The 144,179-nt window shown below is 42.3% G+C and overlaps 6 protein-coding genes, 1 long non-coding RNA gene and 1 pseudogene across 11 annotated transcripts in view; 2 read left to right on the top strand and 6 right to left on the bottom strand.

Moving 5' to 3' along the window:
• The window catches only part of LOC110976882 (glutamate receptor 4-like), a 27,735-nt gene extending 1,990 nt beyond the window's left edge, over positions 1-25,745 (bottom strand). The window contains 26 exon segments of the mRNA XM_087131869.1: positions 1-603; positions 903-971; positions 973-1,023; positions 1,319-1,339; positions 1,341-1,415; positions 1,418-1,459; positions 1,548-1,653; positions 2,032-2,282; positions 2,910-3,108; positions 3,463-3,587; positions 3,589-3,662; positions 3,964-4,087; positions 4,089-4,157; positions 4,758-4,862; positions 4,864-4,959; positions 5,579-5,695; positions 5,839-5,951; positions 6,084-6,246; positions 6,847-7,011; positions 7,273-7,326; positions 8,859-9,037; positions 9,152-9,421; positions 16,174-16,320; positions 20,363-20,672; positions 22,408-22,531; positions 23,197-25,745. The exon segment at positions 1-603 is cut by the window's left edge and continues 1,990 nt beyond it. Coding sequence (XP_086987995.1) covers positions 544-603; positions 903-971; positions 973-1,023; positions 1,319-1,339; positions 1,341-1,415; positions 1,418-1,459; positions 1,548-1,653; positions 2,032-2,282; positions 2,910-3,108; positions 3,463-3,587; positions 3,589-3,662; positions 3,964-4,087; positions 4,089-4,157; positions 4,758-4,862; positions 4,864-4,959; positions 5,579-5,695; positions 5,839-5,951; positions 6,084-6,246; positions 6,847-7,011; positions 7,273-7,326; positions 8,859-9,037; positions 9,152-9,421; positions 16,174-16,320; positions 20,363-20,672; positions 22,408-22,446 — 3,024 coding nt within the window. The 5' untranslated portion in view covers positions 22,447-22,531; positions 23,197-25,745 and the 3' untranslated portion in view covers positions 1-543.
• Positions 25,746-33,337: 7,592 nt separating this feature from the next.
• LOC110977020 (gamma-aminobutyric acid type B receptor subunit 2-like) lies at positions 33,338-86,582 on the top strand. 2 transcript variants are annotated; one of them, XM_087131865.1, is made up of 18 exons: positions 34,528-34,652; positions 56,771-56,842; positions 66,511-66,648; positions 68,660-68,830; positions 72,800-72,904; positions 74,266-74,331; positions 74,535-74,723; positions 75,889-76,152; positions 76,311-76,371; positions 76,988-77,077; positions 79,826-79,976; positions 80,228-80,360; positions 80,644-80,760; positions 81,284-81,406; positions 82,442-82,621; positions 82,829-82,984; positions 83,227-83,397; positions 83,507-86,582. In XM_087131865.1, the coding sequence occupies exons 2-18, from the start codon at positions 56,810-56,812 to the stop codon at positions 84,254-84,256; spliced, it is 2,898 nt and encodes a 965-aa protein (XP_086987991.1). In that variant the 5' UTR covers positions 34,528-34,652; positions 56,771-56,809; the 3' UTR covers positions 84,257-86,582. The 2 variants fall into 2 exon arrangements, with proteins under 2 accessions (XP_022086468.1, XP_086987991.1); XM_022230776.2 differs by lacking the exon at positions 56,771-56,842 and having other exon boundaries at positions 33,338-34,652.
• Positions 81,024-83,021, bottom strand: LOC147795465 (uncharacterized). The gene is made up of 2 exons (XR_015423870.1): positions 82,883-83,021; positions 81,024-82,566 (listed from the first exon to the last, which is right to left on the bottom strand). It is a non-coding gene; the product is annotated as an uncharacterized LOC147795465 (long non-coding RNA).
• On the bottom strand, positions 85,459-97,703 carry LOC110977022 (Na(+)/citrate cotransporter-like). Of its 2 annotated transcripts, none has more exons than XM_022230779.2 (14): positions 96,002-97,703; positions 95,483-95,682; positions 94,334-94,599; positions 91,031-91,160; positions 90,620-90,735; positions 90,320-90,502; positions 89,616-89,735; positions 89,249-89,335; positions 88,898-89,002; positions 88,342-88,439; positions 87,590-87,714; positions 87,114-87,275; positions 86,843-86,980; positions 85,459-86,372 (listed from the first exon to the last, which is right to left on the bottom strand). In XM_022230779.2, exons 2-14 carry the CDS (start codon positions 95,678-95,680, stop codon positions 86,238-86,240), a joined length of 1,863 nt encoding a protein of 620 aa, XP_022086471.2. In that variant the 5' UTR covers positions 95,681-95,682; positions 96,002-97,703; the 3' UTR covers positions 85,459-86,237. The 2 variants fall into 2 exon arrangements, with proteins under 2 accessions (XP_022086471.2, XP_022086472.2); XM_022230780.2 differs by having other exon boundaries at positions 96,057-97,703.
• On the top strand, positions 91,138-93,957 carry LOC147795464 (uncharacterized). Of its 2 annotated transcripts, none has more exons than XM_087131867.1 (3): positions 91,138-92,184; positions 92,984-93,109; positions 93,499-93,957. In XM_087131867.1, the coding sequence occupies exon 1, from the start codon at positions 91,483-91,485 to the stop codon at positions 91,858-91,860; it is 378 nt and encodes a 125-aa protein (XP_086987993.1). In that variant the 5' UTR covers positions 91,138-91,482; the 3' UTR covers positions 91,861-92,184; positions 92,984-93,109; positions 93,499-93,957. Both variants share the same exon structure in this region, with proteins under 2 accessions (XP_086987993.1, XP_086987994.1).
• A 135-nt stretch (positions 97,704-97,838) lies between the features above and the next one.
• On the bottom strand, positions 97,839-115,197 carry LOC110977023 (Na(+)/citrate cotransporter-like). The gene is made up of 15 exons (XM_022230783.2): positions 115,032-115,197; positions 111,895-111,976; positions 107,416-107,615; positions 105,569-105,834; positions 103,596-103,725; positions 103,119-103,234; positions 102,757-102,930; positions 102,079-102,198; positions 101,836-101,922; positions 101,454-101,558; positions 100,956-101,053; positions 100,588-100,712; positions 100,178-100,339; positions 99,860-99,997; positions 97,839-99,400 (listed from the first exon to the last, which is right to left on the bottom strand). Exons 2-15 carry the CDS (start codon positions 111,956-111,958, stop codon positions 99,269-99,271), a joined length of 1,917 nt encoding a protein of 638 aa, XP_022086475.2. The 5' UTR covers positions 111,959-111,976; positions 115,032-115,197; the 3' UTR covers positions 97,839-99,268.
• A 3,274-nt stretch (positions 115,198-118,471) lies between these two features.
• On the bottom strand, positions 118,472-133,236 carry LOC110977025 (Na(+)/citrate cotransporter-like). The gene is made up of 14 exons (XM_022230785.2): positions 132,877-133,236; positions 129,039-129,238; positions 128,255-128,520; positions 126,392-126,521; positions 125,910-126,025; positions 125,539-125,721; positions 124,876-124,995; positions 124,653-124,739; positions 124,280-124,384; positions 123,103-123,200; positions 122,783-122,907; positions 122,380-122,541; positions 122,063-122,200; positions 118,472-120,234 (listed from the first exon to the last, which is right to left on the bottom strand). Exons 1-14 carry the CDS (start codon positions 132,899-132,901, stop codon positions 120,103-120,105), a joined length of 1,887 nt encoding a protein of 628 aa, XP_022086477.2. The 5' UTR covers positions 132,902-133,236; the 3' UTR covers positions 118,472-120,102.
• A 1,365-nt stretch (positions 133,237-134,601) lies between these two features.
• On the bottom strand, positions 134,602-143,585 carry LOC147795463 (Na(+)/citrate cotransporter-like; annotated as a pseudogene). The gene is made up of 11 exons (XR_015423871.1): positions 143,328-143,585; positions 142,266-142,381; positions 141,919-142,101; positions 140,447-140,566; positions 140,242-140,328; positions 139,851-139,955; positions 138,552-138,650; positions 138,160-138,284; positions 137,706-137,871; positions 137,390-137,521; positions 134,602-135,620 (listed from the first exon to the last, which is right to left on the bottom strand). The product of XR_015423871.1 is annotated as a Na(+)/citrate cotransporter-like (transcript).
• Positions 143,586-144,179: the final 594 nt, after the last annotated feature.

The raw sequence follows: 144,179 nt of genomic DNA, 5'->3' as shown, positions 1-144,179 counted from the left end.
CATGGTGCAACCGCAAGCCTTTATACCTAATTTATAGTACTTCCACGATTCATAGCTTCAAGTCTTATCTAAACAGCTTTACGGTTAAATATAACTTTATAATTTCAAGGTAACATTTCCTTGGCATGAAAGCAGCATATTCTTTCAAACTGTATACGGTATTGCATTGCATGTCTCTGTTATGTAACTTTTACTCATGCAATACCGTATACAGTTTGAATGAATATGCTGCTTTCATGCCAAGGAAATGAAAAGTTACATAACAACAGAGACACACTTTTTAAAATGACAGCAAAATTTGTAGATTCTTTCGTAACAATCCTAGCTATTTATTTACAAAATAGAACAAATTTACATTTGAATGAGTTTTCTTGTAGTGAGCATTTTGCTTCTTTGCAGAAAAACTTAGCTCAGTGTAGGGTTGGTTCTTAGACAAGCAACTACGAAGAGGGTGATTTCAATATTATTAGTTATAATTATTAAGAGCAACCTTTTATTTATTCACACTCTCCCACGGAAACTAGAAGGACGCCATCTCGGTTTCTACACCTCCGTCTGGCTACCGTCCTTTGGTGGGACTTTTGGCTTGTCTACTGGAGTTGTCTGAAAGCAAAAAAACGGAATATAAAGCACAAAATGCTTTAATCCTTCCATTGGGTTAGTTTTTCCTATTTATCCATTTTCGAAAAATCGCATGATGCGAGATTTTTGTCACTGAATCTGGTTTTTCTTTTGTTTAAATTTCCTGTAGAAAATGTTTATAAGCGTGTATTATACAGAGTATGTTCAGCATCTCCAATCAAAATTCGTTGCGAATATGAAACGAAGCATCCATTCAAACAAATTGTTCTTATTTATCAAGAAATCACCGGATTCACTGATCATTGTTGAACAAGCCTTGCCTCCGTCTCAGTGCTTGGTGCTGACGTGTTGGCCTTCGGATGCAGCTGGCTAGCTAAGTCGGCATTCTCCTCCCGTCACAGACAGACGCACCTTGGCGCGCATGGCAGCAGCTAGGCTCGTCTGTAATGAACAGTCCCACCCAGACACAAAAAATTGGGGAAAACAGAGCATCTGATGTCCATCATAGGCACGCACTCTGAAACATCCATTTCACATTTTATTCCAATCCTTGATCCTTGTACAGCCAGAAGCTGTAGCACAAGGGAGATATCAAATTTTTAAATTCAAAGACTCCACATCTAAGACATAACGGATGGAAATTATCCCCGTAATCTGAATAACTGTGGGTTTACGTGGTCCAAAGAAATGGGTTGTTTCAAAAACAACAGTCGAATTGGTAACGTGTCTGTCGTACCTTTTGTTTACGAGACTGCGACCCGTGATTTACAGTAGAACTCCACAATTGCCGACAAGAGAGCCAGCGCTAAACCTCCCACGAGGATATAGAACACACACCGGCCACGTTGCTTAGGGTCAAGGCGTTGGAGCCGGAATCCTGAAACAAGGAATAATCAAAACAGATTCACCAACGCCGCATACAATGTGGAATCACTCACGTATTAGCTCAGAAGTAGGGCACATACCGAGTTGGCCTCGTGGCACTGTCCCTTGTCAAACCACCATCGTTTCTTAAGGGCGTCCAGAACGCCTTCCTCCCGTAGCTGCAGAACAGCCAGTGTGAGATCATCCCTTGGGAGAGGAATTAAACGAGAAGGCTTATTTACAGGGAGAAAAAGGCGCCAGGCTGTATCCTCGCGAGATAGAAATGGGTATTTTTCCAATGTCGGAAACTCCCCTACTTTAATACGAATATTTAAGTATGTAATCGATGGAAAAGCAGGTTTTGTCGGTACAGGACGTACAAACTCGTCTTCTGAATGGTGGAGTGGATGAAATTGAAGATTCTTCACTTCCTACAAGCAGAGCAACTGATACCATTTGAGTAAACTGAATTTTCAATGAAGAAATGAGAGGGTAAACCTGACCTGCATCTTTGAAACCCAGCTACGAAGCTTTCTCAGCGACCAGTACCTTTTCAGAGTATTAAGCTGGGTAGTATACTTTTACCTGAAAGTGGTGAAATTCCGCGAGACTCCGATGCCGTAGCTCTTGGAGTCCAGGTTCTGGCCAACCTTCATGGTGTCGCAGGGTTTCTGCTGGCTGAAGTATTCGTTCAGCGTGGACTCCACCAGGAAGGCGAACTTGCCGTTCATGTGACGCACTCGCTCTACGCCCTGCTCGTTGCTCGTCACCAAGACGGAGCGCTCCGTGCTGTTCATGTAGTTCCACATATCCACATACAATGGGATGTTGGATTGCTGTTGGGGAACAGAGTGAAAAGAAGGAATATGGCTCCAGGACACAAGTGACAAACTCCGCGGAGTTCAGTGGCGTACATCTGTGTTTGGGACTGAGGAGGTTGGGGGATGACTGAAATAAAAAAGGCCTGGGCGTGGAAACCTGAAAGGGGGGGTTGTGCACCCTACATGACACCAGGGCGCCCTGTTCATGATACATACAATGTATGAACAACTTGCGGGTGTATTTGCTGAAATTAGATCACAACGGCATGTTTAAAGCACGGGTACTTTTCCCTCCCTTTTCAGTGCCATATTGAATGAAAGTTGGTTGTTGGGAAGTCCGAAAAGTATACATCCCATCTGCCCTTTTTGCATTCTCACCACGAAAAAGTGTGGGACGATCCAGTGGCCTACCCCCCAGGTCAAAAAGTGTGTGGGGGGAGATTATATATACCCCATCCCCGTGTTTTTTGAGACTCAACTCTCACCTCTTCCACTAAGTCAGTGTCAGTTTGAGCCTCCTATGGTGTCATCTACACCTCCTGTTGATACTTAAGATGGTGACCATAATGATGATAAACAATACGTTATCGATTTATCATCTCAATGCGCTAAGCAAGAGGTGTTACCCTCGATTCTCCTCACCCTAAAGAACTCTTCGGTCGAGCCTGCCCCCACCATGCCGTAAGATACATCCTTGCTGTTCACCAGGTCTTGAGCTGACTGGATGTCCGTCACCATGCGTTCCACGGTCAGGAAGGCGGCCAGGTTGGCCGTGTAGGACGAAATGATGATGAGAGTGAAGAACCACCACACGCCCCCAACGATCCGACCGGACAAAGACCTGCCAAGAAATCTTAAATTCTTTGCAAGGTCCTGCCAATTTCAGTTTCTTAGGTAGTGTATTTGTCAAAGTATCAAAACACAATGCACGTGCAAGTTCTCCTATTCAACACCCCTTTACATTCAGTGAAGTTTGAACTTTTTGTGGGTTATGCCTTCAAACAAAATTTTACCTGTACTTATAAATCATTCAATAGAAATTCGGGGAGTTTTGCCAATTTTATAATAGATAACCCTAGTTTTGCTTCACACTGAAATTCCCATCGCGGATACAAAACTGCCACAGGCTTCCTGATTTTGCACCACTTCAGCACAACCTCTCCCCGGAGATGGCTTCCTCTGTAAACCCCCATACCTGGGCGAGATGTCGCTTCCTTGCTGCATCAGAGCACCGAAGGAGAACCAGAGGCTGTTGGTGATGCTGAAATCGTTGGTGGTTTGCCCCTGGGATGGGCTGGCCCCGTTAGTCTCGTCTGTCGGGGACACGGGTGTATTCGACGGGGTACCACTCTTTGGGGCTGAACCGACTGACGAGGAACAGGACCACGCTGACACCTGACAGTGAAAAATCATACACCAAAACTTTACAAGATTCGAAGTTAAATCGTATTTCCTTACGAGCCACAATTTGATGCATGTGGGCCTTTACAATCTCTTCCTAATCTAAATTAAAAGAAGTGTCCGTAGCTCATGTCTCTTAAACTAGACAAAATTTAATAAAGGCATTTTGCAATCGCCTCTCTACGAAATATCGAAGATATTGGAACCGAGAATACAATCAATTGGTGATTTAAGTTTAACAAAATCCCTTGCATGAAATCTGATTGACAGCTACCGAGGGCATCAGCTAGATTACCTGCATAGGCAAGCACGATGCACATCCAGATCTCGTAGGACAGCGGATGCATGAAGGAGAAGACGTCAGGCTTGGTCGTGTGTGGTTTCTTGATCATGATGCTAATGCCAAGGCTCATGAAGGGGTTTGGTGAAGTCTATGACTCTCTCTCGGTCCGATATGATGGTGAGCGGTGCTACTGCAATGTCTGCCTCCTTTGGAAGAAAAAAAACCAAGACAAATCATTTAGAAGTGCGGTGCCAATAGCCAGAAAGCAATACGTTGTCGTGCTGATCAAAGAAGTATAAAGGGTGCGTAAAATCAGGGGATTTCACACGTCATCTTGACAAGGACACTCAGGAGACTGATGAGAAAAGTTCACTCTAACGTCACACGGATACCCGCCACTCCGAAATCGAGCAAGGGGGTCGGGAAGACGAACTAAGCTGTGAGTGGAAACGATTACAGCAGAATCCCACAAAAGAGTTGGTACTTGGTTGTGAAAACATAGTCTCCCGCCCCTTTTGCCGTAGGCCTATGATAGAAATTTGTCATGGCGAGCCAGTGAGCTACATCGTATCATTTACGTACCCCCAAGCAAACGACGAAATTCTAGGTAATCAATCTGGTCATTTTTCCCACATTAATTTTTCCTTTTAGAAAGAATTTCACACTTAACCAAATTCTCTTTAATTAAATTCTCTTCGGGCGTATTAATAACATCAAACAGAATTATATTCACATCTCCTGGAGTTCTGCAGATATCAAATTAGCAGTGTCTCTATGAAACAAGCTGCGACTCCCTTGATACTTACACCCCGGACAAGTTCGCCCACCATTCCGTTCCATGTGTTATTAACGAGGATACCGTACGTGTTGTCTCGGACCAGCTGGATCCTGTATTTGAAGGGGAACTTTTTAAACGATTTCCTCCAGGAGGTCGATTGCGTAACCGTGGAAGCGGTCGTTGCCGGAGTAGAGATGACGGGGCTCCTTGCGCATCATGTATGGTTCCTCCTGAGGAACGGCGGAGGGGAGGCATAAATTAGGAGGAATGGGGACATTCCTAATTTAAAAATGGAATAATAAAGGTAAGGGGTTTGAAATTATACACTGTGTGATTTGAGAAATGTTGGAAACGAATAGTTGATTTGACCAGGTGAAGTAAGTTTTGCAATACTCTGACGGTGTTTTTTCTTTTTGTTAGTGTCCAGTTACCTCTTTCCCTAGACGTCTTCAGGGCTTCAGTGACATTTAGTTTTACATAGAAAGCCTCCAAGAAGTTAGATCCGTCAGTATTCAGCGGACCAGTTTTGCCTAATGTGCAGACTGAATTTCGGGCTATTGAACCCTCATGCATACAAACTAAGGGAATTTAGATTAATGATTAGCATTAGCCCTAATCTGGACCAAGAGATTTTCCTAGAAACAGAGGCTCCTTTTGTCGGAACTGCACTTCGCTGGTTCACAAACGACTACGAACACGTTACGGGCGTGTCGCTACCAGTAAAATGTACACTCCCGACCAACATGGCTCTTTCCAACTGATATGGGGTTTTTCTGCTCAAGGCGGATACTGCTGTCAAGGCTATGAATGTCCCCCGATGGGCATACAATGATCCGATCCCCGACTCACGAGAATAGAGGTGACGATGATGGTCTTATTATTGAAGTCAACCCGGTCCGTTCCGTCCCCGTAGGCGCCCGCGCTAAACTTAAGCCGAGTCTTGGCATCCGACTGCCAGGTTCCAACCTGACGTAAAGGACACAGAAAACAAAGTACAATTTCTTTTCATTTTAATAGATGGCTGCTGTTTCTGTTAGAAACAAGACAACAGATTAAAAAAGTGAGGTGAAGTATTGTTGCTTGTTGACATTTTCAAGTTGATCCATTACCTCTCGCATTCCGTTTGAAAAGAGGTTGAGTATACGGACTACATAGTTGGACCGCTCACCGAAGCTGTCGAATGAAACAGGTCCTGAAGCCCCGTCAAATGACACCTGAAAAAAACAATAGTTCCGCCTGTTTTGATTTCAGTCTTTTCAGCACTATCTGTTGATTGACAATTACATTTTAAAGCAACAGAATAAATTTTGAGAGCCATTAACGCCTTCTGTCTTCCTGTTATACCGTTTTTCAGGGATTTCCAAAACAGTTTTGTCAATTCCCCAGTGTCGGGAGCCGTCGCTGCCACAACTCCGTTGACCTCTATCTTTGAACAGCTTGAACTTGTTGTCTCTGATTAGTATGTACATCGTCTTGGCCATGACGTTAACTAGATCCATCATCAACGCTGACCTGTACTGTAAAAGGATATTTAATAATGGCACAATTAAAGATGTGTAAGTAGTTTGTGGAACCACAAAAAATGGCCGTACATCTTTATTCACTCATTTAATAATAGCCTTCTACAACCTGTGCATCCGTTCAAACAATAACTGTACTCTTCTTGACAAAGGTCCGGTCGTGAAAGCGAAATGGCCTGGATTACACGAGCACACAACATCTTTTCTGCGCTCGATAGCCGTCAAATTGCCAAAAATCTGGGGGAAAGAGTGCTGGAAAGGTCAGTGCCAAAATCTCTGTAAACCGTAGAATTCTGCACTTACAATGAACTTTTTGTGCTTGTAATGTCAGCAAAAAAGTTTCCGGGTTAAGGCTGTAAGCATAAAGAATCCTTTGAGATGTACACATACATATATCTGTTTTGTTTACTCTTGTTCCTGGTTTTATGTTTTCTGGCCAAGCCGTTCGCTGGGGGCATGTGCCCCTGTGCCCCCCCCCCCCCGTAGTTACGTCACTCACATTTAAGTGTGTGTATATGCAGAACCCCTCGCCAACCGTTTTCTGAATGCTGATTCTACGTACTGCCAACATACTGACGTACTGAGCGGGATACTCACGCTTACGTACTCCATGCTACGAGTAATGGACATGTTGTTCCTTCGCAGTTCTTCGTAATAGGTTTTAAGAAGCTGGAATCTCTGTGACGTTTCATTGACGATGCTAAACCCTGTGATGTTCATGCCACCAAGCTGAAACTTCTCCAGATTGACTTTACCAATATCCTGCAATAGGATGCACCGATGCCAAGTCACAGGGTGAATAAGAAGATATTTATTTATTGATTTCAAACTGTACTTTTTCTTCAAGTTTTTAGGTCCAAAGAAATGTGAACACCATTATATAGGGGCGAATGAAATATGGCGCATGGCGATGTTATGATGCGGGACAGAATACCTATCCACTTGACATGTTTCCATTGTAATACCCTGAACTCACGCGGTTTTGCTATTGAAACACTTAGCGATTCCAGTCATTTTACTCACAAGATCCAGAAAGATGTAGTGATAGGACGACGTCAACATACCAAGAAGTGGGATCTATTAAAAGGAAAAAAAACATGTATCCGTAACTTGTCAATTTGCCAATAAGGATTCAGGAGTCCTTTTGAAAAATTAAGCGTATGGCAAAATTAAACCCAATCCAACCTCAACACAAACCGATCGTAAGCGAAACCAACCCGGCCAAAACAAACACTAACCGCAAAAGTTTGTCATGTTCAAGATAAAACCCTTTTTTCCCGAGTGTCTAGGATGACAAGAAATCACTTGCCAAAAAGACAAGTTTCTACGAGCTTTCTATGAGCTTCAGGGGAACGCACGCTCCCTCCGATAGGATTCTAACCAATGACCTCTTGCTTACTAGCGCCGCCACGCGGCCACCGAGCTAGTCGCATATCGATACGGCAATGCGAACTGCAGTAATTTTGCCAGTATCTTTTTAGTGTGACAAGACGTAGTTCTCGTCACCGCGGCCAGAATTGATTGTATTCAGAATAACAACGTCTTCTGGCACTATGAGTCCATACAAATACCTTGTCGATATCTTGCCAGTATGACAAACGGACCTTGTATTCTCAGCGGCGTATCCAGCTTTTGGTGTAAGGGGGCAAATTCAAAAGCGAATGCGGCTTCGGGTTCATTCAATATCATCTTCAAAAGCCCTACTCACGGTCCCGACATCGCTACTTTTATTTGCTGGTGTTTTCTTCTGAGGGATTTGGTGCCAATATTTAAAAATAATTACATCGATTACTTTCTTTGCTACTCAGCTATGAAGTATTCTTTTAAAAAAATCGCCAGGAGGGGCAAGTTGCCCCCTCCCCGGATACGAGAACTGTTCTTGCCTTTGTATTTTACAGGCAAGAACAGTTCTCGACACAGTAATCAGAACCCACGCATGGAATGTTTTCAGTGAAGCTTAGACAAGAGGACCAAGTTCAACCCCTCCCATCTTTACCCGAACCAACCGACCCTTACTCAACCCCAACCCAAGCCGAAGCTAACCCAATCCAACCCAACCCAACCTAATCCAATCCAAGCCAAACCAACCCACGCCAAGCCAAGCCAACCCAATCCAAGCTAACCCAAGCCAAGCAAACCAAAGCTAACCCTACCCAACCCAACTACCCAATTCAACTACCCATCAGTGTCAACAAACGAGGTGTTTACAGAGAAATGCCCTGTTCGGAACACATGATATTACCTGATCGATAACGCATTGAAGTGAACTTTTCTCCTTAAAAATACATTTTAAGGCTATAAATTTGGGAAGTAAATATAGGCCTAGTAACATTCCACATTTAATCTTTTCTAATAGGAAAGAAAAGAAAAAATACCCGCTGGGATTCGAACACTCACAAAATCAGTTCTTTTCTTTTATCTACTACGCTACTCAAGCCAGCTCGACCGAACATCCTTTTATCCTTCGTTTGCGCCAACAACCCCACACAATGATGTCCAGTGAAGCTGTTACGTGAATCAGGTACTACCAAAATAACAGGGGCATTACTCTACAAGAAACCTTGTTTTTTTAACAGTGGTGGGTAGTGGACTCGGATGCATCAACCTACCTTCTCCATCAGTAACCTTGTGTTCGCCACGTTCGTATCGCAGATTATCCGGTGATAATCACTGTCCCTAAATTCCCTGAGGATTTGAATCATGGAAACTTCGCCCTCAGCTTTACGGAACGCAACATCAAATTTACGAAAGGACAACTTCTCCATGAGGGCGTGAAGTCGAAGTAACCCTGGTAAATTAATCGAAAATTAAAGCTTTGGTTATTTTCATTTTTAAATTCTACCCCAAAAGGTCAAAATATTACAATCTTCTGCAAACAACGCATTCAGTTCAATGCGATTACCTTTGTCACTGTCATAAATAAATGCAAATCGAGTCCACTGTCGGAACTGTATGACATCAAACAGGACGGGAACCAGCGACGGCATCAGAGACACCAGGTACTTCGTGCTTGGATCCTTGGTTTGGTATCCCAGGTCCCGTTTGGAAAGTGATGGGATAATGATGGGCATCTGAAAGGTGCCGCTATAGGACGCCGCCGTACCGATCAGCGGAGGTTCCACATCTGCACTGATCAGAAGAGCTCCCTTTCCAATGCTGAACAGGCTACATACTACGCATGGATTAAACAAGTGGATCTTACTTGGTTAATACAGTAAATACAGTATAAAATAATGTACAAGTCTAACATCACAGATTAAATTAAACAAAGAAATGAAGGAACGAGTAAATAACATATCTGCACATAAAATCAAACTAATTTGGGAAGTGTGAATGAAGGATGAGTCATGAATTCTATTGACACTTATTATTAAGCACTATTTTTAGATAAGCAAAGAGGAAGGACACAGAAGGAGTTTGAACTGCCCAGGCTATAACTGCCAATTTGCGCTTTCTTGCATACCTGGTATGTCCACAGCCAGGCGCAGCGAGCGCTTGTTACACACCATCTGTTTCAAAACTACGAAACCCCTTCGTACCCTATGATCTTCGCCGCAATATTCCGCTGGTAATCTGCATCCTTATGACTTTGTGTACTGAGGTATAGGATATTAAATTTTCAACCATTTGTTGGTGCTTGGTATGATCCCATAACAACATCAAGTTTAACGCTTGCACCAGTTGCTTGCATTTCAACGCGTGTATCCTAAATGTACATGTGCAGTCATTGCCCTTACTGAACGCTTTCTTCTGGTCCTGAGTTATTTTGGGAATAAATAGCCCCGTAGTTTACAGGATTTTGTGTTTTGTTTGAATTCTTTTTATTATGGCTTTTGTACAAAAGTGTATTTTACGGGGTTTCATGATCACTCCCTGTGATGAAATAGTACATTTTGTTCCTTATAGACTCAGCTTTCTAGTACTTGTCAACTTTTTGGGGCCAGTCTTAGCCAAATTCGTACCAAGTCTTTAAACACTGATGTATTGGAGGGAGGAGAATAAAATGGTAAACTTTGCATCGATAATGGAACAGTGTATCAAAATTAAAATAGTTTATTCATAATGGCAAAAAGTAGGTCCAATATTAGGGATTTTTTCTCTATTGCCTGGTAACAGCAATTATTTGTATTTAATTGCAAGCAAAACACTACAAGTATTGCTTGGATATTACTGGCCCCCGCTTGTCCAGCCAAGATGCAGGCAGTAGTCAAGCATTTTTTAGAATGTTCTTTTATTATTTGTCTGACTCCGCGGCAACGATCATGGAACACTTTGAAGTGCTGGAGTTGCAACTCCTGTGTCCTTCCTCTATGGGATAAGTAAACAGGGTCACATGCAACCCACAAGCCCCTATTCTCCAAAGCAGAGCGCAGTATTCCGAAGGTCTACATCACGGGGACGCAGCGGTCCAATCAGAATCAGTCTTAGCATCAACTAAGAACGCCTGCATGTACACTATGGTATCCTGTCGTCACCCTTCCAGTTGCAACTTCAAGTTCATATCCCTTTAAATCTACAGACAAGGGATCAATGGGAAGTCATTTGCAGCCCAGGTGTTCTGGTCGACAGCTTCTTGACGCCGATGCTGACACATTGTATTGGAATTGTACCTTTGAAGCCTCTGGCGGTCACTCCTTGTTAAAAGCATGGGAACCCGATGACACAAAAATAGGCTGACAGGGAGTCATAAAAATGACGCGTCGCAAAGTCTAAGGTTTCTTCAAAGCTACGGCTTAAAAAAAAGGGGGGGGGGACTCGCCGGGAGCAGCCAGGGCTGATGGTTGTAGCTATCGCCCACAGTTAAACTCGTATTACCCCGGAGCGGTACGCAAAATAGCGTCTGTCGTCAGTCCAAACGGGAGCAATGTTTTTGTTACTTTCACTGATGAAAATGATTAAGGCAAAGATGATGGTATCTAACTCACTCATGGACGAAATAAATGGAAGGTCATTCATGGCAAAAAATTACAGCTTGGACAAATTGTGCTGCATGTTTATCCATGGTGCTTCTCCAGATTCGAAATTACCCGTCCTATCTAGTCACGTCAGAGAGAACTAATGATATTGAGACACACAGGGAAACCGAAATTGCTGACACACACAACGCTGCTGTTGAATATTTATGATTCCCACGTGCAGTCGTGTATGTTCATGGCGCTCATTACCAAAGTACGCGTGCGCAAGATTTGCATAGCAGCAGGCTATGTCTGATTTCGCGCGCTTAGAGTTCAAAATGATGCGTCATCTTTGTTAATGGAATTTCAGGAAAAAGAGCATATATAAGGAAAATTTTCATGATCAATCCAAATTACGTTTTATTTTTCAGTAGCATTGATTTTGTGCCGTACCTCAAAAGAAGCATTGAAAAATGTGGTTTTTAATAACCCAAAATTATATATATAACGGTTTTGCCCGTACCCAACGTATGTTAATAAGCACTGTATGCTCAATGCTGTCCGAGAGCTTGCGAAACCGTACCCGTTTGCCCGTACCCGTTGGGTACGGGCAAAACCGTTATATATATAATTAACATCTCCCCAACGCAAAAATACATCTTGAAAACCCAAAATTATTTTACTTTTCACCTTAACAAATTGAGTGTTGCTAAATTTGATCAATATAATTATATATATTTAAAATGAGTTTTCCTGATTATAAAAACTAGATTTAATTGACTGCACTCAAAAACTGGGAATCCGCCAGATAGAAATTTTTGTAAAATGAGTTTGAATTTGAACTAAATTTTCGCGCTAAATCGTGTGAATCAAGACCTTTTGTAATGGAAAATACATCAAATATCTCACCTAAAAAAATGTTTGTCCTAATAAAAATTAGATCTCAAAGTCGGAAATTAATGTTTTGTCAAACTTGCACCGTACTCTTGCAAGGGCAAACTTTTGAGTAACATTCTTGTAGTGGCGAGTCACTGGTCAAGTGCAGTCGAGTATTCATGTTTACGTGTGTACGCGTGGAATGTACATCGTGCATGATCATGTACATACATGATCACAGTGGTGTAACTACGGGGGGGGGGGGCACGGGGGCACGTGCCCCCCCCCCCACCGGAGGTCCGTCCCCCCCGGGTGTCCCACCCATTTGAAATTTTGAAATGGACAAAAAATATATATACACCAAGTTCAATTATTTTCAGTGCCCCCTGAAAAAAAATTGTGCACCCCCAGGTGCCTCCTCAGCTGTAGCACGCTAGTTACGACACTGCATGATCATGCACAATGTGCTAGGGCGGACGCGACGACTTTGACGTCTCGGTACCACACTAGTCAGTGTCCACAGCAGCCGAAGTGATGAACAGGAAATGTCAGTAATTTAACGATTCTACCTTATGAAATGGTATCAGTGCTAAGGAAATCGGTACAATCTAACAGAAAATCATCATCCTCGTGTTGAATAAACCATTTTGGTAGTAAAAATGGATACAAAATGGTTTTGAATTTTCGTGCACCTTTGGATCGATACGATTTTGGGGTGATTCAAAATTACCTGATTATTCCGGCGGATTCAAAAATATATGCCTAAAATCAAAGCATTAAGGGTGAATCTTTAATTTGGTACTAGATTTTTGTCTCGGAAAACTTATTTTCTATTAAATATTAATTGATGAAATTAGTGCAAAGTTTTGCAAATTCGGTTTTTTTCGTTGTTGGAAAGTGTCCGTAAAATCCCCTTTTTTATATTCTTCTGAGATTTACTGTCATTTAAAACTCTTACCAATGGAGGAAAATTGTGTTTTGTTCGTGGTGTCGTGTTTAGATCCTCCCGAAATTTATTTATGCTTCTACACTTTGGTAATTTACGAGGTCGGTCGTTGAAAAAATCCACACTAGAACGTCGTCTACTTGCACAAAAACCTTGTTGTCTGCTTGACAATGAAGTGCGCATGCGCACCGGTAATGAACGTTGTCTCTATGGGACATGAACGCAGGTGGTCTCGCTTCAACGAGGAGTGCAGCGCAACATTCTAAAAGACATACAACGACGATTACGGTGTTCATGCGCATGCTGTCTGAACATCATTGTATCCACTGATGTTAAACACAAACTCGTGATACGCATGTATCCAATGCGTCTTTTGAGGAAGTATAACTTATCTGCATTTGATACTGTGAGCATGACTGACATTTTGTGATTTACAAATATCGGTTTAATACAAATACTTGACGAGGTAACTTAAACATATACAAGCATAAATGCTTTGCTTTTGATTTCGAGAAGTTTCATACTTCGCCTTGAAGTCTCGGGACGTCTGTATTGAAGGTAGTGGGCGTGGCTAATACATGATCCTCCTACACACATACCCACACACACCCACTTCGGCCTGATTCATAGCCGGTTTAAAAACCACCAGAACCTCGAATTTGTGAAGCTACGTCATGTTCTTGCGTTGTGAATTAGCAGAAGTTGAACACATTTCAAATTGGTCAAGTTTGAAGCCGTATGGATTATCTGACAAAACGTAGAGTCAAGGTCAGGCGTGAATGCGTTCTGAACACAATCTAATTTAATAGTCCTTCCCAAAAAGGGTCACATAAGCTTCTGATACTTAAAAAAAGAATCTCCTTAATCGCCATTCTTTAATGAAACCTCCGATGGCTTCGAAATTTGCAATAACAATGCTTCAAGTCGACACATTATTCAAGGGTTTATGAGGGGTGGTAAGCCGGTTTCACACCCAAAGCCTCGTTGGCCTCGAGATTGATGGTCTCGTAACTCGTCGCCATGACTCATTCAGCATGCCGTCTGCCCATATTCATTTACATTACTCCCGCTGCATTGTTCAAACTCAGGCTGGTGGTGCCTCCAATGTAGTTGAAAACAAACATTTCTCCTAACTACAAATATTGTCTCCATAATTCGTGATAAACTGACAACATTTTTATTTACACAAAAGAATCACAACAGCTCTTTTATACCAAATTACCGGTACATGTTGAATTGGACGTATTTGGGATATGCACTTAGAAAAAAAATCCCAATAATTCATCTAGCAAAATTGAAAATGGGCTTAAACGTTCCAACTGTGAGACCTAATCATACATTGTTTTGTCGACACAATCCCATGGGTTACGTCCCACTCTACATTTCAAATCAACAATCAACGCCCCAAACTCCTCATTTTCAGCTCCGAGTAACCTGATCCATGGCACCCTACTAGTAAGATGGCCTTGCATAATACTGATGCATGTAGGGTAGTTTGGTCCGTGCCGATACGAATATTATTACCAGACAGAGGTGAAGAATCATCCAGGGCCAGGCACCATGGTCATCACCATATGATCACCTAGAATAATTAAACGTCCTTAATACTTAAGAAGCAAGATATACAAAATAGGAATTTTGAAATCAGCGCACTCGTGTCCCCAAGCAAGATATTGTGCCGAAGTCACTGCTGTCCACCATAGAGAAACGTGCGATTGAGGAATAGAGATGAATTCAGGTCGATGGAGATCATTAACTTGATGCAGCTGCATGCACGTGTCCCTGGAAGTCATCAAAATTTCATGATTAATCTCTGACATTTCGATCTTGGCATCATCGCCTGTATAGGCAAGGCAATGATACAGTTCTCGGTTGAAACGAATTTAAAATGCATTGTATGTTCCTTTGCATTAAGGCCAGTTCATACTTGGCGCAAAAACAAACACGCACGCGAAATTGTGACGTCATAACAAATTTTTGCGCTGAGAATAATATTTGCAGAAGTTGAAAATATTTCAACTCCAGCGAATTTCGCTGCAGTGTCTCATGACGGTCACATTCGCTTCGCTTACGCCTTTGCGTAAAGTATGAAGCTCCTTTTACAGTTGTTTTCTTGTGAAACCAAACTGTTATGAGACTGATGAAATTAATATTCTATACCATTTCACGGTCAATTTGTATGATATGCCACTTTGCAAATAGAGCAACAATTAGTTTCTTCCCCAGTCATATTTCAAACCAAACTGTTCGAATGCGTCAAATCCACCCAGCAACGTATTGGTGTGTATATGTATAGCGATAACCCCAAGCAAACAGATCACTTAAAACAGTTTGACAAAGTGGAGTGCAATGTTTTTTCATGGTTCACCAACCGATTATAGATACAGCAAACACCCTATATTCTCCTGGTGAAAGCTTGACTTTTTTCACACAGGACCCCACCTTCCTAATGAGACATCCTGTCGATGAAATGTAGCAAAGTAACAGGAACATTATAAAAGCCACAATAGGACCAAGACAAGCTTGAGTACTGCATGCACTGTCCTTATCAAGAAACTTCGGCCTTTGCAAAATGCCCCTGTGCATTGGTGAAGCAAGCAGCCCGACTCAGCATGGACCCCATCGCAGAATAATTAGACCATCAATACTGCATGGGAGCCAGGGGACATAAAAAGTGATGATGGACCCCGCAACCATTCCGAGGGGACGCTGGGTGATGGCTTTGCGTGCAGTGGGCTTCCAAAGGCACGGAGCAGCGTGGAAGCAAAGGGTAATGTGGGGGGAAGGTTTGGATTTTTCGATTTCATGATGACAACCCAGGATTTACAGTAACTAGTACAAGCTGAATGAAAATACAGAAATCTTATTATTAAGAAAGTGCATCATGACGTGAAGTTAATATCATTCTCCTCTAAACGAAACGCCTTATCTCAAGTGCTTTTAAATTGGCATTCTGAGTTTTTTACACTGCGGTTTTTTAAGCGTATGGTTGGGGATCTTGCTAGTAGCAAAATGCATTCGAGGACAAACAGGAGTCAAAGTGTGGTAACGTTGGTGATATATGACGTGACTTCCGCAATGAAATCATAAGGGTGCATATACCTTTCTTAATGAGCAGCGAGCTCTCTTCATAGCACTGCTATTCTGTGTGTGAACGTCTATTCCACAGAAAGAATGGAGGCCTTGTAAGAAACTCCGTGTACTCACCTTTTTGCGCCATTTCGAAACTGTTTGAACTACTGACAGATTTGACCAGGCAAGCAAACTGGAAGGAGTCGTTGAGGCCATTCTGATAGAAAATGGCCCGCTTAAAACCCAAGAAGGAGGCATTTGGGTTGTCAGCAAAGATCGCACCTGCAAACGAGAAAGGTATTATGTATTAGTTCCCAAAGTAAGTTGACGTGGAGAAGAACAATAATTTCCACTCGAATGCTCGACTGTCCAAGATCCAACACAAATCCGTATTTCACGTTTGTTCACTGCCGTGCCTTTGTGTACCACTTAGTTGACAGTTAGGGCATACGCGCTCGATCACTTGTGGTAGATTTCGAGGCAGACGACGTCGGACACTTCTTTTCGCGGAAAGAGACCATAATTTAACAAAATACAAACAAATGAGTTCACAGAGATAACCTGATAACTAAGAACATGTTAGACAGCATCAGACAACTGTATCAAATGAACCCAGTTGCACAAAATTAGAAAAAAATTAGAAAATTTAGTAAAAAACAAACACGACCAGATTTGAAAGAAAATGCGTCCACGGTCTTACCCATTTTAAAACCACTTCTCTAGTTTATCAAAATAAACGACACAAAGTGCCGTGTGTATTAAGACCCGTTAACAAAATCGGTAGTATTTTCAAGTTATTGCAAATTGAATATTTTTGCGCGAGAATCATTTGTCCCTAGTGGTGCGTTGATGGAGTACATGTACTGCACGTGTACGAAGTGCCTACACATGTGCACACATAAATCATGGCCGACTATCAGTCGACAGAAAGCCAAAAATGAAACTGATCAAACTAACGACGGACAATTTGCAATAGCTAAAAAAATAATTATAACACCCTTTTTCAAACACTCTTTCAGTTACCAAGATGCAGCATGTGTGGAAAAACTGGAGAACAATTCAAAATTTCGAATTCACAATACCTTTTTCGATCAGAAATGTAACGTACACAGACATCTTTCACCCCATTTTTCCGAAATGTCTCTTATGAGTTATTACAAAATGAAATCTGAATACTGGTTATATTTCTCTGATATGTATTTAGCAAAGTTTTGCACAATGGGGAAGATCTCTGCAGGTGGATTTTGGTACAGTCGTTTGGTGGCTGACGTCGCCATTTTAACAAACAGAAACTGACCACAACTTTGCAGAATTTTAGCGCATGCGCACAAACTAAGTGGAAGAGGTGTACATACGCGATTTGCACAGTGCACTGACTTAACAGTCGTAAAGCCACTAATCGCGCATGGCGGAAAAGCTGTCAATCCTGCCAAGCAGTCGCTCTATGTACTGTTTGCATGGCTACAATTTTGCAAGCTCTGCTTTTATTTCACAGGGCATGCTTAAAGGATGTTTCCCTGTGGAACAAAAGAACTGCCCTGCAAGATGGCTACCACGCAAAGCCTCAATTAAGCAATAACTTCGGTTACTCAAGAATAGAAAGTAAATGAAACCGACGTCTGCCAGTATCTTGAGATTTATGGCGAGAAGCAAAAATCTTTATTAACCGTCTGAAGAAACGAGAGGAACTTGATAATATAGTGTTTCGAACTCCTTTCTACCTTTGTCGCCGTTTAACAGGTAGGGCCTACATGAATCTGGTTTGCATAGGCCGCCTCTAATTGGTGTCATTTAGATGAACCGAATTTCACAACTCGATCATGGCTTTCAACCAAATTCACATAACGTTTTACAATTAAGCAATCGCTATCTCTTTCCTAACCTTACACGAAATTCGCTTTTTGAAATTTGTCTTTATTTTTCCTCAGTCTTTTTTATTTTTTTTTAAGTAAGTAATACATACACGGGACTTGAACCAAAATTTCACAAGGTAATACATACAGAGTTGTCAAACATTGATATCACTCCGTACATCAGCACAAAGGAAATTCGGTCAACCGGTCATTCCTTTTTTTTCTAAGCCACCTGCAGATGTGTTCTTCAGGACAGTCTAAGCGTCAAGTCCGTACCTTTAAGGAACGAGAAGTTACCGCCAGTATGACAGTTTGGCTCTTCGCCTCGGTTTCACGCCTTTGCTCATTCATTATTCATGACCAGTCCTATTGGAGGATCTACCCCCGTGTAACAGGAGCGCATTCACCTCACGGATGGCGACCAAGACGAGCCTCAAGATAATACCAAGCTAACATAACTTCAACATATGATACCATATAGTAGATATCACACACAATGCAAGGCACACATCCTCCTCATAGCGGATTCGCATTCACGTAAAAAACTCTCAAGCAGGAATATTACCGTAGTCTGCAAACGCGTCCAGGCGTAAGGAGTGACTGAAGCGGATGCGGTGGCTTATAAGGCGGCTCTTAAATTATGCACAGCTTCTAATTAATGGAAACAATTAAAGAATAATAAGGCTGCCATCTATATTTCAACGGCCGAGTGCTGTGAGATGTTAAATTTAGTGGCAGCTTGCAGCGGAATGTCCTGGTGATTTATGGATGTGAATTGACATACTTTCGTTTCTTGGAGTGGGCTGTCTGACTAAAATGAACGGGTGTGTGAAATGACATGGTCCTGAAGACAGTTGACAGACAATACATTGACCCTTTTTATTCTTTTTCATCTTTTAACTATGATCTTCCTATGATAACGGAACATGAAACATGCAGGGTTGCCTTTCAAACTCGTGAGAATTGATTTACATTATTTGGTGATAGAAATATTCTATGTTTGCATTTTCCCCTAAACCAACGGCGTTCATTGAGTTCCCATGTTTAAAACCTGCCGATTTTGCGGGGGGGGGGTATTCTTCCAAAGTGTTATTAATTTGGGCTACAGTAACTTCTGTGGGTGGTTTGGTAAACTTTGCACCTTCCCTCTGTTTTTGTGAAATTTCTTTGCGATAGAATCTACTCTAGAGGGCTCTAATGGTTGAAATACAGTAATGTCAGTAAGTGCACTCTTAGAATTTGCCTATTTTAGAGTACTGAGTGCTGCTTCAATCATAGTTCCTACTTTTATCTAAATTGTTCAAAGACCTAGACCCAACGACTAAGTATGGATCCAATTAGGGATCATACGTTATGGAAAGTCTATTTCAGTGTTAGACGTGGCTAACACAAAATTGGAAAGAGTGAGATGATTACGTTGTGCTTCAGTGGGATTTATATAGCACTGACATTTGAAAATTGCCAGTCCTTTGTGGGCAATTTCTTCAACTGCAACAAATGCAATTTTGAACGGGAAAATGATACAAATCTCAAAAAGCCCATCGTCATTCATTATCACTTAATGGTTTGCACCTTAGAGGGAAAAACTTTAAACACCCTGGCAGAGCAAATAAATGCTTCCAGATGCCCAAGGTTACCCTGAAAGGCGAGACATGAGACTTCCAACAGATTTCAGTTTCGTCTCACAACATTTTAATGGCAAAAACAGCCGGGGAAGGAGTCAGACACTAATAAGTTGATGCATGTATGAATCATTCGCGCTGAACACTCCATGATATCTATCGTGCATGAATTCTCTCGATTAGGATCACTTCTCTCGATTCTGCACGGCTGCCCTTTCAGTCCGACCTTCATTTCACACCACACATTCATATTTGCTCCTTTCCAAATTAAGAACGTGCTGTAGACAGAAATCACAGACACGACGGCCGTTATTAATGGGATATGACATCCATACAACTCGGACGAAATCTATTTTTTTCTAGTGAGACAAAACTGCCACTCCTTTCAAGATGACATCTGTGAACCGAGTAGGTGATGCAATCCAATTCGACTGATTTCAACAAGCTCAAACTCTTGCCGCTTTCACACACAAAGGTAGAAATATAATTTATGCAACAGTAAGTGATGAACGCGGATATAAAACCACCACAGCTCTCATTCCTTACAACACACCACGGATCATTCTCAGGCGACTGTCATATGCGAATTTGGCATATTATTAAACGAACTTTTTATGGAAGATATTAATTTAAAGATTATGATGACTGAGGCTTTCATTAGGGCGTCAAAAGTGCACACGTGTTTTTTTTTTTTTTGCAGAAAAATTAAGCCCAGAATCACCCAAAACCTAAATATATAACTATAACAGAGACTATACAAAAAGTAACAAAATTTTTCAACAACACAGTGACCACGAAAACGGAAGTCAATGTCATTGTTAAGGCAAAAAGAATAAACTAATACGTTACCTATTTGGATATATGGTAAACAGGTCACCTGGCAGCGTGCTATCAAACAAAACACACAGATCAATGGAAACCAACTTCCCGGCTGAAGAGCTCGACTCGTCCCCATGCCAGACAGGAGAGTGGGGAGTTGCCCGCACGGCGACAAATCGACAGAGGCTATCTTGGTGTCACACTTAGGGATGGAACACACGATCTTTTGGGCGGAAACAGTCTTTTTAGTCCACCATGCGTTTTCCACTGAACTGGCTCCAAGCTCCCGCAGTGTCGTATTCCGCTCGCATTGCATTCGTATAGGCTCGGGCACCGTGCCCTGTGAATTGGAAATTGGACCCGAGAAAAGATGGCCGTACACTGGATAGCAAGGGGCTGAGAGCACTTCGCAGGCAGAGAGATGCACACGGTTCGCCGGCTCGATTCGTTATCATCCGCTAACGTCCCCGGGGGACTTGATGTTATAACTCCGTCAAGAAGCCAAAACAAGTTGGCTGGTTGGGGGAACGAAGCCAGTTGGAGTCGACGACAATATCAAAAAGAGAATCGATACCCGCGTGTATAGAAACCCAAAAACTTAAGCAAGTCAGCGAAAAGAGTTTTATTTGGGAACATGTTCCTGCGACTTTCTGTTTCTCTGAAATGTATGGAAATTGTTTGCCGTCCAATTGAAAAATACACCTTTAAAACATTTTAAAGTGCATGCTTTTCCTCAAACATGCGGGGGCTGCTCTGATCTGGTCTGCAGGTTCATGCACACGCACAACTAGTCAAAGAAAAGAAAAATTGAGTGAGCAAAATAATAATAAAAGAATTCAAAAGTAATCGCAACATTGTCATTCTTTTCTGAAATGACATTACGCTTCTCATAAATACACAGAAATTTGCACTAGCATAAAAATACAAAATGAAATTTTGAGTTTTGAAAAATAATTGTTGTACTGACTGCACACTCGAATACTACAGATGAGGAAGTTTCAGAATAGGAATTTAAACGTTGTTTACTCAAGAATGAAAAGTAAATGAAACTGACGTCTGCCCCAATGTTGTGATTTATGGCGTAAAGCAAGAAATCTTATTAACCGGCTGAAGAAACGAGAAGGATTTCAGAATTCAATGCAGTTCATTTTCTGAAATTAGCATTACTTATTGCATAATTTTTTCTTTGGTTATTAATAATTTTTTCCCAAGTGTTTAAAGCACCACCCTGCAATTGTCTTATATCCGTTAAACTAGCTCCATCGTAAACACCAAATCGAAACATAATTAATGGACTCACGGGCGTCGCTTGACCATTTTTAATGGAGGGTGCCATCAGGGCATTTTTCCGTTTGCAAATTTTTCGAGTGCAACGGTGGTCTGGCTTCCCGGCCTTGTACCCACGTGACCTCCCTCTTTTCTTCTCCTCTTCCTATTCCAATTTTACCCAGCGCCATGCGTGATTTTGCCAACAAAACTCGATTGGACTGGAAATTGGACTCGATTTAAAAGTAATCCACTTTGTATATCATCGAAAAAGTGAGCTTAGACGCCATCACCCATTAACCGTTTCCACCTGAAGGATTCATATATCTCACACCTTCGATGACATAAGGCTACGGTGATATCAGGCAAATTCTTTTTTCTTCGTCTGTAGCTCCCGTTCCGCTCTTTCCAAATGCAGCCCGGCACTGAGCGAGAGCCGTGTCGCCGCGCGGCCGCTCTGCTTGATCGCGTTCGCCACTCAGTGATGCATTCGCTTTTGGCACCGTCATGATTGATCTGGGGTATTCGTCCTTTTAAAGGTGCGGATTACACAAGGAATTTGCGTTTTCTCAAAGGAAGAGGTAGTTTGGCACAGTTAATACCCGGAGTTTCCATTCTCAATGATAACCTTGACATACACATAAACATGTAGGCCTAATGTTATTAATTTTGTTGGTCTCGAAAATGTATGAACCAATACAGTTTCCAGGAACGGCAAGAGAGATATTTCTTGAAATACAGTGTATTTATTTCTCAAAAAGCATATTACATTTCATAACGAGAGTCGGATTGTTCAAAATTGTATTTACCTGCACCTGTGATGTCACGCTGTTCATTAGCAGGTCCATTATTTGCGCAAGAATGGATCTATGCAAGGAGACATCTTCTCTCCAATATTTGGAAGGCAATGGTCTTCACAACTCCTTGACGGAGCTGAAAAGCAAATAGACGGAGCCAAGCACTTGAACAATTAAGAAACTAATCATCGAACAGCAGATAAATGTAAAGAAATTTAATATCTAAATCTATATTTCGCAGTGTACAGCGAAAAATCATGACAGCAAAAACAATGACACGTTTCTAAACCCGTTGAATCTTCAATAAGTTTGAAACGATTATTCCAGAACTTTGTCATAAATGCTAAACTAACGGTGGCCTTCTTTAGAAATCATATGCCTTTTTTTGCTGTTTGTTTCTTTGCAATAATCAAAACAATGTAATGTATGTGTCATAACTTTATAAGACATTTAATCCGTCTAACTAAACACTAGCCAACTTTAACTGTGCACACTCGTCAATTTGGTAAGAGTTTCCCTTGCAGTGACATGTCAGCCATCAGAAAGTGATAACATGTCCTAAAATTTCAGACTTAACCAGAAAAATACTGAAGTTGTTTACCCAGAAAAATTTGAATTTTTTCAGACCAGTCTCATTGTGTTTGTGCACACAGTGTCGAGTGATGTCTGTCTATGAAACTCTATACGTTAATTTTTATCATAAAGAAAAGTAATTTAGCTGTGTGAAATAACGTCACTTCAGTGAAAAGATACCCTCAATGCTAAACAATAGTTATTCTCAGGAAAGAGCTTAAACGTTACCTTTTTGTGCCCATTCTTGCTGTGTTCTTATCTCCTTTCAGAACAGTCAGATTCAGTGACTACTCTCTTGAGGGAAAGTGACGTTGTCAGTGTTATTATATGGCTCATCACCTTATTAGACCGGAGACTATGGCCTGATAAGGCCAACATATAGCTACGGAATCATCCGCACTTGTCACTTTCTGGCGACCGAAATACATTTTGTGTGACAAAATGTGTCGCTATTACTACCACTCCAACTGCACGCCATGCTAGCACCACATCCTTAACTTAAGAATGACGCACTTCGCTGTACACTGGCTTAGGCCTATTTATACGACAGACTGCCTTATTTTGAACTTACGTAACAACAAATCCCTTGTCTTTCTGTTAAATTCTTTTAAACACATTGGCTCATTCATGCAAAATAATGGAGCAGTGGACACGGTTACTGGACACCGTAAGTTGCATGATACCCACCGTGTGTGCCATGTGGGTAAAGAAGGCTGCGTACCTCGGGCATTATTATCCTTAACATATTGTTTAAGTAAAAAAACGAAAATTACTTGCTTAAATTTGGACGCAAAGTACATTTGCTGTACTCAAATTAAACTGCAGGCGATGCTACATTGTCCATAGAAATTAACCTACGGCCCTCTCTTAAGCCGCAGCCCACATTTGGACACAGCATCTCTTGTTGTTGACGCCCTCTTGTGACGTAATCTGTCTAGTGCCATGCCGTGAAGAGATTTTACTTCCCCAACAGAGAGATTTCTTGCGGACTGGAATGCACAATTTTCAGGTTTCGTCGACAACGAACAATGTGGGTGATCGCTAACTGTTCGTGGAGAACGAAACCCGCAGACTATGCACTCTGACATGTGTCACACATCGACTCATCCAAAGACGTCAGTCCGAGTTGACCATGACCAATGGCCATATTTGATACAATGGGTTCAAATTCTGAATAAATCATGCAGATAACAAACAACTTCAACCACTCTTCATTTTGCCGTCACACGAAATCCACCTTTCAAGTCTAATGCGCATCTGACGATCAGAACAGCTGATACAAATTATTGCTTTTAACCCACTTACGAATTTATGACCAAAATATCACTATGCACTATGGAACAAACAGCATTTCATTATTATGCATCACATACGAGTGTTAGTTGGATCATGCTCGATCCAAATTTAATTTGCTGCTTACTTAATATGGACTGAGGGGGGCATGCATCAAAAGCTTGAAGTATATAGTGTTTTAATAGTATGGGCATTTCGAGCCTTGTGCATCTTGATGCAGCCTTCTTTTACACTGCTTTGGGTAATGGTTGAGGTTGTTAAAACCCACAAACCACCCGGGCGTGTCATTTTTAAATAAAGGCACCCGTCATCGCCTTAGCAGCGCAGCCCCCCAGGCGCGGCTTCCCCTCATTCATTCACACAATGGAAGCGAGACAGATTTTTTTGTCTGTGCTGCACTGACTACATACATCACGCACGTCCGATAAACCACACTATTTTATAACGTTACCCGCTACAAAACAACCAAAACAGCGTTTCAATCCACCGGGTGGTATTTCCCCACAACGTGCAAATTTCGGTTGGTCTTTAAGGGGCACGTTGTGATAGATTTTCGGATTTTACTCTGAATTTTACCCGGTAGCGTCGGCTTGATTAGGGTACACTGACATGGGTGTTCCGGCCGGCTGGACTGCGACTAAATACGCCCATCCGTACAGCTGCCATACCTTCCAATCTATGTGTGCGTACTGGCTGATAACAGAACTGTACGTTTATGCGGCTCCAATGCCGGGCAAGTTTAGTTATCTTCCACGTACAAGAGCCGTGTTCACTAAATTGTTTATTTGGGTGTTTCCCAGTGCCGTTGAATCGATACGAGGGGACAGGGTATTCAGGTTCTGATGAAGAAGGAAGCAGGGATACTCGATCAAATGGGATTCGCTGTTTGCAAGGTTGTGTACATATCTCACGAGATTCGATTCAGCCGAGTCAAGTTGGCGATTGGGGTGTCAGTCGGAGAATCGAATTTTTGCTGCAATCGATTGTCACTGGATCCTATTACAATGAGTGGCGCACTGTCAAGCAAGCAGCGGTAGTATGTCCACTTGTATTTCGGACACACACGTTTTTATAAAGTCTAGGTCATTTTGTTTTTAACAGTGATGCTCATGTTGTATTCTAAATCTCAATAATTATAAATCTCAAACTATCAATAATATTTGAGTTGCTTCGTGAGGCACTTTAACGTGAAACCTGAAATAAATTCGGGAAACAAGGTGCCAGTTCCCCCCCCCCTCCAAAAAAAAAAACCAACCAAGAATTGTAAGTGTTCTTTACTTACGCTTTTGTGGGATACATTTCCTAATGAATTGTATCAAAATTAGGTTTCGCTGTATAAGGTAGCACAATTATCTACTCAAAGTTTTTTTTTCTTTAATTTGTGTCTTAGACACAGGAGGAAAAAACAGATATTATGTATCGAACGCCAATATCTTTTACATCAAAGTGCCATCTTCAAAACTGCGTACAAATTCTGAAAGATGTAGTCAAAGCCTTTTACAACGTTTGAAGTATCTTGACGACTACTTACCTTGAAATGTGGGAAAATACTCGAAATGCAACAAACCTGGGTGGACGACACGACGACATCCATACCTTCCCGTTCTCCGCTGACAGCCAAACAGACAGCTCTGTCAGCAAAGACAGGGATCCGCCGCTGTTTATATATATATATTTCCTTCGAACAAAGACACCGACGACAGACGAATTGACGGAGGCCAACCCGTCTTCGCCGGGCCGAGTCTGTCCCAAGGTCGGTAAGCCATTGTCTCGGGGCGGCTGATATCGAAAGCGCATCCCTGTAAAAAAGCCCTTCAACGTCACCATCGTAGCTTTGTGCAAAAAAATGATTAATATCACCCCCGCTTGGTTGTGTTTTAATTATACCCTAATGATGATTAGACGACAATACGGCGGGAGGGGCGGCAATATTGGTATTTCATAGTCCAACACGTGGCCCGTGCCCAAGATATAATGAGGACATATAGCAGAAAATTTAATTGACTGTTGTCAATGCTGTGTTTTTTACACGTCACTTTATCCATCCAGTACACAGACTGGAGGAGTAATTAATAGTTGGTATTTTATTAACTGCACTTCGGACATTGTGGCTGAATTGTGCATAGTAGCTGGCGTGTAACAATCCCGCAGTAAATAAATGGAGGAAGTAACACAGGCCTTTGTCATATTTATTTTTCTTTATATATACATCTCTAACGTTTCGGTATTTGGACATAACAACAAAGACGTCCGGTTATAAGACCAGCAAATTAGTGAACAGCGAGATTTTATCCTTCAAACTATCCGCGCTGAATATGGTCTGGACGTTTGACGTCACAGCTGTGTTTCTCCTACAACTGGCTGCTAAAAGTATGGTTGGCCGTCGGTATAAAATTCACAAAGAGTTTTAAAAAATCCCACACAGCTATCAGAACATTAGACAATAATAAATACTCCTAAATACGAAATGAAAATACAACCTGTTTCAAATGAATGGGACAAAATGATGTCGATTTCGAACGAACTTGAGGTTAATCAAAAAGCAACCAAAAGGTGATATTCCTGCAAACTTTGGCCGCCTATACAAGGTGTAGGCAAAATTGGAGTCGAGTGGTCGGTATGTTTTATTAAGAATTGTCGGTTTTACCCTCCAAACTTTGTAACACATATACATGAAAAACGGATGTAACTGACAACGTTTTTGCACGCGTGGAATGTTGGTCGAGGGGCGATGCGCTGAAGGAAGAAATGAAACAATGGGACACATACAGCACTGTACGTCGCAACAGTAAGATTACCAACGGGTGCGACTAGCTATAATCCATTCACTCTCTGTATTGCCTTCAAGGAGTACCTTTTTCTCCCCAAATACCGGCTCTGTTTCCGTCGCCGGCTTCAGCAACCTTTCAGAAGTCATCTGGTAGAAGCACTGCACTATTGCCATATCATTGGACAATCCGATGCGTGAAGTTGGAAGTGGGGAGTTGACGCCGGCTTCAGACTTTGGGACTAATTTAAAAATGGCTGTTTATCATGTGTGCAGCACACCATGCAGCTATTGTGTGCTAATTGGTCAAGGGAACTGACACATAATTTTACAATTTAATTCCAACATCTGAGACACTCCCGTCGCACGTATTTCCATAAACGGGTCCGTACATATGTACATCTGCAATACGTTTTGCACTTCTGTAGAACCTCACACCAAACGGTGACGTGTTTTATGGCTCTTTGAAATTGTTCCTTTTTTTTTTAGAGCTATTGGTAGTTAGTCCGAAACACGATCTTCACAATCACGCCATAAATTTGTTCTCACCACGAACAAGTGAGGGATGATACCTCCATCGCCCTGGATTTACGCCCATGGCATTTTTCGAAGCTGTTTGCGGCCGTGATCAGCACGCGAGTTGGGGACTGATCTTGTGCGAAGGACGTCAATCAGGAGAAAAATTACTGCTGCCCATGAAGAGCGCCCTCATACAAGAACTGACTCAGAATGTCACTCGTGGGAAATTTTATTTTAAAGAAAACATACAGTAAAACAGAGCTGCAAATAAACCTGAACAAGTCGAGTCCTGAAAACCGCAGGTTCGTCAATAATATTCTTAGACTTGCCAAAGACGACTGTATGCGATTGGAGAGACCACGTTTGGAAAATAAATATTAGTGAATAGTTGTACACTATACGAACGGAAAAGGCAACCAATTCTGAGGACTGTTGTTGTACTATCATCTACAACATCATTCACTCTGCTGCCTTAAAACAGGTGTTTCCTCACCTCAGGCATGAAAATTTGAGGAACATTCATGTGTTTTGGTGTCTGGAACGCTTCAAGGCTATTCATTATGGCTCGCCGCAGCAAGGATCAATAACAAACATTGTCAAGGGCAAATGTTGAACTTGTCATTACCATTATTTTTTCATCCCAATTTATCGACTTCTTTTTTCGTTGGTGCATAGGTTGCCATATCAACAAAGGCTCCAATGCCGTTCTTATCACCGGCTGAGTTCGGGCGGCTTGTTCTCGTTTGTTCACGAACAGCTTGATGTGTTGTTCGCGGGTCGGTCGCTCGAACGCCGGAAATGTACAACCGGTTATTAACGCTAGTAGTTATTTGTGGCAAGCAACATGCAACGTGGCAGCGTCCTTGTGCATTCTTCGAGAGTTAATGTTGGATAACTGGGCTAACTTCTTTTCCATTTAAAAATTCATTTCTGTCATGGAAAATTATTAATGTTATTATTGCAAAACATTCTATTGTCTTCAGCTTTGTAAAGCCATATCGATACTTTTTCGGCTGTCCAAAAATCAAATCTCACGAGTTTTTCCGTGTGTTCCTGTAAAATCCTGACGAGGAGGTGGTGTGTGATCCTGTTCCGAGAACAGTGTTCTTTGGTCGTGTTCCCGCCGTTCGAGCGCGAGAACACGAAGCCCATGTCAAGAACGGACCGCCCGAACTCGACCACTGTGTTTGATGTGATTCCCTTGAAACGCACGTCTAAAAGTATTGTTAATGACTGGTTGGTTGCGAAGTTCGTTGCGTTGTTTATCGCACGAGGGCGCTATAGCTGTGCGCGTCGACAGGCTGAGTGCAAATCACTTGGCTACGGCTTGAAGTTACACATACTCTATAGGAACTGACTGCGGCCTCTACCATAGACCCATGTGTATTATCAGGCCATGTAATGTGGCCTGACGGTTTGATTTCCTGACGGTTTGATTTCCTGACGGTAGAAAAGTCTGTTCTTAGATTTTTTTTGATATGCGGGGGAAAGACCAAGACACAAATTATCAAGAAAATCCTTTATCATAAAGGTAGGTTCAACCAGTCAATTCTTTGGTACAGATTTTTGTGGATTTGTAAGACGAAACATCCTACAAATGTTTATTCTTTTCCCTTTCTTGCCCTTCATCATCTTAGTTGTCATTAATATTTTTCCACCTTCATTTGCTTTTTTCTACTAGCCGCTCTATCCACTACTGGAAATGATATCCAATAATGTGAGCGTAGTCGTGGTAATGAAGTTGCCGAACAGGATGAAAATGCGTTATGTTGGGTCGTGTCTGACATGCGCGGTCTAGCATTCTGCATAAAAACCTAATACGATTAAGAGCTGTTTAAAACAGCATTACGGGGAAAAGGTTATTTTAATGAACCACGAGAAGTGGTTTCAAAGCGTAATCCACTGTGAAGGTCAAGTCGGGTTCAGTCTAGGAAGCGACTCACCGGCCAATGTCACCGGGCAATTGGCTTATTGCTGTCAGGTCACTAACCTCCAAATGCCACGACGGAGAGGGGGTTGATGACTAAAACTCCGTCTGAAATCGACTCTGTTTTTGAAATGGTGTGAGTGGCTAGTTTTGCTGAAACACTGACGCGTCTTAATGCCGTTGAGTCAACCCATTGGCAGTCATTTATACTTTGCCTGACATTACTGCTTGGATATGAACATGCGAGCAAAATGTTTACTCAGATGAGATGGTCTTGATATTTCTGCAGGAAGGTTGGGGAATTCTTTAAACGGCCGCATCTGAGAAGTTAAAAAAACGAGTCAAATGTTTCCAGAGCTCATAATTATCGTTGTAAAAATAAGAGCGCTGCCGTAAGACATGTATGTGATATCATGCAGCAATTGTATATTTATTTCACTTTTTCATGTTTATTTATTGCATGTGTGGTTTCACATCCATTACTTTGATTGTAATTTGAAAATGATAGGCTGATCTTGTTATTGAGCCAGATCCCGCCAATATGTTTTTTTCCAAATATTTTGCTATGTTCGCCTTAAATGCTGACGAAAAAGTTGTCAAATCTTTATCTTTTTATTTTTTGGTTACAACCAACTTCTTTTCATATGTGACTTCGTACATGCTGGCGTCCTTCAAAGTCAAATAGAATCTCGTACAATAAACGTCAGAAAATCGAATCAAGCGACTTCAACCCACTGCTCCTCCACTTTGTGTTTTCACATTACCCGTTTGTCAGTTTTCCCTTCCAGTTGATCTGAGAAATATCAACAAAAGGTTGAGGTGATGCTATTCGATCCGCGCTTTCACTAATCTGTAATGATACATCGATTGCATTGCGCGGTGAGTTTCCAGCTTTCGACTTATAATTTTTGAGTCTATTTAGCTCTACATTAAACTTGAACTTGATTGAACTCGGGCATATAAAGTTAATTTTTGATTTTTCTCCATCAGTGAGAGACCTTGGGCTGTCGTAATTTAATATTAAGGATGGGCCTTGGACAGCTTCAAGGAGGGGGTCATTCACCGCACTCGGTATCACCAACCTACCCTCAGCCACAACGATGGACGGGACATTTTAGTCCCTAGCAGAAAGATTTCATTTGAACCAAACATGGAAGAAAGGCGCAATTTAAGATAATGAAAATGTTTTGGATGGCATAATGACAGAGTACACATATAATTATACACAAGCATTTTTAACCGTTCTTCTTTTTTGGTTTGGTAGTTTTTAGTGAACGGTTGTTGTCACATGACAAAGATCAATTATTTTTACAGCGAGATGTTCAGCGTATTTACAGTGCAATCATTCTCTTGGCTGTATTCATTTTTCAAAAGCGGTGTATTCAACTTGACTGAAATTGGGCTTTGTTGAATTTTCGTGTTATTCCCGTCGAATCCATGCCCACTGTGCGCGGATCGGTTCGCGTGTGCCATTGATAAACATGTATACTAGTAAACCGGCTACTGAGCTTATTGTATACAATGCATTTATGATCGAGCGCGATATGATAAGCTGTTGCCAAGGCCTGAACTACGCTGTATACAATAGATGCATGCAATTCACAAAATAGAAAAAAAACCACATTTGGCGCCAGTTCGGGAGCCTTGGGCAGGGGCTTGCAATATTGATCACCCATTGTATCGCTATTGTTCTCTGCTGCAGGTTAATTTCTCAGTGCTCAGTGTGCGCGCGTGACAAACAAGTCATTAGTTACCGGCCTTCTCATGGCAGTAGAGGTTGACTGCGCGAGAGGGGGAAAAAAGGATAAACATGTCAGAACAAGGAGGCAGAAGTAAGATGTTGGCAAGGTCAAAAACGTGGTGCCTTATTATTGCATAAGCAAGCTGTGTGTAGTGAGAAGGAGGCCGGTGTACAACATGAAATGTGAACGCGAGTGGAACTGACCTCTTTAATGAAAGGGGATCTTTGAAGGTTGAGTCGATGCATTTTTTTCGCAAAAGGCATCAGATTTAAAAGAAATGTCACAGCTCTCACGAATATTCATTTAACCTCCCATGTTATTCCACTTGGCAATCTCAGTAAATCTAGTTACCATCTGCAAGTATTAAAGATGCATACATTTTCAGTGGCCAAATATCAAGTTTGGGCAGGGCTTGGTCAAATTCGAGGATCAGCTATCTGTGTCCTTTTAGAGGACGCATTAACTGCACCGGTCTTAAATGAATGCACCTTTGGGCCAAGTTAGAAGTACTCTGAGGACAGAGGTTGTGGCATTATGTTTAAAACATGTAAAACATAAATATCAGCCACAATAAGGCAAGTTTCCTCATACAGTAATTACTGGCCTGTCGAACAGGGGAAACAACATGCATTTCAATTCATGAACGTCTTTCCATCAGAGAACGTTTGAAAAACACTCATACAAATTCCTTGTGTCTAATATTACCAAACGCCAAAACGGCCATAGATTCTTATGCGCACGCACGATAGCACCAGCCAACATGGAGTAAACCGGGGCATTTACGTCACTAATGTTACGGCAAATCAAGTTGGAGTCATTATGCACAGGCTTGGGGAATGCAGTAATCCCAGCGCTGATTATGGACATGCTGCTGCTATACAAACGTGAAGTAAACACTTGAGATCTTTTTTTTTTTTTTTTTTGCTCTCTAGCCTTTTCCCTCTACGTTTTCTCTCTTGTTGACTACGGTGGGCCTGACTCAACGTCGAGGGGAAAATTTACTCAGCTGTCGGCGGGCAGGGGAATTGTGGCGCTGTGGCCCGATCGTGGTCAAGCACTGAATGCACATAGATGCCTCGAGCAGAACTGTCTGTGCCATTTTTGCAGCCGGTGCGGTAGATAACATGTTTTATCGTGTTTTAATACGAAATTCGATAGTCGGCATTCCCTAAGGTGCAGGTGCAAATTTACATATGTGCATGGCTGTTTTTATGAGCTGTTTTGGACCTCCATTGTAAACCTTCCTTTACGCTTGACGAACAATGCGACAGTTGTTCATCAAACTCAAGCTACCTTCCCAAAGAACATTTTAATGAAGCCATTTTCTTTGCATGAACAATACATAATAATAAATTTGTTGTGTTTCTTTCAGTGTACCTCTGAAACAAACTATCGCTGAGGGCTGACCGGTCTGGATTCCCGTTCCAGCTGGTAGAACGCATAGCCCAGGTACTCTGAAAATTAAACTGACCTACTATATTACAATCTTCCGTAGATGTGCATCAGTTGACTGTCACCAAACAGCCTGTAATTTTAAGTAATGATCTGATAACTGACGGCGCTGCATCGTTTTCCCACTTGTCAATGTCATCATATTTCTGTGTTACACTTATACCAAAGAAACACAAAGGGACGAATGAACCCAATGGCCTCCTTTACAGTGACTGGCAGTTCACGAACACCAGCCTATCGATCCCTATCAAGATAATTATTTAGGCCATGTGTGCAACTAATACAGAATTCCTGTTTACGGTACTAGCGTACGCCTGGGATTTCATGCCGAAATTTGCCCACTGTGAAAAGAAAAATGCCGGTACTTGGGAACACGCTGCCGTCACACAACGTCCACAAAACGAGTCCCTTGATAAGTTTACCGCATTAATTTTTCATGTTTTCAAACATTAACAAGGAAACGATTAATCAAAGTATAAAATGTAAAAAGCCCCCACACCTTGCACTAATGCTAGATGCTGACTCGACTTCAACCAATTATCTGTAGGCATTCCCGCACCGCCCAGTGTTGACTCCGATGGCGTGTGCGCAGCGTGCGCGTGCATATTTTATGGATTTTTTTCTCCTTCACGCCTGCTATATATTTATAATAGGTTGCATGGATGGTCCGCTAGCGCGGTGTATTCTTTCTGCTTGTGTGTGGGAGCGTCGGGCTCCCCGGATTGAGTACAACAGAGCGACGGAGAAGTGAAGCTATCGGAGGGAGGTCGAGAGAGGTTAGAAACGTCGTTCACCGTGAACGGAAAGGCGCAGTGCACGGCGACACAACCCCAGTGGAAAAAAGGGGGCTGCTGCACTTTGCCGTCAGTGTGCAGCTGCAACTGTAGCGGGTAACAGACAAACTATTCGTGCTTTTACCCCCTCGATACATCTGGATGAATTTGGGGCTGGCAGGTTCTGAAGCTATCGAGCCAGGGAGTTTACTTGACGTGAGACGCGAAGACAAACATCTCTGATTTCAATTTCCCTTCAATCGACAAATTAAATGTCACACAAGTCACTCGGTGCAGTAACTCAAGCTTCTTTTCCTGTTCATGAGGCTCATGATTCTTTTCTCCCAGAACACCTAGCTTCTACAGTTACTAAGACCCAGGTGCTAAGGAAACCCCTACAAACCAGACGCCATGTCCGCACAAGTCTGGTCGTTGTTACTTTTTCTCCTGCGATTGCATTCAGTTATCGTAGATAACAGGTGCAACTGATGAGTTTGGTGACAGGCGGTTGAAGAGTGCTTCTGCTGGTTGTATAGGGAAAAAGAGAGGCGCTACATAATTCATCTGCCGGGCTTCTGCAGGTCAGGTGAGCTGTCGAAGAGTGATACGGCAAAATGAATGACAGCATCACTCTGTGACAGTTTACCGTGACGTGCGCGTTTGCTGGTGCGTGGTGGGTACACCAACGGTGATTATGTCGCGACAGCCTTAGTCATACCGGGCCTTGCTAGTCCGTGTTCGGCGACTCCAGTCACCACTCGGACGAATGTGTGGACTGTCAGCTGAAGTGGTGATAGGGGGCTCTTCGCTTAAAAATGCTACCGACCAGAGGCTCCTGGGCTTTCGTTTTTGAATATGCCGTTCTCTTGACGCTTACCCAAGAGTTGGTTTCGCTTGGAGAAAAATCCAGCCCCCTGGACAGCGGGGCGGATAACAGCAATTGCTGCCAGACAACCACCCCGTTACGTGGTTTGGACCAGCGCGCCACGTTCTGCGGAGTTCCACTCTTAAGGAGGAACTCCGACGGGGAGTACGTCAGCGACGACTCGTCAAAAATTATCTTCATTGGGGGGCTTTTCCCCCTGTCGGGGACCTCTTTTTCTCGGAATGGAAGGATTGATCTAGAAGCTGCCTGTATGGCCATCGAGCACGTCAACGAGCAGAACTTCATCGAGGGGCATCAGCTGGTAATGTACTACAACGATACGCAGGTAATTATCAGCTTTGAAAGTTTTGCCTTCTGTTTACGATGGCTGAATAGATATGGGTTAGGGTGCAAACGTGTATTTTCACATGAAGTGAAATTTCTATACACCTAAGAATGTTCGAAAAATGTCCACAAGGTTGGTGGTGGTCTATATCAGTCACGGGTAGCTACCGATCAATAACACTTCGGCCCTATCGGCCGAGTTCGTGGGTCGGCCGCTCGAACGCCGGGAACAAACAACCGGTTATTGCTGGTAGTTAGTGACAAGTAACATGCAACATGGCGGCGTCCATGTTGGCTACGTTATTCGAGAGTTATTGTTTGGATGGGCTGAATTCTTTTCTATATAAACAGGAACATTCTTTTCTGTGTTACAGAAAATAATTAATAATAATTTTGCAAAACGTCCCATTGTCTATGGCTTTGGAAGCCATCTCTCTACTTTTGGCAGCTGTTCAAAAATCAAAATTTCGCGAGTTTTTCCGTGTGTTCCTGTAAAACCCTGACGAGGAGGTGGTGTGTGATCTTATTCTGAGAACAGTGTTCTTCAGTCGTGTTCCCGCCGTTCGAGCACGAGAACAAGAAACCCGTGTCAAGAAAACGGCGCCCGAACTCGACCATCGTTTCTTTGTAGTGTCATGAATGCATTGATAAAATAGTTTCTATTGAGTGTGAGGGCACTGTAACTTACCAGACCATCACAAAATGCGCCAGGAGAGACTTGTATACTCTCCTATATATACAGTACAAGACTTAAGATTGATATTGTGGCATGTGTGTGCTTCTTGAGGGCTCACATTCTCTATATTTTTTGCCCAATGTTACGGCAGTACAAAAGCAATGCTCATGTTGGACATGTGCCTAAAAAATATATATCTAATGAACATTGTCGCAAAGATTGAAACAGTTGCAGTATAGATGAAATCCTCTGGCTTTGCCGTAGTAAGAAGCTCTACCATGGCACTGAACTGTCAGGAAGATGACATGTCTCCCTGGACGACTGACAACAGTAAGCTCCAAGGTAGCACAAGCCAAACTGAAAAAATAATACTCCACCCAGCTGCAAGCAACTTGCAATTTTATATTAGTAGTTCCGGAGCCCGACTCTTGATTCTAATCTCCTTCTTAGATAGAATACTATTCCCGCCGTTTCTTCCTCTTAACTGACACAACCGAGGCCACCATAAACAGACATGTGATGTCCCTCCAAGCAAAGAGGAAAAATAACATACGTCAAAACACTCTAACAGTTAAGTAAGTTATCTGTCAAAGGAGCAGAAGCTACGGCTGTGACAAAAAAAAAGATATTCGTAGGTACAGCCCTCTTTACAAGTTACTGGTATTCATCCTGGACGAGCGTTCGGTCACTATTTAGTGCGATCAATAGCGCAGTGTTGCTTGGAGGCTAGCCGGTCTCTAAGGTGGCGTTACTGTGAGATTTCTGTTATATGTGGACATGTATTCCCACTGAGACAAAGCTGTTTACGCGCGTGAACGTCTCCAAGGTAATGATTGGATTGTGTATTGGCGCTTACTGCATAATCACGATGCTTGATTTTTTTCAGTTGAACAGAGAGGCTGCACAATTTAAATTCGACTGCACTGGGCCTATTGGATAATGGCATATATTTGAGGCTTCAGGACAATCCTACAGAAACTGTTTAAACATAAAAACAATTAGAGCGGGCTTTGAGACGAAATAGCAGAAATTAGCGTGTAATTACATATTTTTCTTGGGAAGTTTCAATTAGAAAAGTCAAACGATTAGCATAGTTTTGCCTGTATGAATCTAGATACCGTGTTTCGGTCGTGGTAATTACAGATTGCATGTTCTAAAATCCACCAAACCGTTAACGAGGCCAATTGTTGTGTGGAAGCGAGGAGTTTGTTTTCAATTATTTACTACCAAATGGGAAAATAAGAAAGAAAACATCAACATGTGAAGCTTGTACGAAGCTGATAACGCATCGAAACAGTGATTAATCGTTAAAAGGTTAAGCGGTCAAAACTGTACATACGTGTAATTTATACAATGTATTAGCTGTCCATATTATTATAGGTATAGGAGGTAATTTTCAGGACCAACTATTTCGGCTGCTGTGGGAAGGTGCATATAAATAAGCAACGTCAAACTGTGAGATCATTTGGAAAAACTGTCCCACAAGAAAATGGGTCTCTTTTTCAACAAAACGGTACAGGCCAAGCTTGACTTTCGTAGTTTTATCCCTCTCACTGCGCTGTTGTGTTCGGGGGAAAACGCTCTCTGAACCCTACGATCACGTCGAATTGCTGTTAATTCTAAGCTTTAAAAGATCACAACAGATCAGTTGCACTGCAAATCTCAGTGAGACGCCATCTTTGATACAAGACATTGGTGTATTAGTGAGTACGGTTTTTAGCCGTGGAGCATTTTTAGTGGCAGAAATTGCAGCCCCAGCATTAAATTTCCGACACGATAGACTATAGAAAAGATTGTTGGGAAAAATTTATTTGCTTCAATAGAATTATACTGTTCATTTCCATTGGCCAGATGTGCACATTGTACAATAGTATTGGCCACAGGCAAACAAAATGTCGGTACTGGGGCTGTGGACAGAATGTGTCAAAAATAATACTCCTTTACTTTTAGTCACGTGGTCACTCGGAACAACGCCACCTGTGTGCATTTTAAAAAGCGTAAAATATTATAGTTGCTCTGCAGCAATGACAAAATGTTTTATGACAAATTTACAAAGCAAAGGCAATGGGTTGCACCAGCACCATGTAAAATATCTCTTTGGGATGTGTGGTTCTGAAAAGAACTGGAGGGTACTCATCAACGATTTGAACAGTATGATCTGTTTGTCGTCAGCAGACTGTGAAAATTTACGAAGGCCTTCTGTTCAAGCAGATTCGACAAAAAGCTGGTAAATTACTTGTTTTTCCCCCATTAAAAAAAGGCACCGAGTTCACATTGCACATTTTGACACTGATCACCTCCGTTGGGTTAGGACAGCTTGAAATCACTGCTGTGGTAGAAAGCCGACCTTGTATGAAATTATGCCTGCATCATGTAATTCCATTTACTAACAACCATTGCAAAAAAAATTCAAAGTGATAGGACGGAAATTGGAAAACCGGACAGAATTTTGTACGCAAGGTGGAATTGGATTGGAAGAGGATGAAGTAGTTCGTCTCCTGCACATCAACGTCATTAAAAATAGGTGCAGCCAGGAGGCAACATTTGGGGATGAGGTTCGTGTTCAGACGTCGCAAACAACGGCCACAATGTCGGGGCAAGCGGCGGCTTCGTGCACTTAAGAATACGGCGGAGAAAATAGACTCAGGAGAAGAACACAGCGGTTGAAAAGATCTCGGTCGTGCGGCGGGCCGCGCCGTTTGTGTTTGTCCAGAAAGTTGATCTCCGTGTTGCTGACAGCGCACGCGTGTTATTATTACATACACTGTAGCGCGGGGCAATTGATGTGATTATGTGAGCAGGTGAAAATGACACGCAGCGCTCGTTTTAATTTCATGTCAGCGCAGAGGCAGAGAGAATGAGCAGTCCTTGCATCCTACCTGCCTGTGTTAACCACTGGCAGGGTCTTCATGACAATGATCTGACAGAGTGGCCTATGCCGGTGTACTTCTGCCTCGAGTCCAATTCTCGGATGGTATGTTCGGGAATTGGAGAGGTCTGTTCAAGCATCTTGCTCCGCCACTATAACCTGATGTGTTCGGGCTACTGTTTGCTACCTACACGGTTTGTAGGACTTTTGATATCATAATCACTGAGGAATACTGCAGTTATAAGAGTGATGGTCTTTCTTCACACTGCCTAAAACAATAACGTTTCGTTTGCTTTGATTGAAGAAAAGCTTTTGACGTGGGTGACACGGACATTTAACAGAGTAGGCTTAGTGTTTTTTTCGTTTCAAGGAGAGACTTGGCTTTTGAGGGTGGCGTGCGTACAAACTTCATTAGAAACTGATAAAGGGATTGTGAGGCACACAGGATATAGTTCTGAGAGTCCAGCACGGTCTTGAGTGCTGCTGAGATCATATTCGAGTGAATTTGTAGGCCTACATCAACATGGATGCTTGCTGTCAAAGTAGTATGGGGCACTATACATCAGCAGTAGTCTCGACATTGCCGAATGCCACAGACTTGCTGCTAAATAATACGTGAAGGAATCCGATCCAAAACTGCATCAGGAAATCGTCTTCCTTTCAGAATGGAGAAACAGATCTTTCCCAGGAATTTCCGACGTTGAGGCCTCACGACAAGGATGGAATCTTGACCGGCGACCTTCGGGGAGACCATTCCTTACGGGGACTTTGAGCTGACACCATCCCGCCATAAATATCCCTGGTTACGACGCCAAGTGTTGCCGGCCCCCGCACCTGCGCATGTTTCGGCAACGCGTCAGGGCTCTCACGAGCTTTGTCCACGCGTGCCGCTGATTGGTCGGCAGATTTCCCCCAGTTGACATTGCTATCCCTATTGGATGAGCGGCTGGCGTCATGACAGCTGGCAGTAATGAATCTCACTATTCTAGAGTGAGGTCTTTTTTCAAGTGAAAAAGAAACCGGTGATATCATTTCTCACGGCTTTCCCTAGCTGTTACGAACACATCAAAACCTGTCACAAAGTCGGTATTGATTTCATGGGCTTGATCTTGGATGACGACAGAAATCTTGAAAGTTTTGCAAAAGAAAATGAGTACAATGACAGTAATAGTAACACAAGTGCACTTTACCGTGGGTACCCTTAATGATTCCAAAAGATTATCCTATGCATGCATATTTAAAAAATCTTACATGAAACAAATGACGATTTGTTTGAATCAAGTACCTAGATAGGCGGTTGAACCTCGTTACACCTAATCTTGCATATTTTTTGCTGGTCCAGACATTGCGTCTTTAAATATCATCTTTTTAAAGCTCCAGTCCGTGAGCAAGACAACCGCACAAATAAGTTCTCAAACTACATCTACAAAAACGGCACAACTCACGCCGAAAAGTGATGTCTTCAAAAGGAATTGTTAACAGCAATTTGGCTATGTTTAAAAGATGCTGACAGCCGTCCAGGTTTCTCTGCTTTAATTATTTCCCTGGTAGATACCTCAAATGTCAATTAAGTGATCACTGTCACAACGAGCTATTATTGCAAGGCATATATCCATGAGACACAAGTGCACGCAACACAGCAGTAGGTTCCCCCTTCATTGTACACAAGTATCGTATGTCACACCCAAACTGTCTCACTGCGAACCAGCTTGTACACACACACACACACACAGATCTGCAAATATTTGTGGATGCTACATGTTTGTAAAGTATACGTGTCGTCAACTTCTATGCAATCATTTATTGGGAAACGTACGTCCGAGCCAAATTTGTTCTGTGCATTAAATCGAGACGCGTGAATGCACATCACGTGACACATTTGCCTTAAAAAGTCCCTGTGACGTCAATATTGAAACCCGCGTGGCACTGCATAGGCTTGTCAATCGAAAGTCTGTGCGCACAAGACTTCTTTCCGTTGTGGGTCCCCACATATACATGTTGCACACTCATTCAAAGATGTGCTTTAGTCGCGTGACTTTCAACGGCAAAACCAAGAGCTTTCAGCAGTACCGATACTCCGATAGCGATTTCTCTGCTCCTGGCTGAGGCAGCAAAATCACTGCCTTTGTGGCAAGTGAAAATGAACAGTGAGCTGTGACAAATTCTGCTCAGATTGTAGATAGTGGGACGAGCCCTGTCTCCTTGGTGTGAGTGTCTCTCATGCATTTCAGGAGTTAATTTATGCAGGTGTGGGAGTTAATTTATGCAGGTATGGGCTTTAGGAGAACGCTTGTGAGGAAATTGCTCAAGGGCTTTGTCGTGATAGTATAGAAACGGTAGGGGGAAAGGGGCGGTTTATTCAACCCTTCAAGTGGCACAAAATTACACCAGTACCAATTTTGCCGTGTTGACACCAGTGTTGTAGCCGAGACCATCACAAGACCAGACACAAGACCAGACACAAGACCATGCACAAGAGCAGCCATAAGCAACAGTGTGAACAATGACAAAGGAATTCTTTTGTTGCAGTTCATTTGAATAGCATGTGACTGGAATTCAGACTGGAGGTCTTGTGTTGGTCTTGTGAAGGTCTTAATTGGTCTCGACTACAACACTGGTTGACACTTAATGTGACCAGATAGTCGAGGATCAATTTCGGAGGGATGTAAAGTTTTTCATTCTGTTGATTTGCCTATGTATTTCTAAACTTTCAGTCACATGCTCTTGCTTTTTAAATAGCTTTGTTTAAACCACCAGCTATAATCATCCGCACAACTCGGATAGTTACATTGGTTAGAACCTTGGCTCCCTCGTCGTTAATATTACAAGCACAACTCTACCTGTATACCTTGCTCTCCCACAAGTGCCGGGGTGGTTTTGATAAATGAGCCACGCCGATGCGGATTACGTACAGATAGCATTTCTTTTTATAAAAAGGCGATTGGCAGCTGGCTGTTTGCGTGCATCTACAAAATGCGTCAACACACTGTTTGCTTTTTAATTTTACCAACAAGTAACAGTTGTTATTAGAGCCTGTGCTACATGGATCATTCCCTGTCATAAGGCCTTTCCTGTCTCTTTCGTTAACTAGAGTAGCTAATATTACATTCCCTGGCAAGACGGCTTGACAGAGATCCATCCAAGCAGTTTGATATGTAATCAGGGTTAAAATATAGCGAAATGTCTTCCACTTTGACACAACATGCATGTAGAACTCTCAGCACCTTAAGTTGTTTCAAATAAATACTTTGATCAAACAGACGAATTTTTAGCAGTTCAATACTTTAAAAGTGACAATTTTGGACCACTTTCATCACTTGATAGCACTGAATGAGGAGCTACAGTGAATATACATTGTAACCTTAAATTCAGGCAGCGTTATTTTAATAATCCGACGATTTAATTGAGTCTTTTCACGATTGTCTATGCACCGCTTTGCTTGCCCTTTAAAAAGTATAGTTGAAGCAGACAACCAATTTAATGAAAAAGTCAGTCAAAACATTCGTGAGTAAAGCGAGTAAAGATCGGAGCGATGCTGTTAGCCCCCACACTATCTGAAAGAATACACCAGCGAAGCATTCACATGATTATCTTCATGCCGTGTAAACATGAGTTAATCTCCTGAGACCTTTGCCCGCGTCAGTTTTGAAGTAGGTATTGCAAAATTATTCAGGGTATTCCATCAAGCGAAAGTTTGCAAATTACATGGGGCTTCTCAAGTGACCCCCCCCACACACACACACATACACAAACAAGCAACAGCAACAAAATCGCTGCGTAGTCCGTGGTCCCCACCTGAATTTAGAAAAGAAGAAATGGGAGAAAGGGGGAAGCCGGTTGAACCCCAGCGGGCAAAGCGCTCAAGTAGGTGTATAATAGCATCTGGTCCTTGGGTGCTTTGGGCTTCTACACATTACAAGGGATTGATGAGTGTCCTCCTTGTTTGGGGAGTTTGCATCCCCCCGAGGTATCATCCAACGTAATGAGAAAATGTTCCCGAGCAAAAGGAGCGGATGTTCGTCCAATGCGGGAAAGAAATTGTTCTTCCCTGTATACGGCTTCCGGCGCTAAGACAGAAAGATTCGGTGCTGTGCGGCGGAAACACTATTTCTTGAGACGTTGCGAAGAAAATATTAATTTGCAAAGGTTTTTTAAGTATTATTTGTTCTGTATTTTGTTAAATGGTTTGTTTGTGTGTGCTATCTGTTTGTTTTTTTTTTTTGGTTGTAAAATTCGCCTGTGAGATCACGCAGGTAATTTTTCGGTATCGACAAATTTAGGCCTACCTGCGAATATTTAAAGACAATCCATTTGTGTTTGTAGCTTTGGACCAGCTCAGATTTGACGTCCATGCATTTTGGATTTTTCTTTCATTTTTGATAAGTGGTGGTGCTGCAACATACTCTAAGGACAATTGCCTCCACATGAACACGACTGGATGGTTCTTTTCGACATAACTATTAGGCCTCAAATTGCGCACTTGTCCTGTGTGGATCAGTGAGGTTGCTTTGGGCCGAACGTCATGAGTTTAATAAACAATACTCAGTAAGGGAGATATTGATATTGATGCCCATGAGCTGTTGATTGATTAGACGCCGCGGAACAACGAAATTCATTTCACACTACCATTCCCGATATAGTGGTTTACCCCTTGCCGGCAGGATCAGCCCAGGCAGGCCCGTGAAACGTTAGTTTATTTCTCTCTGGCCTAGTTCGCTCCAGGGCAGCGGCGTACCAACCCAGCCGCGTGCAGGCAGCCTCAAGGCCATGATCAAGGATCGGGTTCTTTTGGATAGAGGAGGCCGCCCGCGTCGATAGCACTCCCGATAACCTGGGCACTCTGCCAAGGGCGGGGCATGCTCCTTAGACTGGTGCGGTCTTCAAACCGAGGCAGGAAGCAGATCCCGAGCAAGGTGACGCGCCATGCGTGCACACCATCCCCCGCACATCGCGTTACACCATCAGATTTCTTCTTATGGAAAATGCTCACAAGGCTGTACCAAACCCAAGTTCTTCTTCAAAGTGTTTATGAGCATAGGATTTATCAAGTTACTTAAACGTGACTTGGTAATTGAACATGGAAGATATCGTTTGTGAAACCTGAATATTTGTTATTTAACGTCACAAAACGCAGGCCGGAATGACAATTGGTGTTTCAAGGGTAATTGCATCATTAAGTTGCTGCAGCAGTTTCAGCTTTGATGATGGTCAGTTCGGAATGCAGTCACTCTTCGTTTTCCGCAACTTCAGACACCAAGCTGCATGATTCAGGATTGGCTAGAATCCAGCTGTGTAAAAAACTCGCCAGTCGGGCAATATTTCGTAAGGCCGGATGATGATGTCAGTGCCCCTCGTTCACCAGCGCACCAAATGCACCTGAAAAGCAGAGGTACTGCATTTACTTGTTTCCTCAAAGCAAACCAATGTAGATTGCTTTTGTGGAGTTTGCTGCGGCTTGCTTGTTTGTTCTTGGTGCGCAGTGATATTTGGACTAGCCTCGGGAGAAAGAATTTAAACCGTGGCGGCGGATAACATTTTGCAGTGAACTTGTCAATCTCAACTGAAATATTCACATCGCTAATGTACGATCAACGAGTGTGTCAATACTAAACAAATCCGCTCTAAATAAAACCTCAGGCAATTCACACAAAAAATAATAATACCGAGTATTCAAAGAACATAAATGTTAAAAGTATATCGAGTGCATTTAGGTGTTCGTAGAATAATCAAGAAACTCGTATCTGAGAAAATGAAAACGTGGCACATTTGATTTTGGCTACATTTGTATTCCATGCTTACAAAGTGTTAGTACAAACTTTTTACTTTGGGCAGGAAATCCATGTCATTTTCTCAGCAGTACAGTATTTTTGTAATGTTAATGTCCTGCTTTTGATTTTTTTGCTGCAGATGAAAATAATCGAATCTGCGGGGCTCGGTTCAAAAGGTTGCTCGTCCATCTTGCCGCGGGAATTCAGCCAATCTATTGAAATTGGTTTGTGGAAAGAGTTCCGTGGATAGCATTACACTGGCTGTAATTCCATTCCCCTAAAAATATTCCCACTCCGCAGAAGCTCAATCGTGTACCTGTTTAGCCATTGTGTGGTAGCAACAAGCAAAAAAAAAAAAGCCTGGGTGTTCTTAGGCCAGAACTCTTTTTTTTCTATCACAGCTTTGATTTCATTCCTCTAAAGCAGTTTAATGAAAATCACATTGATTTATCTAGTTTGTTTCAATCTAGTCCAGGAGGAATTAACATTAACATCTCGTTTGAAGAATCGGCCCTCAAAGGGAGAAGAAAGAAATGCGATGAGAAAAAGAATACAACTTGGGATTCTGAGCGAAAGTGACATGATCACTAATGAAATGGAGTCTGCAAAATGTGCATTCTCATACACAATTTCTGTATTGTCAAGCACCTGCATTGCAATGTATTACATGTATAAGGGGAAGCGATGCGCAACAATATGTACCGAAACACATGCAACTGACATCCTTCCCTTCTCGTATGTATAATATTTCAAAACCAGTTACACTGAATCATCTCAGGGGAATGGCATCAAGGGAAGTATCATTAGTTAGTGAGCATTCCCAATTTGATAGTGGTAAAAATCCATAATTTTATGAGGTTTTGCAATGAATGAATAATTGTCTTTCCAGAATGACTGCAAAATAACGCTCTGCAAGGCCTGCAAACAGTCACATTGGAGTGGACTCGTCAGAGACAAATTTGAGGATATGACACAACAAGACCATTTCCTGTCTACGGTGCTGGACAATATCTTTGCATCTTGGATGGTTTATTGAATGTGGAGAATGTGTAATCGTCTCATTTTTACAAGCATTAAATCACACATAATTGTATAAAGATTCCGATGACATCTGACTTCCAGTTTCCGGTAATGGGCCGTTCGCTATCAGTGGAAGCTGAATAGCCGGTTTAATATCACTCCGCGCAAGGACACCAAACTCGCTAGCAGTATAGATCCTCGCACTTAACTAGTGTAAGTATGGTACTCAAAAACAAATCAGCTTGGACGGGAACGAGACCCGGAACATTGGCTTCGCGACTTGCACTCTCCGATGACGGCGTGTGACATTGATTTTCCGTGCCTCGCATGCCTGTCTTGGCAGGCAAGATTCGCCGTCGCTGACTTAAATGTTTATAAATCACAGCAAGGACTAACAGGCGGTGATAAGGCAGCGTTATAGATTAGATTTCCTTGGTGTCCCCTTCATCAGTTATTCGGCATTCGATTTTTGTGTGTGTTTGTGCCGTGAAGCGCCATTTATAAAAATGAATTAAAGCCGGTCAGCTGTCAGGTGTGTGTATGGTGTAGGATTGAGTGGTCACTTGCAAAGGAATTGGCTCTTGATCGTAGAATGTGGTCAACGTTTTACATGTTGTCTCTTAATACCGTGAAAGACTCAAACTACAATAAGCATTTAAGTGGCAGCCATAGTAAAGACAGTTCACACAGTAACACATCCGGATATCCAGGAATGCAAGTGTCACAATTCTTCCCTTTATCGGATGTGTTGACACAGACAACATCGTGGCGGCTTTCGATTTTCTCGAATCTCAGGTAGAAATAGTATGATGTATGATGCATTTAAATGTACGTCGGCCATTTCCATGGCGATCGGTATTTCATGACAGTTTTTACTCGCCTGTTATCAGAAGTTTCCATCGGTTTGCAACGCACTCAATCAGGCGCATGATTTAATCCGCGGACGATGGCGTTGCATTTTTATGAGGGACGGACGAAAAGCCGAAAAGGCTGGCTTTTTTCTTCAATCTCGAAGTTCAGCATTAATTAACATCAGGAACACTTGAATTTGTTTATGAATAAACATTGTGGCTATCTATGGGACGAAGCTCTCCGCACCGCCCTTTGGAATTTGCCGATCAATTTGGAAGGAAGAAACAGAATATGCTTTTTCACTCAAGTGAGAATCTGAAACGGCGTGTGTTCACAAACAACGAGTGTGTTTTCATCTGCATCATTTCATCCCTGTGCACGCACCCCTTTCAGCCATCTTCACTCTCTTCCTGTATGCTGTACTTAACGCCTCTGATGGTGCTGTTTAGAGCTGCTATTGGGCTCACCGTACTGCATAACTGTGGTCATGATTCAGATGTTACAACGTTGACATGCAAATACTATAACACGTTTTATTCAACGCATATTTAAATAACATAATTGCTACAACAATCTATAGATTTCCGCTGTGAACAGTGGGGAACGTCTCTTGATTCCGATTTGTACCAGGAGCTGTTGAGGAAAAATAATGATGGGAAAACTGTGCGCTGGCAATTCAGAACCCCCCCCCCGGAAAAAGAATTTTTTTCACTAACCTAGGCTGTTGATCTTTTGACATATCCACCAGCAATTAAACGATGTTCACAATGGAGCAGCTTTTACATCTTGGCCGCTTTGACATTCTTACTTCGAACATCAATAATTCGTTGGCTTTCGGAGTGGATAAATAAACACTTTCTTTTAGATGGCCGGCCGCAGCTTTCCAATGCCACTGATGGGTTTCTACACCCCCATTAGAGTTTCTTGTTTTCACTTCTCCTTCTAGACCGACGTACCTTCATTTACATTGGCGTCGGAACTATTTATTCTGCTTTGGAGTGCCGACGTCATAAAAGGCAGTCCTAACCAATAAAAATATATTAACGTCAAATCATTGTGTCAATTAGTCATAGTTATTATCAATTCGATGTCCTCGAATCATTTGCCGTTAAATGGCAAGGTGTACATTCGTGTGAAACGAGAAATGGAAGATGAGATGCGGGATTACCCAAAAGGGATCTTCCGCTTTTCTCATGGTCATGTGTATGCTTTTTGAATGTTGTGTATTTAAGCACGAATTTCTGCCAGCATAAAATGTTGCTGGGCAATTGTGATCGTAAATTACAGATCGGTTTTCGGCAGATTTGTTTGGATGTTAAAGGATACTGTCTAACAGCAAACTACTTTTCAGGCTGGTTTTGCTACGCAAACCAGATAAAAGGAAGGTTGGAGTTAACTTTTCACTGGAGACTTTTAACAGGCAGATGCAACACTGATGGTTTAATTTCATTACATTGTTAACGTGGCCCAACAAAGTCCACGATTTTCAATGCTTGTTATAGCCAATAACCAAAGCCTTTTGCAGGCAGAAATTGCACTGTAGATCGAATGGAAAGTACCAGTATGGAAATTAAGAGCTGGGCGAGGAATTTTCAAACATTAATCTTACCCATACTTTAGTTTTGGAATGGTTGGTAACAAATGTGAAATACGCTTGGGCCTTGAATGGCGTTTAAAACTACTCCTTAATCTGAGAATAAGATTAAGACTGCTGACCGTTTCAAATTACAGTAAAAAACGCAGGACCTTTAGGGCATCCTGAAGTCTGCCGTATCTCTTAGAAAGCTGCTTGAGATGTTTTTGTTCAGATCACTGCGTATCATACATCCTGAGGGTTGAGTCATCATCATGAATGCTACACATACATTACTGTGGAAAAGGCACTAAGCCAGTGATTCGCTATTACATAAAGTCATAACTTTTTAGTGTAACATGTTTGTGTGTGCGCTTCGTAATCGAGTTTTGCCGTGTTCATGAACGTGGACAGACCTATAAAAATATGTAAGCTCTGGCGTGTTTAATGGTTTAGTTCATCCATGTGCGTGATTGATCTATCTTTGAAAATGATGAACAACATCAGATGGCCGTGGCGTTGCCCAGCGACGTAAAGTCAATGGCCTCGGGCAAGAATAAGGTACTTTAAACGGAGATGGCAATTCTTGGATGGACTAAAATTGCGCGGCGTGAGTACAGTTTAGGAACTTTGGTCAAAAAAAACCTTAAAAATTTTCTCAGGAAAGCTCCGAAATTCATGTATGAACACCTGGATACTGACCAGACGAATGACATCGACATCACACGACGTCAGGTTTTTTTGAACATAAGAAATAAGAATATGGAAACAAGTTACGGAGTTTTAGAAATTGCAAGGTTACATTACAAATTTGGGAGAAAATTTCGAGCGCGTATTGCATAAATTTTCCTAGACCTATGGCACCTAATGTGCTCCGTATCACTTAAGTCACACCGTTATGATTTCAATTGGGACGATGTGAGAACTTGAAAATGACACTTTATAACTGGCCTTTAAACTGCCAGGTTTGCAAGCCTGACCAAGTTTCTTATACCAAAGTGATTTCTGAAGGTCATTTTGCTCATAAGCGATATACGGAACAAGTGTGGTGAAATGCCCGTTCATCGATTAGATTAGTCGATACAAAAGCAAATCAAACATGCTGCAGCAATGTTCATTCATTGCAGTATCATTATTCAGATATGATACAGTGACTGCCTGGCTAATGTGCTTGTGCCGGTTCGTTATTAATAATGAAGGGTATTGATGTCGTTTTGTTAGTATAGCAACATCAATATCATCGTGTGAGACTTTAATAATAACACAATTCCAGTGGTATTGTTTCACGCTGTGGTCTGTATATTGCACTGTTATGAATGTTATGAATGTGGCCTTCATTCAAAATTTACATGAATCAACAATACAGCACGGGGATAGTTCTATTATAACCAACCCTGTGAGAATACTATCGAATACTATTTATGTGCACGCCGTGCCCTGGTTTTCACATAAATTTCAGCCAACAGTGGCATCAAATGTTTGACATTACAGTGGGATAAATTCATGAACACGCAGACCAATCATTGCTTAAATGTACCTCTGGTATTTCAAGAAACTACTACATGTAATCTTTTTTTTGTCACGCACATTTTGTTTTACAAAAAAGCTCTAAACAGGTCCATTTCCTCATAAGTACGGACGACTCAAGAGAATATTTCCCTTGTTATTCTCCCATTTCGTAAGGGTTCAAACTCACTCAGTTGGACTGATACTTTAGTGACGACAGTTTGAATGAAATGGATCCCATTTAATGCACTGAGTTTCAACACGAGGGATTTGTACGCAGTCATTCAATTTAGCATTACAACAATAATGTGTCTGATTTGCTTTATAATTGAGACGACTCTTCTCCTTCACTACAACACTTCGGGGCTCTTAGCAACGCGGCTTTATCTCTACTCAGCCACCAATTACCTCAAGATTACTATACCCTGTTTGTCGATATTCCTCAACAGCAGGGAGATGGAATGCAATCGCTTGGCCGCACGGTTCTGTTGACGCGGACGGAAGTCCAAAGTTCGGCCCGTGCGGTCACTGCAGGCCACATGTTCATGGATGATATTTTTCCACTTTTAATATCAGAAAAGACGAAGTTGTGTTTACCGACCTGGACCATCATGTTTGGCTCCAATTTAACAGGGCTGATCAATAACGATGCGGGGATCAGCGGTGAAAATGGCGGAAAACAGAGCCAAGAGTTCACAAACTTGAGTTATTTGATAATTTGTGCAGCGCCCTCAGTCGGTATGAGGACGAGGGAGGCAGGCCATTGAGGCTGAATGTTTGATGTCAAGAAATGTTCCTGCCACCGAAACTGTTGTCGACAAGCGGTAGGCAGAGAGCATGTTGCTAATGATTAGCTGTGTACAATGTTTTGTACTGCACTTTACCGTCACCAACTTGCAAGTGGAGTTTGTGTGAAATCTGAAAAGACCATTTTTGGGGGGAAGGAGTCTTAATTAGACCGCTGTTGGAAGGAAATTTAAAACCAAGCTTTCTGAGGTATCGCACTGTTTTCAAAATGAATTCCTCATTCAGGCTCATTGTCAAGAGAGAAAAAAAGGAACGGACCAGTTTTGCCGCCAGGTTTTCCACATACATACGCTTTCATTCATTACAGAGCAAACATATATAAATGTAAATACGTATCAAGATGTCCCAATAATATTTGACGCGTATGGAGAAATCGGTTTTTCCTAACGATGCGTTTTTAGCCCAAACGGCACATTACACCATACCACCCTTTGACAGTGCTTCATTGGCGGTAGTGACAGCGACAGGCAACAAGTGCCTCGGGGTGTTCAGCTTCAACCGTCAAGCGGCCTCAGACAAGTTCATCACATTTCACCAGAGACCGGTCGACTCGATCGACAAACTTTCCAGTCTCTTCGCAGCTGATTGAAATTCGCTTTTTTTTTTAAAATAAAACTGTAAATCATCGGTTGCTGCGGAAAATGTTTTGCACCGGCACGTCAGCAGCACTTGCAACTCACTCGCACACACTTCACGCGGGAAAAAGGAAGTTAATTCCTTCTCTGACGAAGAAAGAAAAAAATCATTCGATTACCACCACTTGTCATCGGATACGATGCTTATTTTATGCTACGTGCCGTTCGGAATTTCCTCGTCTGCCGCCACCATTATTTTGTATGCCCATTCAACCGCTTTTTTTGGGGGGGGGCACGGCTGAACATGACGAAATTCCTTTCAGAAGACAATGCCAAAAAGCTGCAACGCAAGCGGGGTTAATGCCGACCCACTGGCATTGCAGTAATGGAGTTCCATTCCCGAAGCTAGCTCCAAACAGTAGGGTACATAACACGTTCGTTTGCGGTGAGAACGCCATACAAATAGTATCCTGAAATGTATGCTTTCAGCCTGCTGACTACTTTTCAAGAACAAAGGTATGACTACTTCTTATGGCGATACTTTATTGGTCACCCATAGTCCACCATACTGATGTCCCCCAACTCGATCAGTTGGCATTACCTTATCATCAGATTCTAATCATCCTCAAAGACGAGAATTGACCGAAGGCTGCGTAATGGTTAAAAGAGTTCTGAGTGGACTTCTTGAAGTTTAAATGCTTCTTTTTTGTCTGTGGCACCTGACAAGGTAGGTTGGTCTTTTCAGTTTTTTGATTGCAAGGTTCCTATTATGACTTTGCACTGCACCGTCGGTGGTTGTGTTCTTAAGGGTAATGGAAGACCAGCAGTGCTGAATGTGAGCTACTTTGCTCTCAGGTCTAGAAGGAATACCCCTTTAAGATGCATCCTCTCCAGCGCTGAGGCCGGCTGACATTGAGATGTGTGGGGCGGAAATTGCTTCTCCATTACACCCCCTCTCCTTCCCCCCATATCTGCCGGCCTGTCGTGTCCGCACCTCATTATGAGTGGCTTAAACCCCTCGTGTCCGCAGGCTGCCCGAGTCGTCTGGCGCCTCTCTGTCCGAAACTCCAGCGACGGCGTTGAACTCCGAAGCCCTAATCAAGGCGGCCGAATTCCGCTGAATACATATTTTTCTTCCGCAGTATCAACCAAATAAAAACAGCCGTGAGCTTGGCAGTCACGTGACCACAGCAGGGCGGGAAGATGAACGAATCTGGTAATGTTTGATGTGGGGCATCAGCGAGTTCACGTCTCAATTTCACAAGATCCTCTGCGTAAAATTGGCACACGCCCTGCTGCCAGAACTGCAGTTCTGTATGTATTTTCCCAAAACAAGTGTTTACTTTGACCAAAAGCCAGAGTGATATCAGAAGGTTACAGATCAGAGGTCTGCTTACATTTACAAGCTTCAAGAGTTTCTAAAAATAAAATATCATTAACTCTTACACAAATGATAAGAAAACGTTACGTGCCAGTTGAACTTTACCACTTCTTTCGCTGTTTAGAGCACGGGCATAGCTCTCAACTACACACGAAAACGGAAAGCAGGTCAAGCAATTCTGCGTACCGCATATGGTCAGTTGAAACGATGGAGATAACATTAAGCACCGTTTAAGGACCTTCGTTGAACTGTTAACGGCCGAACGTTTTACAGGACTCTTTACAGCCTTACACTTGTGAATCCAATTTAGACGTCGTAAAGGCAGGTTAGCTTACGAGCCCAGCTACTCCGGCAGCCAAGTACTGCTCTCAACACGTCGTATAAACTGCAATCCTTAGAATCTTCAAGAAATAAGCGCGGACAACGAGCATCACCATCCGGAAGCCCCGGGGGCACCGACAAGTCTGACGTGGGAGGAAGGAACCGTCGAAAATTGAGCGTTCAAAAGTGAAGTTCCGTTGTGGCTGGCCTTGCCGTTGCTCAGTCTTGTTGTCCTCTTAAAGTCGACTTACACAGAGATCCTCCAACAATTATTGTTGAAGGGTATGGTCAGTGTCGACATTGTGAAGAACGGTATTATGTCAGATGCGTTTTAGTGCACTCTATTTTTGCTTAGAGTCTTATAACTGTTTATTATGGAAGATATCTCAACAATTTGCATCATTAAAAACATCGTCAAAATTGCAGTACACAACGGACACCTATTGACATAAGAAATTTTGGATTTACCATACTGGTAATGGCGCATGAAGCCTAATGGGATTTGATGTCGAAGTGCACAACGAGCGACCAAGACAAATTTAGTATTAAAAACAGATACGGTATGGAATTTGGCCAAGACCATCTTGTGCTGACGTGACATTCCAATAAACCTTGTGCCTTTACAGCCGACCACAGCCTTCATTTCCTCCGTCTAGAGAGCACGGCAGCAGCGAGATGCAACCGTAAATCTCCCCGGATTTTAGGACTTAAGATCTCCACGCGCCATTGCCAAATCTTTTTTGTCGTTGTTTTTCAGGCAATACAGCCTGATCTGGGTCAGGCAATACCTCTGTGAGCTCTTGTATTATACCAACTGACACTCTGGCCCATCATTTTACTGGCTATTACATGTTGGGTAACAGCCAGATGCACAAGTCCGATGATGGAAAAGCAATGAAGGATTTGAAGCGCTCTGATTTGAAGGGTCAACTCCCGACGAGGATAACTTTCTATCACGTGGCTAGCCGTTTGATATTTTTGCCTACCTGCAGAAAATTTTGATGAAAAGAACGTAACAATTGCACCAAATGGTGTGCCGCGCTTGAATGCACTATACGCAAAGGGCACTTTCGGTTCAACATAGCTCCCCATTTCCCCTTTCCTCTAAAATAACCAGCAGACAGAGCAAACTTGGTTTCAAAGTGCAAAGACAGTCTGATTGGTACACGGTACTGACGTTACTCGGACTTTCTTTGAACATAAAGTTATAGTGAGATGTAAGGTTGCTGGAGCATTAGCAGATATTCGAGTTTTCTTTTCAAGCCAACACGATTCAGTCGCAGCTGAGACAGAAAGTGCAACCCTTTTTCCGTACGCGTTGGTTCCGATTACACCTACGAATACAAAAAAACGCAATCGAAACTCCGTGGCCTTTGTAGTAGTAAAAAGGTTTCAGTGTCGCCTTATCAAATGGGTCGTTAGGAGGACTCGGTGTCGATTACCATTCAATCGAAAGCCACCCCTATCTATTATAATGCGGGTTTTCCTTGAAAGTAACCTGACAGTTACAAGCAATAAAGATATTCCACTGCAACGGCACGAGAAGAAATCGTTTCATTGTTTCAATACATGTACAAGTATTAGTATGTACTTTAATGATTAAACACAACTTTGAAATGGTCATTTTCGCCAAAATGGAAGGACAGCGTCTTGTTTGAGCGGATGCCAGACGATCTCTAGGAATACTGTGTGGCTAAACGAGATGTCAGTGGAGAGGAGTACTCGTAGCGTCAAAATACTGGGATACCATCAGTTCATAAATGCATATTATTTCAAGAGTAATACACCAAGATTCGCCCACAAAGAGCCAAACTGTACTGTATTAGGAACTAGATATTCAGCATTATCTTGAACTATTACGTCTTTTGAATGTGTACTGTCGCTTCCTCTTTTGAGCCAAGGAGCGTAGACTGTTGGAAAAATGGAAAAAGATGACTTAACCAACACCCAGTTAAAAATTTCAGGTTTATTTAATTATCACACAGAGTTAATGGGTAACCTGCTAAAGTTAATATGCATGGGACGAATCAAAGATCAGAATGGTTCTTCTTTGATTATTCACAAAGAGATAAGGCTTCACCAATCAACGACAGCTTGGTAAACCGCGTACCGGGAAAATGTTGACGACAAAGTTCCTTTAAATAGGATCAGCCATTAACCCACTACAACCTTTGCAACAAAGATAAGAGTGGCTTTTAGCAGGCTGGTAAACGAATAAAATTATTTTTTTTAGCAGGCCGAGGAGAAAGTCCCCTAGAAATATCAGCTTTGCAAACAGTCAGGTTGAAACTTCTCAGAGCTCGTGGTGATCATTACTCTTCGAGTGCTGACGAATTGGCGCCGTGGCTTCACGTTTAAGAAATGATCAGGTTAAATGGAAAATGGCAGGATATTATAATTATTATTTGGGGCAATATTTGTTGTCCGATACTGATCTTTACGTGATGTCGGGTTTCACATTTTCAAGCTTACATAAAGGTTGCGTTTAAGCCAATGTGTGAGCCAAATGGAGGTATTGTTTGCGTCGTATATAATTAGGCCAAGTGTGCACCTAGGATATGTTTTGGTTTTAATTTCTTCAATTTATTTCTTCTGTTACCGCGGTGGAAAACAGCGCTAACTGGATTGCCTCAAGAGGCTTCTGCAGTGTGTCAGAGGTTTTAGAAGATGGATCCCTGTGATTGTTTTGCAAAATGATCTTGCACGACCAACTGAATCTAATTTACAGCCTCACTTATTACATAGGCTTCCCCGGTCAACCTGAATTGTGAGTAAAATGTCTAAGTTATGGGACGGATTGATAGGACAACTGCAAATCCGTATATATGCACCAACACAGGCTTATCTAAGAAAGCTTTATACGTAAGGTCTTGGTGTCGTAATGGCGTGGCATTGCAGCTCGACAGCGGGCCAATTAGATTCATTACGCTTGCTAGATTCCGCCTGACCCGTTCAATTCACGGGGGCGATTTGAAGGGAGAGTTCGCGATTGCGGGAGATTTATCATTTCATCAAATTAGATTTGAGCGGTTGGTAAAGAAGAAAGAGAAAAGGAGAGGGGGAGAAAAGCTGCAATTGAGGGAGATTGTGTAGGATAGACTAACTAACGTCGTGGGAAGAGTTCAAAGGCCTTTTGTGTGACCCGGCGGGCGTGAGCGGCTCGCCGAGGGCCAGCGGGGAGGGGAAAACGGGTAGTGCGCAGAGGGGTCGAAACACTTTTAGCAGTTATCTTGAGTAGAGACGAGCAGACGCATCCTATATATCAGTATGGCTATTGTAGTTTCAGGTTCAGGAAAGGGTTGGGTTGATTCATCGCGCTAGACGTATGGGGACACGGCGGCTCTCACATTCGATCAACTTGTCAATGCTCTATCAACAAAACGGACGATTCACAGCAGTGCACCACCAAGAGTTTGCAACACGTTGGCCATTCATAACGCCCGAAATTTGTCGACCCTTTCCAAATGCGCATTAGGTTGACAAATTACGCGCATTGTGATTGGCCAACGCGTTGCAAACTATTGGTGGCGCACTATTGTGAAACGGCCGTATTATAGTCCTGTAAAAGAAGCAGCATCCATATAGGCAGACCGCACAATGGTGGATTCACCACCACCGGAAGGCATTCCAACACTATGTCCCAACTGCAACTTACCCTGCCCGACCATTGGCCCACGTATATTTATAAAAACCTGCCAAACGTTATCAACAATGTCAAGTGTAAAGCCTTCGGAGATATAAATATTTACGCTGGAATCTAACTGCTGTTAGTTTTCCTACGTTCGGTTTACGTATAAGAAACGCTTTTCAAATTTCAAAGTGTGTATGTCGCTCAGGTTTGATTTAATTTTCTCCTTAAAATCCATGCTCGTGCTGCCACATTGATTAAATCCTAGCCAGCAACTATGGACCAGGGTTACTTGACTGATCTAACTCATCTGGGATCCTGTAGGCCCTAAGTGTTGGGCGATGACATCATACTCTAATATATAGATGGATATTACTCGAGACGCAAGGGCTCGTACAGGGAGCTATGCTTTTATGCATAATTGCTTAGAGATTGGAAATTTAACATCCTTTGAGCAGCGTGTTAAAACGTCACAAACGATTTGGCTAGCCTAAAAAATGCAATAGCTGTGTGATTATGCAGCCGATGTAGCTTGTGAAACCATTTAAATTTCGCTGAGACTGTTCTTGGACATCTGAAACACCATGAGGTATATCACGAAGTGATTCAAATGGTTTCTTCAATAATTAGGTGTATAAAAGTGAGTGACGTATGTAATCTACGAACGTGCTTAATCGTAAATGTCCAAACGTATCTGTCAAAATGAAGACAATTAACTGTAAGCGATTGATTTACATGAAGAAGCAGTTTCCACTAGCATTTACTTTAAATCTGTGATAACATCATATTGTCACCTTTTCCTCGGCTCCGTAGGGTTGATGCCCTAATGTGGCTCAGCAGCATGGACAATCTCTCTCTCTTTCCCTCTCTGTCTCGAGACTTGATTTTTGTTTCGCAGTTCAATTTCGCCCGCGGAGTCCAGACGGTGAGTCGCGGTTACCGTGCGATGACAGCGATGGTTAGGTAACCATAAACTGGGGCCGTGATAATTAAATTGCTCGGATGGCGGTTTTTATAGAGGAAGAGATCCCGAGATAATGTGACCGACGGCGGACATCTGGCGTGGTTACGACATGAAACATGAGTAGCAGGTTCTGAAAGATTTGTAATTTGTAAAAAGAAACTTGACCATTTTTTACACAGATTGGGGACGTGCGATAGGTCCAGCCTAATCCATCCTGAATGGGTCAGCAGTCGGCTTCACTGTTAAAAAAAGTAAGCAAGTCCACTTTGCTTCACTTTACTTCCAGAGATTGTTGACGTGTTTGCCTTCCTCCATTGTTCGAACTGATTAACAAAGAAGTTTCAAGTCATAAGGCAATCCTTTGCCCCCAGTCTTCAAAATGTGGAAGGTTGAAATATTCCGTTCGTTCTTTGCTTGAAGTTGAGGTGATATTCTGGATGTGAACCCTAGGAGAGAAACTCACTTGTTCTTCAATAAGACGTCACGTGTTGCCGCGTCTTTCTTTTTGAATTTGTCCTTTTTTGGGGCATATCTCGTGATGCACTTTTTGGGGTCATTTATTAGACCGTGAACACCCTTTAAGTCGAGGTTTACATAATGTTGTCAAGTCGAGGTTTACATAATGTTGTCAACACATTTCTCCACTAAACGGCTATTACGTATTAAGCGTTGGGAATCCAATTTTGAGTTAGTAAAGGATTGGTTCTGAGACTGTAATCTCTTAAGCGATGAAATTGCTGTCTCCGGAGTGTAATTGCCATCAGACCTAATGTAAATAAAATACAGACGCTGTTAAGTGCAGTGTCATCCGGCATTATTGGATTTATTATTCTTTGCGATAGTACACACGACGAAAATGTGAAATTAGACTCCCAGACTGCGTTATCGATTCTCTCGATCTTTGTTGTAATGATAATAATTAGTTTCGATAAAGATCGTTTTATTCGACGATTCGAGGACTGTCGACAATTGGGCTTGGTTTATTTTCATAACTCCAGCAACTGATAACACGCAGGAGGATTCATCCGTCAACCCTGTCAACGCCGAGTCGAGAGCTCATTCGTATCTTGTCATGCTCTCCTACTCGTTATTGTCAGTTGGACAATTTTTCTTTCTGTGGACGCCAGCTTACATCGTTCCGCTTGGTTATGTGAATACCGGATGGTGGGTGGGCATGCTTTCACCGCGTAAAGGGGGGATTTTTTTTTTTTTTTTGCTAGGCAACTTAGGATCGAGTTGTGGTGACATTTCTCATGTCTTCACACCGTTAACAGTCCCCAGAAAATGTCCCCAAAACTACTAAAACAGTACGCCTGGTGTTCTGTGTGTGGTGGGGGTTGCTCCTCCTTGAAGACAAGTCGTAATGTCAGACAATTCACTTCAGTCTTGTGTTTCCACGTGCACTGCTGAAGAACGTTTGTTCATCACCACCACATCCACAGGAATCTTGCTCCGTGGATGGATAGGAAATCTTCGGTGAAATAGTTACTAGAAAGTTTCAAATTTTTATGTAATGCTTGTATTAAAATAAAAAACTGAGTAAAGTAGATAATAACATGCGTTATATCGAAACAGAACATAGAACATTGACAAGAGAACAAATGAATTTACTCGTTATTGCGCTCACTCTTGTGTATGCTTCCTGGAATCAATACTGCGCCGATTTCTTCAATTCCAAAGCGGCATTTCATTCAGCGACCGATTGACACTGGACCGCACGGCCAACCTTTCTGCCTTTCTTGTGCACGTAACCGATATCGTGGAAAACAGCGACTGAGGAATCTAACAGAGACAAACAAAAATAAGCGACCAGGTTCCTTGGATCTAGCGAAGCGCAACAAAACGCTATGAATCATTCGCGGTAAAAAAATTCAAATTGCAGTTTCAAATTTCAAGTATGCGGGCGGGTACTTTCGGCCTTATTATTATTAACGGTTTTTAAATGCCAGTCGCTTCATATTTACAAGTTGTGATCGATGAAATATATCGGCCATAAATGACATTGAGAGCATTTTTCTGTTGTTACGTCCACGGCAATGCAAAATGCATCAGTCATTCTGAGTGTTTATTTCCTTTTCGATTTATGACATCATAGTGTAGAAACACATGTAGGCATTGGCTGTGGTTTATCGTTCTATTTTATATCTTGATTTGTGCCAAACAAATTGTGAACTGAAAACTATGCGTTGCTAATCAATGTGGAAGTATCGTAAAAAAAAAAAAGGAAATTAGTCAGTAGAAAAGTCACATTTGGTAAAGTGCTCCGAAACGATAAGTGTAGATTACACAAATGTGACAGGTAACTACATAAATTGTTTAGCTCTACATCATTTCAATTGAAGCGTTGGTTTAAACAGAACTTGCCTTAAAATCTGAAAGAGTGGCTGAAATGCATCAGTTCGTTCCAGCATTTGAAAAAGTCATTGTTATAGTAAATAATAATGCGCTGGTGCAGACGTTGTGTATAGGATGCTCTTAAAAATGCCGCAGAGAAAAGGTCAGCAAACTTATTCCTTAGTGGTCAGGAATGTTATACAGTAAGCCAGATAAAAATAATGAAGCGCAAGTCCTTACAAACGAGAAAGACTCATGAACATTAAAACAAAACAAATTCCGCATCCTTTAGAAAACTGCACCCAACACTGTAAAAACCAACGCCCATTACAAACGCATCTTTGCGTTATTAAAACCGTTTAAAATTAAACACTTTTTATAGAAATGAAACTTGTTCGGTGTTCAATAGTAACCCGAAGATCGTGTTTTTATGTCTTGTTATTAACACCGAAACATATCAGTGAGTCCATATTTCCTAACGCATCCACAATTATTTGTTTTAAAAATAAACACCACAACTTGTTTGGCTTTTGATTATTAACACCACAGTATGTTCATAAAGTGTTTCCAGGAAGGCGTTTAAAGGGCGTTAAAACATTAACGTTTATTTTTACAGTGAAACCTTCAAAAGTCATGGTTGGCATTATTTTATTAACACCCTGCGCCCTCTAGAGCTCATATTGCACCAGTTGCATGCCATCTCGCTCCCCCGAGAGCGAACACGGTGTATATCCTTGCTTCATGTATCCATATACAAATCATGGAAGTGAACTCCGCACAATGCTTTGAGATGTCTGTACTTCCCTTATGACATTTATCAAAATCGGTTTGAGGAATTACTATTGTATCAACTGACAGGTTTTTAGATAAGCTGCTAATTTTTGGCAAGGTTTTTACGCATCTTCTCCACCTTAAAAATTTTTCATTAATCTAAGCACTTTTCTGTTTATGCAGTACGCCATTACTATCTGTTAATATCAAATCTACGCCCAACTCGTGTAAAGGTTTTTTATACTTCTGTTTCGCGTCCTTCTCTTCTTGAGTCACGCCTCGAGCCTCTCATCATTCACCCAACCACCCACACTTCTCATCGCTACCTTCCCCCCTTTCTCCCTTGAGGGGAGTAATTAGAGACAGGGCGACGCATCAGTTCTCATTGCCAGTACAGGGCTGGCGGCTGGATCGCCAATATGCCCGCCATCATGAACAGATGCATCCCAGGCAGATGCGTGGGATTTTAATGTTTCCTTTTTTCCTCCTCCCCCAAGCTTATAAACCAAGCTCTTTCCCTTTAGCTCCTTCTATATTCTCTGATCCTCACATAATGTAATTTCTGGCTAGCACCCAGAGAAGAAATGACAGGAGTCTGCCTAGCGCTGCTCACTTTCCGATATGTGGTCTAAATATTATGGAAACCTTTAATAACGACGCATCATAAATTCTCCAGTTCTATCAATTAAAGTTTATAATTGCATTGCTGTTGTGTCGATATGGTCCCCGTAAGATTCATGTAAAGTTACCAACTGTGTAGGAAGAATTTTGAGAAGGTTCTAATTGCGTTAGCCACACAGTCTGCGTTGCTTTATATTTGTGTTTTCTGTTTTGTTTGGTTTCCTGTTTTGTGTCTGTGATTTGGGGGTTTCTGCTGACAATCGGTAAATAATATTCCTTATTCTAAAAACGCTACTTTAGCATGTTCCCTGAATCTATCTTATGCATTGCGATCTGATATCTGCCAAATAGTTGGCACCAGACCATTTTGGGTTCCATGCTTCACTTTCCTTTTTTAATGCTTCTTAGTGCAATTAGATCTAATAAACCCAAAAATTTTAAATAAATAAAATCAATCTGCCATGAAGTTTTATTTCAAATTCAATATAACCATTTTATAAATAAGGTCATTGGTTCCAATATAACTGACATATGGTAACATTAAAATAACTGAATTATATTGTCAGAAACAAAATTGAATATAGAAATACGATTTCAAGCGAACTCTTAATCGCACTTGTTTATACGCCATTAAAGAAGGCTTTGAGGTATATTTTCCTGTCATTTCAGCAGTGGAGTGTTTTCTTCAAGTTTTTTCATGCCACTGCGATTACACAGCCCATGTGGAGCAATTATGCTAACTAATAATCACCATGGCAACATTATGCGGGGTCCGGGCGCACTAGAGTATGAAAAAGCAGAATATCAACAATGCTAAACAGCATTTCGTCGCCATCTTTCATGGTAGGAGCTCCAAACAATTGCCAGAGTTTGGAAATGGGACGAGGTTTCGTTAAAAGACAGTTTTGGACGTACATTGAGCTGCAGCCTTACCCTTTCTCTATTACTCAAATTGGCGTTGCAGGGGTTTCAAAGAAACCAATTATACAAAACTCATGATGTGTCATGGAAGGTCGTCGTTTTTGTTAGTCAAAGTGCAGCTTAAACAACTTCTAGATTTATTAGAAACGAAGTGCACATAATCTAAGCCCACATTTCACGCCATGGCATATATTTTGTTTGAAAAATCGATACAGAAAATACTCATTTTAGGCAAAGTTTAAGTTTAAGCATGAGCTACAGGTCTCAACCATCTGTAAATGGATCAAAGCACTAATGATTATTTACGAATTGTCGCTTGACCTTCACTTGTGCAAACGTTCCAAACATTGCCGAATTTTACTGTCTGGCCAGTGTCAAAGGGCGCCTTTTAATAGACGCCTCCCGCCCTTATGAGTAAGTTGCAGAGACTGTTAATTGAAATTGTACAGGAGTGAAGCGCGGTTAACGGATGTGGATACGGAACGGACCAACGAACATGTGGAATGGCGCCCTTAATTATCAATGCCAATTCCATTTCTCCAGGGTGTCACAATTCTCTATCTGGCCTTGATTAATACGATGGCGTTGACTGATAGGGACTTGCGTCAGGCGCGGAGATCGCCTGACGCGAATTCTTGGCGGGAAATCGAGAGTTTTCTAAGCGCAGCCTTTCTGTGTTTGCTTGACTATAACTGTGTTTACTGTTTACGCGCTGGACATTTTGTGCGTCACTGCTCTCCATTTGTCACAATTGTTTGGTAATGATGTGTGCTTTCCAAAAGGTGACTTAAAAGCTAACTTACTAAAGAGAGAGAAAATGACTTCAAATCTAAGAGGCTGAATTGGAGTTTTCTGGTCGAAATGTTTGACTGGTGAATCTTGATTTGAAATATTATCATTTTCCACCAACATTTGTACGCTGTACGAAATTTTGTATTTCCATTTTTATGTTAAATTAATTGCTAAAGAAATTCGGCATGCAAACGACAGGTTGTTTGTCATAATTATTCATGTATTGTTACAAGCTATCTGTGTTACAACCCATACAAGGTACGAGGGCAATTATTTGCTAACACGTTGGCCGGTGATAGCTGTTTCAACCATCTTCTGGCTGACACGCGTAACGGCAGTACTTAATAAAGCTCCATTCTTCCATTTTGCTTTTTAATGTCTTTATTTTGTTTGATCAAGAGGGTCTGTTACTTGGAGACAGGGCTATTAAAGCGCAGTATGTGGTTAATAATCCAGCCATCTGTCCTCATTTTCAATCAATCGGTTCCTCATCATCGGGGAAGGGAGGAGGAGAGCAAGCAGACCGCGGTCTACCACAACCAGCTGGGGATTGCTTGGAGTCAAGGCTAGCATAACAGATTACAGTCGGCCGGTTACGTTGACACATTCCCGGATACAGCCTTAGTCTAATTTCCCCGGATGAGAAACAAAATAATCCTATCAAATTGAAATTGAAAAATGTAATGAAACCCCCTAGCATAAGACGCCATACAGGCAGCTCTGGTGCAGTTTTACTACCATGAAATACATTCAACCATGGAGGAAGGAAAAAACACCTCCGTGATCCAACAGTGCAAAAAGGGACCATTTTATGCAATTATTAATGTGGTTACGCGATCGATTTCTAGTCAAAAGTGCTCGTTTCGATCTCTTCCTGATAGAAGTCTGCTTATCTCAAGGAAGAACGTTACTAAATTGCTATTACCCCAAGTCGGTTGTGACACAAGTGGGCCCTTTGATTGGTGAAGCTCAGGCTAGAATACCTCCTTATTTGCGTGGATGCAGAAGGCAATCACCTGGTACCAGACTCAGGATATAATCCATGAAAATGTATGACGATGCAGTCCAACACTACGTCTCGTACGGAACACTGTACCCGACATCAGCCAGGAGCAGTGCCGTGCTACGTTGTATTATTACAACGTAAGCAGATTTCAGCAATCACGTGACTGTGGGTGGTTAATTGACAGCTCACAAATAATGAAAGGGGACTCGTTTGAACGTTCGTTAATATGACTTTTTTTCAGAGGAAGTGCAAGTGTGTGATGGTAACACGCAGAATGGTCCAATTAGAATATACTCAAAATGGCGATGCCAAACAACTCTGGAAAAAAAGCCGTGAAACATCTGCCGTTTCATCGGCATTTCCATGCGGTAAATGTTCCACGCGGCTGACTCCAGAAGCAGCCCTGCCCTCATTACGGACATACATCGTTAAGCCCATGAGTACACATGCCATATCGGGATGTGATATACGCGTGGTAATCGGATCGGATTGGCTTGGCCTTGTGAAAATGCGGACTCTACGACAATTGACAGATGCGCTTCTACCATGGATAGCTAACAAAGATCGCAGCCAGCAGCTCTCCATTTTTTCCTTCACCAAATTCCCACTGTCAATTTTTGGAATGTCCTGATCGGCTTGTGATCTTATGCAACCGTTTGAGGAATTTAAATATGGCGTACAATTTGCTTGGTTCAAGTAATTGGTGCACCATTTCAAAATATAAAATATGTCTCCAAAGATTTCCATCCGTTTCAAGAATAATCAATCGCTGTGTTTCAATAATTGAAAGCGTCTCAAAATCTACTGTACTGTCGGATTTTTTTTTACTTCTAAGTTATGGGAATGACGTTTCCATTCTCAGTTCAACTTGATTTCAAATCCATTTCTCACTCATTTAGACGAGCATGATGATAAACCCACTTGAAATCATTCTGAGCAATGTAAACGTAATCTATGTAGCAAAATATCATTATGCCAGGAAGGAAACGAAGTCACCGTTGGAAAGTGAAAACAACTCTATCTTAGGAGAATGGCTTCCTTGTCCTTTGCAGATTTCAATTCATGTTTTTGAGAATTCGTAAATATTATGGCAAAGAACGCGATCTGATGTGATTGTGAGTCAAGTCTAATTTTATTTAAGATCGGCAAATGATACTGCACTTTCAATCTTTCACAATCACCTGTCTTTTTAGGGGACCTGCGAATACGGCACGCAGTAATGCCCAAGTACCAGTGAAGGCAAACGTAATTAATAGACACGTCCATTAGAATTATTTTGCCATAGAGTTTCCTGACATTCGACCGACCTAACCACGTGGATTAAATCCCTTGATGCCAGGATTTTGAAAATGTTGGCTTTTGGAAAAGTAATTCTATCAGATGAAATACAGTGTAAAGGCCGGTTCATACTACAGGCAAACGTGAAAGCGAAGTGGATTTTATGTCAAAACGATTTGCAAAGAAATTTCGCTCGAGTTGAAATGTGTTCAACTTTTGCAAATTTGCAGCGCAAATATTTGATCTGACGTCACAAATCCGCGTTTGTGTTCGCTTTCGCGTGAAGTATGAACCGGCCTTAACGCCAATAACAAATATAGTAGATGTGAGGAATGAGAGTCGGATGAGCTTTGGCAGTTTGGTGACGTTAACTGCCTGCACTCGAGCCCCAAAGATAGCACGCTGTGTGTGTAGTGCGTTAGATTTGTCTTCGTTTGCAATAAGTAATATGCACCGGACATGTAGGTAAGTATAATTACATTTGGATGCTATGCATGGCTATTTTGAAACCGTAAGTGAGTTACCCACTTTTCGTAAACATCCATGCATGACATTATTTGGTTAATCATTGCAACGGGGCACATTTTAAGACCTATATACGGCTAAGACCTGTATACTTCTTTCCTGTAATCGAACATTTTCTCCTCGAAATTCCATGGACTAAACACACATAATTAGTCACGGAGATTCAAGTGGGTCTTACAATGAGAAATGAAGCCCCAAATTTGTGTACAATAACACGAGGTTTAACTTGCATAATCTAAGCTTATCCTTTTTCAGTTACAACAGAGAGAAAATACTGTTGAGTTGAAGACTGGCAATATGCTTCGACCATTAAGCGTTCACAAGATTCGAAAGTTGACACAACCTTTATATGTAGCACGACAGTGCATTTTGCTATCGTCAGTAGATAAATCTCATATCATTTCAGTACCTCACGCTTGGCTATGCGGCACAGATGCACACTCCAGCGACAACTATACCAGTCCAGGCAAGGCCAGATATCCCGTCGAGACGAGCAGCACATTAGCCGGTTCCCATTTACCCATTTACCGCTCTGCTACCTCGGCGCGCAGCTTGGGACCAAGAGGCTAATCCCAGCGGGTGATCATCTGTGCAAATATAGGCACTGCTCGTTCAGACGAATAAAACTGAGAACAATTTTATCGCCTGGTCGAAAACACAGAGATAACTTTGGTTAATGAAGCGTGCCTTGGGGGGGGGGTATTTTTCCTTGATGGGCGTGTAGAGAGCTGACCGTTATAGTGTGACACTTCTTGTGTTTGAAGGCCTGGCCAATATTTCTTCAAATTTCAGAGAGGTAATTCATCGAAAAGCTACAATCAATCTTTCTAATCCTAAAAGAGGACTTTGGTCCGACATTGTCGGGGATACCTCCGCTCATCAGAACTCTGTAACCGATGATTGGAGTTGACATAGCGTATCGCTCACGAGCTATTTTTTATTGAATATTACTGGTAGCTGGCAGCAGCAGATTGAGACGCTGCCGTTAATCGTCACAATTTCGACTCTAATCCATTCAAACTATTCCCCCGACAATTTTGGTTTGTTTCTGCCGTGTTTTTCGTTCACAATTGGAAGACAGAAATGTGCAATTAAGCAAACAGAGGCAACAACAAACTTTAGGAGACGAGGTTGCAAACTCGGTAAATCAAAATTATTACTCTGGAAAAACTAGTACTGCTAACATTTCGAACGACTAATAGGCCTATTTAGGCCTATATTGGTTTTAAGAACATTCATTTACATTGTCACATTATATCCGATAAAAGATGTTCGTTGTAAAAAGTGTCAGTAAATGTCTATTATAAAGATCTCTTTGGCCATTGCTGGTATAGACAAATAATTATTGCTAATGTACGTTTATATACAGAAATATGAAATAAATTCCACCTGCCAAGCATTTTAGCCATGCCCAAAACAGCAGGTTACCAGTAGACCTTTCGATAATGACCCTCTCTAGATATGCCCTACTTCTTGGGTATCAACGGTGCATGCGAAGCAGGGTTACACGTCCCTAGCACCTCCGTGAACCAGACTACCGGGGCGGTCTTGACCAGAGATATTCTCGGTCTGCTACCACGGACGGAGGGTCACCAGTGCTCTCATTTTGCCTGATGTGCGATAGTTCAGTCATTTCTCTATGCCTAGTCCATTTTGCTGTCCTCTTTGCAGTGCCATCCCGGGATAGCCGCAGACGCCCTCTTCGATCAGCTCTATCGTAAGCCCCAGATGACCATGCTGCTGGGCAGCCAATGCTCCGAGGTGTCCAAACACATCGCGCAGATCGTACCCTACTGGAACCTCGTCATGGTAAGTGCTGACAAATATAAGTCGGATGGGGGAATGCCGAGATCTGACCACACATGCATGGTCAGAGTGAAGGCCCGTTTGGGAACATGTTAAAAAGAACTTTTAAGGTTCACAAACCCGACAGTTTAATGACCGATATTAAGACACAAATTAAACCAGACGGAGAAACCAATAGCATGATTTAATGATACATGCTGCTATGGGCACTGAAATCAATGCGCTGAGAAGAATAATCAACCGCTGAAAACGAAGCCATCAACTTGGGTATCAGTCGTACCAATAGAGTCGCTGGAAAGGGGACTTATGAAGTGCAGAATTTAAATGTTTGGACTAGCAATAGGAAGGCAAAGAGTTCTCCCATATATTCATGAATTTGTACTTTGGGGAAGTGGGTGTGTTCTTTTACAACATGGCCAACTGTAACAATTTCGATGAAAAAAAAGCGAATGCCCAGTAATGACCTTATGTGCGCTCGGCACCGAAATTTACCGCATGGTGTTTGCCAGACGCTTTTAATCCCGATCCATTATCATTGTCTAGTAAATAATTCGTGTGACATATTCCATCATTGTCAAACTCTGTTTGGTCTAATCTACGCTTCATTGCGCCCAATGTCTTATCGTATCCAGCGATCCAGAAACAACTTCATTCACTCAGAAACGATTTCCGCGTTGGGCGATCTCAATGAGCTAATTGGATACGATCTTCCCATCGGTGAAGAATTGGAGTGCTTGTGTGTCGTGTTGTATTGAGGCGGCAATAACTTTCCGCTGGTGCATATTCTGAAGGTAATCGGCCGGCAAAGTGTCTCATCCCATCAAGCAACACGGCCGTACTCGTTATCCCCCTATCAACTGGCATTCTTTCCCTCCCAGTGTTTAATTCTGCTGTCACCTGTTGTATTCAATAAAATGAACAGGGCGTACGAGTTTCACGCAATTGCCGGCCCAATGGGCTTTCTTCGAACGTATCACCTCTTACGTGCTTGCAGTTTGAAAAATTATCACCATTCTTATTGCTATAAATTCACATAGCAATCTTATCATTTCTAGAGATGTTCAAAGTGAAAAAGGACATTTCACACGGCATCTCACTTTTCCACCTTATCTTCATGATTTTGTGTCAGACACATTTTGTGCCTAGGCTTTGTTGTTCACTTTTGAATGGCTGGGAAATCTCAGTAAGTCACTCGTCCCCCAATATTGTCCTAAAACATCGTAATAGACATCAAAGAAATTGATATTATTACTTTACACCCGCTGTTGGTTAATTTTGATGATAATGAGACCAATGCTTGACAAAAAAAGTTTGTGCATAAGTCTGGGCAGTTGATATATTGACCCACTTCAAATGAACCCTGTTCAACAAACTTTGCCTTCTTTTAAAAAGGTGTTGTCAGTTTCCCTCAAAGTAACTTACATGATCTTGATGCTTTTTGTCAGGATGGTCATCTCAAGCAATACGCCTGCTCATGTTGCATTTGCCCTGCTTCAATTCGTGCTGTCTTTAATCTGATGTTACGTGTCACACGTGCGGGGATGCCCATGCGCGCCGTGCACCCAGCCGTGTCTTTCTGATAGAAATTGGTTCACGTAACGTGCACCCCGCGTCTTTCAAAATATCATCCATCTGGCACGTGCACATGAACTACGCGCGCAGCATGGTGGGATGCCGTGGGGTAATCGTTATGTAGGCCGGGCAAGGCGCATAACACAAGAACGCGGCGAAATCCTGCCCACGTGCTTGGGCTAAACTGGCTGGATTTTATTAACAACCGATAATGTATTAATACAAGAAATTGTAAGAGCTCCTTTAATGCGCGACACTCGACAATTTGCTTTAGAGCAATTTCTGTATCGACCTTTGGGGCTCATACCATAGTCGGAAGGTAAATTTGCAAACTTTTGAAAAGCTGCCTTGGATGGGATCTACTGATCTTATACTGTGTTGGCTGTGTACAATAATGTAATGTTCTTTTAAAGCTGCTGATCCAATTTTAACGTGCATATAGGTATCTTATGGCGCAACATCAGTGACGCTCACCGACAGGGAGTTTTACCCGACTTTCTTTAGGACGGTGTCCCCCGATTCTTCCCACAATGCAGCCAAGGCGGCCTTCATGGAGTACTTTGGATGGTACGAGATTGCTAGTCTGATAGAAGAGGAGGAGATGTTCTCATTGGTGAGTAAGAAAGCCCGGGAAGACAGTGATATTGTCGGATATGGGAAGGTTCACATGATAGTATTCAGCAAAACAGATGTCTGGAAGTTATTCAAGGAATTTTATTTGTACTACTTGGACGTAAAGTGCGTACCATTCCATCGACTACTCGAACTGTTTCGAAATAAAACGAACTGAAAAAGATGCGAACTGAACTCAAGCACTGACTGGTCGGATACCAACTCAGGCAAACTTGACAAAGAGACCGAGGGTTTGTTCAGCGCGGCGCCAGTCATATCTTCACGAGCTTTCCTCTCGTTAATGCAGAGAGGCGACTGCTTATATCAGTATCTGGACAAATTCACCAAGTGTTTATGTGAGGGTCAGGATATTCCGCGGAGACTGAGCAAGCATTTTAGCCATTTCCACAAGCCCTCTCAACCGTTCCAGCGCAATTTATAATCGTGCCGCTTTTTATAGTCCTCTACATCACCCCGGCCCCCACCGCGGATAGTTTGATTGATCGCCTCACGAACGGCATTAATCTTGGCGGGAAAAGCTCTAACGTCAGTGATGTTTTCTAATGCGTGAAAACAACACAAAGGCTTTTCCAGCTATGGAGAAACTTATATATTGCTCAACCACGTGATCGTCTGGCTGTTTCATATCGTGTATGCCATGGTTACCACAGATAAACGGTATCCTTGTTTTCATATTTAATATCCTAACTTAAGTTCTTATTTTTCTCGGCTGCGTTAACGTTCCGATGAAACTGAAAACCATTTAGCAAAAATGAGCTGCTGCCTTGTTCACGCAGAGTTCAGATAAATGACTTCTTTGTACCGTTTGTGTTTATTAGAGATCTTGCTCATTATACTCAGCGGAGAAGACAACATGTTTGCTGCTACGAAGCGAGGAAGCAGTCCCCAAGTCGTTCTAAAGTTGCCCGCAGATAGCAACCGGCATCCGATGGGTGGCCCCATTTCTCACATAAACGGAAACGTATTGTCTGTGAGCCCTATATCCTAGTCATATCAGTCCATGCATTACGTCTTAACCTTTACTCCGGGCCTAGGGAGGCACTGAGGGCATCTATTAGCCTACATCCCGCATCATACAGTTCCCTCCTCCAAGTCCTGAAGAGGAGGACAATCTTTCATCCCGGCTTCCTTTCTTTTTTCCTTTGTACCCGCCGGGCGCTGGGCCAAAGTTGGTAAGCCATCCGATACAACGACTGATCCGAGTTTAGAATGAAATTCCGCTCCATTTTGCCCTGCGGCCGTGCATGATAGTCAACTTGTTGTTATCGTTTCACTAGGTCTTTAATTTCCCGCTGCTTTTTTCGTCAGTCAGTGTTGGTTTCGTTTTTGTCGATGTGACCCAATTTCGCGAGCGCGAGGCAAAATTCAATAACGAGTGGCGTATAAGTTGCATTTGTCTGGTAGCACAAACGGACATCGTCTAATTTTTCAACTACATGTATTGAGAGTGAATTCTGATTTAGGCTAGCGTTAGCAGTCTTTTTCATTTTTCTTATTCCCTTGGAACAAGTCTTGACGTGTGGGGCGCAAGCACCACGATAGGTACGCCTTTATTTCATTAATTAAGCCAACGGTATACAGACCCATAACGCGCCGCTAAAGAATTGTATTCCTTTTTTTCATGTGTCATTGGATGCGTCACATCCGTACCTAAAGTGAAACGTCACCGATCTCCTCTTTAAGAGGTCCGACTAAAAAGTGTACGCTCCTTTAGATAGGCAGGAGAAAAAGGAACATGTGAATAAGCACTATTTTTTATTATTTATATTAGATTTCTTAGTTGATATAGGCCTATACAATAACTGGTGGAAAACCACAGGGACTCATATTTGTTTTCATTCTAAATCCACATCAACCTGACCAGGTGTTCTGTGGTGTTACATCATTTGATTTGGGTAGTCGTGGATCACTCATTCAAAACCTGATTGCCGTCCATCGAGTCTACGTTGCGACAATAGCACATTCTCACTCTGATATAATGGATTTGGATCGGAAAGTCTCAAGCCAGGTGTTGCTCGATTGCTTCTGAGCAGGCACAGCGTATGTTCCGCTTGGTATGGTTTTAACTCAAAACCCACCAAAGCATCTGTGGGTTTTGCTCGGACTTTCTCCTTTGCATCAGGTAATTGTGAAAGTACCTCGAGAGAAACCAAGATGTAGATCAAATTGAAGTAACCTTAAGGTGGGGGACGATACGAGTCTAATTCATGAAAAAAGGTACCCCGGTATGGCCAGTTAGAAAACACATTTCAAATATTGATTGTATACTGTTTCTAACTTGGCTAAATTCGGCCTTCCCCTTCAACAATCTGGTAAAATTCATTTTGATATCGTCATATTAAACGATAAAGGCTCATTACCTTTTAGTTAGTCTGTTTAAAATGCAAATATCAAGACAAGATCACGTTAAGCTGTAAAAGCGATCTTTGAAAAGCCAAAATGTCCATATTAAAGTCAAGACAAGCACAAATGGCCGAATGGTGCATTATACACTGTATATTTTTGTTTGAAGGAGGGTGCTCGTCACTAACTAAAATAATACGAAGACTAACAAAGGGGAAAACTTACATTAAATTGCAAATTGGATTGCGTTTCTAAGGAGTCGTGATTTGCTTCAAGCATTGATGGTTTCCATCTGGATTCCGCCATATGAGAAATAAAGGCAAAAAATGACGCGAGAAGGCATGAGCTGCCCGGCGTGTGAGGTCTCATTTGTGGTTTCCCGACCCCAAAATAAACCGGGACAAGCTTGTCCACTTTTCAGAACCTCAATCAATGCCAGGGATCACAGCATTTGGTGTGAAAATGACAATCAAAATATCACCCTATCTCCTATCGTGTGCCCTGGGGAGGCTTCAAAACGTGGGAATTATCTCGGTAAGTCATACCTTTGCAGAGTGTTGTGTGGGTTGGGGTTGCGTAGGCCTTTGGCGAGCGTGCGCCGCCGGAATGTGCACGCACACGCCATTTGTCTCACTTGAGCCTACTGCTTCAAATTGCCCGTGTGAAGTATGTACTGTTGATGGGATTTCGTACACACATTAATGAGGGATTGAAAACATATATGTAGCCCTTAATAAAGTGGTTACGTTACTTCGCTCAATGATAGATTACGCGATTGCTCCTAGATGTTTTAAAATGTGTCCATATTTCCATAATTAATGCCTGTTTTTCCAGAAAAGTGTCAGTCTAGTCCCAACAAAAATCTCAATGAGTTATGCATTTTATGATCAGTTTATTCGTAAATATCTCAAATCTGATTCCCAATACAGAATAAGATAAAAATTAAAATGTGACATTTCGTTATTTGGCATATGGAATGCTAGGGTATGTTGATTCAAGCATATAAGAAGAAAAAAAAGTTGAGTTTTCGCTTTTCCGTAGGCAACTCGATCTTGCAGTGTTATTAAGGTGGCAAACCACAGGGTTTGACAAATTCAACTTGCTATGCTACTATCGCGACGACGATCAGGCAGCTACGAAGAATACATTTGTATCTGTATTTGTATCAGATAATCCATGAATCTCAAATATTAATTCGTATAATGTATGCATTTTTTGGCTCAGTTAAATCAAAATGATCGGCTGTTCGAATAAGTACTACTCGTGGGCGACTTACGACTGAAAGAGGCCCTGGCTTTTCCTCTAAGACGGCACTATACCTGCCGACATTCAGAAATGAGAAAGACTGCAAATATATACACACGAAGCTTGGGTAGTATTCTCAAATGTGCTTAGGGGCATCCGCTATATTCACCAAGCACGACCACGTCTGTGGCCGTGCATAAAGCTATGACCTATTTGCTACCGGTGTGCAAATATCAAATTTTAGAGAAAGAAGCCATTGTTTAAGGGGTTGTGCGGGGGTTCGTGATGTTCCGTCATTTGCAGAACGTATGGCGTATTTCTTTTTTTTTTATTCGTAAAGTTTATGATTTGTTCCCTGAAGGCACTCTCCGATCTGACACGCTACCTGCAATCGTCGAGCAACATTACGATCTCGGCCTCACTCAACACAGAGGACGACCTCGCAGCCAAGATGCAGCAACTCCAGGTGAGGTGCAGGGTTTCCTAGATACCACGATGCACTGCCCTGGGAGGGCGGATACCGTCTCTTGACGGATCTCAGTGGTTGGAGCGTATCATATTCGTGGCAGTGCACTGCCACTGCTACGCATTTTTACGGAACATGAGCTGGAAACGAAGCAAACATGCCACTCCCTTGAAAACACAACCGGACAGGCGTGCAGGGATAATCGTATACAATGGAAGAATGATCTACGTATCACTTTGGACTAAATTAATGAAATGAATGCCCGGAAAGTATCATGCACATTAATATGAAGAATGAATCAGAAATCTAGGGTAATTTTTCTTGCGTACTTGAAAATAGATCAGATCTACCACCTAAATCTATATAAGGTTATGTGTAGTTATTATCTAAGGCTGATGTGCTTCGTTTTATTCCATACTCCAGATATCCTTTCAAGCAATGAAGACATTCGGTCACATTAGATGGTGCTATTAGTGTTTGTTTTGGAAGATGACGTTGAAAATGGGAAAAATCATTATCTAACACTACAACGTGCACGCATTATGTTAACGTGGACTTTAGCACAATTTATCGGAAGTTGTCATCGCCAGGTACCAGCGAAGTAGCAGAAGGAGTCGCAGAGGGAGGCGACGGCTCCCTCATCACCTAGGCAATAATCAAACGGCAGCAATTACCCGATAAGGAGCTACCGTGTTTCTAGAAAAAACCTCTAGCGCGGTGTCGAGGGTTGCCTGGTATCGGCACGAAATCCCCTGTCCCTCAATGGAGCGTCATCCGCCTTGTTTTCTTGTGTTGCGGAGTGAGGCTCGTGCCGTAAGGCCCGTCCAGACGTTGTCAGCGGTGCTTAACGGAGGAACAAATCACGTCTGCGCTATGAGGAAGCCGAGTGTGAATGGAAAGCACACATTTCCTTCGGTTGTTCTTAATTGGGTTGAATTTTGGCCCGCTTTTTGTTAAAATGGAGGTATCCATCATTTTGAAAAAAAAATTGGAAGTTGCAGTATTCACATGATTTCCACAAGCAACATGTACCCCACATAGATTTACCTTGCGTTCACAGGTTGAATTGCAAGAAAAGCGGGGTTTTCTTTTGTGAATGATGGATGGAACAAGCAAAAGTACCGGCAATTCGATTTTGTCTACATCATTACGAGTTGTGAGTTGGTAGGTTGACATATAGAGTGCATCGATGAAGTTAGTGGCAACGAACTTCTAGATCAGAATGGTAGATGGGAGTGGTTTGGAGCATACCGCTCATAAAGTAAGCATGACAGAACTTCCTGATTACACGCATTTTACATCAAATGTTAACCTATAAAAGGCATTAGTTTCACTTTTCAAATCGTGTTTTGTCTTTAAAGGAACAAGATGCACGCATAATCATAGGTAGCTTTCAAGAAAGAACGGCAAGAGCTGTCTTCTGTGAGGTGAGAGACTCTGTCCCTGTAGTTTATGGTCAGGTTTGTGAGTGGTATGGGGGATCAATATATTTCCTTGATAAGAGCTAAATTTTTGACAAACTAACATCGTATTGGTGCTGCCGAGGAACTTTAGTTGCACTAGATATCTGTTTAAAAAAAAGACCATTTAATTAGTTTTGCTCCTCAATTTCCTGTCTGTTTCCGACTAGGCTCACAAAATCAACATGTACGGGCCCAAGTACGTGTGGATTTTGCCGGGCTGGTTCCAGAGGGAGTGGTGGCGGGCCGAAGCGGACACGGATTGCTCTGCGGAGGACTTAGCCGAAGTGGCGGAGGGCTACTTTGCCATCGACAGCCTTGATATCAATATTGACAACCGAAGTTCCATCTCGGGACTTGTGAGTTCATCCCACTTCTGCTTCTGTTTCAATACCCTTGCTCCTGGAAGTCTTCTTGCTTGTATGTGGGTGAACCTGATGGAAACAGAAGAACTAATGAGAGCGACAGAGAAATGAGGAAAAGAGCAAAAATAACCGAAAGCGATGGCAGTGGACATCTGAAATGCAGACGGCAGACTTTTATGTATACTATCGATACGTAGCTCACTTAACATACAGCAATTACTGTAATCTCGCTTTGCAGGTGTCAAGAGCACCAATATCTCGAGTTACTAGTACAAACACTTCAACTTCTCAGAGTTTCGAAAAAAATCGATTCCGATCGCATGTTGGTTTAATATACCTGGAATCGATACAGGAATCGACACTTGGGTATTTATCTTAGAGCTACAAACCTGGGTACGGTACGATCAGTTCTTATATTTCCCCTGAGGACTGTGGAGTATTCGGTTTTTCAACCAGTTTTTAAATCAAATTTCCCTAGTTTCTTGTACATCTGGTCTGGTTTTTAACACATTTCTCCAGGCACAGACGATATCCATTACAGCTGTACCTCGATTATTCAATAAATGGCTCGCAGTAAAGAAAAAAATCACAGTAATAAATCACTACATGTCGCCTGAAACAGAATAAGTGCCTCGCCTCTTTTACAAAACTCCTGCAATGCCATTCATTAGTTTTCAGCCCAAACGTGAAAATACGGCCATATAGCCTTTGCCACTCTATGCTTGCATTATGTGGGAGGTTTAGACATGTAAAAAGCTCTTCCCCCTATGGCATTCAGGTGCGTAACACGGCGCGCCCGTTATGTTTTCAGACGGGCATTTCGGCACTTCCCACGCTAATTTGGAGCTCGCCCGCGAATGAATCATTCATCTAAACACGAGATGTCACGAGAGCCACTTCAGTAGGGGGAGAAAAGGCATGCTTGATGCCGTCTTGAGCACTGTTGAATGGTTGGATTAAGTTTAGCCCCGGCATTCTATGCGGCTGCAATGACCCACGGTGCACTGTCACCGGCGGGTTTAAAAACTCAGTTTCTGCTGTTAATATTCGACACTTTTTTTCAATTATATTCTATTGTATTCTAATGCTCCATTTTGAAGCAACCAAGTAAAATCATAAAATGCATTTCTAACAAGAAACATCTATCCTTTATCATCAGACATCGCACGCCTTTGAGGTAGAGATGCTGAAGAGGGGTGTGCGTTCCGCTGGTAGCCAGGCCCCTAACACGTACGACGCTATCTGGACCATGGCTCTTACCATCAAGTCCGCCATGCATCATTTGAACAGGACGGAGGTGGCCAATCAGAGCACGAGTATTGCCAACGCGAGCCGCTGGGGGACTGGCTTCACTTATGACAACAGGCCAATGAGGGATCTCTACGCGGACATCGTGTCCGATATACGATTTATAGGAGTGTCGGTAATGTTGGAGAAATATAATTCACCGAAATTAATTATCTCATATCTCACAGGGTACTGGTAATGAATAAAATGACCTTTTTCCAGTGATGGGACGGAAATTATAATTTCTTTCATTTACATGGAATTGTGTGATAACTATGGTATTGCTTCTCATAGGGACCAATCAGATTCAAGGGGCCGGACCGTTACGGAGTGACGACATATCGGCAGAATCAAGGTGAATCGTCTTTTATTACGGGTTAAACCGCCCAGTTTACGGGTGGGTAGGGGAGGATGTACTGAGGCCTTTATAACGGGCATCAATATAAAAAACAAAGACATGAGACATTTTTGTAGATGAAATTTCAGGCTAATCGTGGTTAAAGACCCACAGTATACTCCCGGTTCTTTTCAGAACCACACATACTCATGAGAGATATATTCCTTCGCATGGTGCTACCGCAAACCTTTCCACTTACTACATTTTGTGTACTTAATGTTAAACATTAATTCAATACGTAGTACACTCGTTTCCTAATGGTTGCACCATCAAACTTAAGATTGAAATGAAACGTTGGAAATGAAATGTTTTTGTTGTTTGTTTGTTCGTTCGTTCGTTCGGTCGGTCGGTCGTTCGGTCGGTCGTTCGGTCGGTTGGTTGGTTTGTTGGGTTGTTCATTTGTTTGTTGGGTTGTTGGGGTAGTTTTGTTTTGCTTTTTGTGTGTGTGTGTCTGTATTTCTTCACTTTTGACCTAAACAACTGTCTTCCTTTGGGTCCAAGTTAGCCCTTGGCCTGGGACCGCCCTGCTGTCAACTTGAAGCCCCGCCCTTAATATGCCTTTCGCTCATTCCAGGTGGTGTAATGAGGTTGGTGGCGCTATTTTTCCCCGAAGAGAGACGCCTCGTTTTGGAGGGACAGGATTTGACGCCTATCCAATGGGAGGGTAAGATTTTTGTCACACACAGAGCATGACTGTCACACCTGCCATGCAGAGTTTAAATTAGTGCCAACGATCGCCATGCGCAAAGTTTCACGTCGTCGTCGTTGTGTGTGTGAACAAAACGAAAATTTGTACACCTTAATGCCTTGCTCAAGAGCTTTACTAGCATGCACGAGGTTGAACACAAACTAAACATTTCAGCCAAGGGTACTTACTGTTTCTAAACAGATATACATGAGACACACTGATAATTTATCAAATATTTGTCATAAAATGGGTGCGCAATTTGACTGATTTGTTATTACTTACAGAGGTCCCATGGAATATGCAATCGTTCGATAGAGGTGCAAACGCATATCGTCCAGGTGGTTGAGGGTTCAGCCGCTAGTTTGGCCTACCAGAGGTTTGGCTTGAAAGAAACTGTCTGACCTTTCATGAGATTTTTTTTAGCTTTATGTGTATATTTGCGCAGGTGGTTCAGTGTTGTGCCGGTGTTAGCCCGGTGTGGTTTGTCTATAGAATGAAATCGATCCGCCGTGTGCATTGAGAGAATGACTGGCAGTTGAAATTTCTGCAGACAACTCACTGTAAAAGCGTGCTTCGCAAAAATCACATAGAGACGTTTATAATGCAGGGAGACATGTTATTAATTGAAAAAGGGACACAAAACCATCTGCGACTACGTGAAAATAATCACTGTAGATGTATCGTACTGCAAAACGCATTGCATACATTGCGTGGAGCGTGCATCTGTCCTTAAAAACTTCGTGTAAATTATTTTTTATGCATGGATACCTAAGTACCCAACAGCCTTTGGGTCGTTGATGTTACACAAACCTAGAGTGCAAAGTACAAAAGTAATGAAAACCCACGTGGGATGAAATACAACTTCTCTGTTTTAGTATTTTCTTGCAACCTTGGTTAATCGGGTTGAGTCCAAATGCTGTCACAGTGAAAAGGCTTAGTTCAACCACTTTATTAAAGCATACGCGCCTCTTATCAAAAGATCCGCCAACAAGCTTTGTGCATCCAGTCATTTCACAGCATTGATGTTTAATATAGCATTTCTCCCGCGCAAATCCCCGACGGAGCAAAGTCGTGCACTCACGGGTCAGCGATGAAACTGTCGACACTGATAATTTGGTCGCGTAACTCAAGCAATGCAGTCTCTGGCCGTTGTGAGGAGCTCTGGAAAACGGATCAAAGGGGGCAAGAGAAACCAAAAACCCATTTTTGTGAGCACCCAAGACAGAACCCCGAGCACCAGAATGAATTAGTGACGGGTTTGTTATTGCCGCATGAAAGCAGGTATCGCATGACGTGTCTGGTCACTCAAGGGTCTCTGAGCGCATGCATTTAGCGTTATTATCTGCTTGCTTAGGCAAATATCGCAAGGAATGCTCCGTTTTCAAAAATAACATCGTTTCTCCTTGTGACTTTGCCGGCTTCAAACCACGGGGAATATCTGCTGAAAGTGCATCACTCGGGTGACAGGACCTCGCTCTATAGATGGCAGCAAGTCTCGGTAAAAAATCGACACAAATAGAAGGATTTTATTGCTCTGCACAAAAACTATGGGGCCCATCCCCCATCCCGCTCACAAAGGAAGGCGGAAGCTGACCTATTTGGGTGAACACAGAGTATAGTGAACCCGGCTTTGGGGCACATCAGCTTCAAAGTGGGGCATTCCCAGACACCGCAATTCGTGGATACCTTGTCAGGAAAAGATATGTATCGTGGGAAAGACTGTCAATAGCCTTGTGCAAGCAGATAACGAGATGGCTCGTGCCATAAAAGCTCCTTCGGAATTTCTTTACATTTTTTCAACTGCCAAGGAACACAATCATGTTAACATCCAAAATAAGACGTGTTGTGCCTCGTCATTTTATCTTACAAACGCTGCACGTTTATATTACGCTTTAAAATTTAAAAAAAACAAGGTGATTCAAAACGTGATTTGGAATATTCCGCTAAGAAAGCAGACTACACGAAACGTGGGAAAGAACCCAAATCAAATGTTCTTTGTAAAAGAAGGATGTACAAGCAAGTAGTTAATCGAAAATGAGAGCAAACAGAAACAGCTATTTGATTTTCGTCACTGTGAAGGCTTCAACTGCACAGGCTTGTCTCCAAATTAAAAAGAAGCACAGTCACCGTCCCGGTCTTCTCCCTGACAAGATCCATCTTTCCCCTAACTCATCACCATCTCGAGTAGCGTCCTCCAGAATGCATGAATGACTGGGGAGGATGAACCAGACGTATAGAAAAAAATCTCATCAGGATTAGGCCGGGCAAAAAAATGACTCAACAAGGGAAAAGAAGATGAAAAATACCGGTTTTAATTCGATATCGGAATGCGCTTCCCGACAGAGAGCAGGGACCGTGCATGCGCGGTATGCTGCCTTCGGTCCGAAATGACAGGAGTAGATCTCCAAGGAGTTTTCGAATAAAAAACATGCACGACACCTTTTCAAGGGACACTGCTGTACATTTGATTGTTGAAAGAAAATTATTTAGTCGTCAATTAAAACTTAATATTTAATCGTTGTATCAAATTTTTACGTTATGGTCAAGACAAATTTGTGTGGCATCAGTATTACGCAATTTGTGTTTTTCAGTATTTTTTGCCAGCTGGAAGGTCAAACTACGCGAGTGGAAACCTAGATTTTTTCAACCGGCACTTAAGGTTAAGTCCACATATACCACACAACTCTTCCTGCAAACCTTACGCCTCGTATTTGTTCATTCTAGGAGGGACTGTCCCTGTGGATAAGTTACTCGTCTTTGACCAGAGACTTCGAATAAACTTCGCTGCGTATATCACCACCACGGCGCTGGCAGCGTGTGGCATGCTACTTGCCGTTATGTTTCTACTCTTTAATATTAGATACCGGAAAACGAAGTAAGAAACATTTTGTAATTGGAAAGTTTTGAAATAATTGGGAAAACCTTGAATTGATGCTGTGGTATAAAAACTATTTGTATGTATCATGTTTTAACATGATCATGATGAAATATGAATATTATGCCGAGTGGCGATGACGCATATAATTTAATTTAAAGTTGTTAGCGACTATACAAAGAGTTAGCAATGGAGAAATCAAAGAAAAATATGAAATTATTGTATTTAATGTCTTTTATCTTCTTGTGAAGATTCATCAAGCTGTCCAGCCCTAACCTTAACAACATCACAATAGTGGGCTGCATTATGGTGTACTGTGCGGTCATCATGTTGGGCCTAGAGTCGGAGAGAGTTGGAATAGAGGCCTACAGTCCGATGTGCACGGTGGGTACCATGCACGCCACGGAAATCCATTGTATTCCTACCGCCATCCCTATCATCAAATAAGATCTCGTCATTTCAATAATGATACATCTTTTCTCTTTTTCGAGCATTTCATTATTGAGCGGGTGCGCTCAGCCCATCAAAAGTGCCCATTGACAATACGCAACAACCTCTGTAATGGTGCTGGTTGCACTGTGCCCCATCAAAGATGGATTGAATCAACCGCTTACAGAACTGTTATACTGCATTTCTTGAAAATAACACTAATCTGTCATTTCCCCAGATCCGTGCCGCGTTCCTGATGGTTGGTTTCTCCTTTGCGTTTGGTTCCATGTTCGTGAAGACGTATCGGGTATATCACATAATTACCCATGCTACTAGCCGCGTCATTAAACGAAAGGTACGTCGTTAAGGATACGTCTTTTTAAGGATATTACCTTAATCAGCAGCAGATAATTTTGAAAGGCTAGTGCTAAACTACACGGAGGCTTACTGGGGATACATTGTATTCGACAACGTCAGAAAATTTCCCTGTCATCTGACTGAAGGGTCCTCCCTTACTTGTCATCGAATTATTCGTCACAAGCATGCACCGCAATGCTGCAGTGTTTTTTCCACGGTAATGACAGCTCTACTTAATTAGTCACAGGAATTTCTGAACCCTTAGCGATGCTTTGGTTTATTATAGCTCGGATTTAATCACAGTTTATGCCGGTTAGGCATGGATTTAATTTTACAAAAAAGAATTAAGATTTGTTCATTGAAAAGAATAATCTCATTCGGTATCAAGTGAAAACGTCCAATCTTTCATCTGATGAATTCATTTTTACACCTGCATCTGTAACATTCATTATATTTGTATGTGAACACTGACTTGCTGTTACATCTTTACGGTTCATATTCATCATTGTTTGCACTCGCAGATGCTTCACGAGTCAACTTTGTTCCTGATGATTGGTGTTCTACTAATCATTGATATCATTATTTTGACGCTCTGGAGCGTCCTCGATCCCATGATCAGAGTGGAAGAGCGACTCCCTTTAGAGGTAATTCGACGTTAGACAAAATTTGCTACCCAAGATGTCGTCTCAATTTATAATTTCTACGAAGAAATCGAAGCGTCCGCAAAGCAACACACGAAGGAACTGCAAAGTACCTATATCATGGAATGAAATGACGAGGATACCTACCATTTTACGAAAAACAGAACCAGCTTATAGACCTACTTTAACAATTCCCCCGGGACTCGCGCGTCGCGACAGATTTTTATCAGGGCCCATATTTAATCATGTACTGTTAACAAAAATATCATGCACTTGGCCACTAACTCGCCGTATGCCTTCGTCGTCAACTGATTAACGTTGCCTAAGTACAGCCGGCACAGTGACTGTAATTCGTCAAGATAATGGGCGTTTTTGGTTCATTTCGCGCTTCATATCTCCCATCTCTTTGCTTGTGCTCTAGCCAAATCCGTGCCATTAGTCTTCGTTACATCCGTCAGGATTGGATGAACGCCATAATGTGTAGGAGATGTGGTCGTGTGTAAGTGGTATGCAGGGGCCATATGCTGCAAGGTCTTGAACGGAGGTTAAAAGAGACAAGGAACTTAGGACATCTACGATTAAGCTTAAGGAGTGCCCCTCGCACTGACATAAAGGGTGCCTCCATTTTTACACAAAGTTGCCTAGACATGTATAACTGGCCATCCGATATGGTTCTATCGGTCTCTTGACCAGACCAAGGGAGAGAAATCTTATTAATATAGAAAAAACACGAAGTCCAACCTAGTCGAGTATAACTTTAACAAAAATTCAACAAATGTTACATTTCATTTTCTCAGTTCGTTCATTTTGACTGACTTCTCATGGAAAGATAGAGTTGACAAGAAACGTCCTCTCAAAAATCCGGAGAACTTACCGAATCTATCATATGCAGTAGGTTTTCACAATCAATTGTTACGAGTAACATTTAGCTGTCACTTATGAGAGGGCGTCCTTTACATCAACACAAGTGCCCTTGGAGATTCTCGCAACTCAAGCCATCCTATCACGCCCTTATTTCGTCTTCTCCTTTGTTACCAGTCGTCAAACGACACCGTAGCGTTCGTGCCGATCTTGGAGGTGTGCCGGTCAGAGAATCTCAGCATCTGGCTGGGCACGGTGTACGCCTACAAGGGCCTCCTTCTACTCTTCGGCCTGTTTCTTGGCTGGGAGACGAGGAAAGTCAAAATACCGGCATTGAACGATTCGCACTATATAGCAGTAAGTCAGAAATGAAACAGTTCAAACTGAAAAAACAAAAATTGATTTCTCGCCATCGGAAACATTGTCGACAAATTGAAGACGCCATTGATTAACAGTAAATATAGACATCAGCATAACTATTTCAAAGTACTTAGTTTTTCCCATCACAAAACAATGTAAATCCTTTTCTCCATCTGTAGTCATCTTCTTTCAATCTGTCGGTAGGTCTGCGTGTACAACGTGACCATAATGAGTATTCTTGCCGTAGTGGTTTCTAACCTCGTCACTCGTGGTGATCAGCTCACCACATCCTTTGTTCTAGTCACCGTCTGCATCTGCATCACCACCACTATGACCCTTTGCTTCCTGTTTGTGCCGAAGGTGAGACGGGGTTTGTGGTCGTCGTCACGACCAGCATGCCAGATGACGATCTAAGAAAAAAACTAACACTATCCCTTGAAGTGGCTTCAAAGGAAACCTTAATTATTTTTTCTGTTTAATACTTCAATCACTGTATTCTCACCTGTCTTGGGGAGTAATATAGTAGAATGGCTTTGAAGTGACATCTTCAAATTTTGTTTTAACTGATAGACTATTTGATACTAAACCTTTCTCATTTTCAGGTGTACACCATACATGCCGTGCGGTTGGGCAGTGACCCCGTGACGAAATCCGTGGGGTTAGAGATCAAAGGTCGCACGAGACGCTTTGTGACAGATGAGACGACGGAGATGAAGGAGTCCCTCTACCGGGCCGAGGTTCAGGCCAGGGCTTTCAGGAAAGAGAAAAATAAGGTGAGCATCCCAATTGCAATTCCAAATGCTCATTTGACTTGAATTTACAATTAAATCCTAACATTACAAATGTTTAGCGATTAATTTGCATGCGTTTTTACCTTGACAGCTGGATAATCGTATTGCTGAGTTGGAAGCCCAGCTGAGACTCCTCAGTAGGTCGGATGACGGTGACAGCAGCGACAGCAGCAGAGAATGGGCTGGGGATCTCTGCCAACAGAAAGACATGTACATGCTGCTGCACCTGCCGGAGACGAGTATACAGGGTACCGAACCAGCTAAGCCCCCGTACCAGAACCACGTGACAGGTGCTGAGCACGAGGTGGAACTGCATTGCCTGCTGCAGAGGGACGATTCCGGCCGGCATTCTTTGGACTCGAGGAGCGTGAGCACCTACACGACCGATCTGAACGAGAACCAGAGCTCCGTTGGTGACGAGGACCAGCTTACTGGTACCCCGTCCCCTTCCCGGTCAGCCAAGCAGCAGCACGCCGAGCTGTGCCTCCAGAACCCGACTAGACCTTACCTCCCACACTTGCACGAGAACCCGGTGATGACCAGGCCGCTGAGGCGACACCCGCCCCTAATCAAGAGCCTGTCGTCCGGCAGCATGCCCCGGCGACACACGCTGGTGTCCTCCATCGACGGACCCAACCGATGCATTAAGAACGACGCAATAAAACGGTATTCCCCCATGCGCACTGGCTGCGGGTCGGCCAGACGTTCCCGCAGTAACAGTGAGAGGCGGGAGAGCGCTCGCTTCCACAACGAAGTTCGTAGACTCGTGGTCGAGATGCGCAGCGTTCAAATGCGACTACTGCAGCTTAATGAAAAACCAGAGATGATATACTATGTTTGACCGGAATTTTCGCTCTAATGCGACCAATTTCTCTGAAGGAAAGCCCAGCGCTGACGTTCTACCTCCATGTCTCATCTTGTCTTTCGCCACCAGAGTTTCATCGTCGATGAAGCAGATACCACCTCAGTTCGTGTAAATACAGGAACTTGCGAGGAAAGTTGCTTATATAGTTTGTGGCGTTTGTCAATCTTTGCACCAACCACTCGGGAAATTTGCATGGTGGATTTCCATGATCTCTATGGAAGACAGATTTTGGAGGAAATTAGGGTAGTTGTCAGGAATTGCATAATTCTCAATCATATCAGACGCTGATCAGTACTTGCTACGTTCGCTCTTTATTGGTAGAAACGTTACAACAAAAGCTTTGTCTCTGAAGACCTATCCACATGTATCCGTGTGGATTGGAGCTCAGTTATCGCAGGCACAGGACTGATAAAATTATTTCGTTACTTGTAAAGATTAAATATGCAACAGAGGGTGGTAGAACCTTCCTTTTGGTTCAAAAGACTGTGACACTGGCTTTTAAAGTACACGAATGTACTAACACAAGTAAAAGTGCAATTGCAAAAAGTAGTTGGACAAGAGCAGCAAACCCTCTGTAACAGTCTTAGCTAACATGACGAATTTAGAAACAACTCTGACCGAAGGTATACTGGCTTAAACACGCGATAATCTTCTGCAAGAATATAATTTGCGTTCAAGGCCTCAAAGATTTCCGTTTCATAACTTGTGTGTTAAACATTTTTTAGCGTAAATTCGCAGACCTCTTCTTGATCTCAGTGAAAGGGGGAAGATAACACACAGACAGATATGAAAAACATTTTGAAGCAACAGTAATGGCGCTGTGAAGCACTCTCAGTGCTAATGATTTTTCAACTGAATGTGTGCAAAAGCGCATCACTTTTGAGTAAGGTCTTTGCGTGAATACACCTAATAACGTGTTGCCAAACGGCACTTGCCGTAGACCAGCATGTTCTCCATATAACTCTTACCGAGGAAAAGCGTTGTTTTGCGAAGAATCGGGCTTTCAACACAATTAAGCTGTTTCAAAGTCCAAGATATTTAAGAATCGGTGAGAATGCACTTAATAGGCCTATCCAGCCCCCGCCAAAACAGACAATACAAACTGTACGCGAGCTGTCAGGGAACGAGTTCCGGCATTGACAAACGGGAAAGTCGACATTGGGGGTGAAAACCGAATATATTGTGAGCACAGATGAGCAAATTATTTATTCATCTGGATATTCATTCATGCCTTTATAAAGTAATTAAATATATAGCTGACGTAGAAGAAACGGAAAAAAAAGAAGTCAAACTTAAATTCAAAAAAAGAAAAGAATATTGGTGAAAAAGTATGGGGCGTGCGTCGGCTGCCTCAACCTGTACATACTGATCCTCAAGAACACTACAGCGTTAAAAACCTCTCTGTGAAGAGAGAAAATATATCTCCCGTTTCATACAGCAAAGAATAGATATGGATATGGGAGACCATCCATTATCTTTAAATTAGTTTTAAAAAGTCGCTCTTTCAGCGTTGCTCTCACATTTCCCGCGCCCACCGCGATTTTTTTTTAATTCAAGATGCTGACATCATCTTATGTAATAGGTATCTTCTTCGCCGTCAACAATATCCGTACAGGGCTGGTTTTCATCTGAAATGGCTACTTTTGTGTATACTTTAACAGGACTTTTGTATTTTTATTTTGTTTTTATATTATGTTTTAGCGCGTTGTTTGATATTTACCTAAGAATACTCGAATATTTCCTGTACGTATCGTGCAATACACTCTCACGACTTTCAAGTCCTTAACGACGATCTGCAGCATGCTCAACACTGCTCACCTGTCAAACTTATAGACCCCACCTTATGAAACTTTTAATAAGTATAGTTATGAAATATCAGCTCATGGTCAGGACTCTGCCAGTCTGTTTTGTCACTGAACCTGTATGGCGACAGGCGGAGTCCCACTCCATGAAGTTATTAATAGGCAGCTGTAACGTTGACCTTTGCCCAATCGGGAAACGTGCCCACATCAAAGATCCACATGCCCAGTGTGTTGATGCTGGCGTTGGCAACGAAGACGCAGATAACGTTTAGCATGAAACCCGTCTTCACCTGGGAGAGAGGTTAACAGTATGATAAGATGAACGAAACGAGAGGCTATCCACGGTCATGCCCACATTTTCCAGAGCACGAGTTCTACGTCACTGATTTGCATATAATGTGAAACAATACTTTGTTAATTGAAGCAACACAAGGAACAACTGAAGTCTGTTATTGTACAGCATATAAACACGTGAATTAAAAGGAGAGAGAATTGCTAGAGAGATGTGTTCATTTGTGATACTTTACATTTCTCTGAGAAGGGCAGAACACCTGTGAAACGTCTGCAGTATTAGAACTCATAAAAAGAGTATGGATTTCACTCCGATTATGTACAATCGATAAGCGGGAACATGAATGATAACACGTGTGTTTAAGTGTATAAACTTCCATCCTGTTGCCCCTTTACTTCATTGTTGGGACTCAACAGAACTCTTCCGGTGTACTAAGGCCGTAAATATGTAGCAACCAGAGATAATTACCATGTCCATGACAGTGACTTGCTCATAGGCGAAGGCGATGGCATTAGGAGGCGTGGCCACTGGCAGCATGAAAGCGAAGGAGCAGGCCACGGTGGCAGGTAGCATCAAGAAGAGTGGATTGACGCCGATACTCGTTCCCTTGATAAGTACAAGAACGATCACAGAGTCCATCAGTTCCCGTTTGTAAAAATCGTACACTCAGAACGTCCACAAAAGGAGACGCTAGCGTAAGGCGTTCTACCAGTTCAATCTTACAGGGTGCCAAACTTACCAGGCTGGCGAGTATGGGCAGGAAGATGGTTGCCGTAGCCACGTTGCTGGTGACCTCGGTGAAACCGGCTATGATGACGGACACCACCAACGCGATGGCAAAGGGAGGGAGGCTATCTAATACAGCGAACTTGTCGCCTATCCAAGCTGACAGACCCGACACCTAATTGTTGGACAATGGATCAAAATACAGAGCCAGTAAGGTCTAGCGTCAACAGCCTGTTTTTATTCCAAATATTCCACAAATTGAGAATAGGTAGAGAGACTTAATCGTGGACAGATCTCGCTACCGGTGACAACTTGCGCAACCGAGCATCAAACTTGGCACAGCCCACCGTATAGGTACCGTTCAAAGTCGATTTCCGTGGTTCATCCACATCGGTATAACTATACATACTGGAGTGCTATAACCAGAAAATGAATTTGACCTTTGCCGATCAGTGTGACCGATCACCACTGGCCACTGTGACTCTCTACCTTGCATCCTTCGGCCAGTGCAAATCCTCCGCCTAAGAGGATAACCACGAGCCAAGCCATCTTTTTATGAATAACCGGCCATTCAAGAAGGGCCGGGCAGGGACTTTTTTCTTCCAGCAAATCTTCTGCGAAGAATAAAAGACAAATACAATTGCTGAACATTCAACTATCGTGTCGTTATACAAAACGTAAAAAAATTTTGCATCATACATATGTAAAAAAAAATCAAAAGTGTTCGCCCAAAAAGAAATGGATCCACCAACATGACATACTGGGAGTGAGTACAAAGTCTCGGGAAGTTATCTTGCAAGAAAACAAGAGTAACGCCAACAGTTTATAAACTATATTTATGAATAGTCCCAGGACAGATCCGGACCTGGGTCACGCTGGAGGAAAATCTCAGTTGCTAGTATCAATGACCGATACAACCTGACCGTCCCATACTGGATTCTGATAATGATGCATCTTTTGTGTAATGCAGCTACATACGTTACACAAAAGTGACATTAGATAATCTAATTTACCAGAAAATGTCAAAAATCCAAGCAATGTTATATGATAAAATGTTCAGTTACCATCGTTTTGATGAAATAACCGTCTGAATGCTTAATTCATACTAATAATTTGAATGTCTAAGAACCGACTACAGAAATTAAAGGCAAGTCATTATCAGTGATTGCAGTGTCTGATTACATCTTCTATGAACGACCAAATTGTTCAAATGGTGAATGACAAATTCAACAGTAGCTAACCTTTGGAGCTCCGGCCGCACAGGAATTTGGGCATTCGTGACGGGAACACGAAAAGCAGGATGGCGACAAATAAGACTGTAGTCGAGTCGGTCACATAGCTGGGGATTTAAAAGTGGTTCAAAGGCTGTGAACAGGGAAGATCGAATTCCACCTTCCGAGATATCTTCCCATGTGACATCAGATCAAACAATTCGCGCTGCGAAATTACAAGAGTTGAACACGCTTAAACACAAGCAGATTGTGCCACAGCAGGTGTCTCGCGACTTCAATTTTGTTTCACCTTTGCATTCCCTTCAAATATGAACAAGGCTTCAGAAAGTGTCTCAGAGAGCTTAGTGTTGTATGATCTTCCACCAGTTTAGGCAACATACGGGATTTACCAAACAAAGACTTAGTCTCTTGACGCAGGCCCAGTTGTAATAACTGCAACCCCTGATTTGCTTCCTTTTGCTTTTGTTGCAATTCTGATGTAAAGTCTTTGCAATAATGCAAAAGCTGCAGATGTCGAGGTGTTAGACGGAGCCTATCTTAAGTTTCCTAAATGGTCCTGACTTACTCTTCCAGAAAGAGCACAGACCATCCAGTCACGAAGCCTGGTTCACGGGTGATCCACAGAACAATCAGCAGCACGAAATGGCACAGAACACCCACCTCGGCAAACCTGGCAGGAAAGGACATGTAATGGACATATATAAAAATATTCAAGGGGTCGACGGTAACTCGGCGTCGGGGAAGCACGTAAATAGCTTGACTTAAAGCTGAATACGTGTAAACACGTAAGGCTTATATTTCCCTTTCAGTTTGGAGTTAAAGACAGGGCACTGAAGTAACTATTTCTTGTTGGTTGTTGATACCCTTTATTAAATGAAAATCAAATGACTATAAAGACCGGAGTTTAACTCCTTACGACATGGGCCCGAGGTCCTTATACGCCTGACGGATGACTTTGGCAGCGCCTTTGTGGTCGAGTTCACCACCTAACTTCCGGCAGCACCTGGCAAGAAAGCAATCAAGAGTGAAAAAATCACAATTACACATTTCAACTTGGTCGCCAAATAAGACTTCAGGCAGGTCTGGGTCTAGAATGGATTGAAAGCCCGAGTGTGTTGGGAAAATGAAAAATGATGGTGACTGCATTAGAAGCAACTACATTCAGATCAAAGGATGGGGTTTATTACCAGTTAAATTCTAAACTTAAACAAAAATTGTGTCTTCATGTTTCTATATCAGTGGTTGAATTCATGCAAAGAAAAACTGTCTTCGGGGGCACTTACCAGCGATCCACGTAAACAATCTGCAGCCAGATCCAGGTCAGAAGCAGGCAGAGCAGCATACCAGGCGTGGCATACATCATCCACTCACCGAAGTTGACCTCAGCCTCGGACCCGAACAAACTGTGGGATGTACAAGCATCGAGAAATACCCAGCTCGTACCGTCTGCCAGATCTGTCACACCAGCTGCAGCGCTGAGAGCGCGACCACAACATTGCCGGGGGCCAGGAATGGCAAGTCAGTTTTCCAGATTTTTCCCTACTGAAAATCTCTTGTGCCAGAGATTCGTGTAAAGCTGGGATTGGGTATCGTAAGAAATCAGGAGGCACTGACCATGGTGATCAAAGATTTTGCTCTCCTGAGCCTTGCACTCGTCCAGAGGGATAATCATGATCACCGGTTGAGCTTGCTGACTGTGTCCTTTGGTCTGTTGGTTTTCTTGACAGCTACTGAACTTAGACAGATTACAACGCATGCAGCTTAAAAAGGGGTGTTTTTGACAAAATAAACGCCATCATGTTGAACTGTATTTAGCCGTTACCAGAATGATTTCTCTGCTCTCCCTGCAAACACAAGGCCTATAGCTACAGCCCAATTCCTTACAGCGATTTTTACGTTTATTCGGGTCAAAAAAGTGCACGCTTCATGACGGTGTAGTCCGTCTGATTAATACACAATATTCCTCCCGGATCTGGGACTTACTAACCTGCTGACTTGACCGGCCATCACGAGGTTTGGACCTGTGCCTGTCAGCGTGGCTGTACCACCGATGTTGGCGGCGTAAGGTACGCACAGCACGATGCCTTTGCACATAAGGTTATATCGGGCTTCTTGCTCATTGTCTTCCTGGAGGTTCTGACTGCTCATTTTCAGAGAATGCAACCTGGTCCTGGAAAAAGAAACAGTTTTAATGAATTACAGGTTAAGCTTTTAAAACATGACTGAAAACAAATCTGAATGAAAGGTGCATAGCCATACTTTGCGATGAGCGCAGTCTTGTGCCTACCTTGAAGTACCATTTGGCTGAATCTGTTCCATTTCAATAACAACATCCTCCTCAGATTTGCTGTGGCTCCGCTCATTGGCAGTAACGTCTTCAACACTTTCAATGTTATCCGTGTCCTGCAATGATCATGTTCATGAACTGCTTTATCGTTGTTTTTCAGCTAAACTTCTGAATAGGGGGTTTACACGAATTGATCGCAGTAAATCAACTTAATTGATGTGAAAACAGAAGAAGTTCCTACACCAGTGCATGGACGAGACGCCATATCCCATGGTTACAAAAATTAGAAACGGGCAGGTACTTGCAATAGTAAAAAAGATTACTAAAAAGAGAGATAATTTGTGTACTGTTTAATTTTTGTCTGTCTAACATTACTTCCAACTTTATGTTATTCTAGGATTTAAGAAGCACCTGTTTCAGATTATCCCTTTTGAGTTGCTGCAGCACAGCCTGCGCAATAGGTAACATCATGGCAGTGGTGGCGGTGTTACTGATCCACATGGACAGGAACGCTGTAATAATCATGAATCCAAACATCATCCTACAAGAGAAACACCACAGATAATTATTATTATAATAGAATTCTTTGAACAAGGCCAAAAATTTAATGTTTAAATTCCTGACCAAAGCAGAGTAGATAGAACGTATGAACTCAGTACAAACTAATAACATTATTTAAGGTCATTGTTTCGTCACAACACCGCGCCCGTCAGCCAACAAGCGTGTAACTCGAATAGCAAAGCGCCCATTCTATTATTAACTACTGACACTCAACAAACGCCAGTATTTTGCGTTATCCGGAGCTCCGATCAGCAGCGAAAATTTGAGAATGCAGATCAGAAATCTTGTGGGGTCTGCCGACTATGGAAGCGGCTATTCTGGGAGCACAGGCCCCGTGTACCTCCGGCTATAACATCTTCGGTCGTGGGGATCGGGAGACTGCCCGCCCACACTGGGGGTCCATGTGGTCTGTCAACCGGATAGCTGGGGTTCGAGTGAAGTCCGGACAGGGAGACTACCTAGTTACCCAGGGCTCCAAGAGCCCGTCACCAGTAGAAAGTTTGGAAGTCATTAACATCACTGACAAGGGAAACGTCACCATTGAGCAGAAAGTAAATCTGATGCTTGATCGACCAGACACCCTGCCAAACCTTCTCAGAACTAAGATCTGCCCTCCAACTCCGCAGATAGCCGGCAATGAGATCCTGCTGGCTCTTGGCAAACCTGAGAGCGAACTCTAGGTGGAAAAGGTCACCCAGATGATCCACATCGGAGAGGAGCTCAACGGCTTACTGGCTGAAGTCAAAAGCATGTCGCGCCAGATGGACCATCTCATCTTGGAGCAGGAGCGAAGAAATAACTACGCCAACCTCCAGCGTGACACGCTACACTTCAGCTTTGAGGGCCCGGCCAGGGCTGAGGACGATGACTCCGTGGACATCAGCGACCAGGGGGGATGACAAGTCTGATTCCATCTCCTGGGCATCACCGTTCAAACCGGAGCGACGGCATGCTGACAAGAAGACCATTTCTGTGCGCCCACGAGTCGTGAGACATGCTTGGCTGTGAGTACAATTTATGTCAAGGTGGTGTCAGCAATAAGGACAAACTTCGAACCAGTGATGGAGTCGAGTCCATCTAATCCGAGTCCCAGCCAAGCCAAGCCCGAGTCCATTCTTGTCCGAGTCCAGCTCAAGTCCGAATCCATGTTGTCGAGTCTGAGTCCCAATATTGCCCTCCTGAGCCCAAATCCCAGACACACCAAAGATTTTGTTTGAATTGAAGAACATTAAGGTCATTTGGCAACACAACAACATGGTATACACCGCTGTGCCCCGAGCATGATTCATTCAAAACTTTCTGTTTCAGCACGAAATTTGACGAGCAGGATCAGTTCTTATATAAGTAACTATCCAAGAATTTTCAGTTGCATAGGGTATCTGCCATAGGATGCTTCCACCGAAGGTGCCACACAAAGTTGCTCCCTGTTTCTCTGTGCACACCTTACCACAGAATTTGCATTTTTCTTTTCGAAGGCTGCCTCTTGATGCCTTGTTGTAAAGCCAAAACGGATTATCTGTGACAGGGGCATGTTTTGATGAAATGGCGGTGAGGGCAAGACGTGATGCGTGCATGTGCACAGAATATGCAGAACATGTACCTATGAATTTGTGTACAAAAAGATGGACAGGACACAAGTCAACTTTGTTTATTTCTTTACGCGGTTTCATTTAGTCAGGTGCATAAAAACTTTGTGCCAGTCCTAGCTTGTCCAAAAATGTTCACCTGTCCAATGATTCCAAAATAATGAATAAACTTTTTGTGTACTGAATTTAATCCGAACATTCTATATTTACATAACAGCTTAAAAGGGATCATTCATGAAGTATCCACTAAATGCGTATGGAGGAATTTGATGGTGTCACTATCACCCTCAATCTGTTGTGCAATGATGATTGGCACACGTCACAAGAGGAAGACTAACTGCAAGTAAGTCAATCCTTCATGAAAAATGTTTTAAGCTGCACTGCACAGGCAACTCTGTCGAAACGGGAATACGCGCTTTTTACACATGCTTGCCTTTATCCTCGACCCGAAAATGATGGGCCATAGCCAAACAATTCTGGACAACAGATGCGGACAGTTTTTTCCAATGAAATTTATGAATTTTAAAAGTAGTTTTTGAATGGACTTGATTCGAGTCCGGTAAGTAGCCTGAGTCAGCCACTAGCCGAGTCCGAGTCAAGCCGAGTCACGAGTCCCTAAGTCCGAACTCGAGTCCTCCACCACTGCTTCGAACTTTCTCCTGTTAGTGGTCCACTGTGGCCAGAGTCGAGATTGAAAGTTTCCATCACCACTGAATCTTGGTTTGTCTTCAGACGAAACAGCCGGCCAGGAACTGAGCATTGGATAGAGCAGACAACTCCCAGATAACCCGACGACCAACACTTCGACTTGGACAACAACGCATCTGGAATCATCTGAACATCAGCGGTTCCCATCTTGGCGGTACGACTACAAGATCAGGTCGACCGACTCCATCAAGCAATCTTACAGAGGACCTAACATCTCGTGTTCAGCGTCAGATTCCATGACTGGACTTTGACTGTTTTTCTAAATGAGTGGAAATCATTTTCCCCTCATCAGTATTCCTGATCATGGTCGAGTCTGAAGAGGCCAGGGTGCATAAACACCATTTATGGTGTTTCTATCGTGCCCGATTATCCCCTCTTCATCTTGGCTCTGTCTACTTACAACAGCAGGATTCCATCTCGAGTGAGAGGGACTGATTTCCCCTCAAGCTACACTGCTTTCATTGTTTCGGTCTTTTTAGAAAAATGGTTCAATAACACATGTCAGCTTGGCAGCCTAATTTTTGCTTCAGTGTGTACTTTTTGGACGTGTTGCCCTAAAAACCTTTCATAGAATGGAAATGACAAAATTTAAAAGGGAGAAAAGTTTATATTCTTTGGGAGAAAAGGTTATATTCTATGGGGAAAAAAGGCAAAAGTTGGACATTTCACCTTAAATGCTTTGACGCAACAGTTAGGTGTGAGCAAATTAACTTTGGCATCGTCAAACGTGGCAATGAAACTGCAATCGTGACGTCATAGCATCTTTTTCTCTCGGACTCGCATATAATAATCATACGGTATTCGTAAATCTGAAATGAAAATGCGTTAAAATATTCTACAACAAAAAGTACCATCTCACCATCTTGGCTTGGACCCCACCAGTATCAAGACAGCCAGGGCGATCCTTCGGTGCAGGTTACAGTCCTCGATGGCCACAGCCACCATCAGGCCGCCGAAAAAAAGCAGATTGGTGTCCTTGAAGTATTGGACTGCAACATCCTTCGCCGGCATGACCCCAAAGAGCGGGAAGAGGACGAGGGGTAAGAGAGCCGTCACGGCCAAAGAGATCGCCTCCGTGCACCAGAAGATAGCCATGATCAGGATGCTATAGGCCGTGTAGCCGATCTGCGGGGCATCAAAGGTATACTTGTAGGCCTACTGCAACTTGTTTTTATGAATGAGATCAATAGTAGAAAATAATTGATCGAATTGAGAATCTATTCCTTTCCCAACTCTGCCCCATTAAAATTTCTGTTTCATTTTTTAAAAATATTAAACTTGAACAGAAGTTTCTTTATGTAGTTTGGGCAAGAATCTGAATTTGGGGTGTTTTACAGACGTTAAGAGGAAGAGACGAAGTATTCAAAACCCCTCCGTTTTGTCTTTGTATTTTTATAAGCACCAAACGCCTCTTGGGGGACACTGCCCACTTTGCATCCCTGGCTCAACCCTTCTTTAGAAAAATGAATAAAAACAGCCCCGCTTTTTAGTGATTTACAGTTCTTTTAAAAAGTATGATCAGGCTGGGGCCCATGATGCACTTAGGATAATGTACATATTTGAACATGCAACAAAAATCAATACAAAAACATGGGAGTGTATTGAAACAACCGGACCACAAAGTTATTCATATTGTTTGATATATGATAAGCCATGCGTTGGGGCTTCAATTTGTTTGTAAAGAGCGAAGTCCACGAAGTTTTACATTAAAAAAAAAGATAGTACGGTTTGACTTTAGTGACGCACCACTGAAGTGTTTTAGTAAACACGGCTCGCTGTGGTCCGCAGTCTATCATGGGCTGTAAGGATACTCGCAAAAACTGTACTTTCGTATAAGGAAAGGGTGGGAGCTGAGTTGCCTTTGTGCAACGAAGTCTTCCCCCCCCAAAAAAATACGAAGAGAAAAAGCAGGATTGATTACACGCTCAAAGTCGACAACATTTTTCGACAAGTATTTGCAGAAAAAAAAATCACCATGTTATCCAATAGCTATAACAACAAAACCTACCGGCTCGTTAAAAACGATTGGTATTGGGCACAAGATGAGAGGCACCAGGAACACGATGAAATATCGTCGGTTTCTCCAGATCAGAGCTCGCCGGCTGGGTGCGGGGAGCGGGAGCTCTGCTGGCCCATCCACCTCCTGCTCCTCCGCTGGGCCGATTACTTCCTCCCAGCTCGGTGGAGGGTCGACGTGGGAAGTCATCTCTAGGATTAATAAGACAAGCAATGCCGTTTCTCTCTCATGAATGTATACTGGAATCAACCTTGCCACTGTTGATAATTTAGGTTCAACATGCATATGAATGGTGTTAAATGATATCGCTGAAAGGCATTAGGGCTTAGAATGTTAAGGAGCTTTTAATCTCAAATTATTTTATCGGGATAACATGATTTGGTAAGACCCAAGTGATATCTACGGAGGAGCATGGTTGTCAGAAGGTGCTAGGTAAGAGTTACGGTTTGGTACGTTTTTTGCTCTTAGCCCAATATACAAATCTCCCGTGAAATGGAAAGATAACCTCACCGTCAGTCCGTGATCCACTGGAATGGCAACCTATACTTCTCGAGCAAACACAAACCTGTGACTACTATCTGCAGGTACGACTGCAAACCTGTTATGGTTACTCTTGGATCGAGCGAGTGAACAGCCTTGTGACAACACTCCCTGCTTCAGGTGTGATGTGACTTCAATTGGTTGTGGCAGCTTCGCTATGAGGCATCCAGGCTATCAATATCAGTCCAAATTCCGGCTTCCCTTATGAATGAAAACCGGGGGACTGATAGAGAGGTTGTGACACTGGACTCCGAGTCGGACGTTTCTTTCTATTTAATTTAGATGGTTATGTGTCAGTGCTGGAGGGCTCCAGTCAGTCCGGACTCGAGTCCGATTTTTACGGACTTGGACTTGGACTCAGACAGCAAATCAGTCGATCTGAGTTCAGTTTTTATCAAGGTAACACCTTCCCCATCGTGACACAGGGATTTGGAGCATCTGTCTTATAGGTAGCTATAGCTATAGCCGTATCCTTATAAATATTAGTCTGCAACAACGGGTTTTAGTTCATTAGTTCGAACCAGACATGAGCGTAATCTTGAACGCTTACGCGACGTACTTTACCGTGGCGTATGTGTCGATTTGCCTCTCTCTATTAGTAGCAGAGTTTGTTCTTTAAAACGTAAGTTCACTTTTGTCCTAAACTTTTGTAGTTTTTAATCATTCATTAATTGTTATACACAGTTTTGGCCCGTTCGCATTGACGGATTTACCTCGTAGCACACGTATGCCAATTAAGTGTGGGCTCCAACTCACTCAGGTCAAAAACTCGTCATTTGGAGTGGTTTTGTTTGTTGCTTTGTCGTGAAAGCTGGGTGGAAAGTTTGGCCATGCGACTTGTATACATGCACGAAGCGCAACGACTGTTTTATGTATGGGTTGACGACTAGTACATGTCTTTGAAAAGTTTCACTGTGTGGTCTTACACGTAAAGGTGAATTAGCTCTATAGAGAAAGCAGGTAGCACAGTGACCTTTGCCCACTGGCTCTGCCTTAACTTTTCATTCTTGCAATTATCACAACATAAGCTCAAGCCTATTCATTACTGGTCAATCAATCCATAGTATTGTGAACTCCATTTATGAGTACCAGTATCCACAATTGTGTAAATTATCTCAGTCTCAATACTGGGAAAGTCCTGAATTTTGGATTCTCAACTTGATTTCGAATAGAAATAAATCAACTCTAATATACAGTGAGAGTAATTCTTTGTGCCGATTCTTGATCTTCACTGGGAGTATCTTAATCGCCGGAGAAATCAATCCCTCTGTGTACCCACCACCGTAGGGTTTCACCACCCCACGTATGAACGTGACATTTCGAAACCACATTTTTCAGTTTTAATCGCTGACACTGATGCCAACATGCCCCGATCAGTGCAAACCTGATTCTGTGAAGTTGCCTCTTAACCAACTAGGCCTGAGTGAGTGACCAACACTGTTTACATGGGTAGAGCCTGCTGATAACTACAAAAAGGGTGGACTGAACACCTGCGGTAGTAATAATAGACCGAGTTGATAATGTCACCTTCCCTGCTGTCAAGATAAAGAAATCCTAGTTTGGAGAGATATGAATTCGTAAGAGAAATTCGGCTCAAGCAGATTCCGCGATCGAAGGTCGTGCCAAACGACAGAGATCGGGGAAACCAGTGCTGTCAATTTGTGTCAGAAATTAGGGGGCGATGAGGATGGGGAAAGGTGGGGGGATGACTTGCACGGCCATTAAAATTTGAAAAGCTGGGGAGGGGGTTGAAACCATTTGAATATCTATAAAGGTCGATATTTATGATATTGATGGATATCTGTAATTAGGTAATCAGGTTGGCATATTAATGGCTTTTAAAAATTTGATTCGTCCTTTATACTCAATACGTAGAGGTTATTAATTGCAGATCTGGCGAAGGTGAACGATAAACACTCTCAGCTAGGTCAATTGTATATTGAAATAATACGTATCACTATATAATAGTTAATTCATTTGAGTCATCATTGCCCTATAATTAATCTTCGTGATATACAACAGTTACAAATCCTTGATGTTATGATTGCGTGTCGTCATACCGTCGTCGTCATTATGGAGCCTACATGCAGGAAAATCACGGACTTGTCAAATCTTGTCGGCACTGACGAAAGTTCCCTTGCGGTTGAAGATACTACCTGAAGTCTGTAGTTGCTCAGGTTTCACTGTGCTTGATGGCATGTTCGCTTACTCTATGCTGAACCGTTACGTTTTCCTTACAAAGATCGATCGACGACGCACACTGATCTGTGCCTTAATGCTGCGGTCTAAAATACATGCTGTATAAGGTTAATCATTACTATGACTCTGGTATCTCAACCGATTACCGAGCTTGCATAGAATCTGCCAGATCGTTCAGTTGTAAATCTGACGATTAGACGAGGTAGTTGCCCATTGAAATATATAATGAGGTCATCCATGTCCCAGGGCTAAGGTAAAACGTACGTGTAAACCGTATGGATCGCAGCGATGTTGCCTGTGGAAAACAAAATCAAATCAATCGCCGACTTACCGCCAAGTATACATCCACAGTCGTATGTAGACATACACAAATCTAAAACTGAAGAACTGCTTTAAAGATAAAAATAAATTTCAAAGCTACACAGGGCTACATTTTGCTACGCAAAAAAATTACTTCGGTTTGCAAACGTTTTACAGTCAGATCTTAGTCTTAACACCTTAAGTTATTCAACAACAATGAATTTATCTGACGTGTACAATGCTTTCTGTGAAAGGAGAAAAGTAAACACTCCCATTCATGAGAAAACCAGAATTACAGAATACAAATAGGAGTATAACAATACAATAAATTCTACGGATTGCCCTAAAGCTAGATCTCAAACCGGTATAATGCGTCCAGCACTGAAAGGAAAATCATTTCAACGACCATACCTATTACGAGTCGTTTGTTATTTCAATGGTGTATTTTAGGTGTGTAAATGTGATACTTAGGTTGTGTTGATTCGTATTTCATTCGTGTAACTGAAGTGTAATTGAAACCCTTAATATTATATAGACAGCCCCAATGGGCGTCTTTCCCACGCTCAATATCTGGTTACCAATTTGACCTGTTTAATGTTAAATTCAACGACTATGTTTCATTTTTTGTAATCAGTGGAGAAATAATTCATACAAATGTGAGCTCATAGTTGACATTATCCAGGATAGGTTGTCGTAGTCATTGAATCAGCAAACTTGTCTGGTCACGCCCTCTCATAACTAGGCTGCCGTGACGTTGACGTTAGCCCAATCGGGAAACGTGCCCACATCAAAGATCCACCTTCCCAATGTGTTGACGCTCGCGTTGGCAACTAAGATGCAGAGAATGTTCAGTACAAAACCCGTTTTCACCTGCGAGAGAGATTTAAAGAATTAAAAGCGGCGGAGAAGCTATGAAATGTCGTGCTATCATTTTCTTCACTGCTTTTTTTCCCGTTACTGATAGCTATATACATCTAAAGATTTCAATTTCTAACAAGCCTTATTTTATTTTTGGAGAACAGCCTCTCTGTTTGTGTGAACTTGAAGAAAACTAGGTACAAACAACACAAGAGGAAACGTGTTTACAAGTGCTACCCGTGCGAATGGCCTTAAAACAATCTAGTAAAAGTAAAACCTCCTATACATAACGGGTAAATAAATGTGCATTAAGGTGAATGACAGCAAGGATATGAACTGAACAATTTAAAGACTTCATTTTAACATCCTTGCTCTCTATACGTAGTTAACAGTACTTGTGTTCAAAATCTCTCCGTATTAAACTAATTGTGCACAAAATGAGTGTTGTCTTCAACTTTGAGGCTTGGTTACCATGTCCATGACAGTGATTTGCTCATAGGCGAAGGCGACAGCATTAGGGGGCGTGGCGACTGGCAGCATGAAGGCGAAGGAGCTGGTCACGGTGGCAGGTAGCATCAGGAACAGTGGATTGACGCCGATATTTGTCCCCTTAACAAGAATGATCATAGCATCAATTTAACCCGACTATATCCGCAGACACCCAGATCTAAGGCCTATTACACGCAGTTATTACAACGTGCTACAATATCAATTCTTAAATAAAAGTTAACCTAATGAAACACCCAAAGTCTGGCTTTCGACTCAAGCTTACCAAATTGCTGAACTTACCAAACTAGCGAGTATGGGAAGGAAGACAGTTACTGTAGCGGTGTTGCTGGTGATTTCAGTGAAGGCAGCGATAATGACGGTCACTACAAACACGACAGCAAATGGGGGGAGACCATCCAGCGCAGTGAACTGCTCACCTATCAAAGCTGACAGACCTGACACCTGGTTGATGACGGAATGATTTTAAATATACAGTCGATTAAACTCAAGAGGACCGTCTTTTCACTTGCAGCCTTTTTGTCAGTCAGGGATCAATGTACTAGAGAGAGAATTTCCTTTAGTTGCCATGCTTTGTGCATTATTGTTTGAATACGAAACTGTGTCGAGGGGAAACATCTATCAGAAATTAGCAGTCACGAGCGGGCGGTATGCTCATTATATAATAATGAAGGTTTGGTGTATTTCCTGACCTTGCAGGCTTCAGCCAGTGCCAAGCTTCCACCGAAAAGGATGACCACCAGCCAGGGCATCTTTTGTTGAACGATCGACCACTCGAGAAGGGCCGGGCATGGACCCGTTTCTTCCTTCAAATCCTCTACAATGGAAAGCAGACATTTTAACTCCGGTTCAGAATCCCTAGGCCAATACGATACCACTCCAAAGACCAATGGGCACATCTTTATGATTATTCAAAAGTGCCCTATACCATTTCGATTTCTAAAAGAAAAATATAGAGAGTTCAGGGAAATTGATGATCAGTGATGAATGATCTTTGTGAGTGTTTTTCTCTGGGTGGCAAGAACAAAACAAATAAGAAATAGCTCGCCACAGCACTGACCTTTCGAGCTCCGGCCACACAAGAATTTGGGCATCCGGGACGGAAACAAGAAGAGTAGGAAGGCGACAAATATCGCTGCGGTCGAGTCGGTCACGTATCTGAAGGACAGAAATTTACAGACTGGGCAGTTGAATTGGTCGTTTGCCCTCAACTCAGATTGGCTTTGTTGTTCACTAAAACAACTTGTAGTTATCAAATCATTCAAATTGGTGAATGGTATCCTTCTACAGTGGGATTACTGCTGCATCATCGCTGTACTGATCACTGTATAAACGACGTTTGCAGTCTCCCCTTTATAGTCTACTGCTTGAAGCTATAAGGATGTTTTGTATGGTTTGTGCACAAGATTTTTTTACGAGAAAAAACCTTTTGGGGCTTTACATGGCAGTTATCTTGGAGGTCAGTTCGACACGGACATGCATGAATACGCCTTTTGTGCATGTCAGGGTGGAACGAAAGTACTGGCTGCAACTCAAAAACTCTACACAATATACATACCCCTCTGGGAAGAGCACAGACCAGCCAGTCACAAAGCCTGGTTTACGGCTTATCCACAGCACAACTAGCAAGATAAAGTGGGCAAGAACACCCTTCTCGGCAAACCTGTCCGGAAATATATACAGGTGTGAAAAGTCGAGATTTGCAAGGACCTCTGGCAATCAATCAAGACGATCAATGGTCAAGAGGAAAGGGAAAGAAGATTGACAGTAAGTTGGGGGAGTTGGTAGGGTATACCAAGTCACGGGTATTATTGAAGAGTTTCCCAAACAATCTAGGTAAGCAGCTCTTGAAAAATATAGTGCTCATTGTAACACCTTCGTTATGATGATGCCGTGAAAATAAGGTGTACGACGAAGAAAAAGTGGGTTTAATTTCTTACGACATTGGCCCAAGGTCCTTGTAGGCCTGACGGATGACTCTGGCGGCGCCCTTGTGGTCGAGTTCCTGGCGTTGCTTCTTGAGGCACCTTACGTGAATTCAAATTATGGAATAAAGTTCAAATGACAACATCAAATAATATTCAAATCGCCAAGATGTACGAATAAACCAACCCTCTATATTTCAGTGGCTATTGCGGCATAGATGCTTTATTTCCAAACGTTGGTCTCCCAGCAGCACTGACCAGCGATCCACGTAAACAATCTGCATCCAGATCCAGGTCAGAAGCAGGCAGAGCAGCATACCAGGCGTGGCATACATCATCCACTCACCGAAGTTGACCTCAGCCTCAGACCCGAACAAACTGTGGAATGCACAACCACCAAGACTGTCACGCGCATATCGCCGCTGTAATTTGAAAAAAAATGCTTCATGTACTCAAACCTAAAGTGGCATGCGAACTTTATAACCGATTTGCATCGTTGTTTTTGTTTTTTTTTTCTTTTTTTTTTCCTTCCGCTGGTTTCTTCTGCGGCAACCTGATAATGCCTAACCGGGGGAACCAACCACGCTGCAAGCATAATGTCAGAGATCACATATTATAGCCAGCTGCCCCAGAACTTTGTCATATTGTAGTTTTTCGCTTTACCTTATCGAATGTAAACCTCCATACTCGTACCTGCAAACACATTACTGTAAAATACATTAAATGTTAATATTGAAAGTAGTTTTTTTGCCAAACTAGTTCAAAGATTTAATAAAAAGACATCATAATAACGATAGTGAAGCAGCAACAATTCAGTTTCCTTTACAAAATGCATAAAATCGCTTGCGTTTACTTTTGGATATCAGCTTTTGTCACGTGAGCAATGAAGAATTCACGTGAATATCTGGTACAACATTTTGCTGGGGATCCACTCGCCTACTAACTTGACCGGCCAGTACAAGGTTTGGAGCCGTGCCTGTCAGCGTGGCTGTACCGCCGATGCTTGCTGCATAGGGTACGCACAGTAGGATGCCTTTGCAAATGAAATTATAGCGAGATTCTTGCTCGTCATCTATATTGGTACCGGTATCCTGAGGCTGCACGTCAGTTCTAAAAGGCGAGAGAGAGAAAATGAAAAATTCTGTAAAGAGAGTGTGGCATTCGACTAGAAACCAAAGCAATCCCATTTCAATGTCGCAAATCGCTTTCCATTTTCCCGACTCGAAAATCCTAAACAATGACGTACGCAGGCCTACATGTATCACTTCTGACCTGAAACTTTCAACCTTATGACCTACCTTCCCCTAACCCGAACCTCCTCCATGGCAATGGCTTCCTCTCCTTCCTTCTCTTTGTGGGCCCGCCCACTTCTGGTATTACTATCACTGCGGCCCTGGTTGGCATTTTCGTCTTTCTGCAGTAGATATGAATATAGTTGAAAAAAGGATATACTAGGCACTGCATGTTATACGAAAATTGTCCTGATAAATATTTGAGAAATGTACATAATATCCTCATCCACTCTAGCATAAGTTTCTGAACGCATGTAGATCTAAGCTGGGGAGTCGGAGAATGTATTTGATAATGGAAACCTGAACAATCCACGAGCGTCTACCCAGCGACATACATTGTGGTGTGTCGTTGATCTCACAGGCGTATCGCAGTGCGAACATGAGGTGCGAGTCATTCCCCGTAGTTTGTAAATTTTGGGAATTAATATTTCTTAGGGAAGGCTTCATTTTGATTTATTTAATGGCAAAGACCAGTTCTAGTACCTGTTTGACGTTATCCTTTTTCAGTTGCTGTAGCACAGCTTGTGCAATCGGCAACATCATGGCAGTGGTGGCGGTGTTAATAATCCACATGGACAGGAACGCGGTAATGAGCATGAAACCTAACATCATCCTACAAATAAAATATCGCAAAGCATTATCAATTAAATTGAATTCTTTGAAGGAGACCAAGAAATAATGTTGAAATTTATTAATGTAAATGTACATGGTATTTTAAAATAGCATCCATGTCCATGGTTGGTGTCAAACAAACGCCAGTGCTTGATATCATGACTAGTTTTGATTGGCAAAAAATTCTGAGGATCTGAATCAGAGCGAAAAACGACCCCCAATAACACGTGCATGCGGTTGACCTGTCGGATAGGGTCCCTTCGATGTTTAAACCAATTTGTGGGGCCTGTGCATCTCCGGCTACAACATCTTCGGTCACGAGGATTGGGAGACTTCTCGCCCACAGGCAGTCCACGTGGTCTGTCAACCGGATGACTGGGGTGCGAGTGGAGTCCGGACAGGAAGACTACCTCTTTACCCACCAGTAGAGAGTTTGGAAGTCATTCACATCACTGACAAGGGAAACGTCACCATCGAGCAGAAAGTAGATCTGATGCTTGATCGACCAGACACCCTGCCAAACCTTCTCAGAACTAAGATCTGCCCTCCAACTCCGCAGATAGCCGGCAATGAGATCCTGCTGGCTCTTGGCAAACCTGAGAGCGAACTCTAGGTGGAAGAGGTCACCCAGATGATCCACATCGGAGAGGAGCTCAACGGCTTACTGGCTGAAGTCAAAAACATGTCGCGCCAGATGGACCATCTCATCTTGGAGCAGGAGCGAAGAAACGACTACGCCAAACTCCAGCGTGACACGCGGCATCTAAGCTTCAAAAGCCCGGCCAGGGACTCAACTGTCGTCTGGCTGAGGACGATGACTTCAAGGGGACGATGACAAGAAGGACGACAAGGAGGGAAGGCGTACTGACGAGAGACCTATGGCTGCGCGCTCATGCTAACTTACCAATGTGGTGTTGGCTATAGACCAAAAATTTCCAACTCCATCCTATGAGCAATTCACGGTCACTGTAGCCAGGATGGAGGCCGTCCATCCTGCGCTGAACCTCGGAATTAATTGAACCTCAGCGGTTCCCATCTTGGCGGTACGACTTCAAGATCGGGCCGACCGAACAACAAAGAAGTCTTGGAGAGGAGCTAACATCTCGTGTTTAGCGTCAGATTCTATGACTAGTCTTGACTGTTTCCTTACTGAATGGAGATCATTTTTCCATTAAACAGTATTCCCGATTCCTCGGGTCTGAAGAGGCCAGGGCGCGACATAACCATATATCACGGTGTTTCTGTCGTGCCCGTTTATCTCCTCTTCATTTCGGCTCTGTCTACTTACAACTGCAGGATTCCATCTCGAATGTGAGAGATTGATTTCCCCTCAAGCTTTACTACTTTCACTGTTTCGGTTTTTAAAGCGTCATTAAATGAAACATGTCAGCATTGCAGCTTAGGTTTTGCTTCATTGTGTACAATTTGTTAGGTGTTGCTCTGAAGACTTTGTTCAAGCGGAAACTGTTACTCTGAAAATTTTGCTTCAGAGAAAAGGTAAACCGCCTGACGATACACCAGCTAAGGATTTTAATAAAGTAGAAATTTGAAAAGGAAGATCGCTAGCCTGTCACACTGGCGAATCGTATTAAAGATCAGAACGGTGTAATCGGAAAACTAGAGAAAGCATTATAATACTTGAAGTACTTATTAAATTGTTTACGGTAGCAATTGTCCACTTACGCGGACAATGCAGAGAGCGCACCATATTTTGAGCACTCTTTCCACTTTTGAGCATGATCGCAAAATAAAAATAATACATGAAAGGTTACTTATTGAAGGAAATTTCTGATTCCATTCCCCCTCAACAGCCAGCCCTGTTTCCTACGCATTCTCGTTCTCACCATCTTGGCTTGGATCCCATCAACATCAGAGCAGCCAGAGCAATTCTTCGGTGGAGATTGTTATGCTCGATGGCCATAGCTACAATCAGGCCGCCGAGGAAGAGTATAATGACGTTTTGGGAGTAGTTGACTGCGACATCCTTGGCCGGCATGATACCGAAGAGCGGGAAGAGGACGAGGGGTAAGAGAGACGTCACGGCCAAAGAGATCGCCTCCGTGCACCAGAAGATGGCCATGATCAGGATGCTATAGGCCGTGTAGCCGATCTATGGGCAACAACAGCATAAACTGAGGTACAATTTCTTTCCGCCAAAGATTCAGTGAAGATCTACCAAAGGTAATTTCCATCCCGTGACCAATCATATTTTCAACGCACTCTTACAGATACATTTTCGTGACATCCAATACAACTTTCAAACTGTAAAATTTTGCCATTACTTTTGCTTACGTCTCTTCACTGTTTCTGATTGTTGCCCCGGAAAGGTAAAGATAAATTGAGCAGTATTTGAGTCATCTGATAGAAAAAACCCCACAAATATCATGTAAACTGTTATTGTAAAAACTTTCTCAGGAAAATGTAAGTTTTTGTTGAGTTTATTTGCTCAAGGAATGGCAATATCAACCTGTTTCATGTTTGTCACTCTGAGGAGACATACCGTGTCGTACGTTATTCCTTAATTCTCCTTAAATTCCGGTTTAAGATAACTTAAAGAAATGAAACGCCATAGATTTTAACATATTTCTCAACTGTTACACCTGTAGCATCCATGTTTTAAAAGATAAATTGCTTTTCTCTATAAGAGTGGTATTTTAGATTACCTGAAAAACATGAGGTGACACAGTTATGTGCATGTCCCACCAGGACCCCTAATATAAGATGGACATTTTTATCACTAGATCCTGACTCTTTTAACAGCGAACAAGCAAATACCATTAAGCTTTTCTCTATAAGAGTGGTATTTTAGATTACCTGAAAAACATGAGGTGACACAGTTATGTGCATGTCCCACCAGGACCCCTAATATAAGATGGACATTTTTATCACTAGATCCTGACTCTTTTAACAGCGAACAAGCAAATACCATTAAACTGTGTAAACTATATCTCCACAATTATGCAAATATCAGTAAAATTGTTAGTGTTCATCTCTTGACTCTCAACACTGTTAAAGAAAGAGGTGATTTGGGTTATGTGCAAATGCATCTGTTGGTGTGGACAGACCCGATAAATGAATATCCGAACTAACTTTTTACAAGATATAGTGTAATGCGACAACCAGAATTAGAAGCCATATTGTTGTGGCACGGTGCTCGTTCACTCGTGCGCGTTACATGTCTCTTCAACCAATAGGGTGTCGCTATTTGCAAAGGCACGCGCGCGTCAAGCTGAAAAATGTGTTTGTGAGTGAAGTGGCACCGCTGCTAGGGCATCTAATTGGATTTGTGTAAAATGTAGTTGTTGGACATGGTAGGAAAACATCTAACAAATACAGGTACCCGTGGTTTCTAATGACAAGAGAAAAATAAAATCGTTAGAGGTAGCGATTAATTTCCCAAGTTTCAAAGACTGTCTTTAGTGACGCACCACTGAACTGTATTTAAGCAAACACGGCTCGCTGTGGTCCGCAGTCTATCATGGGCTGTAAGGATACTCGCAAAATTGTACTTCAGTATAAGGAAAGGGTGGGAGCTGAGTTGCCTTTGTGCGACGAAATCTTCCCAAACTGAGAAAATTACGAAGAGATAAAGCAAGATTGATTACACGCTCAAAGTCGACAACATTTTTCGGCAAGTATTTGCAGAAAAAAAATCAGCATGTTATCCAATAGCTATAACAACAAAACCTACCGGCTCGTTAAAAACGATTGGTATTGGGCACAGGATGAGAGGCACCAGGAACACGATGAAATATCGTCGGTTTCTCCAGATCAGAGCTCGCCGGCTTGGTGCGGGGAGCGGGAGCTTTCCTGGCCCATCCACCTCCTGCTCCTCCGCTGGGCCGATTACTTCCTCCCAGCTCGGTGGAGGGTCGACGCTAGAAGTAGCATCTGTAAATCAACATGACAAGTGACTCCAGCGGCTTATCCAGGTTGAAACGGGGGGAGGCAATTTTTTCTTTCTCTCTTTTGTGAAAGTGCTGTGTACTTTGTTTGTGGACTTCAAGCATGGGTGTAAATTCGGGGGGGGGCTTTTAAATCCCCCCACACTGTTTTGTGATGAGCAAAAAAATTAAAGCAGATTGTGAGGAAATGGTTAGGATTTATAACGACTAAAATGTTTTTAATAAAAACGGAAAACAATTTTAAAAAGCCATAAATATGCCATTCTGATGTAAGATTCTGCATGAATTTGATACAGATGTACATCTTTATATAGTAAACCTGGCTTGCCTCTATATGTTGTATATGGTGTAGCCCCTACCCCCTTACTTTTCAAATTTCCATGACCAGGCAAGTCACCCCCTCACCTCTCCCCGTCCCCCCCCCCCATTTCCAGCATAGATTTACGCCACTGCCTTAAAACCAACTCTCTTGCCACTAGCCTTGCTAAAGGCGGTCTCAGCGGGTTTTTTTTGTCAAGGGAAATTATTGGGCCACACGCACGGGACCCACGGCAAACGAGCCACTCTGTACTATCCGGTTTGCCAACCCCTGCGTAAGGTACAAGGATTAGGCCTACATGTACTTGTTACACCACCGTCACAGATAATAGTGAATTTCTAGTGGTCACAAATTGATCACGTGATATGCCACAGGCACAAATGTATCATTTACGATCGAGTGCATTGGCGATATTGCTACGTGTCAAAAATAACAGATAGTGGCGTTAACCGTAAATAAGGCTTGAAGCTTTGCATAGTGGAGATACACGAGAGGGCTTGCGGTAACACCGTGTGGATCTCCGCTTTTGGAAGAAGTATAATTCTGATATGAACCGGTGAGTGAGCGTGTACTCAAGGTTTCGACCAGTGTACTCTGGTCGTCCTCTCTCCACTACCAGAGGACGACCAGACCACACTGGTAGAAACGTTGAATACACACTCAACGGTTTTTATCAGAACAATACCTCTTCAAAACGAAATTTATCCACATGGTGTTACCAAAAGCCCTCTCTTTGTTGTTAACGGTGTCGTGTCCATTGCGTTGTAATTGTGCAACCTCAGGTACAGAGGACAGATAACTGCGCTGGTACTTAGAAGCTCTCTGTGAGTTCGCATGTGCTACTCTCTATACTCAGCCCATGGGATTTATATAACTATTTCTATGATGCCTCCTGATGGCATATCTTATTGTAAAAATCCCGTGGGATCACAAAATATTAACGAGCTTTCGCGCAGAAATAAAACCATTTGGTGGAATGTACCTTTAATATGACCTCCGCGAGGGCCGGTTTCGCAGTAAAAATGGCTCAAAACGAAGAAAATCTTTCCCAAATAGAAAAACCAATTCCAAAAATCGAATATATTTTCTTGTTTTTCTGAAGAAGGATAATACAGTTTGTCCGTTGCCACTGAATGCGGCAGTGTTTTGTGCGCAATGACAATTTTATTCAGTAAACAAACGGAGAAATCAAACATACTCTACAAATCTGCGGGACACAGAGAAGAAAAACTAAAAGAAAGAGGACGAGCAGACGGAGTTGTTGCTAATTTTTATTTCCCCGGCGTCCGGGGGAGCTTTTTAGGAAGAAAAATGGGGGGATATCAGGCCCTCTTCCAGTCATTATAGGACAGAATAGTCAATAAGCTCCTTCAAAGAGACTCGGTGTGTATTCCGCTAATCTTTGGCTATAATCGTAACTGTTTTGACAACTTCCAAAGACAAAGTTGTTCATTTTCTCCCCCGGTAGAGCACTAAACAGTGAACAGGGCGCCCCCTTTTAGTCTGTTGCTATGGGCGCCGCCATCTTGTCTTTACGGGTTGCACAACACCAAATACGCGCCTGTAGAAAACAGCGCAAAATCGGACCGAAATAGCGTCGCCTGTTGACTCTCGTGAAGAGGTTGGCCTCCGTTTTTCACTGGAAATTCAAGATTATGGCCAGAAGACGACTTTTCGTTTCAATTTCGTGGGGGTTAGACAGGAATATTTTTTTATTCGCCTTTGAACGAAGATACCCCCAAAATAGCAGCAAAACTAAGCGCTCATTTCTGAATGTATAGCCGTCCGCCTCTATCCAAAATAGGTAGACATTCTGTGAAAGAAATACCCCGAACTGGAAACTATCAGTCCCAAATTCGGGATTTATAGAAATATTTCTATGATGTCTCCTGATTAAGGCCTGTCCTATTGTTAAAATCCCGTGGGACATAAAATATTAATGAGCTTGTGAGCAGAAATACAACCATTTGGTGGAATGCACCCCACAGAGTTTGCAACAACGCGTTCACAAAATCTGTTGACCCAATGCGCCTTGGAGAGATTTCACGTATTTTGATTGGTCAACGCATGGCAAACTGTTGGAGGCGCGCTATTGTGAAACACCCGTATTGGACAATTTACACAAAGAATATTCCACAAAATGGACGGGGTGATCTGGAAAATGAAAAAAACATTCTTGAACAAATTCGCTGGAAATCCATCATTTATTAACTTCTTTTGACCCTAACTAAAAAGGTATTTATGGATGGGAATCAATATGTGCTTGGCCGGTCTTAAACTAACGTTTAAGAATGAATGCTGACAACGAACACTCATAATGCCATCGCCTGCGGCTTGGGCATTATAAACGTCCATTCCCCTTAGCCGGCGTGGCGGTCTCAGCTGTCTCCCGGTCTCAGCGGTCCCCCCTGACGTAGCCGGACAATTCAGCACGACACAAGCACGGTTTCGTTGGTCTTCCGTGCTGAGATGTCCGCATGACAGCGAAGTTACTACGTGTAAGCCAACGGTACGATACTATGAGCGGTGCTGTTATCTTTGGTGTAGTCCTTTACCGATGTACAGTTCACGTCACGTACCGTACAACGTGAAGCGTGCATGGACTGCACTGCTGTTCCCTACCTCCATGCTTAAACGGACGACTTTCTGCTTTTTGTTGTGCGCAGAGATGGTATGACGTATTTTTACCATATTTGGTAAAGGGGACCGCTGAGACCGGGAGACAGCTGAGACCGCCACACCGGTCCTAAACGCACGTTTTCCCTTAATAAAACAATATGCATAATTATATTACACAGATAAGACCGTTCTGGTGTAATCTATGGGCATGTTATATCAAAACAATTGTTGCCTACTGTGACGGGGTCCATGGGAAGTTGAACGCCCTCGGGGGCGAAGGGCACCTCCGGCTTCTCCTTGAGTGACACTCCTTGAGAGCGTCGTTCAACTTCACAAGCACGACGTTTGAACTCACACACACACGACGTTTGCAATTCACAAACACGACGTTTACAATTCACATGCACGACGCTTGCCTGTCCACTTTCCTACTGGTGGCCCACGACTGAATGTCATCAACAGCTGTTTCTAACCAAACTCCTGGCCCAGATATAACCTCGGGACCTTCTGGCTGGCCCCGCCACGCATAATACATCTGCACTTGTAGGTTTGGTTCGGCATGGAGGGGCAGGGCCTATGAAAAGGCTAGAGAAAGCTGTTCTGTCTATGGCTTATACCATGTGTCCTTTTTCAACTTGTACATGTACAGTACATGTAGGTATTACCATTTGTATTTTGAGTAGCTCTGGTTGGTGGTGCTGGGGGTAAAATAGGGAAAATTGGGGTGGGAGCAGGTGCGGAGGGGGAGGGTGGATTTCTACATGTGTTAATAATTATTAGCATTATTAGTGTAAATTGATAGAGAGTGCTTACACTTTTTACACGAACATTTTTCACATGTCCAGGGGACTTCCATTCATTTATTCAGACCATTAGAGACAGAATTGTGTCCGCCAAACACAGTACATGTATTTAGATACATGTACAAGTATAGTAAGCCCCGACGGCTCGGAGGGTTGAAAAATAAAATAAAAAACAATTGGAACATGTCTCCAGGGGAACTCCCCCGCTGCACTGGACACGCCAATGAGCAACTCGGTGGGCCCTTCAGTTTGGTCAGGTAATTTGGTTATGTATCTGGATTAGTACTTGGACCTCGTAAGTACACTTAATTTGCGCTGTTTGCTCATTTTACATCTGGTGTGTACAGTACATTTAGGCTGAAATGTTCGGAACTCTTTCTGGATGTTGAGAAGAACTGATTTGGGACACTTTCTGAATGCAACTTTGGCCAACTTACCTGCGGTTCCACGAGAGTGCAACTTTACAGCAACCGTGAATTATTTCCCAATCGTTGTGGTATAAAGTAACTTGTCAATAAACCTACCTGTGTCGAAAGTATGGAGGGCAACAGGTGCATATGCCACACAAGATTTGGCGTCCATTGCCATCTTGTGCCTAGTAGAACTCTGGAGGGTGCCGATGAGAGAGAATTGGGTTATTCAGCAGAAGCCGTCAGCCCAAAAGCATTGAGGTATTATCATGGAAAGTAGAAACAGCTTTGTGAACTCAGGTCAAGGCCTACGGGGAAGTCACATGCATTTGACATAATTATGTACCGTAAGTTTGGCTTAACACGGTGCTCGTGTGTATGTAGTATCAAGGATCTATTACCCATATGGAACTAGTGAAGTTGGCCTATGTACCACACTCATCTGGACGCCCCTCATGACTTATGGGGGCGGCCAAAGTTTGCAAGAAAGTTTCCCCTTCAGTTGGTTAACTGGGCTTAGATTTCACATCAAATTCGTTAAAAATACATTTTTTTCTCATTAGAATTAATTTCCATTCACTTTTCAGTCTTACTCGGATAATTATGATTGTGACTTCTTCTTTATACTTTGCACAGACAGCCTGCATTTAGGAAACACGCAGTGTGACGTAAAAGAAAAGACCCTTTTAGGAACGAAACATATTAAATATGATAGGGCAAAAGAAAGGACGAATCAAACATAAACAGGACGAATCAAATATAGGACGGCAAAAGTTTGTGAAAGGAAACCAACCAACGTCTATCCAAAACAAGATGTTGCATTATATATCTCTCTCTCTGATGACACTACGTTGTAAATGTAGAACTGAGCAATTTGCATGTAATATACTCGTTGTACATAACTGAAGCGCAAACAAGTTTGCAAAGAAGACGACGCACATTTAGGGCCTAAAAGAGTGAAGCTGGCCGGATAATCGGCCCGATCGTCCAACCTCATAGTCAGCCGTGTATCATCATATTACAGAGGCCATTAAGCAACACAGCAGTTTTAACTTTGCTAAACAATAAGCTACTTGCGAGTTAAATTTGAATAAAATCTGGTACACTGTGTTATCTGATTGCATAAAAACGTAACAATTCGAATTCCCCAGACTAAAGACACTGCTGTTATACCTGGTGATCGGAGCAAGCTTTTGCACAGCGACCACCATCTCTGGAATGGACTGGTTCCTTTGTGCCCTTCTTATCCATTAAGAACAGTGTATTGTGCAAGGCGTCTCTTATGTAACTAAGCAAAAGCTTGCCCCGAATCATGAGGTATAGCAACGTGGGTTTAAGTATGGAGAACACATGTTGTTATGTTCACGTGAAGTTAAAGAACTCAGTGTTCAGATTTTGTTCAAATTTAACTCGAAAATGAATATATTTACTGCAACCCATGCACGTTTATTGCGTTCGTTATCAAAGTGTACGTGCGCAAGATCAACTTGAAGAAACTGAAAAAAATTAATAAATGATTCATGATAAATGGAAAATTCATTATGCATATTATGTTTCGGTAGCATTTGGGCGTAAACATTTTTGTCACTTTAAGACAGTGAGTATACCATATTATTATGATGATTTTCTACCGTAATTTAAGTTTAGGGAATAAAAATCGGGTTTTCTGGCAGGCCGTATCAGGATTTCGAGGATCTCATATCAGCTACTGTTATCGCCCTCAAGGGATTTTGTTATGAATTTGGCACAAAACCGCAGACAGGGCTTGACCTAGGCTTGACTAGGTAGCGAGTGGGCTTTGCCTATAGTTTTCCCAACACACGTCCAGTTTCAAAAACTGTGCTCAAAACTAGTGTAGCATTCCATTTTGACTAGTTATGAAACCACATTTCCCATCTTGATCGAGTCAAATCGGTGCTCGAACGCCCACGACAAGTTACGTTAACTCTTTGAGTTGTAGAGTCGTTTGTGTGGGCCACAACTTACTCAGCACGCAAGCGTGAAAGCCGCCTTGCAAGTGTATGAATAACACTATGCGATAGAAGGTGTTTCACGTGATATATCATGAACTGAAACTGAAGTATACGAAAAATTGATGCTTAATACACGCGATTCACAATAGCGCGCCTCCAAGAGTTTACAGCACGTTGGCCAATCACAACGCGCAAAATTTGTCGACCATTTCCAAACAATATTAAGAAATTTTGGTACCTTATTGTACATGTAGCTCTATAAAGCAATAATCTTTTTATTAACATTTGAAATGCTGTGTAATTGCCTCGAACATCTTGTAAAGCCTAAACCGTAACCCTAACCGGGTTAAGGAAAGTTTTGTTTTGTTTTTTGTGAGTTGGTACTCAGATCAGTCGACCTTTCAGATTCAAAAATGGAAAAAATAGTTTGTATTTGTAAAAAACTGGGATCCACCGAAAAATAATTTACTGATATTAAAATACTATTCTCTGTCTTCCTCTAAATTTGTTCTTTAGAAGCTGTGCACCAGCTTATACAAAAGGCCTCCATTAGGTTGCGTTCAAGCTTTTTTATTTGTTTTGTTTTTCAATTCATTCCATTCAATCAATATGTACTTTTCTATGAGAGTAGACTACACTTCAAAACTCAATGGAAGCTTCCTTTAATTAAAGCCACGCTTATCGAATTTTTCAAGTCGAGTTTCCCCAGCAAGACACATAAAAATATATTGCCTTCGGACTAGTACAATGTAAACGTACTCAATGTACATGTACTGTGCATTGTTGTGCAGTGAATGTAATCCCAACCACAGTGCACACACACTATGCACAATGTTCGACTTTGTGTACGGATGAAATAAGACAGGTCACAGGTTGGTGGCGCGTGGCGGTTGTGGAAAAGTAGATGTGTGTTATCGGATGGATGGCGCAATTGATAGTAAATAAGGACGCCTTACTTTGGGTAAAAATTCACATTGAAATCCGAGTTGCAGAGAGGGCCAGATTTTTAAAAGAGAAATTTGCCCTATGCGGCCACTCGTCCCCAGGTGCAACGGTGGTATTCATGGGTTCAAATTGATAAGGGGTCGAGGTTGGTAATTGCGCCCTCTATCGGAACATCAGGAAAAGGCGAACAAAACGCGAGCATTTTCGCGTTTTTATACCCTTATTTTTCACATTAAATAGCACAACATCAGGATTGCAACAGACAAAATATTGATTCATAGTATGTAGGGTATTTATTATAGTAAAAAAGTAAGTTGCTACTCTGCAACGAACCTGTATGCTAGGCGTATGATTTCTGGCCCACGGTCTATCAGTGATTGGCGCTGATTCGCAGTGGTTACTGTACTTCCTGCATAAGTTCGGATAGGGCAGGGAGTGAGGACGTACTGCACTCACCACGGGGACGAGGCTTGTTCGGAACCCCTGTAGTCTGGATACCAGACCCTATGATTCTGACTACCCGACAAAATTAAATAAAAATGAATTCCCATAGACAGCAATGATAAATCCCCATACTTCACAAATACTTTAAAAATACTCACAAGTCTCACAGGTGTTTAGGCTGCGTAAAAAATGATATTCCACATATCCTCTTTTATTTTTCTTTCAATTTTTAGTGGGTTGAGCAGTGAATTTTTGAGAAATTCTCACGCAAAGCAGACCACCCCTACAATGAAGAAAATTTTAATACCCGGGAAAGTAGCCATTTTGAAAATGCATCCCTCTGCAAAATGGCTCAAATGGTGCCACTTTCGGACCTGATTGCATTCGAATTGCTCAGAATTGGAAGCCCTCAGTCCGGCCCAAATTAAGGTTCAGTGTCATTTTTCTTCAGTTCCCCAGTTCCATGGCTCTCAGGACCCTCTAATATAGAATATTTTGAGTGTTTAATTTTATTTATGAGCTCGGTGGACATATTTCTAGCCTAAATACGAGGGTGCACCCTCAAGGGTCCGGTATCGCCCAATGTCACGTGACCAGGACTGGAGGAATTCCAGTTTTCCGGAAACAGCCGAAATATTCCGAATTCGTCCCGTCTACATTCTGCATGTTTTGATGGTACCGTTGATGTTCGGTTATTCCCGGTCGGGTATATGGGCTTGTTGAACGAGTAAACCATGACAATCATGCATTGGCATTTAACAACAAAGTTACAAACAACTCACTTATTGATGGGTGTGTCCGAGGAAAGAATGTTGCTGTACAAGAATTGATCAACTAAAAGAATTTCAAAATGCTTATGTATGATTTTGAATTTTCTGAGATTTTTTCAAGTTCGCCTCATTACTATAATGAACACTCAGCTGAATTGGAGCCCACCACGTAAGGGAATGAAATCGAAATCATTTTGGCTTTCAACTTGTGACCTCTGAATCAGTTGTTTGTTGATGAAATTATCGGGATAAATTTTTATCCTTGTGATCTTCGAATATTTTGTCGAATAATGTGCAATGCGTGTGACTATCTGCAGGCGTTTTCTAATTTTGGAAGAAATTTCATGACGACGAAATTGTTCACAAAGGTTCAGTCGCATAACATTACGTAATAAGTCCCGGTATTTAACTGGATGAATTCGAACTTTTTAAGCAAAAAGTGTTGGCATGTAGTATGAGGAAAGTCAAAGTCGACGATTTCGACGTTTCCTCGGGCCGGGGAGTAACGTTATATGTTATATCGACGAAAAAAGAACCTAGAATCACATCAACTCAAAAGCCGCATGTCAAGTTATCCTGATCAAAAAACTCTTCTACGAAAATTTGAAGCCTAAAAAGTCTGATTTTACCTACCTTTATGTATTTTTGTGTCTTAACTCCTTACTTTCAATCGTCTGATCACTTTGTAGCAGGGAGTGCATACTCAGCGTGTATAATCGCCGCGCCGTGCGTGTGAAGCTAACACAGCCTCGTTTTCAAACGCGGAGTGCGCAGATCGATGCTTAACGCATCGTATTGGGATCCCTCTATTCTATGATTCGTTACCCTTTGTACTCAAGCACTATCGCCATTGCGTTTGCTCACAATTACTGTGTCCCCTTATCCGTAAGTGAGAAGACGCGGGTGTAAAATAAATCACGAAATCTATTAAACTTTACCGCATGGATGAAACAGCATTTTATTTCACAGTCGCTGTGATGTAAATTAAGTGACCTGTCAATAAAATTACCTCTGTCGAAAAGAAGGTCGTCCATTGCTGTCTCGGGCCTGAGAAAACTCTTGGGGCGTTGACGAGAGACAATCAGGGTATTAAAAAGAATAGCAGAAAGCTGTAAGCCTGAGAAGAATTGAGGTATTACCACGTAAAGGGAACAGTTCGAACAGCTTCATGCACTCGAGTCATTGTGCATTTGATATTCTGACCTAACATGGTGTTCGTGTGCATCTAGTATCAAGGGAGCTAAACCCTTGGAACTATTCAAGTTAACCTATGTACCGCACAGGCGCCTTTTGTAATGTAATAAACGACAAAGCAAATATAAGTGGGACCAAACATTTTAGACTACGCTCATTTTGCCTACATTTTACATGGCAGGCCATAGTTTGCATTTCCCCTTGAGTTTAGATTTTACCTCAGGTTCGCTAAAAATGCATACATTTCGCATTCACTATGCAATCTTACGCTTATTATAACGTGGTTTTCTAATAGCTGCGTGGGATTTTTAACAGTTTTTAAATTCTTCTTTTATACTTTTGCACTGTCGGCCCGCTATAGTTTTAGCGGCCACTGGGAAGAAAAACACGACTGTGACGAAAAACAAAATAATGAATAGGGCAAAACGAATACATGAAGGCAGAATGAAACATAAACAGGACAAAACAAAATTATATAGGACGGCAAAAGTATGTGAACAGAAAAACACCACGTGTTATATCAAAAACAAGATATATTATATTACATATCTATCTAATGAATCTAGCTGAAATGCTAGGTTGTAATGGTAAATAAGCAAGTTGCATGTGACATACTGGACGACATACAGTTATATCGTTACAACGTGGTGTAGACCGAAGCACCGTTTGCAAAGAAAACGGCATACCAAAGGGAAGCTGGCCGCATAATCGGCCCGATAATCCAACCTCATAGTCAGCCTTGTATCATCATAGTACAGAGGCAAGCAACACAGCAGTTATAACGTTCGTTATCGAAGTCTGCGTGCGCAGACGGTGTCTGATTTCACGCGCTTTAATCATAATATGGGGCGTCCGTTGTTTTGTTAGTGGATTGGCAAGAAATTGAACAAATATAATAAATGAATTTGTGTGAAATCGATAATTCATCAAGCATATTATGTTTCGGTAGCATGTTGGTTAAAATATGTTCGCTTGAAGACAGTTAGTATTGCCAAAATTGATGAATTTCTACTGTAATTCAAGTTTTATTGGTTATTAAAAGAATATTCATTGAAATCCAGTGAGTGTCCGAATTGACTGCATGTATGGAATCCGTCGGATAAACAGCAATCTGCAAAATGAATTTGAATTTGACCCAAGTTTTCTCGTCAAGTCGTGCTAATACGGACATTTTGTAAAGGATAAATCGGTCACAGATCCAAAACATAATTACTTTTCTGTCGAAATGCATGTAATACCTCTTGCAGTGCAGAGTAAGACCTATTGCTTTGCCGAACGTTTGACAAAAATGAGGGAACCCTTGTACAATGAACCACAATCAAAGGGCTGGGGCACGTTCAATAGAAAAATACGTACACCATGAACTGGCATATACTGTATACTTTTATTGTTAGTGGTAGGCCTATGTGTACGTTGCAAAGTAGGTTGCAGGTCGAAAGCAGTCCTGTCCATGGGTTAACACGAGTGATGTGCACATTGATCTCCATTATAAAGACTGGGTAAAACACAGCGCCCTCTATCTTGTGTACGTATGCGTTTTATCGATGAGGCTCGAGGGTTTGAAAAATTTTAAATGCAGCCGCCACACCTACAGACATATAAACCCACCGGCGAGCGCACGTCATTGAGTTGTCTGGATAAAGAAATGTTGGTCCAATGGATTTTTCCATGAAACATGCAAATTAGACAGGAGCAAGGAGATTTTCGCTTATCCCCATGGAATGGATCCTTTGTCACCCCGTGGATTGGAACATTTCATCTGTCTACTCATCAAAGTATTCTCACCACTGCACGAATGCAAAATATTCACTCTTTGATTTCTAGTTATTTAAAATCCCACTGAAGAATAATAATGCTTTTGAGTAAGTAAAAAATACACGTTGTTACTAAGTAATTCATAAACTGTTATGAACTTATTCTATAGTGTCTTTAACAATGTACATATATCCAGGTAACTGAGAATTCTAAAAATTCAATTACCAACATCCTACCATTCTACCCTAAGAACATTCAAATAAATTGTTAAAAAGCTAGAAATTACTCAAATTAAACCTTACACCACACTTCGTCCGACCACGACAACGTCCAACCAGAAATAAAAAACGGAAAAAGAAAACTCATTAACCTTGGCCCTTCGATTTATGAATTTGAATTACCCGATCGCCAACGAAAGTTAGTCACAGAAATTCTTTAAAATCGTACATGCCAAAAATGCCAAAAATTTTAGAACGCCATGAGTAATTTGCGTCCACGTGCAAGTAAACCGAAACCAGCTGAGGCCGTCCGAAGCCTGGTCGAGCCAAGTCGTAAATACCAGCAGTTTTAAAGATGTCTCTTTGTGCTTGAAGTTAAAGCTAATTCGAAGTGTTTAAAACCAGGGTTGACATTTTTGCCATTGAGGGCGATGTTATTCAAGGAGCCCATTTACCTCCACGTTAAAATGGGAGTATACTGATAAAAAGGTAGTAAAAAAATGCAAGTATGTTAACTATTAGAGTTACTGTGTGTATAAATGAGGTAGTCGGTCCACTCAACACCAACAAATCTAGCGAAAACTGCAAAGAAAATAAACAACGGTTATGCAAATGTACAGGCATATCTCGATAAAAGAAAGGGAAATCAGAGAGACATCAGTATGTCACAGGAAAGTAATAATTCAATCATTAATCTATAAAATTACTAACAATTCTAATCTTTGATCCAATGGTCGTACCAAGAACTTTGTCAACGTTATCCACAACTGGACGGTTGTACTTTCAACGGGGTACGTCGTTGTATTTGTGTTTGGACTGTATTTGATATATTGTATTTAGGTACACTTCAAGCGTCTGTGTATATAAGGTTTGATTTAAACAGTTTAAAACTACCATGGCGATGCTGTTTACATCAACCCCGTTTGATTTATCATTATAAAAATTAGTTGCTAAAAGGCCATCTCGTAGTCGATTCAACTAATGTCGTCGTCGGGTCAGGAAGCTGGTCACGATATCATATTACTAGGTTGCTGTCACGTTGACCTTTGCCCAATCGGGAAACGTGCCCACATCAAAGATCCACATGCCCAGTGTGTTGATGCTGGCGTTGGCAACGAGGACGCAGATAACATTTAGTATGAAACCCGTCTTCACCTGGGAGAGAGGTTAATGAAATTAAAACAGAGAAGGCTATCAAAGATCGTGCTCATATGCCCAGTTACTCACCGTCACTGATTTGCGTCTCTACAGTGCAACTTGGCGTGCAGAATTATAGAAACCTTAGAGCGGTGGCACCATGTATGCTCTTTGATAGGGGGTACGCGCGTGTTACATGCCTCTTCGACCAGTAGGATATCGTGACTTAATTGCCTATAATTTAAGCGCTTATTTGTAGTGCTACCTGCAGCTATATTGTCTCCCTGAAAAGTCTATAAACATTGAAAGAAGCAGCCTCATCGTTATCGTGTTTGTCAAATTGGAGAAAACATTACAGAAGGAAATGTGTTTACCTGAGTAATGTTCTTTGTTAACTTCCTGAGTGACAAATTCCTACCTTGTGGTGGCGCTCTTCCTTTCTTGAGTTCATCCACAGACAAATAAACGCATAGACCAGCAGATCCTTTTAAAACCTACAGGGGTATTCCATGATCTGCACAGCGCCCAACTAAAATCAAAACTATGGGCAAATTCACCCCTCGGTATAGGAAATTTACGTACGGTTGAAGAATCCCAGCCCTAGATTCCATGAAGCCAATCTGGTCCATGTAAATTCAAAACGATGCGTTTGCAACATTTGAGAAGAGATAGCAGTACCGAAGAGCAAAAAGTGAACTGTGTATTTTGGCAATGTAAGTGCATTGCGCGTAACGTGCACTGAACACGCTGCCATCCATCGTGTCGCCCACTGCTTGCCCACGCTATTCAAAATCATACACGCGCAAGATTGGCGGTCTATGTGTTTATGTTTAGTCTGTGACACCCATTTGAGGCAGCCCGTTCTAGGGTCGCGCCGAACCAATTAGAGTCAAGAGCGACTCGGGTCGACCCAGTTAAATTTTGGTTTTGGACAGACGAACTTAAAACATACATTTGCACTGGCTTTGGCTCATGGCAAGAGCGACGTCTGAATTAAACCAAGTCGCTCTGATGTCGTGATTCAAGTGTCGCTCCCAATTGTTTCAAACGTCAAACTTTCGCCTTAGGCCTACTTAATTCAAAATTTGCTTTTAATTTGGTTCGGCGCGACTCTAGACTTAACTCGTGTATAAAAAGCGATGTTATGCATGCCTATAACGTTTGCTTAGATTAACAGTGATTTCGATTTTCTTGTACAAATCGTGATAATTTTTTCATAGTTCTTGACAGTTTTTGTTGATGTTAGATGTTTACCTACGTGTACAATTTTCAAGCAGTTTAACTGGCGTTAACCCTAGAATAAAAAATCCATGGCTGCTCCTTTGTAACAGTATTACTGCCAGTCCTCAGTACATGTATAGCGACTTTTCTATCATTTATTATCGTTTTCTATCATTTCGTATATAGGAGCTTGACATATTTTCCTCAAAGTGCACGATTAGAATTCCACAGGATCTTGATTATTTCTTTGTATTTATCTTGCTAACAGTTCACCACGACTATTAAAGACACAGTTGAATCTGAAGTTCCGACCTGTAGCTGCTTGTTCTCCTTAATCATAGCTGACACTAGCTGGTGAACATTAGGTTACCGCCTCCCTGGGACTTCACTTAATGCCATCGAGTGCACCCAGTGTTTAAAGTAGCTTTGAACAGTTTATTTAAAAAAAAAAATCTCCATCAGTCCATGTGAAAAAAACTTTTCATTTAAGGTGATTTGCTTATTAACCGAGTGGTATGGATGACTTCTGGCCTGGGTACCGAATTACCTACGCTAGTTTCCGTAATTTCTCCATGACCAATTATATACAGACTAAGTGTTGTCTTTAATAGTGAGGCTTGTTTACCATGTCCATGACAGTGATTTGCTCGTAGGCGAAGGCGATGGCATTAGGGGGCGTGGCTACTGGCAGCATGAAGGCGAAGGAGCAGGTCACGGTGGCAGGTAGCATCAGGAACAGTGGATTGACGCCGATACTCGTCCCCTTGACAAGAATGATCATAGCATCAATTTAACCCGACTATATCCGCAGACACCCAGATCTAAGGCCTAATACACGCAGTTATTAAAACATGCTATAATACCAATTCTTAAAAAGAGTTAACCCAAAGAAACACCCAAAGTCCGGCTTTCGACTCAAGCTTACCAAATTGCTGAACTTACCAAACTAGCGAGTATAGGAAGGAAGATGGTTGCTGTAGCGGTGTTGCTGGTGACTTCCGTGAAGGCAGCGATAATGACGGACACCACTAACGCGATAGCAAAGGGAGGGAAGCTATCCAGCACAGTGAACCTTTCGCCGATCAAGGCCGACAGACCCGACACCTTTTGGTGGACGGAGGGGTTTTAAACATACAGTCAATTAAAATCAAGGGCCTTTGTGTCAGTCGGGAATCAATGTAGCCAAGGCACAACTACAAGAGAGAGCTTCCATTAGTTGCCATGCTTTGTGCATTATTGTTTGAATACGAAACTGTGTCGAGGGGAAACATCTATCAGAAATTAGCAGTCACGAGCGGGCGGTATGCTCATTATATAATAATGAAGGTTTGGTGTATTTCCTGACCTTGCAGGCTTCAGCCAGCGCCAAGCCTCCACCAAAAAGGATGATCACCAGCCAAGGCATCTTTTGTTGAACGATCGACCACTCCAGAAGGGCCGGGCATGGACCTGTTTCTTCCTCCAAATCCTCTGCAATGGAAAGCAGACACTTATACTCCCGTTTAGAAATCCCTCAGCCAATATGATACCACTGCCTCACACCAGTGATTTTGATTTCTAAAAGGAAAAATGTAGAGAGTACATGGAAATCGTCGATCTGTGATGAATTGTCTCTGCTCTGCAAGGACAAAGCCCCCATAAGAAATTGCTCGCCACAGCACTGACCTTTCGAGCTCCGACCACACAAGAATTTGGGCATCCGGGAAGGAAATAAAAAGAGTAGAACGGCGACAAATATCGCTGCGGTCGAGTCGGTCACGTATCTGAAGGACAGAAATTTACAGAGTAGGTAGATGAAGTGGTTGTCTGCGGTCTACTATAAAGATGAGTAACATTTCCACAAAGCATTACTGTAGAACTCAATTCAGATTGGTCGAGTTGTTAATTATGATAACTTGTAGTTTTCAAATCATGCAAATTGGTGAATGGTATCCCACTACAGAGGAATCACTCCTATTATCACTATACTGATCATCGTAACGATGTTTGCTATCTACTCTTTATAGGTATACTGCTTAAAGCTGTAAGGCTGTTTTGTATGAACTTCAGTGCACGAGATTTTTTAAAAGAAAAAGTTTTAGGGGAAGTTGGGGCTACTGGACCACTTACGCACATTTTTGTTCTAACCATATTCAAAAACCAAGAAAAGGATAAAACTACTTTTAATACGTGACCCAAACACTTGTTTGTTTATTGCAAACAGTCGTAATCAACCCCATTAATAAAACTTATGAATATTAACTCATTGAAAATTCATCCAAAAGTGGACCACCAGCCCCACACCCGGGGCAAGTGGACCACATCATAAAACCTTAAAACTTGCCACCAACAGAGTACGAAATGAATGTTGGAATGAGTAAAGTGATAATAAAACACTGAAAATGGCAATCGTAGTTATCTCAGAAGCACCAGAGTTCAATAAAACAAAATTAATTAGAAAATTCCTGTATCTTTTTTCCAGTCATGCAATTTCTGTTTTTGGAATGTCAAGCAAAGCATGGAGTTGTTCGGTTTTGGCGTTTTTATTATCCTAAATCATGATTTTAAGTTTATTTTTCAAGTTTATTTATATTTCTCCCACGGGCCTCAATTTATGTTCAGCTTAACCTCTGATAAATATAGATATTGTTTAAACAGAGCTGCTCAATTCCAAAACCTTTTAATTGTTTTTTGCCTATGAGTGGGCCAGTTGCCCCGATGACCCAATAGCCTCACCCTTCCTTATTGAGGCTTTGCACGGCGGTCATCTTGGAGGGTCAGTTCGACACGGATATGCATGAATACGCCTTTTGTGGCACGAAAGTACTAGCGTCAACTCAAAAACTCTACACAATAAACATACCCCTCTGGGAAGAGCACAGACCAGCCAGTCACAAAGCCTGGTTTACGGCTGATCCACAGCACAATTAGCAAGATAAAGTGCGCAAGAGCACCCTTCTCGGCAAACCTGTCCGGAAATACACAGGTGTGAAAAGTCGAGATTTGCATGGACCTCTGGCAATCAATCAAGACGATCAATGGTTAAGAGGAAAGGGGGAGAAAATTGATGGCAAGACGGGGGAGCAGTGGGGGTTGGTAGGAGGAACCTAATCACGGGTATTATTTAAGAGTCTCCCGACCAATCCAGGTAAACAGTTCTTGAAAAATTTTGTGCTTACTGTCACTCCCGTGAAAATGAGGTGTACGACCAAGAAAAAGTTAATTTGGTTTCTTACGACATGGGTCCAAGGTCCTTGTAGGCCTGACGGATGACTTTGGCGGCGCCCTTGTGGTCGAGTTCCTGGCCCAGCTTCTTACAGCACCTGACGCAAACACAAATTATCAAATAAAGTTCAAATGGTATTATCAAAAAATATTTAGATGGCCAAGATGTATGAGTAAACCAACCATCTATATTACAGTACCCATAATAATGGCATGATTCCAAAAAGCACTCACCAGCGATCCACGTAAACAATCTGCAGCCAGATCCAGCTCAGAAGCAGGCAGAGCAGCATACCAGGCGCGGCATACATTATCCACTCACCGAAGTCGATCTCAGCCTCAGACCCAAACAAACTGTGGAATGCACAACCACCAAGACTGTCACGCGCAGATTGCTACCATGATTTAGAAAAAATACAATATGTATCTAATTTAAAGTGGCATGCAAACCAGGCCCCGCAGCACACTGCTCGGTATAACCCATTTACAGTTTTTTTTTCTTTTGCTGGTTACTTCCCCTGATTCAGGTTGACTATACCTAACTGGGAACCAACCACGCTGCAAGCATAATGCCGGAGATCTTATTATTGAATCCGGCTGCCCCAGAACATTACCAGGCTTCAGTTACTCTTCGCTCTACCTTGTTGGGTGTAAACTTACAATACGCGTGCCTGCTAACATATTACTGTCTTCGTTCTCGAGAATCTTGAGTTACACGTTAGTGTTTAAGTTATTTCCCCTAAAAATCTTAAAAAAGATTTCCTGAAAAGGTGACAAAAGTTTCCCTTACAAATTACATAAAATCGCCTGCGTTTAGATGTCAGCTTTTTCCACAATGTGCGCAATGAAGAATTCACTTGAACATCTCGTACAACATTTTGCTGGGGATCCACTCGCCTGCTAACTTGACCGGCCAGTACAAGGTTTGGAGCTGTGCCTGTCAGCGTGGCTGTACCGCCGATGCTTGCCGCATAGGGTACGCACAGTATGATGCCTTTGCAAATGAAATTGTAGCGGGATTCTTGCTTGTCGTTTTCCAACAGCCTGAAGTTGTCGGTATCCAGAGGCTGCACATCAGTGCTAAAACGACAAAGGAAAGAACATGAACAATTCCGTGGAGAGAGTGCTTAATTCCACTAAAAACAAAAGCAAGTTCATCTCAATGTCGCAAACTGCATTCCCTTTTCCCGACTCGAAAACCTTAAAACAAAAAAATGACGTACGTACATTTATTATTTTTGACCTGACATCTACGACCCATGACCTACCTTCCCCTAACCCGAACCTCCTCCATGGCAATGGCTTCCTCTCCTTCCTGGTCTCCGTGGGCCCGCCCACTTCTGGTATCTCTATCACTGCGGCCCTGGTTGGCATTGTCACCTTTCTGCAATAGACATTGTGGTGGCATGCGGACATACTAGACACTGCATGTTCTATGAAAATTGTCTTGATAGTCATTTGAGAAATATGCAGATCCTCATCATCCTACCATAACAAGTTTCTGAACGTATGTGGGTCTGAACGTGAGTGTCGATGAAAGTGTTTGATAATGGAAATCAAGATTTGCGTTCAGAGCATTGCACAAGCGTCTATATAGGATTACACATTTCGCAGTTCGTTGATCTCACATGCATATCGCCACGCAAACACGACGTATGAGCCATTCTCAGCAATTGGCGAATTTGGGGATGTAAAAAGTTCCTAGGGACGGCCTCGTTTTGATTTTATGGCAAAGGGTCAAGGACCATACCTGTGTCAAGTTATCCTTTTTAAGTTGCTGTAGCACAGCTTGCGCAATCGGCAACATCATGGCAGTGGTGGCGGTGCTACTAATCCACATGGACAGGAACGCGGTAATGAGCATGAAACCTAACATCATCCTACAAATAAAAAGAGAGCAAAAATATTGTTTAAATTTTCCATATAAATGTACAAGGTAGCTTGAAATAGCGCCCATATCCACTCTTGGCGTCAAACAAACGCCACTGTTTGATGTTATGCCTAGCTCCGAACTGAAGAAACATTCTGAGGATGAGAATCATAGCGAAACACGACCCGCAATAACACCTGCGATTGACTTGTCGAATGAGGGTTCATTTGATGTTTAAACCATTTTGTGGGGTCTGTGTATCTCAAGCTAAAACATCTTTGTTCACGAGGATCGGGAGACTGCCCCAGTGAGGTGCAAGTGTTAGTCCAGAGAAGAAAACCTCCTCGTTACCTGACTCCAAGAGCCCGGCACCGGTAGATGTCATTAACATCACTGACCAGGAAAACGTCACCATCGAGAAAGAAGTAGACCTGATGCTTGATCGGCCAGACACCCTACCAAACTTCTGCCTCTAGGGAACTAAGATCTGCCCGCCAACTCCGCCGACATCCGGTAATGAGATCCTACTGGCTCTTGGCAAACCTGAGAGCAGACTCTCGAAGAGGTCACCAAGACGATCAACATCTGTGTGGAGCTCAACAGCTTACTGGTTGAAGTCAGAAGCATGTCGAGCCAGATGGACCATCTTATCTGGTCTTATCGAAACAAACACGCTAAACTCTGGCGTGACACGCGACATCTAAGCTTCGAGGTCCTAACCCGGGGGGCTCAACTTTCCTCCGGCTGAGTACGATAACTCCGTAGACGTCAGCGACCACCGTGACGACAACAAAAGGACGATGACGAAGGAAAGCGTGCTGACAAGAAGCCTATGTCTGCGACCTACGAGTCGTCAGGCATTCTTGGGTGTGAGTATCATGGTGCCAAGGTACCATATACCATCCATACAAAAGTGGTGTCGCCGTGTAGGCAATAAAGCCAAAACTTCCATCGTATGAGCAATTCACTGTCACTGTAGCCGGGACTGAGGCTTTCCATCCCTCACTGAAACTCGCAATCACCTAAAACATCAGCGGTTCCTGTCTTGGCGGTACGAAAACGAGATCGGGTAAACCAAACTGCCAAGCAGTCTTGCAGAGGACCTAACATGTCATATTCAGCGTCTGATTCTACAACTGTAGGATTCCATCTCGAGTGAGAGACACTGATTTCCCCTTACGCTACACAAATGGCTTGACTGTTTCGGTTTTTGAAGCATCGTTAAATGAAACGTGAGCATGGCCGCTTATGTTTTGATTCATTGTGTAGAATTTTGTTACTTTATTCATGTAAAAAATGCCATTCTGAAAATGTTGCTTCAAAGAAAATCTAAAACGCCATACAATGTACACGCAAAGGATTTTATTAAAGTGATACAGGGCCGGGTAGAGTGAAGCCAATTTTCACCAAATCAGTAACCAATCTACAATATGAATGTCATGATATTTGCTATCCTGTCACACAAGCGAATCGTATCAGAACAGTGTTTGTCGGGCGACCTAAGAAAGCATTATGATACTGGAAGTCTTGACAAGTATTATTTTTTAGCGATACCGTATCGCCCACTAGTGCAGAAAATGTAAAGAGCACGTTATGTTTTGGCAGTCTTGCTACATTTGAGCATAGACACCCTCCCCCCCCCAAAAAAATATAATATAAGAAAAGTTGCTTATTGAAGGAGATTTGTGATTCCATTTCTATTATTATTATTTCTAACTATTTCCCACTCATTCCCGTTCTCACCATCTTGGTTTGGATCCCACTAGTATCAAGACAGCCAGAGCAATTCTTCGGTGCAGATTGTTATGCTCTATGGCCACAGCCACAATCAGGCCGCCGAGGAAGAGTATATTGACGTCTTTGGAGTAGTTGACTGCGACATCCTTGGCCGGCATGACCCCGAAGAGCGGGAAGAGGACGAGGGGTAAGAGAGCCGTCACGGCCAAAGAGATCGCCTCCGTGCACCAGAAGATAGCCATGATCAGGATGCTGTAGGCCGTGTAGCCGATCTACGGGCAACGACAGCATAAATTGGGGTACAATTTATTTTCCCTCGAAGGTGCGATGTTTCGGTGAGGGAATGAATTCTACTTGAGTAAAGGTAAGTTCCAACCCGCAAACCATCATAATCTTCAACCCATTCTTCTGCATTAAAAAAACTAACTTTTTACATCATACAATGGAATTTGACAACCAAAATCCAAAACCAGTGCTGCGTTTGGCAAGGGGGTACGCGCATGACATGCTGCTTCGACCAATAGAGTGTCGTGATTTGTCAAATCACGCGCGCGTCAAGCTGAAGAATGTGCCTGTGAGTGCAGTGACACTGCTGTTAGGGCATCTAATCAGATAAGTCTATAATACAGTTTTTGGACATAACATTAAAAAAAAAACTAGCAAGTAAAGGTGCATGTGGTTTCCAGTGATAAGAAAAAATTAAAATTGATTGAGGTAGCGATTATTTTCCCAAGTTTTCAATGACTTTAAATTCAATAAAATGTACGGTGCTTTTCGGCAGAAATCTTACTGAATCGTTGATGGCAATGGGGATTGGGCACAGGATGAGAGGCACCAGGAGCACAATGAAATATCGTCGGTTTCTCCAGACCACGGCTCGCCAGCTGGGTGCGGGGGGCGGGATATCTGCTGACCCATCCACCGCTTGCTCCTCCGCTGGGCCGATTACTTTCTCCAAGCTCGGTGGAGGGTCGGCGTTGGTAATAACTCCTGTAAATCAACAAGACAAGCAACTCTAGTGGCATATCCTGCATGGTTTGAATCTACGTAAACAACATGTTTTTTCTCTCTCTCCTAAACGGCCCCAGTTTTGTTCCTCCGAAAAAGGTCTTCGGTGACAGTACCATTTCGGAAGTGTTAGCACTTTAAATTCCTTAAAGAGCACCTCTTAGGAAAACATGTTTTCTCTGATTTAATCTGTTCAAATGAATATGGAAGCATCCAGATCGCACGTAGTGTCATTTGTCTTCAGAGCTCAATTATAAAACAAGCTAAAAAGGGCTTTTTTCTGTTCATGCCAAGAAGCGAATTCTGAGTGTAGATTACGTCATTCGGAGAAATCAGAGAAAACGAGGGAACCCTCGCCCGGTGTTCGTAGTGGATAAACCAAAAAAAGTGTCAAAAAAAGTCTTGGGCCAAGACGGCAGAACTCGATAGCGAACTCGATCGAGCATAAAATATGCCGCGCGCGCTGATTTCCATTGCGTCCTCTCATGACTTCATTTCACCAATCGACGGCTCGTTCTACCGTCTTGGGAATCTCCAACAAACTGTTTAACTTTTTCTTTACTTTTCCTCGGGATTTCTGAGGAACCAATTAGCGCCCAGGAAATTCCAGTTGAACCTGTATGTGAAGAATATGGATTAATAACTTGCATTACATGACCTTTCACGTGACATATTCAAGCGCTACTACGGGACGCTTAACGTACTTCTAAAGTACCAGTATTGTCACCGTTGATAATGGCTGCGGTCGATGCATTGGAAAAGGCGCGAAGAAGTAGGCCTGTAAAAGACTTCCTATAACAAAACTAAAGAAATAACAAGCTGACGCTGTTGATGAGAGTCCGCTTTCATTCATTCCTTTATTCATTCATTTATTATTTCTCAGGGTGCAAAAACCAACACAAAATACAAACACCGATACATATCAATATATAAGAACAATATTTGCTGACACCCCTGACGGATAGCCTAAAAGCGAACTCAATCACTGTCGAGAGGGTCTCCATAAAAAGCTCAACAAATACAAGAAAAATACTAGATAAAAAATGACTAAAAATACAAAAATGCACAAAAGTAAAACTAGAGAAATAAACAATGGAATGTACATTTCTGAGTGAAGCCACCCCCGGCCTGCAATTTGGGACTTCCTGTGAACCCTCCTGCTTCAACCCTCCCACGTGCGGTCTGTTTTGTATCCAATTTTGCATCCTAGGGTCCATTCTGAATACTCATATTAAACAACTATTTTGCATACGAAGGCCACGCCTCGGTTGTAGGAGATTACCAAGACGGTAGAACGAGCCGTCGATTGGTGAAGTCACTAGCAATAGAAAACGGCACGAGCGGCATATATCTTGCTCGATCGACGTCTGCCGTCTTGGCCCAAGAATAGTCAAACAATGGCTACATGCTATCCCCAATCCGCCATGAGTTGAAGTGCACCCTCACCGGGAAAAGACAGACAGATGGTACTAAGTTTTCCAACCGGGTTCTTGCACGCGTTCGGCAAGCACGCGCAGACCACACATTCCAGACTATTGATCTCCATTATAAAGACATCTCAATATTAGAAAGACTGGATAGGACATCACGTGGAGGGTAATTAACCAGCAGTTCGAACAAAAACTTAATTCTGCATATGGAATGGACAAATTTTAAGGTTATTTTTTCTGGGCTTCTGCACATTTTTCACTTTCGTCTTCGGACTTTGAATTCCTTTGTTTGTAACTTCATTCAACAGAAACGTCAGCACTCTGCTTCTCACTTTGGTTTCATCTCTGCCCTGAAGAATTCTGTCACTCATTTCACATCGTCTCTAACACAAATTGGCTTCGGTGCGTCTTTAGATTCGACAAAAACAAATCATGGCTGTCTTGGAGATTGTTCCGGTGAAATCTGGGGAAAATAAACGACAAATTAGTCAATCAATTTTTGAAACCACTTTTGCCATTAAGTAACATTTCAGACGTTCCCAACTTCGAGATAGTGGAGTTTCGTATACAAAGCCTAATTGGCTAGATATATTGTCATTAATTTCTTACTAGGCCTATACAGGCTTAAAAGTTAAGCATTATGAAGTACAACGTGAGAAACTTTGAAACTAAAAAAGTGCGACTCACATTTCCTTCTATTCCTTTTTCCAAACTTGACGTTGATCTTTGGTAATTCACTGCTGCGTACACCTCAACCATTATTCTTTCCAAAATTATCCATTCCAAGTGCAGAATTCAGTTTTTCTTCGAAATCTGACGATTGAAGCGCAAAAACCTCAACGTGTTTTTGAAAAACTCCATTTTGAATTTACACACAACGAAATTCGCAACGCTTGTTATTTACCCTCCTGACAATACGCATACGCGGGACGCGCTTTGGACGCGATGTCCTATCCAGTCTATATAATGGAGATCAATGGGAAAGGGCCATTGAATACCAACCTCGTTCCCATGGGTACGATCTTGCCGCGCCATGTTGGTTCCCACCATTCCTTATGCGATTTAAGCCCTGGTATTGTGGCTGCGTTCGATTAGCTTACACTTGTAAGTCAAATCTACAAGAGAGCGTTCGTTTGGCCATCACGTGATCCTCGTGCCTGCCCTGGTGTCAGCCACCACTATCCTGGCTGGCGAGTGGGTCTCTGGAGGCTACCCGAGTGTAATGACGTCACGGATGGACTGTTCGAGCATGGAACGTGGCGGGGACTTGGCCTTTTTCCCGGGAAGCCTTGGCGAATACACTGCAGCGTTCGATTAGACTCATTTCGAGGCTTCCCTTGCATGTAACACTGGTGTATTCAGGGAAGCTGATCGAACGCACCCACTGTTTGGGATTTTTAAATTCGAACTTTATTAAGTGTGTTTACACGCAAACAGATTTACGCGTGCGTGACATGCAAGAGTATACGTGGGCGCGAGCGTGCAGCATTTGAAATACGTGCGCGATTGACTTTACGTTTATGTATTTTCATCCTAAATAGCCAGTCAGCGTCATTTTCTTATTCTACACGACCAAGGGCTAGCAAAGGAACGCGCACACAGTCCATGGAGACGAGGTTGATTGGACACCGACCGTCCAAAATCATGTGACTGAAAATGCTCCATACACAGCGCGCAGACTAGACCATGGAGAATGGATGCACACACTTAAGTCGGCGGGATTCGCCCAACGCCTTGGCACTATGGCTATCAATTACATATGGTTCGTGTTTCGATGTCATCAACATCTGTTTCTAACACTTTATCATTTGGTCAGGTACTTAGGTTATATAATCGACTTAGTGCTTAGACTTCGTGTGCTTGAACGATGCCTGCCACTTTGCATTTTGGTGTGAATACATACAGGCTGAAATGTTCGAAACTGATTTTGAAAAGAATCGATTTAGGATAGACCCTGAATGCATTGGCCAAGTTATCCATACGGTTCCACGAGGGTGCAATTCTATTATCTGTTAACCTTTGTACTCAAACACTCGCCATCGCGTTTGCTCACAGAATTGTGCTCCCTTATCGGGATTTATTTAAAATAAGTTCCGAATCTAACTTTACTGCATGGGGGATTAAACAGCAGTGGTGATTTCATTTCCCAATCGTTGCAGTGTAAATTAAGTGACCTGTCAATAAACCTACCTGTGTCGGAAGTATGGACCTCCATTGCAGTCTCAGGCCTGAGAAAACTCTTGGGGTGTTGTTGAGAGAAAATCGAGAGAAAAAAGAAGCAGAAGCTGTAAGCCTAAAAGAATGAGGTATTACCACGGAAAGGGGAGAGTTCGAACAGCTTCATGGATTCGAGTCAATGTTTGTGAGGAAGTTACATGCATTTGACATTCTGTGTGCACGTGGTATCAAGAGTCTTTAACCCTTGGAACTATTCAAGCTAGCTATAAGCTACTGCATGGGCGCCGTTTGGGACTGCTAGAGACAATTAAAAAGCACGGCAGTTATGACTGAAAAAAGCACTGTTACTGCAACCCATGCACATGTTTATGACGTTCGTTACCAAAGTCTAGCGTACGCAAGATCTGTGCTTAGCAGCATCATGGCAGCAAACGGTGACCAATTCCACGCGCTTCAATCGCAATATGGGACGTCGTTTTTATTTGTGGATTGTCTAGAAATTGAACAAATGTAATTAAATGATTTGTGTGAAGTCGAAAATTCATTAAGCATATTATGTTTCTGTAGCATGTTGGTTAAAACATTTTCACTTGAAGACAAAGAGTATTGCCAAATTTGATGATTTTCTACTGTAGTTTTAAGTTATCCTGGTTGTAAAAGGAATATTCATTGAAATCCAGTGAGGGTCTGAATTGACTGCATGTATGGAATCCATCGGATAAACAGAAATCTGCGAAATGAGTTTGAATTTGACCCAAGTTTTCTCGTCAAGTCGTGCTAATACGGACATTTTGTAAAGGATAAATCAGTCACAGATCCAAAACATAATTATTACTTTTTAATATGTCGAAATACGTGTTATACCTCTTGCAGTGCAGAGTCATTGCTTTGCCGAACGTTTGACAAAAATCAGGGAATCCTCGTACAATGAACCATACTCTTTGTAAAAGCTGGGGCACGTTCAATAGCAAAGTACGTACACCAGCACTGGTATAACCTATACACTTTTATGAGGAATGAGATACATGAAATGGGATAGGAATCCATAAAGTGAAATAAAGTTTTATTCAGTTGGTATCGTGATAAACAATCCACCAATCAGATGACTGGGATCTATGCAGGTGTTGTATAAAACGTGAACATTTATACTCAACGAATTTGTGTCGTCCTCTTACACATTGCTCTTTCTATATAGTACTCATGCACGTTATAGTGGAAGCTAAGTATAATTAGATCGTGCCTACAGGTTGTTTGCGTCATATTTAAGAGCTGGCCAGAAATAATATGCTTATTCAAACCACAAATATGTTCAGGCAAAAGGTGGGCTTTATTAACGACGAGTTATAATGCCATTTCTGAAGTTCCCTGAATGACCATATACTTTGGAATGTATATTAGTAAATTAGCAACTTCATAAAATACCGTTATGAGGTCTTTAGCTTAGTTTTGATCACTTTACAAGTTATTTAAAATCCCACTGGAGAATAATAATGCTTTTGAGTAAGTAAAGATACACGTTGTTACAAAGTAATTCATAAACTGTTATGATCTTATTCTACAGAGCCTTTAACAATGTACATGCATCCAGGTAACTGAGAATTCTGAAAATTCAATTACCAACATCCTACCATTCTACCCTAAGAACATTCAAATAAATTGTTAAAAAAGCTAAAAATTACTCAAATTAAACCTTACACCACACTTCATCCGACCACGAACAACGTCCCAAACAGAAATAAAAACGGAAAAACAAAACTCATTAACCTTGGCCCTTCGATTTATGAATTTGAATTACCCGATCGCCAACGAAAGTTAGTCACAGAAATTCTTTAAAATCGTACATGCCAAAAATGCCAAAAATTTTAGAACGCCATGAGTAATTTGCGTCCACGTGCAAGTAAACCGAAACCAGCTGAGGCCGTCCGAAGCCTGGTCGAGCCAAGTCGTAAATACCAGCAGTTTTAAAGATGTCTCTTTGTGCTTGAAGTTAAAGCTAATTCGACGTGTTTAAAACCAGGGTGGACATTTTTGCCATTGAGAGCGATGTTATTCAAGGAGCCCATTTACCTCCACGTTAAAATGGGGGTATACTGATAAAAAGGTAGTGAAAAAATGCAAGTATGTTAACTATTAGAGTTACTCTGTGTATAAATGAGGTAGTCGGTCCACTCAACACCAACAAATCTGGCGAAAACTGCAAAGAAAATAAACAACGGCTATGCAAATGTACAGGAATATCTCGATAAAAGAAAGAGAAAACAGAGAGACAGGAAAGTAATAATTCAAGCATTAATCTATGAAATTACTATCAAGTCTAATCTTTGACCCAATCGTCGTATCAAGAACTTTGTCAATGTTATCTGCAACTGGGCAGTTGTACTTACAACAGGACACTTCGTGTATTTGTGTTTGGACTCTATTTGATATATTGTATGTAGGTATACTTCAAGCGTCTGTGTATATAAGGTTTGGTTTACACAATTTAAAACTACCATGGCAATGCTGTTTACATCAACCCCGTTTGATTTATCATTATAAAAATAAGTTGCTAAAAGACCATCTCGTAGTCGATTCAACTAACGTCTTCGTCATCGGGTCAGGAAACTAGTCATGATATCATATTACTCGGTTGTTGTCACGTTGACCTTTGCCCAATCGGGAAACGTGCCCACATCAAAGATCCACATGCCCAGTGTGTTGATGCTGGCGTTGGCAACGAGGACGCAGATAACATTTAGTATGAAACCCGTCTTCACCTGGGAGAGAGGTTAATGAAATTAAAACAGAGAAGGCTATCAAAGATCGTGCTCATATGCCCAGTTACTCACCGTCACTGATTTGCGTCTCTACAGTGCAACTTGGCGTGCAGAATTATAGAAACCCTAGAGCGGTGGCACCATGTATGCTCTTTGATAGGGGGGTACGCGCGTGTTACATGCCTCTTCGACCAGTAGGATATCGTGACTTAATTGCCTATAATTTAAGCGCTTATTTGTAGTGCTACCTGCAGCTATATTGTCTCCCTGAAAAGTCTATAAACATTGAAAGAAGCAGCCTCATCGTTATCGTGTTTGTCAAATTGGAGAAAACATTACAGAAGGAAATGAGTTTACCTGAGTAATGTTCTTTGTTAACTTCCTGAGTGACAAATTCCTACCTTGTGGTGGCGCTCTTCCTTTCTTGAGTTCATCCACAGACAAATAAACGCATAGACCAGCAGATCCTTTTAAAACCTACAGGGGTATTCCATGATCTGCACAGCGCCCAACTAAAATCAAAACTATGGGCAAAATTTACCCCTCGGTATAGGAAATTTACGTACGGTTGAAGAATCCCAGCCCTAGATTCCATGAAGCCAATCTGGTCCATGTAAATTCAAAACGATGCGTTTGCAACATTTGTAGAGAAGAGACAGCAGTACCGAAGAGCAAAAAGTGAAATGTGTATTTTGGCAATGTAAGTGCATTGCACGTAACGTGCACTGAACACGCTGCCATCCATCGTTTCGCCCACTGCTTGCCCACACTATTCAAAATCACAGTTACACGCGCAAGATTGGCGGTCTATGTGTTTATGTTTAGTCTGTGACATCCATTTGAGGCAGCCCGTTCTAGGGTCGCACCGAACCAATTAGAGTCAAGAGCGACTCGGGTCGACCCAATTAAATTTTGATTTCGGACAGACGAACTTAAAACATACATTTGCATTGGCTTTGGCTCATGGCAAGAGCGACGTCTGAATTAAACCATGTCGTGATTCAAGTGTCGCTCCCAATTGTTTCAAACGTCAAACTTTCGCTGTACGTAATTCAAAATTTGCTTTTAATTTGGTTCGGCGCGATTCTAGAATGCATGCTTATAGCCTTTGCTTAGATTAAAGTGATTTCGATTTTCTTGTACAAATTGTGATATTTTTTTTATAGTTCTTGACAGTTTTTGTTGATGTTAGATGTTTACCTACATGTAAATTTTTCTGGCAGTTCAACCCTAGAATAAAAAATCCATGGCTGCTCCTTTGTAACAGTATTGCTGCCAGTCCTCAGTACGTGTATAGCGACTTCTCCGTTTTCTATCATTTCGTATATAGGAGCTTGACATATTTTCCTCAAAGTGCACGATTAGAATTCCACGGGATCTTGATTATTTCTTTGTATTTATCTTGTTAACAGTTCACCACGACTATTAAAGATACAGTTGAATCTGAAGTTCCGACCTTTAGCCGCTTGTTCTTCTTAATCATGGCTGACACTAGCTCGTAAACATTAGGTTACCGCCTCCCTGGGACTTCACTTAATGCCATCGAGTACACCCAGTGTTTAAAGTAGCTTTGAACAGTATTTTTGAAAAAAAAAACTCCATCAGTCCATGTGAAAAAACTTTTCATGTTAAAGGTTATTTGCTTATCAACCGAATGGTATTGATGACATCTGGCCTGGGTACCGAATTACCTACGCTAGTTTCCCAAATTTCTCCATGACCAATTATACACAGAATAAGTGTTGTCTTTAATAGTGAGGCTTGTTTACCACGTCCATGAGAGTGATTTGCTCGTAGGCGAAGCCGATGGCATTAGGGGGGGTGGCTACTGGCAGCATGAAGGCGAAGGAGCAGGCCCACGGTGGCAGGTAGCATCAGGAACAGTGGATTTGACGCCGATACTCGTCCCCTTGACAAGAATGATCATAGCATCAATTTAACCCGACTATATCCGCAGACACCCAGATCTAAGGCCTACTACACGCAGTTATTAAAACGTGCTATAATATCAATTCTTAAATAAAAGTTAACCAAAGAAACACCCAAAGTCTGGCTTTCGACTCAAGCTTACCCAAATTGCTGAACTTACCAAACTAGCAAGTATGGGAAGGAAGATGGTTGCTGTAGCAGTGTTGCTGGCGACTTCCGTGAAGGCAGCGATAATGACGGACACCACTAACGTGATAGCAAAGGGAGGGAAGCTATCCAGCGCAGTGAACCGCTCACCAATCCAAGCTGACAGACCTGACACCTGGTTGTTGAGGTAGGGGGTTAAATCGCTATAGTGAATTCAGGACTTCGTCTCATGGCGTTTTAAACTTCAGCTACTTACAGCACACCGCCTGTATCAATTCTCTCCGATCGAGGTCACACAGGAGAAGTGATTATGACAATGAAATTAAACCATTCAATTAGAAATGAGACATTCAAGTATAGTGTCCATTCAGAATACAAAGAGCTTGTTTTATGGAAGACATGTACGATGACATGCAATGTATAAGACTTGAGTGGGCAGTATGCTACGAAGTTGCAATATAACCTTGCATGCTTCTGCCAGCGCAAACCCCCCACCAAGGAGGATAATCACAAGCCAAGCCATCTTCTTGTGAACGATTGGCCACTCAAGAAGGGCAGGACAGGGCCCTTTTTCTTCCTTGAGGTCTTCTGCAAGAAAACGGAGAACAAGACTCACAACTACCGATAAAGAATTATTCATTTGTTATATTTGCTGATAAAAAATAAGCTGCATCTTTTTATCGTTCAAGTAATTTGTGTCACTTTTAGTTCCGTGATCAAATGTAGGCATAACAAGAAAAAACATTGTAATTTCAGTAAATATAACCATCAATATCAATTTGTGGTCAATTTTTTTTTTGTTGCAACAACAACACAAATAAGAACCTGCATATGTTTAAATTCAAAGCAGCAAACCTTTCGAGCTCCGGCCACCACAAGAATTTGGGCATCCGGGACGGAAACATGAAGAGTAGGATAGAGACAAATATCGCTGTAGTCGAGTCGGTCACGTAACTGAAGGACAGAGTACGACAATCTAGTGAGATGGATATCGTACCGACTTCTGTCACCAAAAACCACTGCATACCAACTTACATTATTTTGCCAGCCATTCAGTAAGGGAACAAATATATGCTTTGCCGATCTTAGAGAGTTCTTTGAGATCGGATAGAGAGAATGGGCTCTTATAGTGGCCAAGCCAAAAGTGACGGGACACGATCAGCATCCATTCACTGAACCGGTCTGAAACGAACGCTTCAAACATATTATTCCAATCGCACAAGTATTTTGGACTCGCCAAGTCAAAATAGGTTTTAGAGAGTGTAAGTTCGAACAATTTTGTTCAAAAGTTTCATTTTTAAAAACCCTTCTAGTCTACCGTATGTTCCTCTCTGATTAGCTATAGAAGGACTCCTTTATGGAGATTGATGCGTGGCACATATTGCGTGAGGTGGTGAACAGCAGTGCTTTAGGCCAAAAAAGTCTCCGGTTTCTGATCAACGCACGTCGCCGTGAACCTACGCATCGGCAAAATAAAAAGAAAAAAAATTGATATAAAACGATGTCCAAAAGCTGCCGAACTTACTTAATCGATTGGAATCCTGCTAAGTGCTGCGTAATTTTAACGTGTTTTGATTGGGGTACGGTTGAGTAATAGGTACAGTAATGGAGTCCCCTGTAGTTCCCCATAAATTTAGTCGGGCTCATTTATTCGAATGAAGTCATTTCTGTATTATTACATTTACATCTGGGAACCAGACAAACGAGGTGGTCTTATGTCCCTGTGGACATGTACAAGCTGAAAATTTTTTAAATAGTAAAAAGTGCAGGGGCAGTCTACTTTAGTGTTGGTAGCGGCTAGCGTTACGTGCGCATCCAGTCGTGATGGACATCGCGCGTTATACGTACATCATTGAAGAAAAACAAAGTGAGTGTAAAAAAAGCCGCGTCGCGGCACCATTTTTGAAGCCAGCTCCTGACCAGAAACCGGAGCCTTTTTTCTGCCCTTATTAACCGTTTTTGAATAGCCACATGAAAGGCTTTCGACAAGTAGTGTTGTAGGCGTGGATAAAACTGTAGTAACGTTACACTAAATTACGTTTGGCATAGAAATAGTTCTGTACAGGAGGAAGTAAAAACACTGTTTGTGGTTTTCTCAAATTTTGTGTAAAAATCAACAACTGTTTTAAACTGAAAGAGAAAACCTGTCAATACCCATCGGGGAAGAGCGCAGACCAGCCGGTCACGAAGCCTGGTTTACGGCTTATCCACAGCACAATCAATAGGATGAAATGGCCCAGGACACCTTTTTCGGCAAACCTGGTAGGAAATATACAGGCATGAAAATTCGACAATTGCGGATACCTTTTGGGAATGAACCGAGAAAGATGAGACAAAATGCGAAGCAGGTTTGCAAGACGGGAAAGGTAGGTAGAGGATTCAGACCACAGGTGTCCAGATGCAGAACAAATGCAGGTCTGGAAATATCAACGCTTACCATAGCATTGGTTCTTTTCTTATCATGCTCTCGTCATTAAAAAGTCACAGGAGCCAAAAGAGACAAATCAAAGTGCTAAGCCAAGAAAAAATGAATATAAATTCTTACGACATCGGTCCAAGGTCCTTGTAGGCCTGACGGATCACTTTGGCGGCGCCCTCGTGGTCGAGTTCCTGGCCCAGCTTCTTGCAGCACCTAACGTAAATACAAGCTGCGGAATAAATGCTTCAAAGGCAAACTTGCTCTATGAACATTTCTTGATCTTGAGGCCCTGATTTCGTATTTTATAGACATGGTTCCCAACAGCACTCACCAGCGATCCACGTAAACAATCTGCATCCAGATCCAGCTCAGAAGCAAGCAGAGCAGCATACCAGGCGCGGCATACATCATCCACTCACCAAAGTTGACCTCAGCCTCGGACCCGAACAAACTGCAGTGTGGAATGCACAACCACCAAGACAGTTTAGACTGCGTCACTTACATATTAGGGGGCTTGTATATTTATGGACCTCCCCCTCCCCCGTTTTTTGTCATTTTTATTTTGTAAATCTAGTCAGTCCCCCCAAAACCAAAGCCACAATGCTCTCTTTATTGCACTGACCCTATTTTGGAGAATTTCCAATTGTAAATTATGAGAAAATGTGACTTTCTTCCTGATAAACCAGCCAGGAAAATTTGAATAAACCATGTGTCATGTGTTAAAACACTCACAGTTCCCCTCATAATTTTCCAAAAACGTAAAACCCTGCCCTCTTTTCACAACATCAACCCTACAGTCATTGAGCATGACGTCATAGTCATCTACCAAGGTGAATCCAAAAGTTCAAATGTAGGTCTTCCTTCTTTTCAAGGAACGGGGCCCCCAACATCACCAACACCACGAAGTAGCACTCAACTGCACTTCCGTGCTACTTCGTGAAAACCGTGTTTACAGCAATATCGGTTTCACGAAGTAGTATTCGTGTGTTTTGTCCATATAGCATGGATAAAAACGATTTGAAAGGTCTAAAATGATTTGATTCACCCGTAAATATGTGACTTAACTAGAAGATGCTCTTAAAACTCGTTTTAACTGTTTACATTAAGGACAAAGTCAATTCCTGAAAACAATTCCTGGATCACGTGCCACAAGCACCGAGTGCTACTTGTGAAAATGAAAATAACACATATCTGTAAAATACGCACTGAAGCGGCGCACACATCTATGGATGAGCAATACTTCGTGGTGTTGATGAGGAAATATACAATCCCCATACGAGAAAATATCATACACGTGCGAGCAAACTTTATGCGGTATAACTGCTTATCACCCTTTTTTCTTGTTTCCTGGTGAGAAATATGATGCGCTCGCTGTTCTTTTATCGTTGTTCTATTATACAAAGACCACACAACGCTAATCGAAATCCTATAGCAACAAAATACTTATCCATGTGCATAGTATTAATATCGAAGTCTACCGGTACGCGTTAGAAGCAATAGCCTTTATACTTCCTGTTTGCATTCAATTTTCCTCTTGTATGTTTCCAGTTGTACATATTGTCTTTGTGTAATCGAACGTCTTGCGTTGAAATGTCATTCTTGAAAATTTTTATTTCCAAGAGTTACTTTTCGAATTTGAAAAAAAAGTGAAATAGCCGTGACATTGTAACAACTCACTTTCCCTGCAAAAAGTGTAAAACTGCTTGCGTTATTGTACATTTATGAGAAAATTTATTTATGAGAAAAGCGTTGTCTCGTGTAGGCTAACGTGCTTTCTATTCTCAAGACCAAGTTGAGACTGACCTGCTAACCTGACCAGCCAGTATGAGGTTTGGACCTGTGCCTGTCAGCGTAGCTGTACCGCCGATGTTGGCAGCGTAAGGTACGCACAGCACGATGCCTTTGCAAATGAGATTATAGCGAGATTCTTGCTCGTTCTCTTCCAGCAGGTTACGACGGTAGATATCGTGAGGTTGATGATCAATACTAGAAATGAAATAAAACGAGTATTAATTGAACTGGATGAAATGGTAACAAAAAAACAGGCAATCCCAAGGCCACTCGGGTGTTTGCGAAGTGCATTTCATTTCCCGACTCGAAAGCCATGTCATTATGCACATTGACCTGAGACTTTCAACCTAATGACCTACCTTCCCCTAACCCGAACCTCCTCCATGGCAATGGCTTCCTCTCCTTCCTTGTCTCTGTGGGCCCGCCCACTTCTGGTATCTACATCACTGCAGTCCTGGTTGGTGTTTTCATCTTTCTGCCATTATAGATTTATGATTTGTTTATGATTAATTAACTTTGAGACTACCCAAATTTTGGGCACGACCTTGTGTGGATTTAAATATTGACAAGAATATAATATCAAATCAGTGCTCTGAAATATGTGATTGCCGAGCTTTCGGTAACTAGGTACCGTCTTCAGGGCAAGCAGATTAAGTTCTGAACTGAATCCGCTTGCCCTGAAGAAGGTACTCAGTTACCAAAAGCTCGGCAATCACATATTTCAGAGCACTGATTGGATTTTATATTCCTGTCGATATTCTGATCACGGTGCTACGCAGCCCTTCCATATTTCTATTGTCTGGATTTAATTCGTCTCCGTAATATTAGGAAGAAAACTGCATACTTTCTAAAGTATCTGAACACACGTGCCGCAAAGATTATCACCAAAAATGGTAATCCGTGGTAATCGAATGACGGCCGCGTGCTCTGCGTTTTGAATGTTCCACGAGCGTCAAAAGCATAGACTAGAATAATCTAAGCTCAAAAGACATAATACCTTGCGCGTGTGCGCACACACACACGAGAGGCAAACTGCCGTTAAGTCAGCTGCTAAGGAAATTGCTCGGTGAAAATGTATGGCACTTCAATGTGTTGTGATTTGTACTGGTTTTATTAAATGAAGTTAATTAAAAATTGGTTCCAAGTCAAAGGTTACAACGGTTACGTCTCGGCTTCACAGAGAACTATTTACCCCTCCACCTCAACTATGACATCAGACAGCATTTGTCATCATCATCATCAGACAAAGGCACAGTTTGCTCATGGCCTCCTCCTCAGATTATACACAGCAGTTGTCGCAGGTGCCGCTCCCACCACAGCAAAAATTATTTTGCCGCTAGTTGCTAGTCAGCACAACCATTTCCGAAAGAACTTATTCTGATTAGTTGCTTTCTTATTTTTAAAAAGGATATAATGTCTACCTGTTTCAAGTTATCCTTTTTCAGTTGCTGTAGCACAGCTTGCGCAATCGGCAACATCATGGCAGTGGTGGCGGTGTTACTAATCCACATGGACAGGAACGCGGTAATGAGCATGAAACCTAACATCATCCTACAAACAGAAACAAATCAATAAAATCGTAGGTATTTCCAACAATTTTTGTTATGTCCTAGGTCAAGTCAAATCTCATTAATGTGTCATAATACACACAGAGCTGTAATTTAACTTTATGCTCAGACAGCATACCATAAAAGCTGAAAATTCCATATCTATTAATAAAACCCATGTGACCTCTAGAACGTCATTGTTTCGTCACAGAAACTTGACGCGCCTGCCAGCCAATGGCAGCGTGTGGTCCAAAATAGCACTGCCCATGTCAACGACTGACGCTCAACAAACGCCAGTATTTTGCGTTATCCGAAGCTTCGATCAGCAGCGAAATTTTGAGGATGCGAATCAGAGCGAAAAAACGACCCACAATAACACCTGTGGTTGACCTGTCGGATGAGGGCCCCGTTAAACCATCTTGTGGGGTCTGCCGACTATGGAAGCGGCTATTCTGGAAGCACAGGCCTCGAGTATCTCCGGCTACAACATCTTCAGTCGCGGGGATCAGAAGACTGCCCGCCCATCGGCAGTCCATGTGGTCTGTCAGCCGGATGGCTGGGGTGCGAGCGGAGTCCGGAACGGGAGACTATCTCGTTACCCAGGGCTCCAAGAGCCCGTCACCGGTAGAAAGTTTGGAAGTCATTGACATCACTGACAAGGGAAACGTCACCATCGAGCAGGAACTAGACCTGATGCTTGATCGGCCAGACACCCTGCCAAACTTC

The sequence above is a fragment of the Acanthaster planci genome, unplaced genomic scaffold (genome assembly GCF_054643075.1).
Source record: "Acanthaster planci isolate LZ-2023a unplaced genomic scaffold, COTS_SCS Contig22, whole genome shotgun sequence".
NCBI classification, from domain to species: Eukaryota; Metazoa; Echinodermata; class Asteroidea; order Valvatida; family Acanthasteridae; genus Acanthaster; species Acanthaster planci.
This window is presented reverse-complemented; position numbering and strand designations above follow the sequence as displayed.

Coding starts and splice junctions, on each gene's coding strand:
- LOC110977020 (XM_022230776.2), top strand. CDS start 34,257: ATGCTACCGACCAGAGGCTCCTGGGCTTTCGTTTTTGAATATGCCGTT. Junction 81,407..82,441: donor AAGAGCGACTCCCTTTAGAG/GTAATTCGACGT, acceptor CTTTGTTACCAG/TCGTCAAACGACACCGTAGC. Junction 82,622..82,828: donor ACGATTCGCACTATATAGCA/GTAAGTCAGAAA, acceptor ATCTGTCGGTAG/GTCTGCGTGTACAACGTGAC.
- LOC147795464 (XM_087131867.1), top strand. CDS start 91,483: ATGGAAGCGGCTATTCTGGGAGCACAGGCCCCGTGTACCTCCGGCTAT.
- LOC110977022 (XM_022230779.2), bottom strand. CDS start 95,680: ATGACTTCCCACGTCGACCCTCCACCGAGCTGGGAGGAAGTAATCGGC. Junction 87,715..88,341: donor GTGCGGCCGGAGCTCCAAAG/GTTAGCTACTGT, acceptor TATTCTTCGCAG/AAGATTTGCTGGAAGAAAAA. Junction 87,276..87,589: donor CACTGGCCGAAGGATGCAAG/GTAGAGAGTCAC, acceptor TCCAACAATTAG/GTGTCGGGTCTGTCAGCTTG.
- LOC110977023 (XM_022230783.2), bottom strand. CDS start 111,958: ATGGCAATGGACGCCAAATCTTGTGTGGCATATGCACCTGTTGCCCTC. Junction 107,616..111,894: donor CCTCCATACTTTCGACACAG/GTAGGTTTATTG, acceptor GTTGATTTACAG/ATGCTACTTCTAGCGTCGAC. Junction 103,235..103,595: donor AAAAGGATAACGTCAAACAG/GTACTAGAACTG, acceptor TATCTACTGCAG/AAAGACGAAAATGCCAACCA.
- LOC110977025 (XM_022230785.2), bottom strand. CDS start 132,901: ATGGAGGTCCATACTTCCGACACAG. Junction 126,522..128,254: donor GTGGGATCCAAACCAAGATG/GTGAGAACGGGA, acceptor TTTTATTTGTAG/GATGATGTTAGGTTTCATGC. Junction 124,385..124,652: donor AAGGACCTTGGACCCATGTC/GTAAGAAACCAA, acceptor ATTTCCGGACAG/GTTTGCCGAGAAGGGTGCTC.